At 40.2% G+C, this 144,179-nt stretch overlaps 1 long non-coding RNA gene across 1 annotated transcript; it reads left to right on the forward strand.

The window, feature by feature from the left end:
• Positions 1-15,144: 15,144 nt before the first annotated feature.
• Positions 15,145-121,226, forward strand: LOC306808032. Its single transcript, XR_013775885.1, has 6 exons — positions 15,145-15,227; positions 34,820-35,071; positions 49,112-49,267; positions 51,423-51,510; positions 119,469-119,577; positions 120,022-121,226. It is a non-coding gene; the product is annotated as an uncharacterized lncRNA (long non-coding RNA).
• The last annotated feature ends 22,953 nt before the right edge of the window (positions 121,227-144,179 follow it).

Consider the following 144,179-nt stretch of genomic DNA (forward strand, 5'->3'; position numbering starts at 1 on the left):
ATTGGTGGGAAAAGCTTTTCCTCTCTTCCATCTCTGGCTGGAATATCTCTTCTTACACCTTTGGCTGTGTGAGCTTGCAGTTTAAAAGAAAAAGAGCAGAATAATAACTCAGTTCCTAAGTTGTTAATGAAATCAGCTGGGAGGCACCTCATATATGTCATGAAACAGAAAAGTTGCCTTTGTCTTGCACAGCAAGTGCCAAGAGCAGGTTAAATTTTTCTCCTCAATGCAATCAATGACGTTATACTGAGAATAGTTCAGCTTTTATCTGTCTGTAACCATTCTTCCCTAAATAACTACTGTTTAGCTACAAGTTTTAGGGAGTGCATGGCTGGTTGGTTTGATGAGAGATCAGGACCTGTATGATACCTAAAAGCACGAAAACAAAGGGAAAGTTATTACTAGTTTTGAATGATTTCTGAAACTATATATTTGCTTAAATATATTTATATTGTGCAAATCTTCTAGGGAACAGGGAAAGGCCAAGCCTGGATCCATCACCCATCCTGTTTTCCTCCTGTATGTCCACTTGTTTCCCTGCTAGGTAGTGGGTAGAAAAAAGGCTGGTAATTTATGACTCCTGTTAATACTGTAGGCTGGATATGTTGACAATATATCAATAATCATTTCTGGTGAGACCTGAACAGTGTAGTATAGGTCTCTGTAGGATGACTCATTTTACCAGAAGACAGATATGTGTGACCTGAGTTTTATGACAGATGTCAAATATATCGAAATGTGGTGTGAGGGCCATCATCTTATTGGCAAAATAATGAGAAGCCAGTCGGAAGATTAATGTAAAATCTGAATTGTGTGGTGCCTCCTTCACTCTGTGTTTTTGATAAGAGGTGCTGAGGCAGCAGGGAAGGGGTTATCCTCAGCCTTGTGTGGCCAAAAGTGGGAAAATTTGGAGGAACAACAGTATTAACCAACGTGATACCTTAACTTTCATGAGGAGATCAAAACCAAATGTCTTTTTGAAAGAGAAGGAATTGTTGGAGGGGAAGGGGGGGATTGGTAAATGTGGCAGAGTGAGGGGAACAACCAACTAACCAGACAGTGTGGCCTAAATTTTTCAAGGTGACTGCTGTCTTGACAACTTACATAGGTCTTATTTTCAGCAGGTGTTAAGCCTCCCACCTCCTGAAAATCAAGCCCTCGTGTTTCACACTGGCTGCCACTGAGCAGAGATCAGCTGCCACCTTGGGAAGGGGAGGCTCAGAAAGCCTCTGCTCCTGCAGAGCCAGCACAGGCAGGATTCCTTTGCTTTTTGCTGCTGGAAAGCAGTTCCCTGTCTCAGGGTCCCCCACCAGTGCATCTCCCTGTCATCTTTGGAGCCTGGGGTGGGGCAGCATGGTGCTAACAAAGCACTGGCCAGAAAATAGGCACCATCACACTGTTCTGCTGGTCAGCTCTCCATCCACATCTCTGGGCTCCTGCTGCTCCTCAAGGTAAAGGAATTCCAATGGAATGTCAAAGAAGAGTTCTGGGTGCCAGCCTTGCCCTGGATTTGCTGTTGCAAAGATCACTTCTTATACAGAGAAGTGCAAAGGATTAATAATCACAAAATCATCGAGTCAAATAATGGTTTGGATTGGAAGGTACCTTAAAGATCATCTTGTTCCACCCCCTGCCCTTGCAGAAATACCACCCACTATCCCAGGTTGCTCCAAACCCCATCCAGCCTGGCCTTTAGCCCTTCCAGGAATGGGGCATCCACAGCTTCTCTGGGCAACCTGTACCAGGACATCAGCACCCTCACAGGAAAGAATTTCTTCCTAATATCCAACCTAAACCTTCCCTTTTCCAGCCTAAAACTGTTACCCATTATTCTATCAAATTATTATCCCTCCATCCTTGCTCCTGTTTGAAAGATGGTAAAGAGCTGCCTCCTCTGGCAATAAGGAAGAAAGTCTGATTTGTAGAGGCAGGAAAAGTGTCTTGATCATATGTGGTTGTGCAAAAACACTGCTAACACCCCATGGGGAGAGAGATTTCTGTTACCCAAAACTGCAATATTATCCACAAAGCAAAATTTTTGGGAAAGCAGCAATATTATTCAAGGAGCAAGGTTTTGGGAAAATCCTGCATTGCTATACACAGATATTTTTTCTTGTTTGTGCAAGAAAGGCTCCTTTCGAGTGACACAGGTGCTTCAATGTAATAACAAGGTCAAGCTTGGAAAAAAGAAATTATATACTTTGAATAATTGAGCTGTATTTTTAGCCCTCATTTTGTGATCTGTGTCACATATATATATGTGTGTGTGGCTCATTTCCCTGTTCACCAGAGACACTTTTGCCATATTCAGGTTTGCTACCTAGAGGAGAGGCACATGGGCACTTGGTGAGTTAAAGGCACCTTTTGACTTCTTTCAGCACAAGAAGAGTTGCAGGATTTTTCTTGCTTTCTCTTTTTCTTGGAAAGGTTATGATTATAATTTCACCACAAATAGGACAATTTTCTTTCATTCAGCTCTAATAGTGGCACAAATTTAACTATATTGTGCTAGCAGGCACTGATATATTAATTAAAATATAGACTAATTATTTACCCTAGTTAGTTCATACAAATCTCAGTAGTGTAATCAGTGGACTCCCTTAAGGATTTTTGTCATATTCAGCAATTGAAATGGTTTCTCTTTTTCACTCTATTCAGGATCAGAGTTAGTTTGGAGTTTTTGCTTTCAGGTTAGTGGTTTAGTGGCCTCCACAACCCAGCTCTATGCAGAGGGATTGTGCAGCCACAGCCACACTGCCTGGTGCTAATAGGTGAAAAAAACCTACAAAAAAGTTATCCTAGTAACTGTGGCGAAGTGGCTCTTCCCAGCCTCAATTTGGAGGAAATTCCTGACCTCGTGCTGGTTCCTCTGCAGTGCATTTGGTCACACATAGCCAGAATGGTTTCTGGGAAGTGGTGCTCTGATGTTCTTCAGCATGAACAGATGTGGAACAATGTTTACATGGGGAAAATGTTCAGCCTGTTTTGTAAGGAGGGGAAAGGAATGCCTCCTGGCAGAACAGAGGCAGAGCACTAAGATGACGTGGATCTGAGCCTTTATTAAAAGGACAAGGGAATCTGACATCCAGAGCTGCAGCACAACTTGAGATGCCCAACTTGTGTATACTTAGGGCTTATTTGATGCCAGGTGTTTATTTTAAACACAGGTGGTGTGAAAGTTGCAGATGACCTAGTTGAAAGGGAAGAAAAAAGCTTTCAAAGCAAAGGGGTGAAGAAGAGGGAGGATGAGGTGACTCTGAGTAGGATGCAGACTGACCCAATCTGCAACTTGCAACCCTGGCAACCTCATAAACACCTTTTGTTCCTCCAGCATACAGCCATCAGTCCTCAAACCCTGTCTCCAGAGCATGGAAAATTGAAAAGAGCAGGTCAAGATTTCCTAATTTTTCTCCCTTTGTGCTTTTCTTTCAGTGCCAATCTCTACCTTCTCATCTTCCCTACCCTTTTCTCTTTTTCTCATCAAGAAGACTGAGCAGCATTGAAGAGAAGGAACTGCATCATCTGACTGCTGGAGGACACAGTGATGAAGCTCTGTGCAGCCCTTCATATGTAGTGTGATTAAAAGTTGTGTCTTGTGTCTTTCCCCCTACTGAAGAGAGGTGCTTGGCCAAAATAATTTGGGATATGGAATGCCAAACCCAAGCTGTTGGTACCAGCAGTGTGGGTGGCACCTGTGAATCAAATTCTCTATAACCATAGGAGTTACAGCCTTCCTTAAATATATACTTCCTGCAAACAAGCACTGAAAAGAACAAACAGAAATTAACACAGGCTGAGAATGAGACTTTCCCAGTGAGACAGAGCAAGACTATTTAAAAACCTGCCCTAAACAGCAGAGTCATCAGCGTTTCTGGTAATGCAGCTGTGTATCTTTGAAAATCAGGCACCCTTTAAGCACATTTTCATCATAATATAACCAATATACATTTTATTATATTTCCTTTCCCTGTTCTAGTTCTGGTTTAACCATGTGTGAACCAAGCTAACATGATTAGACACCTTGTTTTTCACCAGTCATTTCTGTTTGCAGTCTTCCATAAAGTGCTTCAAGTGAATTTTAATATGTTGATGGTACTTACTGGAGAGATTAATATTCATAATAAATACCCCTTAGAAATAATCTTCAGCAAATCCTTTTGACAGAGGAGTCAGGGCTGCTAACGACAATAACTACTATAAAATGCAATTTGGTCAATTACTTTAATTAAATTTCACTCTGTAATGTCTTCTCATTTATATAGTAAACTAATAGGGAAAAAGTACATCATCCTTATTTGCCTTCACTTAAATGCCCAAAACTGTTTCCTTATGTTTTGCTTTACCATTTGCAGCTCTCTCAGCTTCTCGGAACATTTGAGATAATTATGGGTTTTACACATAAAGCTTATTCTTCACCAAGAAAGGTTGAGACTTTCTTTTGAGTATGCTTTCCTAGAATAAAAACCTTGACTACACAGATCCTAATCTGATATTTACAGACTGACTGATTTTGGATGGTGCCAGCATTCCAGTGTAAATGGTAAAAGTGTCTACATTTCATCAAATGCTTTTTTAATTATATTGTTTGAAATTGGAGTAAAAAGGAACACAGCTGTCTGGAGATTTTGGTAGCATACAGGTTATAATGAACTCATGAGAAATAACATAGCAGTCTCTTTAATGCACTTTACTGCACTGAGCAAGGAATTTTACACTGTGGGCTACATTCTCAGCTGGGGTAAATTGCCATATCTCTGATTTCCTCACTGTACAACAGCCTGGTTCTGAGCCCCCTTGCTTAAAAAATGCAACTCTCATTTTCAGCAGTTCATAACAGGAGAGGATTTGGCCTGGGTTTATTATGGTGCAATTGTGTGTAAATATTAAGGTCATCTGTTATCTGGAAAAATGCATGAATTAAGTTAAAATCGGTAACTCTGAGCCCACTGTATCACTAAAATCAATAAAGCTGTTTCCATGAGCACTGTGAATATTCATGTCAGCAATCATAATAAGACATATGGGAATGTGTAGCATGCACGTATGACAATTTAGTGATAATTTTAGGGCAGGCATTGTTTTGGGGGAGCTGGTGCTGTAATTCCTTTGCTACAGCATTAGCAGCAAGTAAAGCTTCAAGAGGGAGAAACAATTCATTTTTATTATGGGGCGAACTGGGGAGGGGCTGCAGAGGGAACCCTTCTTACATGCTGAAGTAGAAACCACAATTTTTTCCCCCGTGGTTTCACAGAACTCCTGTAAACTGCAGCAGTTTCTTCAGCGGGCTTCCAATTTCTCTGCCAATGCTATAAATTTTGTTGGGAAGATGAAGTCCTACAGTGCAATTAACTCCAAAAGTGGTACAAAGCAATGACGTGCAGATACCGGGCTGCAGTACTTAGCACTTAACTCTGAAATTCTGATAAGCCCTATCAACTCAGGGTTGTGTTTAATGTTCACTCCTGCTTATATACCGAAGATACAACCTAGCGGTCACAGTGTTAACACTCCCCAATATCTATTACAATTAGTTTTTGATTAAGAAGCCTAGCATGGCTTTTGAAGCCTTTTATGTTGTGTCAAATGGCTAGTGATGGAGTGAGATGCACAGACACCTCCCAGTAACAAAGCATCTTGTAAAAGGTTTCAAGTGAACTATTTTATCATCCTAATGGAAACCAGATGACTCTAACTCCCCCTTTAATTTCAACTATTTACTGAAGAGTCCTTGTTTTGAATTACTTAAAGATTTATTCCAAACCACTATCTCATGCATTAAGAATCACTAATAACAAAGCCATTCTGAGCAGAGCAAAGCTTTTAAAGAATGTGACTATGCCATTGCATTTATTCTTAAGTTTAAACCACGTTTTTAATGGCTTTCACATTTTTATTTCTCAGTTTATTTTCTTGGTGTGTTTTTTATTTTTATTTTTTATTTTTTTCCCCTTGAAATCCCAAACACATTTTTCTACAGCCGTTTCCAGCTCACACTGCATTTTCCTGCCCTACTGATGGGCACCACAGGCTGGAGCTTGGATGGTGGAGCTGAAGTTGTGCGTGTGCTCCTTTCTCCCATCCTCCAGACAGCCTCTGTTTTGGATCTCCTCGGTGGGTTTAGCACAGGAAGGGCTGCCAAATTAGGGCCTTGGGGAAAATCATGTCCACCATGCACAGCTTTGTTATTTCTGCTGATCAGTTAAATTTTCAGGGGACGAAAGTGTCGCTTCGCGTTAGCTGCTGTGGCCTGATGGCCAGAGAGACCCTGGTTCTCCTTGGAAAAACGGGAGGACCAGGGGGAATCTCCTGCTTTGCCCTTGCCCACTATCTCTTTCAGGCTCATCCCTTCCTCCCAGGCACATCTCTGCCTGCACTGCTGCAGAGGGAGCCCTGAAATCACCGGGATTAGCGGGATTAGCGGTGCAGGGCGAGTCTCCTCTCTCTGCTGCAGTATCTGCTGCCTGGGACGCAGACCTCCCCATTTCTGTGGAGCCTTGCAGAGACACAGAAATGGCTCTTAATGAGCACAGCCATGAACTGGTTTTCATCCCAAAATGTGACACTGTTATTTACATCTGTCAGTATTTTACTGAGCTCCCCTGCTCCCTGTGGACACTATCTTCTAAGATGTTTCAGGCAATGCAGCTGCAATATTCTTTTGCCAAAATGCCCTTTTGACTCAGACAGTAAAGTTCTTCACATTTTAGTGGCATGAAAAGGATTAAAAAATGGCATAGTTAATTACAGATAGATTTTTAAAGGTAAATTTATGAGAAAAGGACATGTAAAGGAAGAAGGTGGAGAAATACGACTGTCCAAGAATAAGTTGTATATTAAAATGTAGTCATTAAATGTCTTTGAGAACCTTAGCTACATTGAATACGGATTTTGAACAAATAGAAGATGGTCTATTTCTAAAAACATTTTACAGAATTTTGTTGCAATGAACATCAATAACTATTGACCTTTTGCTATCATGAGTCTCCTGAGCCACAGAAACAAGCAAATCAAACACCCACACCAAATGGACAGATCTTCATCCCTCATAGAAATTTCTACCAAACCAGTCTCTGCTTCTGTGATACCAAACACTAAGCCAAAAGAGGAGGCATATTAAAAACATCAAAGGTAAAAACATCTACAGCTGCTGTCCTCTTATTCTGCTGTAACAAGAAACATTTAAAATTATTTTTAGTATCTTTTTTTATTTGGTGCATAAAACAGGTATTCATTAATAGCTCTCTATCATTAATTAGTTTTCAGAATCATGAGTTAGATTTCATTTGACAAGTGGGGAACAGGAACCACAAAATAAAATGGTCACATGTTCATGAGAAGATAGAAGTATTAATTCTCAGTTCTTCAGCCAAGTTATTAGTCTGAGTTGCATTTTTAGCATGAGGCTGCCTATAAACTACACAAAAACATAAATAGTTCTGCACATGTTGGCACACAGGGAGGGTGACTTCTGTATATCATTAAGGAAACTTTAATAAATTGCATTTTGGTAGAAGTTAGGGAGAAAGGCTCTTCTCCTGCCAGCATAGAATGAATTGTGTGTTACATCTGCAGGCCCACAGCAGACTCTTGGCTCTCCAAGTCCATAACCAGAAACCCTTTCAGCTGCACCACAAAATATTCCATTTACTTTTGTTTTGGTGTGCCTAAAATGCCCTCTGCTTTTTGACTGCATGTTTTAGATGATCTTGGATGCTTCTCCAATTTTATTCAATGTTCAGATAATATTGCTTTTGCTTAATATTAGAACCCAACATATTTTTAAACACTAAAAAAGGGTAATACTTATCCACAGAAACATTTCCCTACATTTTCCCATAGTGTGAGAACCATGATGATTACTGTTGAACAACTGGAAATTCCACTCCATTCTAACATAAAGTTCTAAATGTTTTGTGCAATTTTTAGATAAAATAATAATTAAAGGTAAAAGCCAACTGATTTGTGTCCATTGAAGTTTGCATGATGAAAACATGGCAGGACAAATGTAACTAGTCTCAGATCTGGCTGCCTTTATTTCCCAACCTGAACAACCAGGGACCTATTTAGAACCAAGTCAACTAGGACTAATTGTGGGGCTATGAGAAAGGCCTGGATTCATGGTGAGTTTGATATTCATCTGGAATAAACAGATAGGACTGCACAGGAAAACTACTGCTGAGCTGACAAGCCAAGAGGAATTGAGAAAAAAAAAATCAGTTTTTAGGATGTGGGGGAGACATGCTGAGAATTTATATTTCAGGAAAGAAAAAGGTGTTGGTAAAACTTTTACCATTGGCAATTTAAATTATAGTTAGAATATATTTAGAATTAATAAGCAGTTCTAGTAATTGCTAAAGGAATGTTAAATCCAAATGTTCATATATTTTAATATCTTTCTTTTAATGAACAAAGGGACTGGTGATATGTTTGGGGATGAAACCAATTCTTTAAATATTTTATATGCTGCAGAGTTGTCAACAGGACAGCATCAGTCTGAGAATCAATTGCAGAATGAACAGCTGTGCAGTACTTTTTCAGTTATTCAAATAAATTTGCTCTCCATGAATTAAAAAATAATTTGTTCGTAAGATGAGAGAGAGTAGAAAAAATGAGAAATGAATGTCTGAACATTCAGGCTCCTCTAGGTTTGATTTTTTTGATGCTTTTAAAATATTGGTCCTTGCCCTTTCTAAAGTTATTTCTATTAGCTATTTTCCTAAGCTTGCTATAAACTGCCAGTTTTCCTCTCTGTTAATTATTAATATGACCTGTTTATGTACCAGTTATCCAGCTAACCATTAATGTCTGTTTACTCATTGATGACCTTTGCAACTACATGCCAGGCACATGGCCAGTAAATGTCAACATTTTTTAATAACCTAAAAAATACTCTTCATAGCTTATCTACCTGAAGTTTTTCTGATGTGGAAAAAAATGTAAATACTACTTATAATTCACATACATCTGTATTAAGGGTTTTGCTGTCAAATGACACAGTGAAAGTAAAAGAAAAAATCTTTACTTAAATTCCTTACTTATGGTTTTGTTTTAAAATACATTACAACAGGAAAAAGTATAGGTCTGGCATGCAGGCATAATAAAATACTTCACTAAAAGAATTATTGTAGGTAAATCTTCATGTATTTTTCCTCATAATTTCAGTATTAATGTAAACACAAGTAAGATGTTCTACTATTAGCTAAATATGTGTTCTACTATTAGCTAAAGGCTACATAAGGGACACAGTTGGATTAAACATGAAAGTGGTGGCATTAATTTTTACCCAATATAGCAAACTCTATGTATATTTTTCCTCACTAAATGTGCCTAAATTAAGAAGACAAACAGTAGCCCAGGATGAAAAAGAATGCAAGGGCACTTCCCACCTAAAATGATGTAGGTGTAGGATGGCCTCATCCAATCTGCTACAGAGATAAGTGGAACAGGCACGTTTCTTTTTTCTTGGTCCACTAACATCCTTTCCTAAGAAAAGCCTTGAAATATTGTCTTTGTGATTACAATTTGCAGGTTGGAAATTGGCTTCCTATTGAAATATTTTCAAATATTAGCATCATCCCAGCCATAAGTAATGGTGATGGCATTTACAGAGATTGCAGCTTTGATATATACATAGGTATATGTTCACATTTTCTCGTTCATTGGAGTTCTAACTTCAGTAAAAATTAGGTTTATTTTTTTTTTTTTTTTTTAGTTACAGCCTTGAACACTTGCTGTGACTGTCACTTTATGTTGAATTTATCGTACAGCATGTGAGTTTGTAAGGCTGAGGAGCAATCTGTCATAAGGCATTGTATCAATAATCTCTGAAAGGGTTTGTTTTGGTCCTGGCTGGGAGGTAAGCTTTCTAGATTTGTACCCTCGGTTACAGGGACAATTTGGGCTCAATAGCATTGTTCCAAAGGGGTTTGTCTGTGCTGTAACACATTTACTTAAGCCCTGTGCTTCTGTACAGGGTGGTTATACAGTACTTCAAGCATATAAATGCCTTTCAGGTTTTCTGTACTGAATGATAACTCACCTTGTCTTTCTCGGTGAGGTAGGTAATAAATAGAAATCTGGACTGTAACTGAGACATTCTGACTTAGTTAGATCTTCTGGTGTCCTGAAAAAGACAAGTAGACTCAATTACCATGCCAGCAACTACATAAAGATTGTCAAATTAAATCCAAAAACCTATGTTTAATAACGGTATGACAAAACCAGAAAAAAGCAAGAATATCAAGCTCTTCTGACATTTTGACCTGGAGTTACAGAACTGTGGAAACAAAGAAAATATTCTTTAAAACATGCATTATTAGCGTGAAGGACCTGAGGGGCAGGACTTGGTCAAATCCATCTTAGCCCGAGGATAGGAAAAAAGTGGTGCTGCAGCCATTAATCCACCACTGTGCTCCTGCTTTCTGTTGTGATAACCACGTGGTTTATTTGTTAAATGTGTAAATGTATGACTAAAAGGGGGAAAAAAAGTATGCTGCACTTTCTCAAGACTGTTTTTAACCAGCACCCTAATTAAGTCACCAAAAGTGAGTTGGATGAGTGTTACACAGAGTTTCAGTCCCCCACTGCTGGCAGGGAGTTATCCCAGGTTCAAGCACAACAGCTGTCTAATGGTGCACAGTGACACTGCACACCAGGGTGGGAGCGAGGAAACATTCCACATCCGATTGGAACCACAGGGAGACCTGAGTGGGAATTTAATTATTTCTGCTGGAACTTCTTCAGAACATTGGCTTTGGCACCCCGGCCTCGCAAGGCGCGCCGTGGAAACTTTAATGAGCTGCAGTTGTGCAGGGGAGGATTTTCTTCTAGGCACCACTGAAAGGCAAGAGCTCAGCACACCTCAGCATTGTCAGGCCAGAAAAGGAATCCAGTGCTGGCTCAGAGGACAGGGCATGAGCTGGAATTCTCAGCACCATTCTTTGCAATAGCCAGGGCTTCCTTGGAGGTGTCTCATCTAAGACTGACCTAACTCGACACATGTGAGACAAGGGACGAGGCTCAAATATAATATTCCTGTGGGAAGGGGTGTTCTCTGTTAATCTGCTTTTCTGTGCAAAGCAATGACATATTTAATCAGGGTTTCCACCTTCCCCCCCTCCAATGCTTATTATGTATAGGGAGGTGTTTAAATTTTCCAGATAAATATGTATTCAGAGTCTTTCTGAACCATATAATGTGCTCTATAGATCAGAGCAGCTCCATTTAAAATTGTTTTTCAAAAACACAAGGTATAATTTGATAGACGGGAACAGCTCTATTGGTTTCATAGATAGCTGGGCATTTATTTTCCCCTGTAAAGATCATAATATTTACCCAATGGACCAGAACAGCTCTTTCTTACCCTTTACTCCCTGTATTATCACAATTATTTAAATACAGATTCTGCCTGCATTACTTATTTTGTACCCAAGTGGATGGGGATCACCTGGGTGAGTGAGTAAAAGGGGCAAGGGTTGTCTCATACAGCCCATCATCTTCTGAAAGTCTGGTTGCAGATCTGGAGATAATAGGGAGAGATTAAGAACAGACTGCTTCCATGACTATTTTTATTTATAATGTATTGCTCATTTCTCCCTCCAGTTCAGTGTGAGAGCAGGTTATTCATCCATGTGTTCTGTGCAGTGCAGGTGGGAGATATTTTAAATGCCTATATGCTGACAAGGTGAGTTAGGGCATGATTTGTTATATACATGTATAGATGTGTGTATATATAAAAGCGTGAGAATAATTCCATGTGATTATTACTTTCCTGCTTTATTTTTGTGTGGCCTCAGAAGGCAGGAGCATAAATCCTACTGCAGGGATAGGCATTACTTTGTTATTTATTTTTGGAGAGCCAGCAGATGCTTGATACCATAAGGACTGCAGCAGAGGAGATACATGTTCAGAAGCACTTACTAATGGTATAATTCCAAAGTACTTCCTAGTGATAAAAGGAGATGTTTCTGCTGCAGTGGTTTCCTCATGTGTGAGAATGCTCCCTTAGACTTTCAAAACGTTGGGATTGATTCATACAGCAAGGAATATTAACAATTTAAACTACCAGAGTAATCAGTGGCCATGGGCTTGAGGCTCCCTGATGCTAAATGATGGCATTTGCACACATTTTACATGCCCTTTTATATCTCTTATTACTATTCCCATTCCCATTTTAAAATAAACATTTTATTTGCATCTTATTCCTTTTTGATCAGGCATTTTCCTTTAATTCTTTTAATATTTTGCTTTACAATAAATTAATACAGAGATTCAAATGTAGTCACTTCAGAACTAAGAGCAAACATACCCAAAACACTTTTTCTTGTGCTGAAATATGATCCATCAGGGACCACCCTTCTCAAACTTATTTTTCCAGACTTTGTGTCTCCCTTAGCCAGTAAGTCAATATGCAACCATAGAAGCAGAGGTACCACTTTTGGTATATAGGATTTTCTTCATTTAAGAGGTTAACCAAAGAAGTTGCATGGCATGATTGTGTTTTTCACCTACACACAATGATAGCTGAACTGCATGACGACTAAACTGTTGAATTTCTTTTCTCCACATTGTGCATTTCATCCGGCTCTGTGACTCCTTTCTCTCACAGCCCCTTTCTTCAAAGAAACTGCCCTGTCAGCAAGTTCTCAGTCCCCTGTCATGTTCTGCTCATGCCTCCCCATAGTTAGCTGGTTCAGTTCCAGCTCCACTGCAGGCCTCTAAAAACACAAAATATTTTCTTTCTTCCAGAAACCTAATTCTGATTTATATCCCAGATGAGCAATTCAAAAAGCATTTGAATGGTGAAACGTAGTTTGGGTTTTGAAGTTATACTGAGTTACAAGAACTGAAATCTCCTGAAGTTCTGGAACTGTCTAGTGTGGGGTTTGAGCCAAAGGTATTCTCTGAACAAAACTACTTAAAGAAATTTTCTCCCTGAATGACAAAAGGAATGGATGAATATCAAATGTTTAAGCTGCAGAGGTGTGCAGATAGTTATAGGAGTGGTTGTATGGTCAATTTTGTCACAGGTTGCTGATAGAAGGCAGCTCTGGTCTTAGTTACACACTCTTGCAATTTAATCCACATCTACACTCAATATGTGGCCAGTTTGACCTGACTGAGAGCTGCTGTCTCTCTGAGCCCTCAATAAGGTTGGTTTTCAGACTGTTCAATGCCCTGACCCAGCTGGGTGTGCATTCACACATCTGCTATGCAATGGGCATGTCAGGGACATGCAGCCCATGGTGAAGATGAAAATGAGATTGGCAGCAGCTTGGGCACCAGCAAAACCCCTCTGTTGGGTCTGTTTTGACCAGGACAGCACTTCAGACATGGCTGTTAGGCCCATCCATTAATGTCTGTCTAAACAGGGTCATTGCAGGGTCTCTTGGAGGGATCTAATTAGAGGTCTGTTTTTTCTTTAAAAGTCCTTGCCTAGTGTTTCCCTTACTTTCCCAAATACCCCAAAGTAGACAATACATCACAATGAGGTCAAAGCAGAGGAAAGGGAAAAAAAAAAAAAGAAAGATGCCCAACAGCTTCAGAACAATGACAGTTTTCATTTATTATCTAGAAGTCATGTGAGTTTTAAAGTCACCAATCATCATCAAGAGAAGAATGAAGGTACATGGTTGACAAGGAAGATGCTGTCTGTGGCAGCATAATATTCAATTTACTGCCAAGGTTACTGACTTGTGGAGCAATAGGAGAATAAGTGAAATAATGGATTTCTTACCTCGAAGGTAATATGGCATAAGAATTACTCTAGCCATGTTCATTCTCTCTTTTAAAGCAACTTCCTGAAATCTGTATTATTCCTCTGTAAAAGTAGAAGTCCTTTAAAGCTGTCTTGGAGCCATACCATGAGAACACCTTCTTTCTTAATATACTAGGGGTGCAAAGGAAAATCTGAAATATGTACCTACCAAAACCCAGCATTTTTGTCTGCCTGAGATTGCAAACAGCCTGCAGAAAAACCCTTTGCCACTCTTTGCTGCCCCAAAAGAAACCTTTTTGTGGCAGCTTTGTGTGGAGGTCCTTGCAGAATGAGCAGAGGGCATTGGATTTCCTTAACATGACCCTGCCCCATTCCTATGCCTATATATTGTCTATTTAGGGAAACATTCCACTGTCCTTGCTCATGCTGAGCAGCCCTGTAGATATAAATCATCCTGCTGTGGAAGCAGGCACAATTCAGTGTGACTAACAGACCCTTCTGTGCTGATGAACATTAATGGATGTGGCATCGTCCATCCTCGTGGAGATAAAGCAGTGACTCTGCTCATGGAGTAAAGTGCTACTCACTGAGAGTAAATGCAGCAACACATCAGCTATGGATGAGTAAAATACCTGGAGTGGGAATCTGCCAAATGGCAGAAAAACACTTTACTGAGCTGGACGGTTTAATTAAGTCTCAACTTATATGTTTATATCAATATCAGTTAGATGGAGCTGTGAGAATAGTAAGCCACCAAAATACACAGGGGCAGGAGTATGGTCTTAGAGTGTGGGAAAGACTCTCTTGAAATAGTTGTCAAACTTGTTCAATAAGAGGTAGTTTTTAATGGTCAGGAAGGGGTCAAGTTCGACAAACTTAAATATTTTCCAAAACAATTTATATTTATTAATGGCTACTACAAAATCCATTTGCCCATAATCAAGTGAAACTTGAAGGTGCTGCCTTTCTTAAGTGCCGACAGTCAACAATATTAAAGTAAATAGTGGAGGACATTCCAAGATAGTATTAACACAATTGATTTATTGATGATTGCACAATGGGAGGTTATCTTTTGTTAATTGACTCTGTAAATAAGCTCATAGGCGTCTCAAGCGAAGGAAAAAAAAAAATCTATTGCTACTAAAATGTCAACAGGGTGAGCTGGCTATGCCACTCCATAAAGTGTCTGCTGTAAAACTTAAGGGGCTGGGTAATGGCTGAGGGGCATTTCTACCAACAGGTCTCATGCTTACATGGGAAGGGACACTCCAAATGTTGTTAGCTTGGATTATCCTCCATGGAAAAAGCAGGAGCCATACCTGGAACACACAGATACATTTAGATGGAGTCCATACAGAATAATTAGGTGGAGTCCCTAAAGCAGTCAGATCTGATCTTGTACTATTTGGTCTCTCCAGGTGATATATGGAAAGTTTGTTCCTTCATGGGACCCATCTCTATCCCCTCAGACCTAAGGCTAAATTATTGCTTGTTCATCCAAGCTTTGCTGGTAGGTACCTAACCATGAAATGTTTTACAGATGCTCAGACCTTATTATTGCTTCTCTTTGGAGTTTCTTATCTCCACCCTGTCCTTTTTTGATTTGGGAAGGGTATTGCCCAAGTTGTGTAAAACTTTTACCATGCCTTTTTCTTTTTATTTCTTGCATCAGGATATTTATGGTGACTAGCAGGGACACTATTCACCCAACAGATATAGGCTGTCTTGTCCTATAAAATCTGGTCTTCTTGCCTCAACAGCCCAGTGGAGACTTTTGGTAGAGACTTGGTAGCCAGATTTTTACACTTTCCATTTTCTTCCCAACATTAAGCCATTCGCTCCTTTTGATCCTTCTCTGTTCTTGTCACCTCCAGAAATCTCATTTTCATCCCACTCTGACCTGCCTTGATATTTGGAAAGAGCTATAATTACTCTAAATGTCCTACTTCACTTGGCATAAAATCTAAGAGGAAAAGTCCTTTGCTCCTAATTTAACAGCCCTGAAATGTGAGCAAACATGATTTTGGCAGACAACAGCAGATAGATGGGTAGAACAGGACCTTTGTGGCCACAGAACTACTGTGCAGGGACTACCTGGCAGAACATTTTTATTCTTGATCTGTAAAATGTCATGAGCTTCTGAAGAAGCTGGCTTAAAGTCTGAGATCCTTATGAATCACCTGCACTGAGTCATGCTCCTTTCCCTGTCCTATCAACAACCTCAACATACAAAAAATCAAACAACCTCTGCCACTTCTCCAGGAGAGCAGTCACATTGTCAGAACAAAAGCTCTGTTGTTTCCTAATCTCAAAAACAATTAAAATATCAGATTAATAAAATTTTTAAATGCTTTGGCGGATGCAGGTGGAATGCTGTCTGTTTGCAGGACTATAAAGTCTATCAGTTCCCTTGGCATTAAAAGGCACAAGAGAACATAAAGTATCAGAGCTGCTAACAAGACCAAGCATGAAGTCTTGCACTAAAGAAATTTTAAAAAATAGCATGTGTCAGTTGTTGTATGTCCTGTTTCTGAAGTTTCTAGATGCCTCCAAAGCCCAAAGCTTACCTGTGAGAGGACGGGGAATTCCCCTTTCCCTCATGAGATGTAGTTTCCTTTTTATCTCTTCCTTTTGTTCCTCAACACAAAATTGCATTCAGTGTTTCACTTAATGACTGTAATGCCCTTGGTTAATAGGATTTCACTGCAATTCCTACCCTGTAGCTTGACACAGGAGTGTGCATCTAGTGTTAGCTGGGTATTTTAAAGTGCTGTCTGCCTGGAAACAGCATGACAGTCGATTCTCCCAATATTCTGAGAAGTAATCCTTGGAATTACCCTGGATCAGGAAGAAGTGAAGATTTCATCTAGAGGACTCAGGTTTCTCTGCTGGGATCACAGCTCACACAAAGATTAAAGGCCATATCCACAAAGACATTTAGGCACTTCAGTAGGAGTGAGGTGCCTCAATACCTCTTGGGACTGGCCTTAGCCTCATTTAGCTCACCTGTCTGACAGCCAGGAGTCAGAGTTCTGACCTTCAGAACTGATGGAAATGCCCACTGCTTCCTGTTAGAACAGCTGCAGGATTTTTTGGGGATTCTAATATTCTGGAAACAAGTCCTGACTGAAAGAAAGCCTTTGGATCCTTCAGTTGAAAGCCAGAATGGTGAACTTTCTTTTTCCCCTGTTTTTACAGTTCAGGAGAAGGTGAATTTCATATTTTCCTTTTCAATCATTCGATCTGTTGTGACCCCTCCTGTGCACTTTGTGACACCAAAGTGCTTTTCCATTCTTTGTTGCATTGCTTTGGGATCTATAAAAAGAGCAACAGTGTTGAGGGATTTCTGTTTCATTCCTGTCACTGTCCCAGGAGGATTGAGTTGTGGAAGCTTAGAATTAGGCTCATACTTCCCTCTACCCAAATGCCTGGCTCAGAGATAATGGCCTTTGTTTAGGAGGCCTTAATATTCCTGAGGCAGCACTCAGCACGATGCGTTTCCCCATTTCCTCTCTCCTCTTGTTGGTACACCCGTCCCCGTACGGATTCAGTAACCCAAGCCATCCTCTGGAAGCATCAGTGCCTCCCATTTACGTCTTTGCCACCTTTTCTGAGAATGTGTTCATTTCATTGATCCCATGTTTCAGCACAGCAGTTGTCCCTGCCATTATCCTTGACCTAATGATAGCACTCGGGGATCCGCGTGTCGCCGCGGATGAGCGCATGGGCCCGCACAGCTTGCTTTAGATCCATGAGAGCGGCCTGCGAAATTCCTGCTAGGTCCAGTTTCTTCTGAGCAGCCAGGGCCAAGATAGTTGTACTTCATAATCTGCTGGAATGCTTCTTAGCTGGCTTGGCATAGAGGGGAGGGGGGGAGAGGATGTGCTGCAGCCCTAAGATCAGATGTCGGGCACAGGTGCTGGCAGCGGAGCAGCACCGCAGCTCCGGAATGAAATGGCAAGCTGGACCTTCTGAAAGCAGCCCAAGATTGTGTATCATGAGTTATGAGGGCAATATAAAACGGAAAGCTTGACTGCATCTGTTAGTTAAAAATTGCTGTGAGAGCTTGGGAGGTTGCGAGCTCAGTGTATTAGTGAAATCTCAAACAGGGTGGCTGTACTCTGCCTTCCTAATTAAACACTCTCTTAGTTTTTGTTACCCAGGTTAATTTTATTTTCTCTTTTATCTCACTGACATGGATTAGCACCGTTGATGGAGACATCTATTCACCATGTAAAGTCTGAATCTGGATTTGTATCTTACTCTCCCTTAACTGTTGTAATGTCCTTTGACATGGAGCCACCGTTTGTTGTCCCAGGGGTCACATGTCTGTGAAAGAAAAGAAATCTCCTCTCACAGTGAGCAAAGTTTTAGTTGACTGAAGACATATGTTGAAGGAAAGTTGATGTTTATTCTCAGATGCTCCAAGACCCTACATAAATACCGGTCCTGTGCATCCAATTTTGCACATTTGCAATTGAAGGAGCTTTGCACACAGACACAGAGCACATGCAATCTTTTGTACTTCCATTTTGATAGATGCATATGGAGGGTTTTTTTGTTGTTGGTTGTTTTTTTTTTTTTTTTTTTTTTTTTTTCTCAGGGTCTGTCTGGTCACAGAGGTTCTGCTGTGTGTTATTTTCTTGTCTTGTATCACAAGTGAAGTATCTGGGCCTGTTCCCAAGCAAATGAATGTTAGACATCTCCTTGGCTTTCAAAGGGCAATGTCAAACCTAAATGAGGGAGAGGTAAGATGGTGCTGGGATGAGGCACTCCTAAAAGCCTCTTGAGTGACCCAGGAAGGAGCACTTGTAAGTGCTCCTCTTCCCTCTAAGACACTAATGAGTCAGTCCTTAATCACAAACTGCCTATGCAGAGCACTGCCCTCCTGACATAAGGACAAGCTTCACCTCTGCAGATCTTTAAAATGAGCCCTCTAGGCTTTCCTTCTTTTACAGGAGATAGCTGACCCCGGTGACCTTGCTCCTCTCCAAATCATGAGCTCATCCTATGGATGTGCGGCTATATAGCATTCCTTCCACTTCCTGTCTCAAACTCTGGCCTCAGCCTCAGCACAGGCTGTCCTGGGGATGGCTGTGTGTCCCTTTCCTCTCCCAGCACTGGCCCTGCTCCTGTCATGGCTGAAATGATGCTTTTACATAGGTTCATGTAATTTTTTTGGGTTCGTGGAGAACAATGGGCGTTTTGACATAAAGGTGACCATATAAATGGAATTCCATATTATTGAATCAACAATAAAACACCAGAGTTGGCTCCTTGCTGTCAGACATTCTGATTTTCACCTTGGTTGCCACATTCACAGCATGGCCTGATTTTTTCATTTCCGTTGTATTCTTGATGGCCAAACATTCTTTCAAAAATGATTCTTTTAGAACTTTTATGTTGGACAAATGTTTTCAGCACAAGAGGGGCCTTGCAGAGTTGAAAAGGGAAACTTGCCTTCCTAATAACTCATGGCTGTTGTGGCTACTATGCAAATCTCTTTATCCAATCAATCAGACATGAAATAAAATACACTGACCTGATGCTTGGCTAGCATGTAAATTCCAAGTCACATGAGGCTTGGGGAGTTACAGTGCAGAAGAAGGAGTTTTCATTCCCCATTTGTAAGATGATATCTGCTGGGCTCATTAAATGAAAATATTTTGGGGCCTGTGTCTTGCAAGGTAAACTTGCTCCATTGTGCAGAAGAACATTCACTGAAATAGCTAACATGGATCATCTGATGACATTAGCTTTGTAAGTAATTTCCATGATGTCAAGGGTACACTGGAGATTAAAGGGGGATTAAGGCCTACTTGCACAGTCAAAGCATCACAGTAAATTGACTTGACTTGGCAGGCAGCACCTAAAGTTGGCAAGTTTTCACTGACTAATCATATAAAATCCAGGTTTGTGGTGTTAGTTGGACTACACTCTCAGAGAGGCCAGGAAACCTTAAGCTTTCAAGGTGGGAGGTTTCAGGAGGAAAAGGGAGGGGAGACTGACGAGGAGACTTTTGCAATGTCAAGGTGCCAAAGTAAAATAACGACCCAGTTTTACTGGAGAAGGCTCTGCCTTCCAAGAGCAAGCTGGTTGGATTTCTACCCAAAGGGCTTTTCCTCCAGCAAAGTTTATTTTTTCCCTCCCACTTGCTGTCACAAAATGCAATCCCCTCTTAAAGGATCAGACCCTGCACAGGAACTTCACTGAATAAAGATGAGTTTATATTTTAAAAAGGAAACAGCTGGATTGCAAAAGCAAGGGAGGTAGGCAGCTCTAGTTTCATTAGCTAAGGGAAACTCAGGGCCCCAGAGGAGAACAACTGGGAGAGCAGCCATGACAGAGAAAAAAAAAAAAAGGAAACAGAAGATCATAAAGAACTAATAATGAAAAATGGAAAGTGAGAATGAGCCAAGAAAAACATGCAATAAATAGATTTTAAAAAAAAGAAGTTGTGGAGGGAACAGAAATGTAAAGCAACGAAGCAGGAAAAGAGCAGGGCAGGGAGTATGGATTTTCTGGAAATAAAATAAATAATTCTGAGAACTCTCAAGAATCTGATGAAAAATTGGAAGTGTCTCATGGCTGATCTTTTGATCTCCAAACTGGTGGCCCTTTCAATACGAAAATGAAGGAGGAGCACTGTGTGTAATTGTCCAGCAATTTGTTTGCTGCTTCCTCTGGGAAAAACAGAGCGGATTTGGCCAGGCAAGAGAGTCCAGACTCCATCCATGCTGATGAATTAGGGCCCTGTAAGAGCAGCTTATAAAAAAAATGTATCTCATGATTGTTTAGAAGGATCCAGTCAACTGTTTATCTGTGCAGTAATCACTGGATGATGAGTTGGAGGTAACCTGGGTGTGGGACTGTGCACAGCAGGAGTCTCTGAATGGTTTCAGATGAAGAAAGAGTAGAGGTTGAAGGAGAGGGGGTAGGAAGAAAACAGATACTAGTCTGTCCTTCGTCTGAAATCTGTCATTGTGATAAAATATATAACATGGCCAGGACTCCTAGTCCAAGAGGAGAACAGATTTTTTTTCAGCTGCCCTTCAATTATGATATGTAATAGTCCTGCAGCTATATATGGCTTTACATGACGACACTCTTGCCCAACAGAAACTGGTGCTTTCTTTAAATTGTGCTTTGCTATTAGGTTTTTAATAGGAGCAGTTGTTTAAGGGGTGGGTGGGGGCAGGAGGGGGGAATGCACTTGGTGATGCATAGTGGAATGTACATTAATCTTGTTAATGACAACACAGTTAATGGCTGGCAAAACATTACTTTGATGATTACCTTTCTCTTGTGCAGGCTCTACTTGAGAAACAGAGCCAGGACACCGAAGATACAAGGAAAGTGCCTGAAGACAGGGATACAGGATTTCCTATGATTTTATGTTGTTCTTAATTAGGAAGCATATTGGCAGCAAATTCTAACAATGTGTGGGATGTTTTAGCTGTAGCCAATAAATGTTTTCTATTACAACTCTGCATACTTTGCCTAGCCAGAGCCCTGCTGTTCTGTTCATTGTCTTACAAAATCCCTTATAAGTCATTTTGGGGGCCAATTTCTGTTGGCTTATGCAGCAGAGTTACTTTTGAACATATGTATACTCAGACTCCAGAAGGGCCGTTGTCCCTCACTTTTTTATTTTTTATTTTTTTAATTCAATTTTTTTTTGAGTGATAAATGGGGAAGCCCTTCTTATGAAATGCTTCTGTAATTCAACTAAACAATTAGCCTATGCCTGAGCATGCTCATTTAAAGCAAAAATCCAGGGAATGGATTTAAGTGGTTTTCTCTGGTCACATGTTCACACATAGGCTGAATGAAAAATCCATAATGAATCGTTTATCTGATATTTAATCTCTTTCTCCGTTTATGAATGGTCTGCAAAAAATCTGCAGCTTTTTTTTTTTTTTTTTGTTCTGTTTATAATTTCAAATATTAGTTAAATAATTTCTGATCGGCTTGCAGGTTATTCAGAACACTTTGCTTTGAATGTTCACAGTTTATGACTCCTCTTACTTCATTGATGTAAACACAGAACTAGAGTCTGAACTTGAGTAGTGTATAGTCATTTTTGTGCAAGTGGAACTTAGGGTTTCATCTTTCCAGATGTACTGTTAATTTTACTTTAATTATTATTAATCTTATGATGATCTAGCCACATCTAGCAACCGAAATCTGATTCATGTGTCCCACCTCTGTGTTTGAGTCTTGTTTCAACTTCTAGTTGTGGTAGAAGCTTTCTGACACCCCTTTCTGTAGAGGGGGAAAGAAGGTTGCTCAGGACTGCCCATAAAATGCCATGTATGAAGACAATGAACAATGGAGCTAAAAATATCTCCCAACTTATAACTATAGCAGTTGTTCTGGGTTGCTGCAAATATAAATTTATGGCAAAAAAGAAGGAAGACAAGTTCCAGTATTTAATTACTTGTGAATGTGATTAGCTGCTTGAAAGTGTAAGAACCATATCCTATCAAACCCAGAGCATAAAAGCCCCCTTGCTCTTACATTTCATCTCAAATTGGATCCCATTAATCACTGTAAAAGTTTCAAAACCACTTGGCCGAGGAACTGGGATAACAGGAGGTTTTCAGGAGGTCATGCTCTCTGATTGCATCTCTGACCCTCTGCTGTCTCAGTTTTCTGATCTTCTGGCTTCACTCTGGCTGTGGTAACCTGGCTGTCCCCAGCTGGGCTGTGGTTACCAGTGTGAAATCCTCCCTGGGGCTCTTGTTCCAGGGGACTGGGCTGCTCAGGAGGGCACAGAAAGGAGAGAAATGGCACCAGTGGCTCAGCCCTGCCTTAGAGTTCAGCTTCAAAGAAAGGCAGGGCTGCAATGGGGTGGTTGTGAACCTGCAGAGATTATAACTACACCTTTGGAGTGCAGGCTGACATTTAAAGGCTTGAGGCCTGCTGTAGAGCAAAGAAATGTCAATCTTTAAAAGAGCGGACTGGGCTGGTTAGTAGGAAGGAATGTCAAAAGAGAGTTTATAGGAATCTCTTAAAATTGAAGCAAATGTATTTCATTCCTTTGAAACGAGCACGTTTCTTCTTGATTTACCTGTGAATGGATGTCACAAGGCTGGAGCTGGTTAACAGATGCTTGGAAAGACATGGGGGAAGCACAGAGACTGGGGAACTGGTTACATTTGACTGAGGGCACATAGCATGTAAGCCTGCCTTATATTGGAACTAAATCATCCCTTCTGATGTGCTGGGAGCTGGATCTACACACTCGTTCTCGTGGCTCACAGAACCCTTCAGTGGTTATTCACACCTAACCCTTTCTAGGATTATCCATTACTCTTATTAACAACAGCGAGCGCTACCAAGGAGAAGGAAAAAAATAATATTCTTTCCACAAAAAGGTAAAAACATAATAGTGAATTAAAGTTCTAAATGATAGGACTGTTAACATAATGCCTTTTGTCTAGAATGAACTATAAAACACACATATATACAGTGGAGAGAAAACCCTGTAAATGTGTAATGGACAAAAAAATATAATATATCTAAAAACTGTTGAAAGAATGCATTTTCTCAGCACCAAGGCTATCCATAAAATTTTTACAGTTTTCCACTATTATAACATTATCCTTCATAAAAAATGATATTTTAAAGCAAAAAGGTTGGCAAAAGAAACAATTGGTAGTTTAACGGAAGGACGGGATTACAGCACTGTGCCTTTGCTGTGAACGGTGGAATAGAAAATGAAAAACATTTGGGGCATTATATGAAGCCCAGCAGTCATGCTCCATAGGGTTTGAAGAGTTGAGCAATGCTTGACAAAGATTTTATGACTTCATTTTCTTAACATTGAATATTATTCCTTCAATCTAGTCCTCCCACCCCATTCCTTGCCTTAAATTTCTCCTGTTTTTCAGACAAAGAAATCTGTTTTATTAATATGTATCATTTATATTGAGTTTAATCACATCTGGTTTAATACACTGTTTTGTTACCTTTCTGAGGAATGCCCTGTAACAAGGTATTGGGACAAAATTGGGATAATTTGGTCCCCAGACCCTCCAATACAACTTCCCATATGACTTAGTTTTAGGATAAATAGCCAGAGTCCTCTGTATAAGAGGACAGGTTAATATTTGTGGATAATTGGCTTTGGAGCAAAGAACTTCCTGCCTCCCAAACCTGTGCTCAGACAGATCAAGTTGAAGTTTTATATCTCTTAGCCTACATCATGAATTTCAAAACCAATACTGCTCCCCTCAGTCATAAAATACATACAAAATTAATTAGTCATTCTTCCGTGTACAATCTACTGCTATGTGTGCTGCCAGCAGTGAAAGTCCACAGCCTTCCCCAGAAATGCCTATGGATTATCCTTATTTTGATTTGACATTTAAATGGTCAGGCACAGCTGGGGATTGGGCCAAGTTGTGCATTTGTAATCATAAAATGAGAATTCCTGCTGCAAAATGCACACCGTAAAAGAAAGGATGTTTGTTTCTTCCCTCCAAAAATACTTCAGAGGTTCATGGAGGTCTCAAGATTGGCAAAGAGTCTTCTGCATAGAAGACAAACAGCATGTTTGCAACTACTACAGGTGACCTACAACTGAAAAATTCAAATCTAGAACCAAACTTTTTGAAAGTCTGAGCGTTTGGATCTGCAGTCTTAGCTGGGATGAACTCTAAAAAAGGGATTACTGTTGCCATTTATTATATCAGTTCACATACTGTGCTACACAAAATAGATCTTTCCTGAAACATCACTTTTCATTTAATTTTTTTTACTTCACAGTGAAAGGCAGAATTCCTCTAACCCTTCTGCTGCCGGGGCTGAGTGCGTGCCCTCACATGTGGATCTCACATGCCGTGGTTATTTCAGATTGGCATGTTGTGAATTAGGTGGATAGAGTATCACTGGTGGTGTGTTTTATCCCATGGACTCAGCCCACTGGAGAGCACTCAGCTGGTTAATATTTCATATGGATTCTTTTCTCCTTTCTTTCCAACCATCTATGTAAACTTTAGGACAGCCGGTCTGGTTTTGGGAGGTGATTTCCTCGCTGTGGATTAAGGATCCATTTGTGAGTCACTCTTCAGGCACTTCAGAAGAGTAGATTTCAGACCTGAAAGAATGTATTGTAAACAGAATAATGTGCTTTCAAAATTAGCCCCTGTACCAAATTATGTATTTACTTAATACACCTTAATGGCTTTTGAAGAAGCCATTAGGCTCGATTGCGTAAATAGCACATATACCAAAATATGTATTTAACCTAGATAGGACTGTGCCCCGTGTTGGTTTTCCTTCCTTCTTTACAAAGTTTTATCTTCATGGCCTTTTGAAAGTCTGCTATTGCTGGAGAATTTATCCTCCAGGAGATTGTTTTGGATAGTGGCAGCTGAGGGGGCAGGGAGGAGAGGAGGTTCCTGAGTTTTAATGTGTAGGAAGGAGGAATAGCATTCAGAAGGGCTATGGGGCTCTTCATACTTTGGAGTGGGGAAGGGAGAAATTCAAATATTATTGAGCAAACCAATTCTCTCAAAGGGCAGAATCCTACAGGCCTCTGTGACCTGATTCCTAACTTAGGGAATAGGAGTGGGTTCATGCATCAGTCAGCTTTGTTTGTGCACTGGGCCTGGATGTGAACACTCCTACTAATCCATGAAAAAGATGAATAGAAAAGAAGAGCCTCCTCTTTACTCCCACCACTGAGCTGCAGGGCCTGCCCATGCTGGAGGCACTCTGCCATAGTGGGACTCTCATGGGACTCCTTGGGAAGCTCCTTGAGGACCCCCTCAGGTTCAGGACCACTGCCAGCCTGGCATTTCAAACAGGCCTTATATGTGGGAATTCACACAAAGAACTAAGCTTTCTATTTGGCTCTCCATCTGTATATAATATACAGAGGTAGGATAATGATCCTTGACAGTGGCTTTTTAAGGATAACTTAATGCAACAGAATTAATTTTGGGAATATTAAATGTGAGAGGGGCACTACAGCCTCTCACACCAGTTGGGACTGGTGGAAAATAAGTGGGGAAATAGTACAGAGGAGCTGAACCTGCTGTGTTTCTCTGTTTAACTGCTACCTCCTGTAACTGGCACAGCAAGGAAAACCATATATCTGCTAATGCTGCAGGTGTTACTCTCAGCTAGCTCATAATGGAAAAAAAATCTCTGTAAATAACTGCTCAGTTACAGCAAATGCCAAAAATTACAGTCCATGCTATCCACAGGTGACTCCACCAATCCCAGCCAGGCTCATCAGTTGGAAACAACAACAAACGTGAAAACTCCAGAAAAAGATGCTATCTTGGTCAGAAAATGCCATGAGAACGAGCAGTTAAGTGCTAAAAATAGAAGTGTTGTATGAGGCCCTGTAAGTTTGGCACAGAGTCACAAAGTGCAGAGTGAGAGAGGGTGTGGAAGGCACTGCCAGCCCTGGGCAAGAAGGAAATGTATGATGGGCACACAGGGATGGCCAGGATCAGGGGAGGAGGAAATTTCTCAAGTTTTAAGGACTTTACTATAGACTTATATGTTTTTGTGGGCTCTGGAAAGTTCCTGTCTATACTAATCAGGCTATTAAACAAACACTTTCTGCAAACAGTCTGTGCAAACTCCTTGGGTTGGTTCACCTGGGTCACCTGCAGGGTGGAAGGGACAAGAAGAGTTATTGGTCTTCTTAAGAAATTAGAATAAGTACAATTAACATTACAAAAATAAAAATTAATTCAGCCTGAGTCTCTGGAAGGAAATGGTCTCCTGCTGAAGTCTGTTTTTAATAATTTTCTTGCCTATGTGACTTCAGACAGGTATCTGCAGGCAAAGTAGATTTTGGATCCACTTGAAATGATCTAGCTTGATTTCTAAAGAACCAAAATAATCTGACTTTAAATTAGGAAAGATAGTAATAATAATAACAGTAATAATAATAATAATAATAATAATAGTAATAGTAATAGTAATAATAATAATAGTAATGATAGTAATAATGCAACTGGACTATTCCTGGTAGGCCTCTTAATGATGAAGTTTCCCATCATTAATTTGAATCTGAGTATGACCACAGAACTATGCCAGAAATAATTGTGTGCAAATATATTCAAGCAATGTTATCAACTGTAGGCCAAAAATGCACTTGGAGCTGTATTGTTCTTTTTCATTGACTTTTTGTTGACCACAGGAAAAACAGGTTTTAAGGTACAACACAGTAACAGAGTCTAAAGGATTGAAAAAACTTGTAGAGCCAGTTTGAGTTGTAAGGGTGTGCTAACTTGTGACCCAGACAGGATGGTGGTTTTAAAATAAAATTGAAACAAAGGAGTTCTGTTGTGCTTTTTCCACATCCCCTGCAGGAAATCATATTCCATCCCCTCCACTCTTTGTCCCACACACCTTCTTCCCATCTCATTTACTGCTTTCTCATAGCCAGGATCTTGCACTTTGTTGCTTCCCTGATCATCTTATCCCATCTGAAATGCCTCAGGCTGTCTATTTTTTTCCTGTTTTATTTATTCTTACTCTGTTTAATGAAACTGTATTTTTTTCCCTGCTTAATGATTTAACAAATATTTAGGAATTTTTTTTGGTGCCAAATTACATTTTTTTCCTTGGGGAAAGGATGCTTCCCTAGAGACATTGATTTTACACAGTTAAATTTTTTTTTCTGATTTATATGATTATCATCATGATAGATTTTTAGATACATTTATTGATGATAGAAGATGTCTAAGTAAGTTATTGAAAGGTATTTTTGGAAGTGACATTAAAAATATTTCCTGAAGTTCTTTGCAAAGTTTGACCAGAACTAAAAATATTGTTATGCCCCTTTTGTCCTCTGTGAAACAGTATTTTTATTTTCAGTGTTGGGAGAAGGAAAAGAAAACTGAGCTGCTACATGATTTAGATGAGACACCATCTATAGGGTAGAATTTTGGTACTTCATAAAGTTTCCATCATAATGGCACATTTATCTTTATTAATCTGTAGCTGCTCCCTTAAAACCAGGCCCTTTGCATTACTTTTCTTTTTTTCCTCAGGTACTGGGAAATTGTTCATTCCTGGTGTTCCATCAGGCATGTCAAAGACAAATATTTCTATGTGCATAGAATATGCACATAGAATATGTGCATAGAATATGCAGCTCAGCTTTTCATGCCAAAAGTCCTCTGCACTAAATTTCATGCTGCATTTTCTGTGGGTTACTTAAAGGTGCTGCTTTTCTTGTTTATATTAAAAAGCTCAAACTTAACTTTATTCTAAATCAAAAGCTTTTTTAAAAGAACCTGTGGGCTGCTCTAAGTTCATCATGTGGGAGTAGTGATGTTTTATTTTCACTAAATGATTGTGGTTTCAATAGTAAGAAATTTGCCTCCAGACCTTCTAGCCACTTATTGATTCCTAACTTGACATATATTTATATGTTTACAGAGGTCTACAAATTCTGCTCAGATAAAGTTAGAGGCACCACCAAAGACCTGTTTTCATACATGTTTAAAGGTATTAGATAGCTTTCAATTCTATACATGTGGATATGCACAATTTAAGGAAAAACTGAGTACTGCTCGGAATTATTGTTCCTCAAAATCATAAAGATGTCGTGAAATGCTTAGACCCTATAACTTTAATTGAAAGTATTTATCCAGCTCTGATTTCAACAGATGTCTGAACAACAGGGGAAAAATAACCCCCCACCCTGTAACAAAACATCATCTGCTTCCAGATTTCCCCATGCTAAAGTTTTATGGCGGTCAATGGTAACACACGTGCACTTTTCTCTCATGCTTTTATAAAAACTGCTTATCTCTTTTAAAAAGGCTTCTTTTTTCCCTTATGCAGGGATGTCCTCTGTGTATTGGCTGATTTTCACTTGAAGGTTGAGGACTTTTTCACACTGGGGACACCTGTTTTTGAACCCCCATGTTTAAGGGAACTGGGGGAAAAAAAATACAGTGAAACATTTGGATCCATCTGGTTAGATGTGGGAATGTTGTGATCATCTGAACATCTGGATAAGATGGCCACCAAACTGTTTGGAAAATAGTAGATTTCTCCCTTCTCAAGCCTTCTATGGATGTTCTGAGGGGTTTTTTTTTGCCTAATGATGTGCTTGGCATATTTCTATTCTTTATGCCCCCACTCTAACCACCAGTGGGGATATTCCTCTCCTCCAGCGACAGAAACAGCTCTACTGCTCTCCCACCCCTGTGCTCTCCTCAAGTAGCATTTTCCCACAGGGCATGCACAAATCCTGTTTGTTTTACATCATACTGTCACTGCAGCCACAGGCATGTGTCTGCACTTGTCCCCGAGGCAGAGAGGGGAGCGTGTTTCCTCGTGCCCGTGCGTGCACTGTGTGACCTGCTCTGCTCCCCAGCCTCTCCCAGCACAGCTCCAACCAGAGCTGCTCCTCCTCAGCTTTGGAGTTCAAGGGGTGCAGTGTAGTTGCCTCTGCATCCACAGTGAAGCTTCTTTGGGAGCAGAGCTCAGTGGAAAATACTCCCTGAGCAAAGGGACCGAGCCGTGTCTGTGGCGCTGGGCGTTTGGAAAATGCTGTGTATTATGTTTATAGCAAAAATATTGCCTCAGGCTCCTTTTTCCTAGTCAAAACTTATTTAATAGATAATTGAGAGCAGCCCATGGCAAAACCAAGGTCAGTGTGCTGTGCCCATGTCTGCTGGGCAATGGCTGGAAACTCCTCAATGCCACCGTGTCCCATTCGATGCTCCGCGCGCCCGTATCCGGCCGGGAGCACATGCTGAAATTCCTGAGCCTGTGCGGAAAGTTAAGTACTTAAATGCTTTGCTGAATAGAATTGACGAACATGTGCTTAAGTATCCTGCTGAATTGCAGCATTAATCATTTTTACAGCTGACAAAATCCACTGCCCCAGAAAAATATCTCCAATTAGAATGAGCGGGATTATTTCTTTCATTTGTGTGAAATAAGTGTGTTCCCAGTTGTACTGAACGTGTTCTGTTTTCTGTGATATTAGAAATCATTTTCCATAAGATTTCATATTGCTCAAGAGAAAACTTGAGAAACTTTGGAGTTGATCAGGTCCCTAGATTTAGATTTATATTAAGAAAACATTGTAAGAGAAGACATAATGGGCCAAGAATATGCACTTACTTTTTTTCATTGACTTCAACCTAAGGGCAAAACTTGGGCCACTGTGCTTGTTCCATTAATTCTCTCTTGTGGAAGCTACTTTTTTTCCATATGTGATTTTAATCTGTTTGTAGATACTGAATGTAGTTTTTCATATAGTAGAGTGCTGCTTTTTTCCCTTATTTCCTTCACTGTCTTTCCATAATAGAGTTTAAAATGAGAAAAAACAACAGCAAAACAAACCCAAATCAACAAACCAAATCCCTTTGTATGTGCAGCCAGTTAAGTAGATAATAATGGTAATTTTTCTGCTCTGCTAATGATGATAATATTGATATTTATCAATAACAAATAGCATGCAAGTGCCTGGGTGAATAGAGTATTTTGCACAGTGGGGTTTATATCTATATATGAAACAGGAGTGGGAGGAGGCTGCTAGAGGCAGGTGAGGGAAGCTGAGCAGAGAATTGCCTCACAGCAGAGAGCCTGAGAAACAGCAGAGGGGGAATTTAGTCCTAGCCAAGAGCAGAAATAATCCCTGCAGTAAAAAAGCTGCAGAATCTGTAATCTCAATATCCAGCCCAACAAAAACCATGGACCTTGGGGCTCAGCTAAGTGAGCTCTCACTGCAAACGATGTGGGGCTCACGTGGGGTAATTTGGGAGTGGGAAGGTCCAAGGAAAAACCTTCTGGATGGCAGAGCTAAACCCAGGCAGCCTGGATATTTCCAGCCTGCTCCTTAGAGTGCTCTGCAGTCCCTTTGGTGCTCAGTCTGTTTTATTTCATTTAGTCTGCAGAGGGGACTTTGAGAGGCATTATCTTCAGGAGATAAATTTACAGCCGCTTTCCTTCCTATATTATGTTTACATTTTGAACCTGTGAGTCTGAATATTACCTGTTGGTAAAGCTGACTCTGTAATTATTGATTTTGAGGCTTATGATTGTTCTCTAGACAAGGAGAAGGAGAGAGGGAAGGATGGTCACAAAGCAACCAGCTGTTCCAAGACCTTTGAAGGTGACTTGAGCAAAATCACGTAGCCCAAATAATCTGCTGGAGCAAAATATTTCATCTTCTTGTTGACTGGGCCAGTGTAGGGTGTGACCTTTGAGTTTTGTTGGGAGTGAATGACTTGAGGTATAGCTAGAATGTTTGTAAGGCGTATATGTTAGTTTTCAGAGACCCTGGCTGGAAGGGTTGTGGAGGGACTAAATATATTGGGTGCTAGATCTTGGCAGGAGGGCAACTGAAGAGAGCTCAGCTACTTGCTCTTGGAATTGCCTGTGGTTCTCACCCAGAGCAGCTCTGAATACAGGCAAGTTCAGGGTTGTCCCTCCCTGGATGCCACATATATCCACTTCCACTGCTCTGCTCACAGGATCACAGCCTGTTATGCTCATAGTCAGTACCAGATCCAAAGGAGACAAGATTACCTTTTTAAACAAAACAATAAAGCAATAAACAAACCATAAACCCGCCACTCCAGATGTCATTCCTATGTTAGATAACATAAAACCAGAGAACATCCGCAAACACACACATTTTTCTATTTATTGTTTTAGTATCAGCTAGAAAATGTTTCTATAGGAGTGTCCTCACAAGAAAAATCCCAACTGTCTGAATCACAACCATGTGGATGTTTTATTTTCCTAGGGCTGAACATATTTCCTAAATAACACAAAAAAAGTTTGAAGTTTGCATTACTTTCACTTGAATCTTCAGCAGCAGCAGCAACATGTGGCAATCCCCTCCCTGCTTGTTTCACTTGACATGTTTCATGTTACAGAATCTGTGTGAGAGACTTTGAGAGGTGTTATCTGTTGATAGAGGAATGTATGGCCATTTTCCTATCTACCGTATGTTTACATTTGGAACCTGTGTTGAACATTTGTTATACTCACTTGTTGTGTCTTGTCTTAAATTAAGATCATAAACATTTTGAGGCAGGGACCATGTCTTCCTGTGTGTTGCTGCTCTATTTAGGCCCTACTGTTAAGGATGTGGAACTGACTGGGAGTGGTTGTAATAATAAAAATAATTCTGCTAGGAATTCTTTTGTCCTGATAAAGAAATGTGCAACTCTTGTTATCAGAACATATCAGAGAGTAGGGTGCTTAAAAGTGCTTGTAGAGTAGTAATCACCCTTGCAAATTCTTTTAACCTTGGTGTTCAGAAAAGGGAAAGGACAAAAGTTATATTTTGATTTATAGAGAGTCCTGACAAAACCACTCTCAAAGTTGCCAATATCCAAATATTACCATAGGCTTGCACGTGCATCTAACAGAGATTTTGAACAATTAGCCCTAATTGCCCTTTTCTAATATTGTGGTTAACAGAAAAATCTTCATTATGAGAGCACAAGGCTTGTAAATGAAAGGATGAAAGCTCATGAAATGATGGAGGCAGACCATTACGTCATCCCACACCTAGGCACAACGGGATGCATTAAGGAAGCATTTATGGAGAGGCATTCCATCAAGGCAAGGTGTCAGAGGACATATGGTCTCTTTCACCATTAACTCTGTGAATTTCCATAGCTTCCCACTGGTCCATATTAACCTCACTTTGTGTGATGCTCAGATTGTTTGATATAATTTTGGTTTTGCTCTGAAAATGCCTAATTGCACATGTGAAATTCACTAAAAATCACCTATTAGAGCTTGCTTTTGCAAAAGAGGAATTAGAAAAAGAAATTTGTGTCAAACATTATTTTTTTCAGTAGTCATGACAAAAATTAATAATATAGGCATGAATATGCAATTTTATCTGCATGGATTTCTACTTGACCCTGTTTCCTGACTAGAAAATATTGTTAATATGCCTTTGAATATAGTGCAGCATATTGCTAGACCAATTTGTTTGATGGGTGGAGATCCATCTGAGTCCTTGGTTGTGATCCCAAAGATATCAGTGGGATGCTGGTAATTGCAAAGAAAATACAGATGTAGAGAGGCTTATGATGAATATCAAGGTGGGAATCATAGAGCCAGGTAAGAGTGACAAAATAAAATCTTACATTTAGTCCTTCTAAATCCAGAGCATCAGAGAATATCCTGACTTGAGAGGGACCCGCAAGAATCATCACACCCAGGTCTTAATCTGAGTCCAACAAGATGCACTTCCATCTTTTCACTCCTTGGATGGCTTTGGGGACCTGCTGCAGTATCTGGAGCAGTGGGGAGTCTTCCTCCTTTCTGGGGGTTTCTACACTCTCCTGTTCAGATCGATGTATAGAATTTCTAAATTTAGGTAGAGGAGTGTGTGCTAATCCTAAATGTAAAGCTAAATTTCCCTCTCTGTGGATCTGAGAAGATTTCACACAGACATCATCAAAAAGCAGTTGAAAAATAGTTCCCACATGCATGATCAACTAAGTAGAAGTTAGCATCATTATTATTTTTAAGATATACTTTTTATTTTTAGCATTCCTTCAGCTAAGCAATGATTGTAGCCCAAAATCTCTGTGCGGCAAATCTTGAATATAATGACATTGTGTTTTTCTTACAAATAATTGAAATAATACTAAAAATTCCAAGAAGCCCTAATGCTGGAGAGGGGGAGAGGGAAGGAATTTGTGAAAGTGCTAGGTGGAATAAGAAAGCTTTTAAGACAATCATTATAATAATACCATCATAATAATAGCTTTATCTTGAGGAAAAAAAAAAATCATCAACCAAGCAACCACCATTGAACCTGGGACTAAAATAATCTCTCTGAATTTTCAATTGGTCTTAAAGCACTGGTGTTTTCTAAGGTTAAAAAAAATATATAAAAAGAATACATGTCTTGGTTTTATCATATTATCACAACATCTTGTTTTTCATGCTACTTCTCTCCTGTCTTAGACCCTTTAACTTAAGCTCCCTGAAAAGTCTCACTTCTCTGTCAAAATGAGTTGAAGACACATTTGGGTTGAACAAAATATTGGTGTTGTTAGGAGTTTAAAAATCAAGGGTCTTTTCATTAATGTTCAGAAGCACTGATGTAGGAAGAACAGAGCACTCCCTGTGTACAACCTATTCCATTACATTCTCCCAGCAGAGAAAATGTTGGGATGTCATTCTGCTGTGTACTCACATGTAAACACTTCTGTGTTTAATACATGGAAAATCCCTAAAATGTTTGCACAAAGAATATTGTTATTCCCTGTACATTTTAGCTGATGCTTACTGGGAGGGAGAAAAAAAAACCAAAACAACCAGTGGACTGAAATTCGGAATGAAAAGTCAAACGATTTACATTTTTCACATAAGCCTAGATCCTAATGACACATTGTCCAGTGCTTTAGAATATGTGCATTCAGAGGATCAAGCTATTAGGGAAAAATTCTCATCCTGAAAAAGAGGCTTATCACTGAATCAGGAATTGCCAGTTAATGTCTCCTCTGGGATGCTTGTTTTTAAATTGCCTTTTGGGAGGCTTTATGACTGCATCACACATCAGCGCTGTGATGTCAGAGCAGTGATGCTGTTTTGAAGCACATCCCCCAGACTGTCCCATTTACTGTGCAGTAGTTCACTTCCCAGAGTGGTTTTGCAGCCCATAATCTGGATTCTGTTTGGAGAAAACTGACTGGAGGCTTTGATCCAGGCATGTGCCCAAATGTTCTCCAGTTCCTATTACAGGAATAAGAGGCCAAACCAATGACTAGACCTCCTGAAAGTTTGGACTCACACTCTGGGATATTTCAGTTTGGGGATTTGGGCTAAATCAAGTTTAAAGCAATCCTGTCTCTATCTCTCCCACAGTGCAGATAAAGAACCCTCAGCTCCAACTGCTCCATTCTATTGATCTGCTCCTGTGGCCACAGCTGCCTTGAGAAAGTAGATGTAGCCTATGACATCTTGAAAGTATTCCAAATTTTACAAATGTTTTCTGTGCTAGTTGTTTTTCACTTATCTTTCCTTGGATCTGGTGCAAATATTCCTAAATGAATTTTAAATGATCTGAGCCTGTGCCCATTTATTTTGTTGCAAAATTTAAGATTGACCTATTTCCCCCCCCAAAAGATCATGCTGCACTGTGAAACTATTTGGGCAATGTTTATCCCTCATTATCATTGAATTTACTGTTTATGGAGGTATTTAAAAAGATGACATACCTCCCTGCTCTCAAAAAGAATGAAAGGAAATTGTGAGAACTATAATAAGTTTATCACAACACTTTTGTCCTTGAGTTTTCAAAGCTGCCTAGTACTGCCTCACAACAAACAGTCAACTCCTAAGTCTACTTACACCAGTGGGCACCAAAGTTTATGGTAAGTATAAGCAAACTGTGATATTTCTATCTTTTGGTGGAACATGCTTGCATTGCAGGTTGTTTAAATTGTGATTTTTGATTTAGACATCCATCTCTCTTGTGTGTTTTTCCTTACATGCTCAGCCTCATTAACCCGTCCAGTTGACCTGCATCATTCTGGTGTTGACAAAGATAGGCATTATGAACCTTAGGATGTCATAAACACCTCTAAAATGTGACCCTGCTTGCATGCAGTGGGGAAGGTTTGACAGCATTACACCAGTCATCTGATAAGCTCGGGTCAAAGTCGCCAATTGCTTGCCTTTTGTTTGGGTGTCAAGGAGGCAAAAGCTTTTCATGTTTTTAATAAGCAAATTAATGAAATACTTACAGTACACTGCATACATTAACTCTTAGGTAGCTGGTTTTCCTCTGGGGCCATCTTCCCAAAGGTCAGAGGCCATAAATGGAGTTTCAGTTTCCAGGAAACAAAGAGGACAGTATATTTCAGTAATCTCTTCCTGCATGTAGTTAAGATTCCTCTTTTTTTCCCCTCCCTTTTTATTTTTTTTTCTTCACTTTGGCTTACTTTCTAGAGGCATAGTAACACTTGCAGCTAAGCCAGATGTAGCATTCAACCAAAAAAATGCACTGGATGCACGTTCCAAGTTTGCCAATGGCTATGCATGAGGCTGGAATGTCAGAGCAGGAGTGGTGGATTAGGAAGATTGTGTTCATGTTGCTCAAAGCAGGAGCCAGAAAATGTCTCTGCAAGTTCACTGCTTCAGCCACCTTTTCTTCTTGGATATAACATGTTTGGTAACATTTTCAGGCTCCTTATAATCACTCTCTATAGTGTTGCTTACATTTTCAGAATAATAACCAATTAGTTCTCATTTGTAAACTCCAAACTACTTTAGAAAGCCTGACTTTAATTTCTGTAATAAAGAGAAAAAAAAAAGGAAAGATACTTTTGCTTACCTAAAGAGACATTAAAACAATGGCAAACTATCTTGACGTTATCTCCTGTTAGCCTCTCTTCTCAGACAAATCTACATTTTCTTAATTTTTCTGAGCAAAATCCAATTTAATACACACCTGATATTAATGATACACCTGTGTCTGGGTTGACCACCTACTTTTCTGTTCAGATGACCAGATAACAACCCTGTGATGGAAGAAGTTAAACTCCATCTCAGTTTCTATGACTATGTGGTGGATTTCCTAACTTGTATTTTATACTTATTTAAGCTATTATGTAGTGTGTTACAGTTCCCATTTTCTGTTCTCAGCCTCAAGAGCAGGTGGGACAAGTGAGTGAGCAAACCCTTGTTGTTTTGTTTTTGCCTTCTGGTACTTTAAATCCAGAATCAGATTGTGGCATGCTATAAATGCAGTTCAAGATGTGCTTTGCTGAAACTCAATGGATGTTGTGAATTTCCAGGAGGAAAGTTGCTGGCCATCAAAGCTACTGAAACAATTGACTTCTCAGACATGTGGTTGGGAGAAAAATCAGGTCTTCTATTAAGCCTGATACTGACAAGAAAATAAAAAGGGCTAAGTGAATAGAATATTCAAGGAGAAAGGGGAAGATACTCTTCCTTTCATGTGACTGAAAGTCTGTAAGCATCTTTAAGTGATGCTCACCTTCTCATTCCATACAGGTTTCACTCTTGAAATCTAAACCAGACTGTTCCCTTGCAGATTTAAGTAACTAGTGTCTGGAACATTAAACATTCAGCAAAACCCTATAAAATGAGACAAGGAGCTGGCTAAAATAAGCTCTCCCTGCTGCAGGCCATGCAGTCCAGGCTAAACTGAGGCCTGCTTTTTGGGGAGCATCCTCCTTTAGCCCAGGTCAGCCTAAAGCACTTGACTCTCTCAGGTTCCACCTACGGCTCCATGCACAAATGTTCCACAATTTACTACTTAAGAGATACCTAAGTTATATAAAAGACATAAGAGATACAACCATGAGATGATTTTATCCCCTCTGCACTGGTTAGACTGCTTTCACTCTAAAATGAAATAAAAAATGCAGGGAAAACTGCCTTATTAACAAAAGCTATTAAAGTAATCTAAGCATCACATTAAGCTTTGCTTGCGCAGCAGTAGACACAATAAGAAAGACATATTATAGTCATTTAGATGCAAGATAATTTACTATTTTTTAAGATCTTATAGCATCCTTGCTCCAAAGTTTTATCTTTTACTCATTGCTGTATCTGAATATTTGGTCCCCTCCCCTTCCCTGATTGCTGGGAAGTGTAGCCACTTTCTAGTTGGAAAAATTTCCTCGCAGTATGTGTTGGTTCTTTGCTATCAAACTGGGTGGTCCTGTCGTTAGGGATCTTACAAGGCTTTATCCTAAGCTTGGCTTGTTCAATATTCACCAGCCCCTAGGACTGTGCAATAGAGCATGGCCTTGTCAAGTTTGCAGGTGGCACTGAGCTGCCAGAGTGTGAGTGCCTCTGGAGCAGGATTAGAATCCAGAATGATTCTATTAAATTTGAGAAGTGACCTGAAATTCAATAAAGATGTCCTGAAAGCACTGCAATAAAAAGTGGGAAATTCAGACATACTACTGGTGTTCTGCAGGAATTGGAAGGTCAGAGCTGGACCACAGATTGTAAGTCAATATAGGAGGCTACTCCATCCCAGGATGAAATAGGAGTGTGGCAATGTATTTCTGAGCCTCTGGTGAGATTTTGGCTCCAATTTTGAGTCTGGCATTAGGGATCCTCACTTCAAGGCACAGACAAATCTGAGAGAGTCCACAGGACAGCAACCAAAATGATGAGAGGTTTAGAAAAAGTGACCTATGAGGAAAGGTTGAAAGAACTTGGTTTGTTTAGTCTAGGAAAGAGAAGACTGAGGAGGTACATGATAACAGACTTCAAATATTTAAACGGTTGTTATAAAGAGGAAGGGGATCAATTATTCATGTCCACTAAGAATTGGACAAGAAATTAGGAATGTCTTTAATTTGCAAGAGGAGGATTCCAGTTCGAAAGCTTTCTGATGGCACTGGAGGACATTAGCAATTTACACAGCCTCCCTGGATATTAAAGGTTTATAAGAAGGACTTGAACAAACTTTGTGAGGGATGTTTCAGATCTGCTTCTGCTTCAAAGCACTGCTTAGGACAAACAACTTCTTAAAGCCTCTTCTGCCCTTATTCCTGTGGTGTGTAATATAGATTTGTAATGTACATATCCCTGTGTAATTTAAGTGCTAAATTAGTATCTGAAAACACACTCCTTCTTTGCTTACCTCTACAGGTATGTGATGCAGGGATAGTGGGGAAATATCTGGACTTTGTTGTTTGCCAAAGGAGAATTGTGCAAGAGTTTTAAAAAAACTATTGCTCAAAAAGCAGCAGTGGAAAATCAGAACTCATGCCTGACCTCATCTGACAGCTGCTACGGCCCTTATAAAGGGATTAACAACCTGGACATAAAACAAAGGTTATTGCCAGTCATTAAGGTGTGATATCCCTCAGCACAATTAGGACATGTCACAAGTCTGCACAGGGCTATGCCTGAGTGGAGAATTACAGAGAAAAATGGTGATTTACTGGCCTCTGTGAAGAAGGCCTGACACTGTGATAAAGGGAAGGCTAAGAATGGCTTGGAAATATCCTGAGAAAAGTTGGAGGCCATTGATGCTGTGCTACAAGACATTCACATGACACCGTGCTTCCTTGGATTTCTTACTATTTATATTACATACATACATCTGCTCATGGGATCCTTTATATCTACAAATTGTGTCTGTAGCATGCTGTGCAGCAATCAACAGGAGAAGCTGAGTCCTGATGCTGGCAGATTTTCTGGCTCTGAGCATTTCAGATGATGCCTCCCAACCCAGACAAAATCTGCTTCTCAGCTGAGTAAGGAGGCACTTTGATAGCTTGCTTCTCCAAATCTATATTTAGCAACTTCCACTCTTCAGAGACACACGTGAAGATGATTATACCCCATGAAGAAGTAAAGCTATTGAAATATTATTGGTTATTTTTCATAGCAATTTAGAGGTGAACTCTTGTGTTTCAATTACAAAAGAATGAGTTAGCTTATAATATGCTAAGTTCTTTTTATTAGTTGATTAATTTTTCACTTAAATTCTAAAAAAGTCATTATTTCTTCATGTTTAAGCTTTCACTTCTGCTACCTTCTTTTGTAGTGCTTTTCTTAATTACCTGCAGCAATTTGCATCAGCAAGGAGCTAAGAATGCTTTGCATCTCTTTAGTGGCTTCCCTCCTCCTTAGCTATTGATGTAGCTACACAGAGAGACTCAGCCCTGCAGCATCTGGCATCTTGAATCAGCATTATAAACATTAATTAAATAAACCTCTCAATGCTTCTGACAGGTGATGAGAGCTCCTGACCTCTGATGAGAGGCTGGGTGCCCATTTTACAGGTCTAGGAGCTGAGGGTGTATCTGAATTGTGAGATTTGATACTTCTCAGCATCCAGGTTCCAGGTGCATGCCCTGGCCACATCCCAAATTTGTTCTGGGGCAGCAGCCAGGCTCTCTCTCCCTGAGGACCTTGGTTTCTGTAGGAAGGAGCCCTGAGTGCTGGTGTGGGGAGTGCTGGCAAGCAGGGCTGGGTGTTGTCAGGCTGTGGGCTGCACTGCAAAACTGATCCCCACAGTCTAGACAAAACCAAGGCAGCATAATTGGGTTGAAGGAGGCTCATGGTGATTCTGCATTCAAGGTGGGAGTAGAGGAAAAAAAGATTTCTTGGCTTCCTCCTCACACAATTCCTCCCATTATTTAACTATCAAGATGACCACACTGGTTTTGCACATTTAACAAGTCCAATGCAAACAAGGTTCTTTCCCCCATTTTCATCAACTTCAAGATGTTTTATTTTCAGAGGTCTACAAAAGCAAATGTACAATTCAAATAAAACCACAGCAGTGACTGCACAGAATAATAACCTCACTTCATTTTGGAGCAGAGTTTGGAAAATCTGGATACAAGCTGAACTAGTAGAAAAGAGCAACACACTCTCTCCTTCCTCCTGGCAGCTTTAAGGAAAGGCCACAGGTAGCAGAGTCTTCTCAAGCCCATCTACTCTAGGAAAAGCTGGAAGATGGCTTGCTAAACACCAGCACCTCAATGTTGCCAGATGTATGTTCTTGCTTTACAATTTCCAGCATGTTTTAGCAATTAAATCCTGTTTTCCCTGGATTAAATATCGGTTTTTCAACCTGTGGGCAATTACAGTAGATAGTCATGGGGCACTGTACCAATTAATGCACTTTAGACATAATAAAAGGGGCTTTACCTTTCAAATTAAAAGTTACATTGCCAGTAAGAGCCATTCCTCCTTTGACAGCACACTTGCCTTTCCATACTCCTTTTTAATGTTTCTCCCCATTTTTCCAGTATCATATTTTAGCACTGGGCTATTGATTGAGTGGAGTGGTCAGGCAAGGTCCAGTGAAATCAGAGATCATCATTTCACTGGCCTCTTCAGAAGTGCTGGATTAGCCCTGCTGCCTAAGATTTAGGGATGGATCCCTATCCAGAAAAGCACTTTAACACGTGATAACAGTTAAGCGTGTGCTTAAGTGCTTTTCTGAATCAGGGCCCATATAAGGCAGCATGTCTACCAAACATTTCCAGCTAGTTCAAATAGTGTCCAGCTTTTACAGGAGTGAGATTTCCTTTAGAATGTATAAGCAGAATTCCTTCCAGTTTGAAAAGACTTACTGAATTCTTCCCTTCAAACGATTGTTTGGAGGTTTGCTCTGTTATTGATATAAAGATTAATTCAAGTTGCAAGGGAAAAAATGTGTTTATGCAAATATTAAGTGCCTGAAAACTACACCACAGCTGTTTAGTTTTGGATGAAAGTCTTGGCTTGTTGGATAAGATGCATCACCATCTATGAGATTTAGGAAACATCTTTTGTTACACGGTTATTTCAGTGGAAATACATTTTCCAAAACCTTATTTTCCAGAACAAATTCACATTTCTCCGCATTTAACATTGTAAAAATATGAAAAACTTCTTGGCATATGCATTCCTTGTCAAAATGATTCTAGAATGAGATAGTGACAATGAGGAACAGAAGTTTTGTGATAACTTATACCCTTAAAAATTTGCAGCAGGGATTTTTGTGTTCTAATTCCAGGAGAGCTGCAGCTACAGCAAGAGGGCTCAATATGCCCATAAGAGGTGGCCATTGAGTGCAACAAGTACAACAGGATGATTTAATTTCACATGTAAGCAATATCTGTAAGAAGGAGAATGCTGCTTTTTGTCTTTTGTTTCGTTAACTTCAGACCATGCATCATCTCTAATGAGCTTGATAAAGCATAGTAAGGAAAATGGGCCATAATTCATCATGATTTCCATTTCAAAAGTGACAGGCAGCTTCACAAAATAGTCCATTTTGCAACAAAAGAAAACCAACAAATGATAATGGAAACAATATCCTCAAATGAAAACTTAAAGTCCCCTCAGATCTGACATTCATTGTGGAAAGTTGGGATAGGTTTTGTCAACAGTATCCAGAGATCCTCTCTGGTTCATCTTGTAAATAAAATATTTGATTTTTTAAAATGTTGTCCACCTCAGAAGAGACATCATCCCAAAATTTTATTGAGTAATAAGAGCTGATATATGGAGAAAAGCAGGATCAGCATTTTAAATTGTTAGAAAATATAACATTAAATTTAATTCTTTCTCATAAAAAAGCTATGGCCCATGCTGCAATGCAAGGTATAAATAAACTGCATTCAATAACAATAAAGGAGCAATCTTTATGTTTTGGGGAGCTTCTGAGGAATTTTTACTTCTTTGTGCAAATATCCAAAGTATTTTAGCTTTTTTTTTTTTTCCCTGGCTACAATCCTCCTTTAGAAATCAGTCTATATTCTTTCTGATACCTCTGAGTGCTTTAGATATCACACCCTTTGCCTTTTAAAGCTTACCTTAAATCTTTAGACTTTCAAATAATTTAGTTTCATGGTGGGGGGAGGGGGTAAAGCTTGGTTTGGAAATGAAGATGGTAGTTTGGGAAAAGAGGGAAAGGAAAGGTGAAAGATGACAGAACAGGGCTCAGCACTGGAGCTCAGAACCCTGAAATCCTTCATTTCCCAAAACCTGGCCAGTGTCCTAAATGTTTGTCCAGTGGTGTCAGATCTACAGTATATTATGTTGATAGACCTTAAAGACTGTTTTTTCAGGATGTGTCATCTCCTTTCAGGGGTGTGATGGATGGAGAACATTCTCTTGCTGCTTGGAGGTGAATGATCCCTGCCAGAACAGGGTGTGCTGGTTTGAGGTTGTGCAGGAATATCCTTCACGGGGCAGAAGATTGGTTAACAGCCTGTCCAGGATGGTCTCCTGGGCTGAGCTCTTGTATCCCAAACTGGAAACAAAACTTGCCAAGGAACTGGGAGATGCTGCCCTTCAAAAAGGCAGGATTTCCCCTCTCCTAGGGCACCATCTGCCAGGTGCCTGAGAAGTCACATCCCACCTGAGTTGGGCTCACCGGTTGTGCTTCAGTTCCAGTGCATGAAGCAGATGAGAAAAAAAACTGGTCTCTGATGATATCTCTGCTGAAGACAGAGCAGGCATCCATTTTCTGTGAATGCTTTAAAATACTCAATTAAAATTAACTGTTTGGAAAACACCAGTTTTTTACTGGTTGATTGATGGACTGGGGTATCGTTACCGAAACAGAAGGAACAGCAACGACTGGCGTCAACGTGAATGCATGTGAACCTTCTAAGAAAAAATTATCCAAAAATTATACTTAGGATCATTCTTTTATAGTAGTTAATTAACATGTGGAACTCACTGCCACAAAATACAGTATCTTTGAGGCATGAGTTTAGCGGGATTAAAGGGATTTATTAAACACTTATATGGATAATGAGACCATCCGCAGCTACATTACACAGGATGAAACCATACATTAGGGATATAAACAATTATGCTTCAGGATAGAAGCCAACTACTGACTAATAGAGTTAAGGAGGAAATTCACTCCATAATTATCCAGGATTTTATGCACCTTTTCTAAAAGTTCTACTGTGGGCATGTTCATGAATGGGATACTGCCTTACAGGAAATGTTGGAACACAGGAAATACAGGAAAAATAATGGAATTATGATTTCTTTTATGTTTAAAGGTAACGTCTTATTTTTTTCCCGCCTTAATAGAAATTATTACAGTCTTCTCTAAAAAAAAATGGAGAATGAAAAATGAAAAATTAATCTAAGATTTATTGAAGCTTCTGAAGCAGACCCCTGCCTTTTTCAATATACAAACTGATTATAATCTGTTGTTCATATATTTTCTAGATGACTTTAACTGATGTAACACCCATTTGCATAAAGTAATTATATCATCAACACCAGATTATTAAGATTTTCTGTTGTTCCTTCTTCTCCAAGCCAAAGAGGAGGATCTTGTAGGATCATATAAAATAGAGCACACCCTACAGAAGTGGTAAGAATGCATTGAATGGGACTGAATTGCCCTTGACCTATTTCAGCACCAAAATATTTTCAGCATCAAATTGTCTTAGAACAGGAAAGCAAACAAAAAACCAATATTTGAAGGTTTTTTCTTTTTCCTATGCTAGCAGTTCCTTCACCAGGATCATATGCAATAATAAGTCCTCTGAATTCTCTGTGGAGCTCTGGATATGCCAGGGAATGTGTCATGTCTCTTCCTGAGCCTCCCTTTTAAGGTCTTGCTGGAAAAGGGAGAAGAACTCCACTTCCTTTTACATTTTTGTAATCTTTCTTTTTTTCTTTTTGGAAGCTGTAGTCTCTAGAAAAGCAGTTCTTTGCAGGTTTCTGCACACTGGCTGTCAGCAGACCTGAGCATGAGCATTAAATCCATTCAACAGGTCTCAGATTTGCTGAGCCCGACATGGCACCAACAGCACAACACTTGCATTGGCTGTGGCTGCCACTGCCAAATGCTGTAGAGCTGTGAAAGGGTTGAAAATCCTAAATAAACACCCCAGGCTCTCACATTTTGTGCAGCTCAAAGTTTTAAATGGAAAAGAAGGTATTTGTGGTGAAACCCAGCCTCAAAGTAACAGGTTGATATTTTTCAACAGCTTCCTTCTGCATCTTTTGTTCCTCAGGAAGAGGAGTCATGGGCCAGCCCTCCTTGTGTTACAGGAGAAACTGTGGTGTCTGAAATGGCATTTTGGTGCATACAGGCAGAGGGCTGTGCAAAGAATACTCAGCTTTTAAAAAAAGCCTGTGAACCTATATCTCTGGAACCAGCATCAAAATAACCAAAGTCAGTGGAAAGACTCCAGACAGCTCTTCTATCCACCAGAAAGCACAACTACGACTTGAATTAAAGATAAAAAAGCAATAATAAGTAGGGAAACAACGAGAGGAGCAGGTGTTCAGCATATTTGAAAGGCAGAAAAGGAAACTTTTATGTTCTAGCAGTGATGCTCTGCAATGAAACTGAAGTCTGTCAACATCCAGATATGTTTCACACTGCACGTTTGGCATCACAACAGGTGGTTACTGCCAGATCTACCAATGGAGAATATTCCAGATTTGTCAGCTACTGCACAAAGTCTTTCCACCAGATGAATTGGGTGTATTTGGCAGCAGTCAGTTAGTAAATAAAGAATGATCTGGAGTTCACGACTATTGTAGCTTTAAAAAGCCAGCTAAATAACATTGTTTTTCAACAGTGACATTCCTCACCCAGAATGGAAGTCCCAGAGAAAACAGAAAAGGAAGAAAGCCCTGACAGTCAATAAATCTAGGCAATGTTGAATGAAATAGTTAAAAAGGTAGGGGACTCATTATTAAAAATGTCCTTTAGCAGGCCCTTTACATTTAAAGAAGGAGACTGGGAAATGAGGTACAGCTTCTGTACAAAGATAAATCTGCTAAAAACGCCATGTTAATGTCCAGGGATGGTGTGTGTGTACTCTAGGGATTTTTTTTTTTTTTTTTTTGTATCCTGCTTGGTCTTTAACCTTCTGATTTTCCACTATGTTGCACAGTCCCAATGGAAAACTTCAGGCTGTTTTTACCTACAAGCACAGCTTTGGCTAAGAACAAGGTTTCAAATTGTAGTCTGCTGGGATTTTATTTTTAAAGAAAATTCCTTATTCACTAGAAATTTGCTGACTGTCTGAAAATGGAAACTGGCTAAGGAATGATCAGTTTGGATGATTTTCCCACTTCGATAAGAATCTGGGAAGAAAAAATTTGAAATTGCCAGCACATTCCTTTCTGCCATTTTCAAAAGAAAAGCAGCCCAGCGCTAGTACCTACACAAACAGTTCAAAATGGTCAAAACAGCTGTTTCAGTGGCTGGCTTCCTCTTAATCTCTTGTTACAAACCTATGCTTTACTTTTTGTGGTTTAGATTTGCAGTCCCATTTCCCTCCTAACAGCCTTACCTGTGTTTCAGAACCAAAATAAAAGCTTTGTGTTATGCAGCTTTAGGCTAATTTGCCTCATACTTTTGCCTTTGGATCAACTATTTTGTTGCTTTTGATAAAATGTTTAAATACACTCTGCTGAGCTAATTTGATGGAGGGTTTTTTACAAAGCTGTTATATTCCATTAAAAGTAACATCACACAATATCAATTGGTGCTGATGAATTCCCAGCTGTACAAACCCGAGGAAGAAGCAGCAGGGTGTTACATATGACACACATGTTTTTACCATTGTAAGGGCCACTTTTAAGGAAAACTGTGTTTTCCAAGACCACAGCTTCCCCCTTTGCTACAACTGATGGCATTGCACCATTGGAGCCTTATTGGTGTTTGTTTCAAGCATTAAGTAACCTTGGGGAGTCTTTTTCTTCCTTCTGCCGTCCTTTCGTCCGCTCACAAAGCAGGTCTCAGGTTTGGGCCTGCTGGTTGAGGGGAATGCTTAGCTTGCCTATTTAAAACACAACTGGATTTTGCTATTCAAATGTAGGAAACCTAATTACACATTGGTAAATTCTCTTCAGTCTACCAAACACAGAAAAAAAACAGTGACAGAAACTGAAAGGCCAAAAAAGAGAAAAGAGTCCCTAAGACCTAATGAATCCAAACTAAACACCTCTCCACAGAAATGTCAAACATTTCTCTTAGCACAAAACAAGGCTTAAAGAATTCCCTGCTTTTGTCTCTGGGCTAATTCCTTAAGCAGAGAGGGGGATTTTCTTCTGGGAGTGTTATTTCACAAAGAACTAAACAGCAAATAAACAAAAGACTCTCAAAGAGTGAGAGAGTATAAATAAAATTCATGACTCCTTAAAGAGTTTACACTGAAAGAATGTGGGGGATTATTTACAATTAAAGCGTAGTCTGTGGAATACAGTTATTATTACAAAAATGAATAAGAGGGTATTTCATTTAGCTCACAATAAGAGTGCACCTGGGTCTTCCCCATTTGTTAAAACTGGAGAAAACTCACTTGCCCTCAGAATCATCTATTTGGTCACTTTTAGCAAACTCTTTCTCAAGTCCCAGTCTGGGTAATCCAGCTGAAAAATCTTGTTTATGAAGTTGCAATTATCTATGTTATAGCTACAGAAGATGCAGAAGGAAAGGACAAAAACAGGGAGAGAAAAACAGGCAAGCTGAGAACCTCCCTCCTTTGAAAGAGGAAAAACTTCTCCAAAGTAAAAGTTTATTCTGCTTTTCTGTGAAAAATATTCTTCAAATCCCTACCTCTTCAGCCAATCCTACAGAAATGGAAAAATCCCTTGTCAATAAAAAGATTTTTACCTAACAAAACACAAGTTTTAGTAAAGTAAAATACAACAGGAAAGAAAGAAAAACTTGAGGCTACTCTCCCTTCTTCCTTGCCAAGCAGAATATGAAACAAAGGAGCAGGTTAATAATGGAGACAAGGTTGGCTGAGGGAACAAATACAAGATTTCACTTCCAATAAATTAGGCAGACACAAATGAATGGTTATTAAGATAAAAAAGCATAGGTTGAAGAAGTCACTTGATTATAAATTATAGAGCAATTAGTCCTCTTTCTCGTGCTTTTTTTTTTTTAGGCATTTTGTATTCTGCAGCAAATTTGTCATAAAACAATGCTGATAATGATATTGCAAGCCAAGGCAGAGTGACCAAATCCCATATATATATATATGTATATATATATGTTTATTATTAGGGTTGTGAGTGACATACAGGATGTGCACCCATACGTGTGTATGTATCTCTATGTGTGAACATTCTTTGAGTGTTCTTGGATGTATGACTACAGCATAAATATCACAAGGCACATCCATAATTCCTTATTGAGGTAATATATTAATACAAATTAAAAATGAAATCTATATGAGTGTCATGGACTGTACTAAATCTATCCATCTGACTATATTATGTTTCTCTGCCGTGTTAAAAAAAAGCCTTGTAAGAGAGGTTAGGCCATGGAGGCTTATTTCATGTGCCTGAGTGACAGAGACAGAATTCAAAGCTTTGCTGAATTTGCAGCAAAAGTTTTGATTGAGTCTTATCCTGCCATGCCTGTCTGCAAAGTATCCGAAACATTTGGCTGCACGCGATTAAATGAACAGTATTTATTTTTAGCATCTGCTGCCCCGACTCAAACTTTGCTACTAAGAAAATTCAGCTCTATGGAAAAGAATTTGAATTCCAGCTGGGCAGTTTTCAAAATAAGATGAAAAGTTAAGCAGGCAATTGGTGTGTATTTAGGGCTCAAAACACCTTGCCTCCTAAGAAGTCTTGAAGGAGTTAATCCCTTCTCAAGATAATCCACTAAAGAGCATCCTTCATTATGATGTTAAAAGCAAGGATCAGTGCTGGGGGAGTCTAACAATAGGACAGGGGTGCTTTTCAATCCCCATCACATTCTTCCCAGGTTAGAAACAGAAACTGCTGTTATTCCAGCTGAAAAACAGGACGGGTTTCTCTCTTGGTGTTAAATATTCAAATTTAAAAAGGGAGGGGAAGGAAAAGGGAAAAAAAAAAAAAAAAAGCAATGGTTAATCCACTGCATTAACCAAACTTCTCCCTTATTGGGTGTTTTTCTGCCAATCTTTCTAACTTTTATGACAAGGTGGTAAATGTGGAAGGGGCTGTGCCAACATAACTCACAACTCTCTTAAGCATCAAAAGAACTTTTGATAAGAGGCATGTAAATAATTTCCTGGTGGTAACATATGAGTGGAGAAAATGTCAAGCAAGTTGGTCAAACTTCATGGAAGGAAAGGACACTGCAACATCCCTTTTCTCTGGGCAGGATTCAGACTTCTAACAAAATATGGGGGTAAAAAGCATGTGTACCAAGATGCTTCATGCTACTTATGTGGCTAATACTCTTAAAGCCTGGTTTTTACTTTCTTTAATACAGAGTATCCTGTTTCTAATTAATGAATAGATAAGAGGAATGTAAAAATATAGGTTTTTTTGAGACCTTACAAACGTATTTTGGGATGACTTATTCATGTGCACACATATGCAGTCAATCACTCTGTACTATACAAATGATTAAATTTTGCTAATTTACCCAAGTAGAAAAAAAAAGGGGGGGGGGGGGGAAACATTCATAAAGTAAGAGACTTTATCTATATTTTAAGACAGTAAAGGAAAAAGATTCAACTTTTAAAAAGCCTAGTCAGAAATGAAAAGAAAAAAGCTATTACTTTGATAGCTGGCCATAGAGTTGATTTAGGATATGATCCAAGTCCTGTGGATCTCCAATAACCACAATTGGTGTTTGGATCATGTCCTTGGAGTACAATAACAAGTTTTTGCAGCATGCATAATTGATGGGTTTTAAGAAATCTCATGTAAAACATGTTTCATTGTGCCTTGGAAATGTCACCTTAAGGAATTCTAGCCCCACATCAGGGCCAAGAGAGACAACAATAATATTTCAGCCATGATAATTAAATGCTGTAAGCACCGTTATTTTCCTATTTGTTGTAATTCCAGCTAAGAAGGGCTCTGATTGAGACCTGGCAAGAAGTGGTTGAAAAATTGCTCTTCCAAAGGGGGAAGCTAAAAGAGCACATGACTCAGCTGCAGATAGCAATTTTGCTTCTTTTGTCCCATATAATCAGCGAGTGGATGGTAACTCCAATTCACTGCTGAAGTCTGCAGCAACAGCAGCTGAAGACTTCCAGACACAAGGCCTTGGCTTCTCCTTGCTGAAACAAAGCTCTTTGCAGGAGTAAGATCACATCTGGACAGGAGAAGAGCAAACCCTGCCTCTGGGTTGAGGTCTGTGCTCATTGCAGAGGGGTTGGACTGGACGACTTTGGAAGGTCCCTTCCATTCCAGGATTACAGGATTTCCATCTCCCCACAAAACTGGAGCACAGGGCAACTCTCTTCTTCTCATCAGCTACATGAAAGGAATTGAGTTGGCCCTATGCTTAGCTGGTTTGGAGGAGATGATGCTTAAGGGAAAGTGTGTTTGTAGCCATGGGATTTTTTATGGGGATTTCTTCTTGAGCCTGTGCCCTTGATCCAGACCTACCTGGAAGTGTGGGAAGCTGTACTGTGTGAAAAGGCAGAAAATATTAATGCTGCAGATGTCTGTTAACTCTTTAAGCCTTCTGGATATGGAATAGTGAAGTCCTGCCTATTTACAGAGCAGACAAACAAAGTTCTTGTGTTTCTACACTCATGATTTTGCTTGGAAAATGAGTCTGAAAGGGATTTCATGCCCATTTGCAAGCCCTCCAGAGAGGGAGCTGATGGTTGCCCTACTCCTTCCCTGCTGATCACAGGAAGAAGGCAAATGCTGCTATTTCCCCACTTGCTCAGTTTTGAGCTCTCTTCATAGGTAGGTGTTGACAAAGGAGATCAAGGCCAATGTTCTGCTGTCCACAGCCATATCTTTGCATTTATTAGGGGATGTTTCCTTCCATCACTTGAAGGACCCTTACCCAAATCAATGGCCCTGAGTGGCCTTGCTTACAAATCTTTAGAGGGGGGGATGAATCCTGCCTTTTACAAGTATCTTTTTTAAATTTGAACTGTCCCAAATAAGTCATGGTTATTAGAAAAGGATACAGCTCTTAAAAGTCCTGGGATATATAATTTATATACTTTATAAGTTATATTCTCTGGCTTTCTGAGCAAAGCAGATGATTTTGACACATTGAATATTTATAAAGATTTTTAAAGACCAAAGACTTTGACCAAGATGAGTTCTTTGGTTAAAACCAGGCACTAAATAAACAGAGGGAAGGACACAACCTGAGGCCTTACAGGAGCTTGCTTTTGAGGCAGAGTCCATTTCAGGATAATAGGAATGGCTGATCCAATTCCTGCCCGTCAACTGCTTTCAGTTTCTGGAATTAATTTATCAAGCTACGTTTAAGGATTAAAAGATGGCGCCTGACATTTTAGAACAAACCAGAAAACCCCAAAAACCCAAACAAAAAAAACTGTCACAATTCAGCAGAATTTGCAAAAGAAAGGAGGCTGTATGGGATAAAGGAAGCCAGCCCAAAGTCCTCTTAGGTTGATGATCTCTTCAGGTCACGGTTCAAGTTATCTTGATTTTCAATTGTACCCACCCAAGTCTGTACTCCTTCTCCCTAGCTATTTTTTTTTTTTTTTTTTAAGACTTTAAGTCGCTGCCTAAATGCTCTTCTCCTTAATGAGTATGAAACCGACTGGCTTTTATTAATGAATCCCATCTTTTGTGCATAGGTTTTAGTTTCTCTTTAACATCTTGAAAAGTCATTAATTTATTGCTAATTTAAAAGAAAAAGAGAGAGCGATCCTGTTGGTTCGAATGAATACTTTTCCTTTGGTTGAACCAATAATTCAAGCTCCTGATTATACCAATTAAAGACCAATTTGAGGAAAGGCCTCCAGCACTGAGCTGCAGCTGCCATTTAGCCACAAATTATGGGCCTTATATGTGGGTGGACATGAAACTCTTTCAGAGAGAAATAGATTGAGAAATAGGGAAACTATTGTAGGGATTTTAGCAGAAGGGGGACATTAATTGGATACATTGCTTGAAGTCAATCAGAAATTCAGCTACTCTGTGGGCCTTTTGACTTCAAGACCCTTCTCTTTTTGTTCATGTACCTTCAGCTAGATTAATCACAGTGGCTAAACAAGCAGAGATATTTTTCAAGGTCTTTTTTTTTGTTTTTTTTTTGTGTCTGTGCAGCTCTGAAGAAGGGGCAGCCTACTCTACAGTGCAACAAATGCTGCAGATGGTGAAAATAAATGTGATGGGTCCAATCTCAATTAATTCATTAGATGTTTTAAGAATACGTAAAAGTGATCCTAGAATGGAAGTTTTATTTGATAATTTGACATCAGAGGACAAATTTAAGTTATTAAATGTATTGATTAACAATGCAATGAAATTATAGGCTTTTGGTATATTTTTTCTCTAATGGGGAAAGAAAATGCACTCATGGAAATGTTTCTCAAACTTTGGACCTGCAGTAACCTAAAAGTGGAAAACATAAGAGCATCAATCATCAGAACACAGTAAGTAATTCATAAAATATATAGTGTCAATGCTCATAATGGAAATGTTTTTAAAGTACTGTGTAATAGTTGCCATTATCTGTATGACTGTATGTTACCTGAGTTTTATTGTTCTGGATTCCATTTTTCCAGCTCATAGAGAAAACTGGTGGCACTACTGGGATTAGACCTGCTCTGTACCCAGCCTCTAGTCCTGTGGTAGTTTTTAAAATTCTTTTGAAATGTTGGAAGTAGAGTGTGAATACATGAAATAGAAGTTTTGTTAAAGAAATGTAATAACAATACACATCTCTATGTTTGCATATATCTGTGTGTAAAAGTGTTTGCTTCCAAAGCTGCACCAAAGTTGTCTAAAAGAAAACTCACTGCTTGTGATTTCTTGCAATCAAGTGTAAGGTTTCACTACTGGAAACCCGGTAAAGTTTCTTGTAGTTCAGCTTGTGCCTAAACACTGACTGTGAATTCCATGATGTGATTTCCTGGATGTTCAGGAGCAGGATTTTCCATGATATGCACAACCATCATTTATGCTGTGCATTTATTTATTTTATTGTAATCTCATTTATAGGTCACCTTGATTAAATCAATTAAAATTTTCAAAGTAGTCACCTGATCAAGAAGATAGAATCCATTTCCTGGGAACTGCAACAAATTCCTCTCAACTGTTCTGTTGTTAAACTGAGATTTGCAACCTAAATTAATCAAGGGCATGATGTAGTGACTGCAAACAGGCACTGGAAAAGACCACTTGCTTCTCAACTTCTTCAGTTGCTTTTCACATAATTACAGTTTTGGACATTTGTTTTGAATAGAATTAAGAACTGAGCTGTGTTTCATATTTTAAGTAAATGAGAGTTCAAACAATCTTCAGTGCTTTCTATGGCTTAAAATTTAGTTAAAAAAAAATTAAAAGCCTTCTGTTCTAAATTTCCATATTTCATTCAAACTTGCTAATTTTATCCTGGTTAGGAAGTGGGATTTATAGAAGCTACTTTTGATCCACCCAGAGGAGGAAGTTGTGGAAATGCTGTAGGAGAGTTTTGTACTCTTAGAGGAAGAATTTGCTTTGTAAAAATATGCTGCTGCCCCAACTTCTTAGTCTTTAGAGACCTGTACAGCACAGATGTTACTGTGGTAATTTCACAGTTATTCTGGTGATTATTTACTTTGAAAGCAATCATGAGTTTTCATCTCCTCAAAAACCAAATTCTGTTTTGTTCATCCATCTAATATCTGTTCTTAGGTCCAGGTTCATATTGTGTAAGAGTTGCCTCCTAGCTTTTACATGAATATTGTCTCATAATTTTGGCTGATGAAACACCAGATATTAAAGATATTATGTGTTTGATTTTTTAAATATGTATTTTTTTTTTTGCCTTGTTGACTCACCAGAGTCCCCAGATGAGACAGAACTGGTAAAACTGGAAAGATCTTGAATTCAACAGGTGAGGGCTAAGACTGTCTGCTCTCCAAAGCACCAGCTCTCAGCCTTTGCCCTGAGATCAGCATCTTCTCCCCAGCAGGGAGAGGTGGTTTGGTGCTGGGCTGGTGCCCCTGACCCACCTGAGGTATGGGCAGCAAAGCAGGTTAACACACCTTGTTCCAGGTAGGCAATTTCCTGCTGCAATATCCACAGTAACCATTCAAAAGGAATGCCTCAAAAATTAGTATTTTCCCCAAGAAAGTGTAGTTTGCCCATGGTTCAGAGATGACATTTCAAGCATCTTATTCTATACTAATTAATCTCTAAGCTTTAACATTTATCTCTCCAGTACACAGCATACATATCACTGTGAGTTTCAGTTCTGAAGTCTGATAAAACTAATAAACCAAAACTGCCAGAGGTGGCACATTAAACTGGTAAAATGGTTTTCATCTTAATTGGATATGAGCAGTGTTATCTCTAATAACCCCAGGATACTTCTAATTGGAGTTTTCTTTTTCCTTTCTTCTCCTGCCCTTTCCTTTTCCTTCTTTCTGTTCCTTTCTTTTCTAACACTTGTATCATTGACCAGTGTTAATATTTGAGTACCCCCTCTTCCAAACCCCCTACTTTATGCTTTCTGAAGCAAGAGCCAGCCTGATTCCAGCAATTGTATTTGTATTCCATTAACAAAGGTGATTTCATGTGTGCTATCATTGGAGATTTTAATAAGATAGAGTTATTGATGTTAGCTAATAATGTTTTGAAAGTTGGTTGTCTTCACTGCCCTGAGATTCACCTCAGGCCAGCAACTTCTCCATTTTCAGATGTTATTGCAAGACAATGCCTGTCATTGTTTAGACTGAGATTGTCATTTTAGTGTGAATCTGTGCTCAGTTTTTTTAGGGTGGCAAAATCATTCTTATTGCTTCCTGCTCATTTTTTAGACTCCTGTGAGAAGAATGCATATTAATTGGCAACACTGAAATACCATGTAAAATTAAAAGGCAGAAAAGCTTTCTGCAGCAAGTATCCCTTTGTTTTATTTCACCAGGATTACCAAGAAATCCTGGTGTGGATGAGGAAATATTCACTGAAGTAAAACTAACATTTTATGGCAGAGGGCAGATACATGCATAAGCTGCAGGGGAAAATGCACAGGATCACTTGGAAAAAAACAAACTTGAGAAACTTTAGTCATGATTCTCTTTCTCTTTTTGCTCTTTTACACATGTAGCCCTAAATTAGCTATTTCACTACCTCAGTTTTACATTAAGTTTTTCTCACAGAAAATCAGCTTCAATTTCTCTTTTAGGTACACTTGCCTGAAACTACAGGGATGCTATTGGCTCCAAACTAAATAAGATGACAAAGAATTAAAAAGACTGAAAGGAGAGGAGGTCTAAGAGGAAGAATTGTGCCAATAGCATAAAGTACCTCATTTTTTCAACAGGGATTAAAAGTTTGAAGCCTGCATATGTTTTAAATGTGAAAAATTTTACTCTTGAGACATATTCAGGAAGATATAATTCATTTTCCTGCAGAACACACATGCATATATACACACAGAACACGAGATGAAGTCAATGCTGTTCCCTCCATCACGCGTCTTTCTGAGTAAATGTTTTCAAATTCACAATAGTTATTACTTTTTCTATATAGCTACAAGTATCTGTGCAGAGCTCATTAGAATAATATAGAAATGCTACAAGAACACTTCAGAGTGCAAAAAACATGTATTAAACAAACAACTGCAGTAAATAAAATTAACAGAAAGACACCTTCAGCAATTTATATTTACATTTTAGGCAATTAAATCAGCAATACCTGGCGTGTGGATTAGAAGGGGTCAAAGGCCTTTCACAAAAAGAACCTTTTATAGTATCAAAGGGCTTGTGACATCATGTTTGCCTTTTATGCTGAATTAGATAATTGCAAATAATTGTAACTCTGAAAGACATTAATTTTATGGGAGACTTTTTTCCCCTTCACAGGTCAGTGTGCAGCCCTTTGACCCGGCATTGTAGGACTAACACCTTTTTTAGAAAGACAAAGAATATTACTTTCTCAACCACCAGCATGCAAGATTACTTTTGTCAATAGACAGAGAGAGCAGAACAGAAATATCATGATACACCAACCTTTGGAATAAAATATTTTGGATTTTTTGTTGTGAGGAAAATAACCAGAGTGGGGGTTTTATTTGTTCTATCTATCTATCTATCTATCTATCTATCTATCTATCTATCTATCTATCTATCTATCTATCTATCTATCATCTATTTTCATGCTTAGTTTTTTATGGGATTTACCAGATCAAACAAGAATAAAATTTAGGATTAGAAATATATTAGACAAGACAACCTGCTTCTCAATTCTGTGCTTGAGTCTTTCTTCTTCAGCTTTAGATCCCCATATTGCATCTGAGTTCCTGGCAGCAGGTTAATCTAGGGGGTTTTGGAGAGTAAATAGGTTTGGTTCAAAACTTCAGTGTTAAGTGGAAAATTCAAAAATAAATTTTAGCAGTAAGCCTCTGCATCTCCCAGACCAAATCCTGGAGAGAGCAAGGTGTGACACACTCAGGCATGGTCTGACACCCTACCCTGCTCAACTTCAGGAGTTTCATTGCACAGGACATTTGGAGGGGTAAGGGTTAATTTAAGGGGCTGTTATATGACTCACTTCTAGAAAAAACAGGATCAACATGAATTAAATCTATTGCCATGAAATAAAAGTGAAAGAAAATATCTGGGCAGTGGACATTTAACCATCAGCCTTGTTGAGCCTGGAATTTCTGCCAAGGTACAGTGAAAAAAGGGCAATGAGGATGCCAGTGACCCTGATGAATACAAATTCTCTGTTGTTCACTGTGCTAATGGATTGCTCCTGAATTTCTCACTGTCAAAAGGCCTGATTATTTCACCTGTTCCAGTCAGCAGCTGATATTGCCTCTGTTTCCATGGGTGGAGATCTGGTGTGAGAGCTTTGGTGTCAGCCTGCAGGAGTGATGCCAGCCTGGGGGAAAGCTTGGACTGTCAGCCAGTGGCTGCATGGAAGCCAAACCTTTCCCCTGAGCATTATTAACATTACCCTGAAAAAAATGACCTGACAAAATGCATATAAAATTTGGTGTTTGCTGACAACAAGGAGAAAGAAGGAAGGGACAGAAATAAGGGAACAAAGCTGTGAGCAGAATCAGCTGATGGTAACCTCCCAAATAGTTGCTGTGCTTCAGTGCTGCCACAAGTTACAGCCTGCCAAGGGGGCAGGAGACCAAACCAAGATATATTTCTTAGATGGCTCAACTGTCTCAGGCTTGGAGGTTCATTAGGAAGTGAAATCATCCCAGGAATACCAAAACACCAGGAGGCAATAAAGATGATATAGGTAATGCATTCTGATTTCTTCTAGCATTAACTCATTTAAAAAGCAGTATTAGGTAGAAAAAGAGACTTTTATAAGGTTGTAAAACAGCAAATAAAAATACAGAAAGGCGTATCAATACTGAGTATTTTTTTGCCTACAAATAAATCCAAAGGGACAGTATTTTGTTTTGTTTGCTGCATGACTTTGGGTTAAGCAGGAATAGACATTTCAGTAGGAGTGTACTGGTCAGTGAGTGTGGACTGAACATGAGAAAGAACTGCATTAAATACTGCCCAGGTCAATGATTAATACATTCCCATAAACTTGGTAACCTCACAGCCTCCCCCTCCTCTGCATTTTTCTGTTTAATTGAAATTTATGTGCTAGTTTTAAGCAGCTATATAAACAGCCAGAATTATTATACATTTGACAGCAGATAACTAAAAAGATTGCATTAGCAGAACAAAAATGCAGTGCCTTTTTTAAAAAACAGAAGCTGCTTGCAGCAGAATGGCCTTGGAAGCTTTAATAACCCTGTGGCTACATCCTGCACCTCCCCAGGCAGGGGCTGCAGCTTGGTGCTTTGGATCTAGCTTAGAAACTGGACCAGCCTGGAGTGAGAGAGTTGGAGCCACACCACTCCAGAGATCCTTTATAAATGGAGTTATTCTAAGATTTTCTGTTGGAAATGAAACAAAACAGTCCTTTTGCAGTTGAGAGTTTGGGGATGGCCAGGCCAGTGCTCTTGGCACTCGCTGTGATTTCAGGAGAGAGAAATGAAATGCCACAGACACCTATCCAGCATGTAAAGATATAATTCCTCTGCTTGTACTCACTGTCTCTCCTTACAGCCCCAAAACTATCTTTACATGGCCATTATTCCTGACTGGAGCAATGCCACAGCATGAGGGGAGGCTGCTCAGACTGCCTGGGATGGGAAACTCAAAATACAGCTTTTTGTCTCTATCCACCTGCTGTGGTGTCTCATGACCATCAAAGGTGCTGCTATTTCAGAATCTTCCACTTCCATTGCACCTCCTGGGTGGTTTTGGTGATCATGGGATTCTCACTGGCCTCTTTAATTCTGGGTTTTCAAAATACCATCAGTGGATCTGTGTCTTATTTAATTATTTCTTTAGAAAACTTCTAATAAATGGGAAAAAGCTTTTTTTTTTTTTTGCAAATGCCATCACCACCATGGAAGCACAGGAAAGCAGGTCACAGGAGGATTTAAATTTCCATCAACTTAAAGAGCAGGTAGGCACCTAGGTAAGAATTAAGTTCCTAAATACTTTTATGGAGCTGCCACTTTCTGTTCAGGCAATGTCACTAAACCAGTCTCCCCTGGGCCTTACAGTCACATACATGAAATACACTGATTGGTTTTTCCCTTCTTCCTCACAAAAGAGTTTTGCATAATTTTTTTCTTTGGCATTAATATAATTTCTTTGGCCTTTGTCATCAGGAAGGTTTTATTGCATGCAGCTGTAGTCTGAAGACTGCAGAAAAACGATCTGTTTCATTTGGAGGATATTTATATTGCAATGCAAACACAGAAATGTTCAGAGCAACATTGCTGCTGCTGCTTCTGCACCAACTGCAAAGCTGGAGGCATCTATTTTCCATGCTGAAAGTCAGCACTGGTCTATTTACCATGATAACCTGCTTCTAATAATGTTCAGCTTTTCACTGGAACTTGTCAAGCTCTAAAATATTGTGATAATTTTCCAGTGTTATACCGTCGGGTGCAGTAGAATTTCTCCTGGGCTGCAATTAGCCAACAGCTTATGTTAATTTTAATTAATTAACTTAGGTGGATAGTAATGCCATATAATAAAACATTTTGCTCAGTGTGAAACTTGTCCATCACATTTGTTTGTGACCTAAGTTAGTAATTATGTGTGCTTAAGTCAGTGGTAAATGGAAATAAAATGATTCGTCAGAGGCAAAATGAGGTAATTTGTGTCAACTGAGTTGGTTGATAGTGTTATAAAGGTAAAAGACACAGGAGTGCTGGTTAGAAACTGGTCATTATTTTGTAATCCAAGGAATCTCTCATGATGCACATTCAGTACTAATCAAGACACCATTTTCTCCTGTGAAAAGTCTGTCTTGTAGCACAATAAATCTAACTAACATCCCAACTAATGTACAAGGTTCAGTAGGAAGGCTGACAGTTGAATTAAGATGAAATTGCTGTCGTCTGGTTCCTCCTCAGCCCTTGAAACTGAGCTGATCAGCAAAAGAGAACATCAAACTTGTGGCTAATTCTTGAATGATTGAAATAATTCCAACAAATATTGTTCAGAGAATTAATTTTTTAACCAATGTCCTCCAGTGCATTATGGAAACTGAAAACATACTTGTACAATATTTACAAATTTTGCTGGTTTTCCCATTCCAGGTGTGTTTTGGAATTCAGATTCTGCCTCCACTGCTATAGAATCTCACCCTGCTAATAAATTTGAAAATTGCTTTTTCCTCCAGAACTTGAATTTTTATTTAAGTGCTAATGTCCTGTCTGCTTTATTTCAATTGGCCACTCATGTTTTTCAGTGTTGCCTTTGGTTTCGGAATGAAAGAAATTTGCTGTCTATATTTTTGCAATTTAGACCAAAGCTAATTAATTAGTTAAGCATCCAACTATTCTGACTTGCCTTTGATGTCTAAGTTTCCAAGACATAAAAACCCCAACAACCTCAGCAAATGAAAACAAGAACACAGGATTAAAAATCCACCCTGTGGATTATCTGCGGGATTTTTTTTTGCCCCCCTCCTAAAAGGCTCAGCTTTATTTTTCTCTTGCTGGAAAAAAAAGTGCTCATTAAGGAGACTGATGATGTTACTGACAGTTCCTCTCTGGGCAGTGTGACAAGCCTAGCAGTGGAAGAGTGTAGGTAAATGAGTTTCTTCCACTGGAGCTTCTTGCAAAGTAAAATAACTCATTTTCTTATTCAAACTTGTATCTGAACTCTCAGACCCCCCCACCTGTTCTTGCTGAACAGACTTCAAGAGGTAAAAACATTTGATCAAAGACCAGTTCATTTCAATACAGTGAGTATTAATTCACTTCATGCTAGGAAAAAGTAAAAATCACATGGATTGCCATGGAAATTGTATATTTGGTCCTGACAAGAGTGTGGGATGCAAATAATAGAAACTAATGTAACTATCATCACCTTTATATGTTAGAATCACTGAAGGATGGATTTTTTTGGGGCTTTGTCAAGAGAAATGTTTGTTTTGAATCAATCCAAAAAATTTACCTTGACCTGAAACTATGTGGCTCTCTGAGCATTTGCATTATTTAGTATTTTCTGAGTAGAATTGAATTCCAAATGAAAAATACTATTTGGAAAAGAAATACTGCAACTTTTAATCTAGAAAATCATACTTGTTGTTTTTGCAATTTTTCCATGTTAAATATATTGTTTCCAAGAGTGTATATATTCCTATTAAATCTCCCTTCTTATAGTAAATTTATATTTCTTGAATTTTCTTCCTAAAAGGAAGAAAATTGACTATACGGGATTTACCTTGCAATAATTTCAGAAAATTGGCACATGATTTCAGACCATAGAAATAAAAAATATTCATCCAGGTCTTCCAACAAATGGAAAACCATCAATTTGGGGCTCTGTTAACCTTTCCCTTCCCCCAAGTATCCTTCTCTTTAAAAAACCCGCATTTCCTATTGGAAAATCACTCAGAAAACTCAGCTCGTGGCAGGTTGGGAAAAGTGCTCTGGGGAAATGGGAACCTGCAGCGTGGGATCCCTCCAGTAGGTTTTACCAGAAGAGCTGTGTCCGATTATTATGCTAATATTAACCAGCAGTTGTTAATGAACCTTTCATCCTGAAGGGTCCCCAGGAGGCTTCAGAGCCCGTGGGGGTCTGTGCCGCTCCAGCCGGGCTGTTCTGGCCGCTCTTTGTGGCCGGGGCTTGGCTGGGCAGCGGGACGAGGCTCAGGAGCGCCGGGAGCATCACCGGGCGCTGCCGCAGGGAGAAGAGCTCAGCATCTCCGAGCGACCCGAGTCTGGCTCCTTAGAGACACAGAGCCACTCCTGCAACTCACGCTGCCTCACCCCCAGGGCCGCTTCTTGAAGCAGCTCCAGGTTTTTCTTGGATGCTTTCCCGCTGGAAATGTGGCTGATGTGACCCTGCTCGCCTGGTAAAGGTGAAATTGGCCACGACCTGGCTTGGGGTTGGCCCCCAGGCTGCTGTTTGCAGAGGATTAAGCTTAAGTCAGGCATGTGTGCAAATGACACTTCTTAAAGTCAGACTTTAATTTCTGGAGATCAGTGGTGATTTTCTGTGCTGTTAAAAATTTGGGATTTGTCTCTCGTGCTGAAATGTCTGTGCCTTTTCATCTACAGAATATTTCAAATGCAGCTACGCTCATCCCATCCCAAATTACAGGTTGGAGGAAAAAAATGTCAAACCAACTGATAAAGATTCAATTTCTAATTGTCTGGATCAATAAAATATCAATTGTCTTGATTTCTAATTGTCTGGATCAATCAATCTGTAGATAATATTTCTTAGCAGGGTACATTCCCTCTAATTGATACTCACTTAAATTAACTTGTGCTTATTGTAAGTGTTCTTGCTGGATGAAATGTGCTTCCACTACAGCATCAGTGATGTTTTTAGTGATGGTAGGAAATGCTGCCTATTCAGTACTTTTATTTGGAGTTTGAAGTCCATTAAAGTGACTTCATAAATTCAAAAATAAATCCATTTATTTCTATGAATGCTTATAGTTAATGAGCATGTGGCATTTGATTTAGAATTAAAGAGGCATTATCACATTGTTTTAAAGGCCTTAAATTTAGGATTCATTAACAAAAAGATGGGGAAGAAGCATCTGCATTTTAAGCGGATCTCTGGAGTGTCTGGAGACTTTGAGGCAGTAACATAAGGTCAGGTGCACTCAGCAGCTGTAAAGCTGCTCTCTAGGTCTGAGCAGGACCAAACTTTGCTGATACAAAGGCTGTGGGGCTGAAGTGACCTGGAGGGATGGGCTGTGCTATCTTTGCTGGGCATTGATTTGGGAGAGAGCCTTAGCATCTGTTTAATTTTCACCAGAGGACGATATCTAGTAGACTATTTACACGTCTAAAGTTTATCACCTGGCAGATCTCGGGCTTTACAGGTTCCCCTTGGGAATTTGACCTGAGCAAGGACTTCAGCAGCAGGCTCCAGGATTTCAGTGCAGCCCTTGCTGGTGAGAAGCCCGCAGCCAAACAGGGGAGCTGTTAATGTTAAACATATTAATTCAAGAGGAAGCAGTGAGCAAAGCACCAGCAGCAGCCGGTGCCCTGCAAAGCAACTCATTTGGGAGGAGGAGATGGCAGAGGATCACAGGAGCGCTGCTGCCGCGGTGGGATGCTCGCAGATCCTTTCTCTCCGCCTGTTTGGGAAGCTGTGGGAGAGGGAGGCTGCCCCACAGGACCTCTGCGTGACCCCAGTCCCAACCAGCCGCCGGCAACTCTGTGTGTGCTTGCCTATGTCATGGCAGTGCACGGATGGCTTGACAGAGTTTACTGCTTTCTGGCTTATTTTAAGTACTCTTGGAATCTTCCGCATCCTCTAGCAAACTGGGGCACGCTGACCTCTAAGCCACATAATCTGAGCATAAGTTAAAAAAGAAGCCCAGAATTTTCCCGTTCCCGAATAGCACCGCTGCCGACGATCTCTGATCCAGCTTTAATGTTTAATTGGATGACCGGGTTTTAAACAGAGCATTCTTTAACCCGGCTGACTCTGCCTGCCCCCATCCCCCTGCCCAACAGCAGCCTCACTCCAGTTATCAAAGTGTCATTAGTAGAGACAGCTGCCTGTAAACAACAGGAATGTCAACACAACTGTCTCGGTCAACAGGAATTTAACTTTAATCTGTTCATTACTTAAAGATACATCATCCTCTTTCTGCGCTGTTATCTACATCGCTCGCAGACAAAGGCGGAGAACAAATTGACAGCGGGGAGGGAGGCTGGACCGCTCCTGCCTCAGCCAGGCTGGTTCTGTTCATCATTTCCAGCCCCCCCCCCCCCCAGCCCCTCGCAAGTTCCCCTCCTGTATATGTATATATATTTGCGGGATTGCGGGTGAGGGGGGTCAGGAGTTCCTTGTTTAGCTGGAAACAGATACTACATATTTATAAATGTAAACTTGGAGCGCTGCCAGGCTGCCTGCATTTAAGCGATTAACAAATGTTTCCCTTCAAGTGGACACCTCTCGTTCTAAATATATTTGACAAGAATGCGGAGAGTGGAGCGCTGGGGTGGGAAGGGGCTGGCAGCGGCGGGGCTGCGGTGGCCGGCGAGCGGCGAGTGCCAGCCCGGCTCGGGCGGGCAGGCTGCCAGCGCAGCCCGGCCTCCCCGCTGTTTAACGACAATGGATTTACTGCCTCTCTGCATATTGGTGCTGTTTTGTGTAAACAAGGTTAACACTCCTTTTAAATTAAATACACCACCTGGTGACTGAATGGCTGACCTTGGCAGGCGGCTTTCACCTGGTCTCCAAAAGGGGTGGGTGGGTACGCCCCGGCTGAATCACAATTCCGCCGGCTTTTAGTGCCTCGTCCTGTAAAAGTGTGTCAGGCTGAGCGGTGCAGAGAGGTTCTGGGGCTGCTCCCGCACCCAGATGCCCGGAATAGGGAGCTGTTACTTATGAGCAAGAGGGTTTTTCTCTCCTAACCTTGTGCGTTATTATTCTTGCCTACACTGGGTCTGCCACTCGCCTCCTGCTTTCCCCCAAATAGTTCTCTTGCTTAGTTAAAATGCTCCTGATCTTCCTGGGTTTTCTGGCTTGTTTGTGGACACAAGGAAAGTTTTTGACCCTGGTCCTCTCTTCTCCTTCAAGAAAAGATGAACAAACTTGGGAGTAATCTCTCTCTCCAATCTGAGCATGATCTCCCACTCCAATTTAAGAGCTATCTCCTTCTTCCCTTTCTGAATGATGCTGGGGAAAATAAACATTCTTACTTTTGCCTGAAGTATCTAAACTTCACTTCTAAAGCATTGTCTGTCATACCGGTTCACCTAGGATGTTTCCAGGGTAACTGATTGTGATACTTTTGATAACTCTGGAGGTTAAGGCTGATGTCATTGATGATGATGATGTGACAAAAATGAAGACAATTCTATTCTAGGTAAAGAAATCTGAATTTTGTGCATTGGAATTAAGTGTCTACAACTAAATAGTAGCTAATTGACTTATTGAAAGGCTAAGAGAATTAGGATTGTTCAGTCTGGAAAAGAGAAGGCTGTGGGATGACTTTGTTGAGGCCTTCCAGTACCTAAAGGAGATACAAGAAAGCTGGAAAGGGAATGTTTACAAGGTCATGTAGTGATAGGACGAGGGGGAATATCTTCAAACTGACAGGGGGACAGGGTTAGATTAGAAAGTAGGAAAGAATTCATCCCTGTAAAGGGTGGTGAGGCCCTGGCACAGGTTGCACAGAGAAGCTGTGGCTGCCCCTGGATCCCTGAAAGTGTCCAAGGCCAGGCTGGATGGGGCTTGGAGCAGCCTGGGACAGTGGCAGATGTCCCTGCCCACGGCAGAAGGTTGGGATTGGATGATTTTTAAGGTCCCTTCCAACTCAAATAATTCCATGATTCCATGATTGCAAACCTCTCAAAGACCTATATATATAGGTCTTTATATAGACTATATATAACCTAGCAGTCCTTCATTCTTCCCATGAATCCCTGAAGGATGCCCATTCCTACATGATATTTCTTTTAATTTGGACCTCAATGATATCCTTTGATGGCAAAATTACTAAAGTATTTGAAAAAAAAAAAGTATTTCTTTATGTTGCTAATATTACTTGTTCTGTCCTTGTTGTTGTGCTATGAGAAAGTGGAGTTAAGGCTTTTCTCCTTTTTCTCTGGAAACTTTACAGAGAAATATTGATAATTTTAAACAAACATTTGAAATACACAGATAACAGCACTCAGTTGGATAACAAAATAGAGATGATGGGAAGTAATCTGAGAGACTTTATTTAGACTAATAGTGATAAGACATTTTTTAAAAGAAAGTCCAGACAGATAGGTACCAAATATGTAAAATAATAAGCTATAAATACATGTGCTAAATACAGCGTTTCCTAAGCATTTTTGGAAAGGATCCCTTTATCTAGTGGCCAAATGCTAGAACATTTTCTAGTTTTACATGAAAAATGCTGCACATTTAGGGGTCAATGCTTTAAGTTTCAGTGCATGGATGTTGTCTGGATCATAGGCAGTCTGCCTGTTACTAGGCAAAAGGCTGTTCCAGTGCTGGGGAAAGTGATAGAGTTTTAAGTGAGGAACAAAAAGCTGAGTTTTTCAGAGAGCTGCCACATTTGTTGTACAGATAAGGCTCGTCTAATTAAACTATCATTGCAAAGTCCCCAGATTCCCCAGGCCCTTCTTTTGCTCTTAGCTGGAGTTTGGATTCGGTACTCCAAGAAATTCAGTCTCTTTGAACTCTTTCCTCTTTGTGTTTCAAGGATTGTTCTCATCTGAGCTATAAAGAGCCTCTGTTATCTGTAAAGGAGTGCAGGAGCATCTATCCTGACTGGACCACACAGTGACAGAGCTGGGAGCACTGAACAAGCCTCGTACCCATTTACTCCCTCCTGTCTGTTTTCTCTCATACAGAATTCCCTCTCTATAGCCTTGCAGAGCAGAATTGCTTTTAATGAGGTTTATGATAAGCTCCTGATGTCCTTTTCCTGCTCCCAGAAGCTGTTTGCTAAAGGGCTCACCTTTGGTTCCTTTAACTAAAAGCAGTTCTGCCATCACAAAGTGTCAGCGCTGTTGTAGGAACAGAAAAATGGGAAGATCACAGGAGACTCAGCCAGGTGCAATGACCAATACTTAAACCTTCAGAAAAATGGTCTGCAGGGGTCAGCTCTGAAATAACTTGCCTATATAAAAGTTCCTTTCTGTAGGTTTGTCCCTTTGCACTCAGTCTGCAGTAGGTGCACCTGAATGGATACACACATAAATTTAAGCATCATTTGTTTCTCTAGGTACAAAGCAGACATCAAACATCATATGAGCTAAATATCATTAGCAGGACAAGTACTGTTGAATTTGGGGTATAATTCTCCTTAGAAATACATCAGAGAAGTGAAGAAGTGAGAAAAAGGAGTTATTTAAATTAGTAAACAGTGCTGGCACACAAACAAATGGGATAAACTGGTGCTGAATAAATCTAAATTGGAAATTAGAGAAAGATTTCTAGTCAGACACTGACATTCTTGAAAAGCCTTCTAATAGGTGCAGTTAAGTCAAATAATGGAACTAGTTTTAACTTGGAGTTCAATGAATTTATAAATGGGATTACACAATGTAGATGCATAGCAGAGAGTTGGGTTAAGTGACCTTGGAAGTTCTCTCCACTCTTACATTACATTATTCCTTCTAATTATTGCTTAGCACTAACCTTCAGCATGACCTTTTTTCAGTTTTCTCTTCTAACTTACCCAAACTTCAAATATTTTTGTTGAAATTTTGCATTTCTAGCACGGAAATTAGCACTTTCTTCCCTCCTAAATTTTTTATAGTGAAATTATCTGTGCGTGTTACAGGAAAAATTTGTTGTTTTGCTCATGTATTGCAGACCAAATTAATGGAAAAATTTAGTGTTTCCATCTCTGAAGGGTGGGAATGAAACTTGGCAGGGTGATTCTCTGTGTGCAATTTGTTGCCCTATGGAAAATTTACCCCACTTTTTTTATACAGATTCTAAGATTCTGAGAAATAAAAAGAAAAATTAAAAAAAAAAAAGGCCAATTGACTCGTGGCCAGCAGAAACTGGCTGGAGGTTGGTAGCCAAGATTCCAGGTAGTGCATGCACTGAAAATATGCCAGCTTTTGTGTGCATAACCAGATTGCACCATGAGCAAGAAGAGCAGGAGACTTTTTGTGCCTGGGATAGGAGGGACTGAGCCTCACTTCTGCTGGAATTGAGCCCTCCTCTTTCCTGAGAGCTGCTGTGGTGCCAGGACTGAGAGCAGGGATCATTTTCTTGCTGCTTAATTCTTCCCATCTGGAGCTTGTGCTGTGTGGAGGACAATGACGAAAGGACATGTGTAATTTTGACATTTCCTAGTTTTTGCCATGGTAGAATGAGGAGTAAGCCAGGAAAGGACCTCAGGAGATTGTCTAGTCCTCTTCTGTACTAGGATGGGAACAAGAAACAGTCTGGACAATGTTCATCTCCCCTTTTTCTTGACAACCTCTAGTGCCACAGTACCTCCGTGGCCTATTCTAGCACTCATCTATATTCAATTTCTTTAAATGCTTCTTGATATTTCAAATGTTATTAGCTTGAATGGACATGTGAAATAGTTTATTTTGTTCACCTTTATTTCTAGTTCTGTATTTTTGCTGCCATTCCTTTCCTTCACTTATTGAGTTTTGAGCAAACCTAAGCTCTCAATATTTCCATGCTGGTAGAAAGGTGAATTTTTTAATTTGGTGGAAACCCTTCTGGCATTGTAATACCAAAGGTAGATCCCATCCCACAGTTGGTAGTTGGTGCTGGGAAGCATCAGATGATTGCACATCACTCCAATGGAGCATTTTCCTTTTTTCTCCTCTGATATCTTAACATTGCTCATTCAAGTTTAATCTGTCACTAATGGTATCTCCCTGATCATTTTTCTCAGAAATGCTCCCTGGCTTTCCTTCAGCATGCAGCAGTTTAAGTCAACCCCTCTTGAACCACTTGGTTTATTTAAACCCATTCCTCCAATTAACTAAAGTAACCAAGGCCACCTTGTATTTAATGCTACTTCCCAATCTGTCTGCCAATCCTCCTGATTTGGAATTCTCTACTAGTTGAACATTACCTATAACATTAAAAATCTTATTTTTTAAGTCTTGGGGATTTGACCAACTTCATGACCACAATACAAAAAACCTGAATGATTTGTTGAGATTTGAAAACAATTGAATAAATACCATGACTGATGTCTCTGGTTTTGGATATTTGTGAACTCTCAGTCATGCATACACACACATACACACAGTACTTGGCAAAAGGTTGGCAGGGCAACTTCTAAACAGAGAGTGCATGCTGGAATCAGGGCACTGCTGTTCTCATTCAGCTTTTCTTATCTTCTGTGCATCTCTGCAGTGGAGTAATGCCAGTTAGGCTTGGGAAAACAAGAAAATTTGAATAAAATGTAGTGGGTCTGTTGGGATTTCTCCACATGTATCGTGTTCCAGTTTCACTCCCTCTTCCTCTTCCCTTGCTTTTTCTTTCCTTCTATTACTTGTGTGTGTGTGTATCTGTATGTGTGTGTCCATGCCAGCTAGATGCCAGTAGAAACCAAATTAAAAAAGAAAAAGTTGATTTGATCATTCTTTCACTGCCTGTGTTCCTCTCTGAAGTTCCCATTGTTTCTGATAGTTCTCTTGCCATGGGGACTGGATTCTTGCCAGATGGGTGCCAAAAGCCAGTGAAAATAAATAGATACATACTAGGGATTACAGAGATTAAAATACCTACCATTCTGAATTACCCGGGGGTAATTTAGAAATACCATTTTGTTAAAGGTACCTGATCTGCTTTTATTATACAAAGGATTACTGATGATTGAACCAAAGGAGAGATAATTTTTTAAAATCCTTGATTAAGAGTTTATGTCTTTTTCGCCTCTATTTTTGAGAAGATGGATGTGATGAAAAACAAGATATTTCCCATGACTCACCAAAGAGAGAAAAAAAGTCAAAGGTAGCACAGTAAATACCTCTCTTCCTGCAAAATGGATGATTATGTTTGAAAAAAAAAGAAGCAAAAAAATAAAAAAAAAAGGCTTCAACTTTTCCCCTGAAGTTGGACTGCGCTGTACAAACTTATTAGCAGGTTGACCATATGTCTCAATGAGACCAATCTATCTTTGAATAAAGCACTTCTATCTCTTCCATATCCCTGGGCAAAACCAATGTTCTGGAGCTAAGATTTTGTACTTAACTATAAGATAGTTGAGTGGATTTTTCCTTAATAAGATTAAATAGAGCATGCATTTATCTGCTCCAGGTGATGTGGTAAGTGTAGAGATGGAAAAAAATAACACTAAAGGGAGAGGATAGGTTGAAGGTAAGGAATCAATAAGCAGATGCTGGAAGTTATTCTTTTAGTGATGTTGCTGTATATTCATCTGTTTCAAACATGCTGATTATTTGTGAAAAATTCATTCTGCAAATGCCAGCTTCCAAGGGCAATAAAATACAAAAAAAAAAATGTTGCTTAGAATCACAATGAAAGACTACAGTGCTACATCTATTGCTTCATTACAAGGCAAACTTTGTTTGTCTTGACAGCAATTACAGTAATCAAGTTTATGTAATTTGCCAGAGCTCCTGTCTTTCAGTAGCAATTTTAAAAAACCCCAAAAATCAGTAGATTAATGAAATTGCCCAGAATATTTTGCATGAGCTTTCAGAATAAGCAGGTATGTTGGACTAAAATGGAAATACATATTGACAACAGAGATTCTGGGAAAGAGGGTTATTCCCTGACTATCCATGAAGGAATGCTCCATTGCTAGTGTCACAGCACTACAAAATGAGGAATACAGCAGAACATGGGGCAGGACGTGGGCTTTGTGACTGAGTGGATTATAATTTCTTAATTTTATCACTCCTTTCTCTTTTCCCTATTAGCATGGTGCTTGCAAATATTTCCTTCAGAAGAAAAACCTCCAAGACAAACCAGCCTTGTGAAGAGTCATGGGAGCCCAATAATCCTTTTTTGGGTTTCTGGTTGCCAAGGATTATATGGCAGAAGGAGAAGAGCAGAACATTGGACAAGTTTGAGGTCAGATGCTTCCTCTATTTTTTCCAAAGGAAATATTTCCAGGAAACAGGCTGCTGCCCATGTTAGAGCTCTGTGGAAAGACCCTATTTACACTAAGGATGCTACAGGAGGTGCAGAAGCAGATCAATATGTGTCTAAGTGTTTTAGCCTTACTTTTATTATGTTTGACAGTGATGACAAGATGGTGTGTGTGTCACTTACAGGATGACTAATGTGTGTACATGTGTGAAGCCCCTGCACAAAAAGGTTTTCCCATAAACTGTTAGGGAAGAGCAAACTCCCTGTGAGCAGATCAGAGCATGGGTTGAATCTAAAAGCAAAATGAAGAATGAAACAAACCCCAAACTGATTTCAGGTCTTATGAGAAAATGTAATGGCATCAGTGTCTGGAAACAACTACCACAAGTGGTTTCAATCCTGTACGATTTCCAGGAAATCCTTGTCTTGAGTTGTGCTAGAAAATGTGTCATCAGGATGTTGTCTGTGTTCCTGACCCAAAGGAGGGCAAAATTTGAGGAAGTAAGAATATAAAACAATTTTTTTTTTTGGTGAGAATTGATGAATTTCTCTTGGGTGACGATTCCCTCCAACACACCAGAAGAGAACCAACCAACATGAGCCATTTTTCTGTAGAGAGATCAGTTTCTGTAGTAGGCCAGCAGCCAGATGAGGGGTTTTAAAGAAGAGTTATGGTAGTTATAAAGAGGGAAAAAATTTGCAAACACTGATAATAATACTCCTACACAGGAAGGTTTGAGCCAGTCACACTACTCCCCCCCTTTCCCAGTGAGATTCAGAGTTACATAGGAACAGGAGACTGTTTTGGCTGGGATTAGATAGCACAGATGGTACCAAAATGTGTAACACCTACCACAAGTTCTTTAGTTTCGTATCATCTGCACAACAGTTCTTCTCGGCCTTTTAACAGTTCGTTGAATGGAGGAAGAGGAGAAAAAGACATGGGACCATTGCTGGAAATGTGCAGCAAGCACTGTTATATTTTATCTGTGGGGAATCCATATTGGAGCACGTAGATAGGCTCATATAAAATCCTGCATATATCTTCTGTGAGATGGTGTGAAACTTCACTTGGCTCTTCTCTTTCAAGAATCCCCAAAACTTGGCAAGTAAACCTCACAACACATTTTAGAATTACATCAGTAATCATTTTGCAGATACATACAACGAGCTACAGGAATTTTAACCAGTTTTCCCAGAACCTCCAAAGGAGTTTGTAGCATGGGTGGCTCTTATCTCCAAGGAGCTTCACAGGAATCCCATAGACTTTGTTTTCTGCCCTGACATAAATAGCACCAGTCTTTAGGTTTTTTTTGTAAGACTTTGTAAGTCTTCTACGTGACATACAGTAAAACTTTGTCTTTCCTGTCCTAATTTTTCAAATAAATGCTGTTGTAGCAATTTGTCTACAGTTTGTGATCCCAGGAATATTTTACTGTCAATTCTAATATCATGCTTTTTCAATTCCTCTAGTTGTCACCTTTGTCTACAAAGGACACTTAATTTCTGTGCTTTTAATGGGTTTTCAGGGGTCCAGAAAAAGAGACTAGGGAATCTACTTCTTTCTCAGGGAGAAATACAAAAATTTCTGAATGGGTACTGGGATGCCATTGTGATGGACTTACTAGAAATAAGATTTTCAGTCTGTGATTTTCAAGGTTGCCTATTTGATTTGATTGCAGCAGGTACTCAACACTCCAAGATAGCTTTGAAATATTCATTGTAATGTTTTTAACAATTAAGCTGAAAGCATGGAGTGTTCCCTGGGAACTAACTAGGAAGGGCTGATGGCCTAAATCCTCTGTCTTTTGAATACTCAGCCCCACAATTTTAAAGCATTTGAGATTTTTTTTTTTCCTGTAAGTAATGAGAGACCTTTAGCTACAGAGAGTAAGGGAAGACACTGAGTCTCCACGTTAAATGAAGAACTATCTGTGTTAGGACTTTTCAGATGGTTAATGCCCAGGATTTTCCTCTAACTACATTTACAGTGAGCTCCCTGTAGATACACACAATGCACAACATGGATTTCATTGCATTGGCTTCAGCATCACTGTTGGAAGGACATTGGTTGCTGGCTCATTCTCATGCAGACTTCTGAAGAACTCACATTTAGGATAATGGCAAAAACTTTAGTCGGTGTAATAGGCCTGAAAATGTATCTGTGCAAAGCAAATACACAATTTTCCAAGTGTCAGGAACGAGAGGTGTAATTCAAAGTCATTATATATCACTTGCTGTAAATATTGTTTTCATAAAGCCAGACTAATCATATACTCAAATAACCCATCCTATTATTTTCGCAGCTCCAGGACTCCTGAATCACACCTACTTGAACCTGAGGGATTAGAGGTTTTGCTTTTTAAATAGCATAGGTGCTGGGCTGGCTGCAATTTTTCAGACCTCTTTGGAGAAGCAGAATTGATTCTTTTTTTCTTGTTTTTTTGAAACAAAAAAATCATTCAGGGCCAGAAAATAGACATAAGCGAGCCTCCTCCTTTTGTAATTGTGTTTTTGAAAATCAGACACGTAAAATCTTTTGTAGCTGTGGGCTCGAAACTCTCTTTTGTGGAAACACTGGTGCACTGTAATTGGTTGAGTGCTGCTATCCAGCCTGAGAGGGTGACCTTTCACACTCTGCCCTAAAAGAACACTATAGAAAGAGAGGTGGCGTAATCTGGGTTAAAGGCTTCTTACTAACATGTTGAGAGCTTGTTTCACACACACACAAACAGTTGCACGAAAGCCCCAGCCTGATGATAACTTAGCACTTTAGCATGGTGCTCTTGAGACAGCCCTCTTCTGAGAGAATAAAGAAGGGCCCCTTAGTTGAAATGCAGGACTGAAGCTCTTCATAACCACTGGGCAACTGTTACGAGGGAAAAAGAAAGTTAAAAGAGATGAGAACAAAAGGGGCTATCCTTGTTACAAGGCTCTGGTTCTAGACCTGAAAACCTCCTTTCCCCTAATCTTTTTTTTTTTATTATTTTTCTCTGTATAGCCCCAGGTTTTGACAGGGAGATCTCTGGTCTTTCTGGGCAAGCATATTCAGTCCATCTAAGAAATTCTGTGGACCTGCCTTTTTCATGATATCCTCCTAAGAAGAAAAAAGATGAGCATCTCTGCCAGTTTGGCTAAGAATTAGGAGAAAGGGATATTTCTAAGGCTGGGCAACTAGAGGCAAGTATGTCTTAAACAGCATAAAGATTGTGAACACTGTTCATATTTAGCCCATAAAGACAGGTGAAGATGTGCCTGCCTGGTCTGAGTGCAGCCTTGAGACTTTCACATTTGACTTCAGAGGGATTGAAATCACAGCCACTGTTCCCAAGCACCAGCATGGAAGGTCCTGGAGGCCATGGGTTTGATATGATCCCTTAGCTTTCAAGCCCTCTCCAGGTTCAGCTCTGTGCTGTTGGGTCATGGAAAAGGCTGCTTGCATCTCAGTAGCCCACTCACCTCTCTCATTTTTTAATGCTTACTTCAACATTGATTAATAGAGTACATCTGTCTCATGCAGCTTCTCACTTTACATTTCATTTTTCTTCCGTGTTATTTCTTTCCTAGGTTTTCTTTTCCATGTGTTTTCTTTCTTACCAATTCCCACATATTCAAGATTCTCTGCTATTTCAAGTTATGACTCTAATGTATAGTTAATGTTAATAAATTGTTACACACTGCCAGTCATTCTTGTTAGGAAAAAAAAAAGGATATTTAGAAAATGCACTAGTGGAGATTCCAAACTATTATATCTCATATGGTATGCACAAAACAAAATTAGATTATAAAATTCTGTATCTATCACAATATCTTCCATGAAGAAATTTTTTCCGGCCAACAGGTAATAGGACTGTTGAGTTCCAAAGTCAGTGCTGAATGTCTGGTTTGACTCTGAACTTTAGAGACTATGGCCATGATCCTTCACAATGTTGTGTGTCAGGCAGTGCAAAGTGTCTGAATTTTTACTTTCTTCAGTGTTTCTGTTAGCTAAATGTTCTGTATTTCCCTGTTCTCTGCAGCAGTTAGGCTTTGTTAGCTGTGTTTACTTTTCTGACTAATTTCCAGTCTTCTTAATTACACTTTTGCACCTTTTACATCAAAATCTTTCAGGGATAGCAGCTAAATTTACAAGCTTATGCTTCAGAAGGAAGGCCTGAAATTATTGAGAAAATTGCAAGCACCAGATGACTTTTCTCCCTCATGGAAAGCCCCAACAGTGGTCATCCAGGCTGGAGGACCAACAAGGACAAGTAACCACTCTGGAGTCGCAAAATCTGACTCTCAACAAAGAAAATTCAACCCCTGAAGTTCAGCTTCTCATGAGTTAAAGCCTGACATCACTGCCCTTGGAGGCTGAGGCTCAGGCTCCATTAATTTTCGGGGAAGAACACGTGTGATGAGCTCGCCAGAGCCCACGGTGGGGATATTTTGTGGCAGCACAAAATCTTCACACAATGCAGCATGATTGGCAGCTGCTTCCTGAGAGCAGCCCGTGGCTGTGCAGGAAAGGTTGCAGCTGCTGGGACAGAGAGCCACTGGCAGTCAGTGATGGGGACCTGCCCAGAGCATCCCTTTGAACCAAACAGAGCCCTGGGAGCCTTCCACATCCCTGTCTCTGGACCTCACCCAGTTCTTTGCCTAAAATTTGTGAAATAAATTGCTTTACCCCTGCTAGATAGGGTAGTTTACATACAGGCACGATTGGGTATCCAAAATGGATTTATAGAAAATGATTGCTGGAAGGCTGGACAGAGAAGTGCTATCATTACAGGAAAAAAAAAAAAAAAGGAAGGGAAACCGCAAATTTTTATTTCTAAGCCTTTCCACTAGGAAAGGTTGTGAAATTTAGGGAAATGAGCCACAGCTGACATGCCTGACAAATAACTCTCATGGAATCTATAAAGTGAGTTTATTTGTGCCATCTTTTACAGGAAGGGCTGTGCGTGAGTTCTGTAGCGTTGCCGCTGGGGTTGCTGAAACACCCGGCTGGTGATCAACATTTTGGATGCTCATGAATAACCGGAATATGAGCACCTTAAGCACAAATTCAACAAAGGTTTTTTCAAGTTCATCATCACATAGGAGATTGCATCATTCATAGTGGCATTTATAGCCATCAGTACTATACAACCCATGGTAACAGATGACATTGCATGCTGAAAGAGGCCGTGAAAGGTCTTTCATACTGTTTCCTGCTCCTAATGACAGCTTTTACTGCCAGTTAGGACAGAATCCAAACACATGAAGTCATGATGGCTGTAGGTGTTGATTTGGATATTAAATGTATAACCTAGCTTATGCAGCACCAATTAACAGAGACGAGTTTTCAGTGCACAGTGCAGAGAGGACTGGAGGTGTAGGGACAGAGAGAATGAGCCCAAGACAAAATTTTACCCTGTTAACAAACAATTTGATGTGAAGAAGAATTTTATATTAAAAATGTATTTGGATGCCCACATACATAATCATTTGGACATTGTGCCCTTAGAGTCTATTCCAATTTAGCATATTTGTGGGTTCATCTAGATGATTTCTCAGCTGCACGTGAGTGACATTTATACCTCCTTGTATACATGTTTTTTGCTTTTGTGTGTGTATATTCTGCACGTGTATTTTCATGTTCAGACAAAACTTCTACGCCTATATAAAGCTCATGAATATTTTATAGCTTTTGTTCATGAATCCATTAATGAGTTTTATAAATAGTGATAATTTGCAAAAATAATATGTCTGAAAGGCAATACCACTTTACCTATGAATGACCTCTTTTTCTCCCTCTTTTTATTTTCCCTAGCTTGGATATGTTTTCCCAAGCAGTCTGTGAAAGTGTTTACTGGTCTATCCACTCTTTTTAAACCTGGGGCATTAACAGTATGAGAGTGAACATACACGAACACCTACTCACTGTGCACAGTTCCATCTTTCCCAGCCTACAGCTAACAAGAGCCCTTTAATTGCACTGAAACCTGATCTCTGCCTGGCAAATCTGGTCAGGGCAGACCTCAGGCCACGCTGTGCTGGGTGGGTCGTGCCTTGCCTGCGGGTTTGCTGCTCCCCAGGCCCAGGCTGGCGTTGATAGCTCGTGGCTGGGCGGTCTGGCATTCCTTTTTGGAATATAATGTCTGTGTGTCCCCGCCTGCGCCTGTGTAATAAGCAATAAGGGTAATCCCTTTCCGATGACAGAAGCTTCAAGTGGTTACAAGTAGCAGACCTGTTTTTCAGATGCCTGAGGTGACTGTCTATAAGGTGCAAGGTAAAGGAATAATTAATTACAATCGCTGGTTAAAATGGGGGAAATGATATACGATCTCCAGCTTTTATTGCAAGTGCTTTGATTCGGCACGGGGAGGGGTTTTGGTGAAGTGTCAAGACACAGAGTGTTTTTCTGCAGTCAGAGGTTGAATTTAAGTAATCACCCAGTGCAATTTTACCCGTATCAGATGTTCACCACTACAATGCATGCGGGGGGAGGAAAAGAAGTGAAAGATGGAAACAGAGAGAAAAAACATCCCCTAAATTCTCAACATGCAGTCTTGCTGAGTAACCACATTCATAACCAAGTGGGAGTGATTTGTTCTGACAACACAAGACTACTAATTTTGCTGAATTAACAGCATGACTAGTAGTGGGTGGAGGGGAAGAGAGGAAAAAAAAATAAAGAAGAGAGATCTGTTATGGGCATTCCCAGCCTATTAATTGCCAGGTGATAGGAAAGTTACATGGTCTACAGGATCACAAAAAAGTTTGGTGTGTTGTTTAAGCAACTAAATATCTGGAGTAACACAAGTAAAAGATCAAGGTGTATATTTATATTTTAAAATTAAAGCAGGTTTACACTTAGTGGGGAAAAGGAAAAAGTAGAAGAACAGCTTGGATTCCTTTTTCCTTCTAAAGCAGAGGGCATTTCACTAAGAGTCCTTACATAAATACAAACTTTTTTTTATTCCTCACATTTGGAAAGACATGAATCTAAGATTAATCTCTATTGAAAAGATTAATATTTTCAATCCAAACTTTGAAATCCACTTGGACAGCCCAGAGCTTCCAGCTGTTGTTTATGCTATTAGTTAGAAAATCCAAGTGCCATGCTTTTAAAACAAAATTAACAAAAAACCCTCTATTGAGTTAATTTTGTAGAATTATGTTAATAAGCACAATTTGCACCATGCAGGTTTACTTTGTGGTTTGTGGTGAGTTTGTAGAGGTTTTGTGAGCAAACCCAAATGTGGTGACAGCAAAACCTTTCCAAAGCACAGACTTTCATGATCTAAGCACAGAATTTCCTTTTGTGGTCATGTGTGACGAGGCTTTTGGATAATAAATGTCTGTAATAAGGTTTCCTTAGGCTGGCTCATGGGGCCTGAGCCTCTGTTTTTAATGGCTGTCTTTGGAGGAGTTTTGGTTACATATATTTTCTTAGAATTTGAGCACTTCTTAGAGACAACATTTAATGACCTCGAGGCTGATCCAGGGACGCATTGCTCACTCACCACTTCAGACCACAGGTGCTGACAATTTTCTTCTGTATTACCTTGGCCACTCATTAGGGCATGATTCTGCCCAGCAGAAGCATCCAAAAGAAGGGAATAAACTTCAGGTGACCTGATGGTTCTTTGAATGTGCATTTAAAAGCAATTTTGTGCTTCTCTAATTTTTCTGGTCAATTCTAGGAGTACCTAAAAGGGCTGGAAGGAGCTGGCCCTGCTCTGCTGTACCAGGATATGAGATACCTGTCCCCAACTAGAAGCATGTGTACAACAAAAGTTTTCTGACTTCTTATTTCATAATTCCCTCCTCCTCAAATCTAAACTGATGTGCAAAGAAATATCCCCCTTGTGACAGCCTGGATCATCTAAACTGATCCTATTGTTGTGGTGGAAGGAAGGGCTCAGGAAGAAACCACATTTGCCATAGAAACTGGCTTCTACTGGTACACAATTAAGAAGCAGATGAAGCACTGATTTAAAAAAGAAAAAAAAAAAAAAAAGAAGCTGAAAGAGGAACCAACATGTTGCCAAACGCAAACCTACCGAAAAACCCCAACAAAAAGCCCAACCACCGAAAAAACACGCCTTTTGTAAGGCACTCTTTGTTGCAAATCAGTAAAAGTTGATTCCTGTAATGAATTAAAATATTCCAAAAGCTTAAAGCTTCTATCACAGTTGACCTTTAAGGCATGTAGCAGCAAAGAAGTTAATACACTTTGCACATGTTGCAGAGCAACAGGTGGTAGAAAAACCCATGCGGGCTCCTTGCATTCCTTACTTTTCAAACTGGTGGCCCCTGGTATTCTGGGATTTACACTACCTCCCCCAGGCTCTGACTGACAAGCTAATCGGTGTGCTGGGAAGCCCTGAGCTATTGATTCCACTGTAACAGAACACCTCCCCGTCAATGAAACTGCAATGAAATGCTTCAACAACGAAGAAAGGGAGGCATTAGGCTGTTGAGCAACTGGAAGAAATTTGCTTGTAGGTAGTGCGGCAGAAATGAAAAGGCTCTCGGGGGCACAAGCTTGAAAAGCCAGGTTATTAAAAAAGCCACAAAGCTGGAGTCTGGCTGAGTGGAGAAAAATAGTTATGGCTCAGTTAGGCGTATCTAAAAGGAGGAGGGAGGGGAACGCAGCTTTCAAAATTGCGTTAATCCCCCATGTACTTAATTTCTTTTCTTTTATGGCAGCTTGTAGTATAGCAACAAGTATTCAAGCAGTTAATAATTTTAAACAGTTTAGCTTTCCGTAGGCAATATATCTTTAGCCTTAATTAAAATTTTATTTTAGTAGGGGGAAAATATTAAAATGACATTCTGATCATCCTCTAAGATGGAAAATATATGATAATATGAATATTTTATTAGACAAACTATTATTAAACAGCTGGTGCAAAATCCTAGCCACTGGGTTTGTTGGAAATGCAGGTCACTATTTCTTAATAATGGCCCAACAGTCTTCCAATGGAAGTAACAACCACTGGGACAAAGGTCTTAATGTCTTATACTGGAATCCTAACATCCCAGAATGGGATTCCTGCAGTGCCAGTCTGGTGGATGATTCCCATTTTGGGGTAAAAAGAATGCCCATCTCACCACCTGGGCACAACTCTAAGGATTAAAATGTATTCTGTTTGCTTCAGGAGAGCTGCAGGGATGGGTATGGGGTGGTGAATCAGCTTGGCCATTTTAATTGGGATGGGAGTCAGAGGGGAGCTGTCAGAGAGGGACTTTGAGGATGGAATTTGCATCTGCCGTTAATTCAGGAGCCTGTTTGCTGACCTTCAGGCACCGTTCACGTCCTATCTATTTACTCAGTCTTTTCCCAAGTGAGCTGTCAGCTTTTCTTTTGGAAAGTTCTCTCCCCCCTGCGTGGGTCGTGGAGTACAACAAAAAATGTGTAGGCCCTGATTGCACACGAGGCAAAATGGCAACTCAGGCAGCTGGATTAATTTTTCAGTGACAATGAAATAGCTGACATTGTACGTAAGGTAAAACCGGCAAAAGTGGCTTTTTAGGAATTTTCCTATCCCATCAATTACTGCCTGTTGTAAATTCAAGAATTTTGCCTTGAACATAAAATGGAGATGGCTTTTCTGTATACTGGGTTTGTTGGGTTTTTTTTGGGGTTTTTTTTGTTGTTGTTTTTTTGTTTTTTTTTTTGTTGTTGTTGTTGATGGTGGTTGTACCACCTCTCTGATACTATAAATTTAAAGATATGTAGGAACTATTGTACTATATTGGAGTGCTCTGATACAGAGGGGCAGGATCAAATGTTTTTTGCATCTTAACCCATGTTTTAACTGTATATGTCCCAGGTCTGCTCCTTTGCCCCAGAAGCTGTGCTGGAGTGAATATCAAGCATCTGTGATGGACAGAGCTGGGGAGAAATGCCCGGCTGGCTCCACAGTCAGAGGGAAAATATTTAAAGAAAATAACCTTAAAAACTTCAAACCACAGAAACACAACTCCTACCCATACTGAAGCCAATCAGAATACTGACTTTGATTTCAGTTTGGCCAGAATGGGAAAAAAAATAATTACCTTTTGTTAAATATATTCTCACAGAAAAAGAGTGGCATGTGCACAAATAATGGATATTTCCTAAAGACCCATATATTTTTGCCTTAATTCCTTCCTTGTCTTTGGGTAAAATTCATCTGAGGTTGTTGAATATTCCCAGAAAAGTTGGATTTGTGTCAGCAATATTAATTAATCTGAATCCAGAAATATGCAGCCCAACACAGAAGAGTTCTGTTTTGCATTTGTGCAGTCTGGGCCAAACTCTCATGGACTTTACACTCATCAAAATGAAATGCTCCTGCCATGAAATGTATATGAGTGATACACAGCTCAGCTGAATAGCAGGCCAACAGCTGTAGACCTTGCTAATAAATTCCCTGAATACCATGTTATCAATGTTCACCATGTTCTTTTAAGCCCAGATATTCCTTCTACTATTTTTTTGGATTAATTCATTTTGGTTTGATAAATGCCTACATTTTAGGGACTTGAGTGGTTATCTGGCAGTATGAAAAAAACCACAGGAGTACACAGTGTGTCTATTTTTAATGCAAGAATTTTGCAAATTTTTACATAATTTTTATTATATAGTGGGAGTGTTGCTCTTATTTCACCAGTTAGACCCTGGTGTTTTACAAGTCACTTCCCATTTAAAAATTTTGGCCATGATTTCCTTTTAAGGGTCTGTAAACCATGTTTTTTCCTATTGTTCCAGAAACTGAAACATTAAAAGTTTTGTGTGTTTTTCCAATCTATAAAATATGTGCTGGTGTAGATTTTAGAACTGGACAGCACATATGTCTCAGATCTAGCTCATACCAGTTACTGACATGGAATTTATTTTCTTTCTGCCTTTTTGCATTATTATGAGTGTGTTTTACAGATTTTCGTGATGAGGATGGGTAGATTCTGGGGACTTGGAGATAGGGAGCATTTTTCTGCAAGTCACACAGAGAAATAAAAAAGAAAATAGTTTCTCAGGATGACTTAAGTCAGGAAACTTTAAAATAACCAAAAGTGACTGAAACATACTGGAGAAAATTATCAGATCTGTTAATTCTAGGTGATTGTTAATAACCCTGTAATTGTTGACTATTATTAGTGAAAATATAAAAGAAAATAATAGTTGGTTAAAAAAACCAGAAGGTAAAAATGTCTGATATTTAATGCAGATGGGGTTGATTCCTCTTCAATCAATGGGCTTTTAAGCTTCCTCCAGGCTTGAGATTTGCAGAGAAGGCAGCACTGGCATGGCTTAGAGCAGCTGTTAATGCAACACATGCCTGTCACTTGCTGTTGACAGGCATTAATAAAAACCTAATCTGAGGAAATTATGAAAAAGCTACATATTATGCAATCTGGTTTATGTTTTGGCATGTGGCAAGCATTGGTCTGATACAAAGGAAACCATCATGTATAAACTTCAGTGCCATTGTTCCCACTCTAAGGGCAATTGCCTTTTAAATTTTTATTATCGTTATTATCATTAATTTTTTTCCAGTGTTTAATTGTCCAATAGTCAGACAGGTTTGCTTTGTGGTACCATGGGTGTTGGTTTAAATCTTTCTTTTACAGAAGCAACAATTCTGAACATCATTTACTGACTAGGTCAGCAGCAGGGAAATTCAACTCTAATACATCCTTTCTGTCCTGACTGTGCTCCTCTTTCTCCCAGTCCTGGCTTCTCTGGTATGTTTTGAGATGAAATATTTTAAAAACCTCTCCTTTTTCTTTTTTTTTTTTTTTTTTTTCCCTCACAGCTATTCTCATTGGGGAACAGAGTCTTTACAACAACACAAACAAAAAGAACCTACCACTGCCATAGAATAAGCTTTGGCCCTCTCCTTTTTTTTTTTTGTGAGATTCTTCTTTAGTGTTGATGATGATAAAATATATTTGGTCATATGCAATTGCTCCTTCTCCTGAATTTATCTGGAGCTGCAGGGAATTCTCTGGATTTCCCTGTGTCCCTGCAGGCATGCTAAACCTTATTTACTAGTTTCATCCTATTCAACAGAAAACATGTGTTATCTCTTAAGACACCAGAAAATTCAGTTATACTTTTAATTTTGGGTGTGATAAATTCTTTCTTTCTCGCTTGTTTCTCTTTTTCCTTCCTTTCTCTGTGTCTTAGTGTTTTTTGGGGGGATGTGTGTTTGTGAACTCTCTGATAAAATTTTTAAAAAAATTTACAATTCTGATACATTTTTTTCATTGCCTGGTGTATGGTACTATTTGAACTCTTCAAAATATTGAAAAATATGAATCCATAAGGGAACTTAAAAAAAAAACAACACAAAGAGAAGAAAAAAAAAAAAGACACAAAGCACAATCAATAATATGAGGGTGAAAAAAGGGGTAAAACAATTCCACAGATATTCAGGCTGGAATGTGAGTGCTAAGAAAAGTCTTTGGACAAATTCAACACAGATTTGGCCTCCAGCTCTGAGCTGGCAATTCCAGTAGAAGACCAGACCTCTACCCTGTGGTACAGAGGTGCAGAATAATGCCTCTTTGAATTAGTTTCAAAACGCTGCTGTGATGCAGACGAATTGCTGCTCAATGCCCGAGTGCAGTGCACCCACATAATAGCATATTGTTAAGTCACACTGCCATTAAAGGATATAGTTATTAATCAAATTAAGTCAGAACACAAAGCAAGTACAAATTAGTATCAGATGACATGCCTCACTGTGAGCAGAGGAGAGGGAATGGAAGGGACCTGCCATTTTAAAAGAAAACAATCTTTCATAAAACTAAAACAGAAGGTGAGGGAATATCCCACTATGCAGTAACTGGCAGCTGGTATGTGCTGTCTGGACAGTATTTGTCTTTAAATTCACATGACAGTCCTAAAATTCTGCAGTGTAATCGCTGTCTTTCAGAAGCTTTGGCTAAGCTCTGAATAGTGTTTGTTCCTGGAGATGTGGAAAGTGTTCACCAAGAAAGATAAAAGTACTTGGAATTTAAGGCATTTAATATTTTATTATTTTGTTCCATTCTCCTACAAATTTTTCCAGTGTAATTTCTTAGCTTCAGAAGAAATGTAAATTCTCATTGAAAGGGGCTGGGGGGACTTAGTTTACTCTTTCCATTAATTTTGTAGAAATGTGTCATTTGTGGGTTATGAAACTGACTCAAATATTGTGATTTGTGCATGATCTAGATAGCCTTTCCCAAAAAGAAACAATGCTCTTAGTTTTGTGCAATTCTGATAACTAATTACACGTGAACACATCGATTTACCCATTGTTACAGGGACATGTGTGTTCCCAGGAACCACAATATGTTTCAGCTCCAAATTCTTCCAAATACAGTGAAAATTGGTGAGTAGCTTATTGAAAACAGTGATACTTACAGTGCCTAAAGGTAAGGTAACAGCATTCAGGAGTGTATAGGATTAGGATTCAACATTATGATGTTCATCCTTGCAGTAAATTTAGTTTCTTTATGGATCATCAGAAACACATATAAAAAGGAAACATAGCTTTCTGCACAGGAGGAAAAAGAGGCTTTTTCCTGCTCTTTTTAGAAGTTGTTGTGTCTGCTGGGGCATTATTTACTTGGCTATCACAGCATAAGATAACTTCAGAATTATTCTAAATTTTGCTTACACATAGGTTTGCATTTTTGCTCTCTGTTGGTTCAGTTTGGCACAGGACTGGTAGGTGGCTTTTTACCTGTCAGCACTGAAGTGTGTTTACTTCATTAGCAATCCCTGAGTGTGAAAGTTTGTTTCCCTTCTGCTCTTGCTTCCTGAGTCTATGGTTTCCTCATCATCCTGACATTGCCAAGCGTGGTGCTAACGTCCCTCTTCTGCACGAGAGAATGTCATCACAGGGGATTACAGCCTCAAACAAGAGTCACAGCAGTGAGGCACTCAATCTCAGGTGAATTGCTTAAACAGGGCATGTTTGTATTAGCTCAAATGTTAATATAGGCTGCTCTCTGCCATTATGTATTTGTTATGGGTGACAACACCTGGAGAATGTATCTTTCAGGAATGGGTGAAAAATAAACACAGGTTGGACTCAGTTCCATGCTAATAAATGCACTGAGATGCCACAGAGTTTGTAATTAGTCTGCTCACAAGGTAGATCCTGATAGATGAAAGGGGTCTGCAAAGAGGGACACAGCAGAAACTTCTGGAGGGATGTTTGTACATGGTGATAACTACTGCACTGAGCTGAGCAGACTTTGTTGAATCACTAATGAATAACAAGCCATCTCCTTCATGGCTTTGTGGTGATAACAAGTTAAAAGGGTGTATGTGTCATGATGAATGGAAAAAAAAAAAAGAACATGGTGTTTTAGGGAGATCTGAAATTTCGGAAAGGCACAATCCTAATAGGCTAAGATCTTTGACCACACTGCTTTATGTCCTGCAAAGGTCAGGACATAATTTCCTTATACTATGAATAAAATACAGTGTGTATTTTATTTGTAGTATAAGTAGTGTCCTTTCCAGTGTCCTGCAATGAGCAGGACTGCAAAGATGTTTCAAGGGTTTTAATTCTATAGCAAAGATTTAGAAATCTGAAGAAACAAAGGGGAGAAGGTTCCTACCAGACAGATGCAGATTTCAACACAGAGAGGCTGCAGTGCTGGTGGCTTTTAAACAGACTGAAACCCAACATGTGTACTTCAATCTTTGCTCAATAAAAATGGGCTTAAAAAAAAAACAACCCCTAAAATATTTTGATTGTTTGAATCTTGTATGGGAGAAAAATCCAGTAATTATTATAGGGTGTTAAAAACAAATCAGCCCTCACGTAACAGGGCACAACTCCCCTGAAGCAAGTAGAGCTGCACCTGTTTCAATCAGGGCTTCATCTGGTCTGTTGAAGGTGAGTTTGAGGGCCACCAACACCTTTCAGATGGATCTACCAGAAGTCAACAGCAGATGATAACAACCTTCAACCCCAGCAGCAACCAGCCCTCATTCCAGAGAGCCACGTGGGAATACTGGGAAATAAAGCTGTTTTGAGAGAGAATGGGCTTTCCACAAGTAGCTGTGATTAGTTCTGAATGTTCACACTGTCAGTGAGCACAGCAATGCAGCCATCTTTTTCCATTGTATCTATAGAGATATGGGGCAGATGCCAGAAGATTATACAAATTAAGGAGAATGAATGTATGGTCACATATTAAGGCGATAATAGATTCAAAGAGTGTTCCTGACTGTGTCTAGATGAAGCAATTCTGATGATGAACCTTAGTTAAAAACAGTTATCGAGATACAATCAGCTTTACACATTAAATATTCCAACCCCAAAAAGGAAACAAAACAGAATCAAAGCTTCTAATCAGTTTGTGATCCAGAGATTTTGCCAACCAAACTTATTGGAAGAAGTAATGTAAACAGAGAGATGCAAGCAAAGTCAGTTAAGTGGAATTTAAGCTGTCAAGCTACACTGTAGAACTCCATTACCATATCTCCTCGCTTTTTTTTAATAGTATTCTCTGAAAAGCACTAGATGTAATAAAGTCAATTTAAAATTTGTTCTACCAATCTTTTGCATCTGTAATTTTCCCATTAAATGTAAATGCCCATGAGGCATGCTATTTGCATTACATTGCATTTACAGTCTTTAAAACAAACTATAAATCCCCTCCTTGTTTCATGTGATTGATGCTGTGTGTATAAATACCACCATAAACCTCAAAGGGGGCTAACAGTGACAGTAAATTAAAGTTTTCAAGTCTGGCAGCATCTCAGCACTTCAGCCCTTGATCTTCAGCAGTGTTGTTAACCCCCACCTCATTGCCCTCCTGAACTCACCTTTTCCCTCCCCCTCTCCTTTTTTCCCACCCCTTTTTCCCTGTGCTGTCCTTACTCTGATTTCCTTGGGAAACACCTTTCCATCCATGCAGGCTGAACAGAATCAGGAATATGCTGTTAATTAAAAAGGGGCTGCAGCTGTTAGCCAGATAGAGCCAGGTCTGAACTTTGCTGTCTTGGTGTATCTGAGTTTGAGACTCTCAGGCCATCTTGGCTTTGTAAACAATAGTCAGCCACAACTCTCCTGATCATCCAGCACCATTCCAATAATTTACTGGCTTTCAGGATATTTATTATTTCTCTGATTCTGGGGGGATGGGGAGGGGTTAGTGCTTTTTTTCCCCTTTCTCATTTTTGCTTGCCTTTCTCTGATGTGCTTTCATATGCAGAAGAAATTAAGAATTGAGAGAAATCTTCACCAAGATGGAGGAATGCATCATGTCACCATTCATATCACTATTCCTTATCAATTTTGCAATAAAATTGACCTTGATTTGATCTTATTGAATCTTGTCTTTGAAAGATATCAGCTTTCTGATGGTATCTGCTACTGTCAAGTAGGAGACACAGTTTATGCCAAAATTATCTGAAAGACTTCATGGTGGATGAAGTCCATCCAACTTTATCATAGGTAAAATGTACTACAGGCTAATGCTCATTTTATGGGTCTAGCTCTCTTTTTTTCATATCAGATCAAACATTACCCCCTCAGCACTCCATTCAGTAGTAAGGGGAAAAAGAGAAAAAGATTGCTTTTTTTCTTATTAAAAATATTTATGAAAGGATACTGATGCTACCACAGAACATGTGCTCAAATCTCCAGGGCAGAGTGAAATCTTTCCCAACCAGTGGAATGTTTGTTGGTAAGATTTTTTAAAGATTATGGTCAAACTGGAAAGGGGAGTTGGGGGGGAACAGCTAAAATCTGAATGGCAGTGAGGCTACTTAATTATTTTAGTCTACTAATCTCCACAATAAGTCCTCTGAGCATCCAAGAGCAGGTAGAGTACTGCAGGTGGGTACTTTGTGGGATTTGTATAAATCTCAGGGGAAGGGCAGGCAGCTCTCCTATCACTTTCTTCTCCAACCCTTCACACTCAAGTGGCTCTTGTACTTAGGAGTGAGATTTCTGTCCTAGCCATGGCTTTGTGAGGTGCTCTCTTCTGTAAGCCTCTCTATGCTATAAGCTTTACAAGTCAGTGGTATTCAAAGCCCTAACAGGCTTTATGAATTGGAGAGAATTACAACCAAAATGCTTGTCCTGCAGTGTTTCTGAAGACCACCAAGATTTAGTAAAAATTAGGAATGTGGATAATCATTTGTATCACTAAAATGGCTGGGATATACATACAGATATAAAGGGAATAGATATTAACTGGAAGCTGTGTTGTCAAATTTGAGACCTGAAACAAAAGAGATGCATTTGAACTGAATTCCCAATAAAACAAATTTAACAACTACAGAGGGTTTGGCATTGGTATTTTTCCTGAGGAAAAGCATGGTATGCATGTCTTGAACATGGATAATAGTGTTCAACAGTCTGCTTCAAACTGTGATACAACAGGTGAAAGCTGATGGCAGTTCAACTTCCTATAACCTGCTTCCCCTTGGGTTTTATCCTGGAATTCAGTTATCCACGAGTTTGACAGCACCCAAAGGAAACCACAGTATTTCATGTCCTTGGATGTGAAAGAGGATTGGGGGTGTCCAGATCACATAACACAAATCCAAGGTTTATTCATGCTTTTGGCTGATATTAACATTTCACTAAACTGTGCCAATCTGGATTTATAATAAGCCACCAAGCCAAGCCTGGCTGCCACAGCTTGGTCTTGAGAGGAATATCTTCTCAATATTGTCTTGGGACTGTTTTCTTTGGGCTGATAATTATCAGACTGGGGTTTTCCATATTTTTGCTGTGAAGGAATTCCCTGTAGCAGTATCATGAGAGCAGGGGACTCTGCACAAGTCAGGGTATGTGTGTTACACCCTGGCAGAGGAGCTGCCCAGTAGCCTGACACTGGGAGGTGTCAGTCTGTGGATCATTTTATATAAACTTTTTAAAATTCCTGCTGATATGGAAGGGGTTTTTCTGTCTGAATCTCCTAGAAGTGTTAGAGTACCAGTCTGATATTACAAACTGTTTAAAATACCATGTTTCCATTCTGAAGCACCCCACTTTTAATCCTGTATGAGGGATCCCTGTGTCCCCTCTGCCTGTTTTGCCCTTCAAGTTACTTGGACACCCTGTTCTTTCAAAGTTATTACAGCAATTTGATTGCAGTCAGCTGTGTGATGCCTTCTGCAGTGGTCTGGGGACATGGTCCCTAATCTTATGAAGAAGTCACTGAATGGGTCTTTCAAACATCCCTTGATTTCCTTATTAGAGGGAGTTCACTCAAAGGCAGAAGCTCAATGTGTGTCTTGCAGGTCATAGAAATAACTCAGGACATTCCTTCACCTAGAAATGAATCTCTTGAGAGCTCAGTTTACTGCAATCAGATTCAGATTTACAAAGCAAAATGAATAAAGCCCGATTTTGATACTACTAATATATAAACGCTCACGCATCTATATATTTTAAATACACTTAAATTTCATTAGCAATGATTGTTTAGAGAAACATCATTACATTCCTGGGCTTGGGAGCCTTCTCCAGGGTTGTGAACAATCAAAGATTTATTTGAGCTTTCTGCACACTGGGAAATGAAGACACAGAATCTCATTATCATGTCTATTAAAAGGCAGAATCTGGGGTACATCTAAGAAAAGATGTATTACTTTTTAAACTGCACTGCAAACTGTGAAGTACTACAGGGACTTGAACTATTTAAAAATACTCTGGGCTTATGAGTAAGAAAAAATAGGGTCTCTTTCCCAAACAGTATAAAAATATCACACCATTAAATTCTGCTGTTATTACAGTCTTGGAAATATGATTGTATCTACTTTTGCTTGGAGCTGGTTGATCCCTGAGCTTGATGTTGGGGCTGAGGGACCGTGGAGGGCTACCAGAGTGAGTTACTTAGGGGACAAGGAACTGGGGGGTATGAACAATGACCAGTTAAATTCTAGTTAACCCCAATTATAAACCTTCACCTTTTTTAATTAGATTAATTCATCAGCAGCCACTATGCTTACAGTGTCTTGGAGGTGTGTGATCCAACATTTTCACCATTTAGTAAAAGTTAAAATCTTTCATGTCACCAGTCTGTTACACAAATGGTCACACAATATATTACTATAAAGGTAAAACTGGGTTAAGTTTACCTATAAATTAGAAGGTAACATTTATTCTAAGGATCCTTCTAAGAAGTGAAAAATTTGCCTTGCAAGCACTTTCTGTAGTTATTAAAGATCTCCAAGCTATGAATCTGAGAGCTTAATTAAAAGCAACAGAGACATGTCCAAGGAAGGAGAGAAAAGGCCTGAACAGCAGTACAGGCAATTCTCTTAGATTTTCAACATCTCAGCCTTTCCTTGATGAGTGTCCATAATTTTGCATGCATTGATGCAGCGCCTTAACACACTGACCCCTGGAGAGCTGAGTCCAGCCCAGGCCCCTCCCAAAGCCCCAGGGGATGGTGAATGGGTGGCCTTCCAGAGCTGAAACCTTGGATATATCTTTAGGTGCCCTGGTGGTCAAACCTCCATGTGGACTTCCCATCAGAGAAGCAAAGTTTATTTTACTGCAGGTGTGGAAAGCAAAGGGCAGCCTTGAACAGCACCTGTTTGGTCTGTGTTGGCTTGATAAATCTTTTTCACAAATGTGAGAATGACTGGCCATTTTTCACGCTAGCAAACACCACACAATTAGTTTGCATAAACAGAGACGAGTTTTGCTCTCAGTCCCACATGTGCAATAAATTTACACTGATCCTAGTAAATACAATGGGGGTAATTTCTAATTTATATTTGTGAGAGGGCTGCATTTTGTCCATGAAATACTTCCAACAGAATGGCTCCACTTCATTTGCAGCTCTTCATAAACTCTGTTACACCCCTATGGGGCAGAGATATACTGAATATATGTAGAGTGCTGCATATAGAAAATATATTTATTTCCAATATGCAGTGTGTAAACTGAGGCAGGAGAGCTCAGGTCTGACAATGTCATTGCTCTCATTTGAGTGAATATCTGTAGTGATAATATTCAAAAGAACACTCAAGAAAACTGTTTACCAAAATGAGAATGTTTTTTAACATTGATAAATGCTTAAGAACTGGCTGCAAAACAGCAAAAACTGGCACTGTAAATCATAAAAGTTCTTTGCACTCTCCAGCAATGTCCAGACACTTCTGTGTGTCTACAAAGCTGGAGCTTCTCTTAACCCTGGTTCTTTTCTAATTGTGTGTGTGAATGTTGGATGAAAGTTTGCATTTTGGGGGAAGATCTTTTCTTGGCTCACCACCTGGGTAAAAGAATAGAGAAATTGCCAAGATTTGCTCAAGGAGCTGCATTTTGTCTTTAAAAGAAGGCTTGAAATGTAAAATGTTTTGGTATATGTCTGTGAAAATGTGTATTTGCTTAAGAGATTGCTACAGCACATTTCTGGCACTTTATTTCTCTACATTTCAACAGCTACTTGGTTTGGGATGTCTGGACTAAATTGAAATTCAAGGAAATAATATCATCCTCACTTCACCTGAGAGGCAGGGAGCAGCTGTATTGGAATAAATGCAGGAAGAACATCTTAAAATTGTTACTCAAGATAAACAGGAAATGGGTTCAGTCTTAATTAAGAACTATGTGTTTGTAGCTGTTGCAATTGCTGTGTATCAAATATCCAGAACACTGCCCCCTTTTTTCATATTCTAAGTAGTGATATTGTTCTGCTACCCTCTCCTTGAAAACCAAAAGATCTTATGAGGCAAGCAAACAGAAATTCCAGATTATGGAAATTAATTAAAGCACACAATGCTGCCTTTCTCAACATTCAAGCTCAACTAATTAGGGATTAGATTATTCAAGAGCAGCAGATCAATTAGGATTGCTTTCTGTAAAAAAAAAAAAAAAAAAAAAAAGAAAAAGAAAAAACCCTCAGTGAAATATAGTTACCTGTTGAAAAGTGAAAGAAATTGTGCCCAAGCACAATGCAGGGATCAAGGCACAACACTGCACGTTGACAAAATAAATTATGAAAACAATAATCATGTTTATCCAATCTCTTTGTGCAAAACTGTTATTTTGATTCTAGTGCCAGCTGTCTGAAACTTTAATTTAAGTGCTTGCTTGAGGCAAGACATTTGGGATACTAGTTTAGAATGTTTTATAGCCTAAGCAATATGTTTTACTAACATCAAATCCTATGATGATGATTTTAATGGTAACTATAATATGTTCAAGGGGGTTCCAGAGTGATCTTTGATTTTACCAGAATGCTTGCATGCCTAATGAACCCCGATATTTTTTGGCTTCATTAGCTGCCAGCTCCCCAGGAGACTTCTCTGCAGGAGGTGAGTACTTTGTATTTTAAAGGAGACATACCAAGTAACACACTGCACTTTGCATTAGTGTCAAATGAATGTGTGTGCAATCTGGGGAAACGGTTAATGAAAGAATTCTCTCCACATCTCAGTAACACAAAAAGACTGATAAAAATAAATACTTTGTAATACTCTAAACTATCCATTTCAGTGGTTGGTGCCTGTTTATATGCTCAGGAAGAATACATTATCCCTTGACTTGTGGTCTGAGACTCTTCTCCAAAAATCTGGGCTTTTTTCCACTTGTTCCAGAGGCAGCAGGATTGCACTGCAAGGGAGAATCCTGCTGAACTCTATGGATAACCAGGATCCAATTTGTGCTGGAAGTATCTGGGAGAGGTCATTGCTCTGAAACTCTGGCTCTTGTACTGCCCCACACACCCACAGCCCTTGTGCCTCAGTTTCCAGCAGCACAGCAGGGCTGAGGACACTTGCAGGGGACCTGGCACCTCTGTAATCCTTGCCAGCACTGAGCACTCACCAAAAGATTTGGTGCAAACAAAGGTTTGGAATTGCTGCCCAGAGAAGCTGTGGCTGCCCTGGGAGTGTCCAAGGCCAGGTTGGACATTGGGACTTGGAGCAACTGGGAGTGGAAAGTGTCCCTGGCCATGGCAGGGCTGGAATGAGATGGGATTTAAGGTCCTTTCCAACCCAACTCAACCCATCACCATCTGTGATTCCAATATTTTATAATTCTTTGTATATTCAGAGAAATTGCTGAACCCACTGAAGTAGATGATGGAAATATTTTCAGTAGTTTTGTCTGCTCTCTACTAAAATCACTGATGTATCCTTTATAACTAAAGGGATTCCAATCTAAAGGGATTTCTAAATTTAAATATTAATTCAGTATAAAGGTAGTGTTCTGTGCTTTCTTTATTTTTCTCTCTTATTTTTTTTTCTTCTAAGTTTACTTGTTTTGAATGAAATATATCCTTTTCAATGAGTTTTTTTGGCACTTTCACACATAGCCTACCCCAGAAGTTAATGGTTTATAGAAATAACAGCTTTGAAAGGGACTCTTTCAAGGAAGGAAAAGGATTTAATTTGCTACATGCTAACACTGATTCATTCATGTTTTATCAGAACATAACAACTATTTGCACTAATGTATACATTATATATAATTATATTACATAGTATTATTTTTCCTCAAGTGTTCACATAATTTCGCTGATATTAATATAAAGAAAATATTCAGTCTTGTCTTTTTCTTTCTTTCTTTTTCTTTCTCTTTCTTTCTTTCTTTCTTTCTTTCTTTCTTTCTTTCTTTCTTTCTTTCTTTCTTTCTTTCTTTCTTTCTTTCTAGTTTGAAAAATTGTACTCTTAAATCATTTTAAATGCACAGCAATTCTGGGTAAGTCTTAATAAAAGGAAAGTTTGGGCTGAGATCTCCTGGGTCTAATGCATTACCTGCACGTGTAGCCTTCATGAAGCCATTAAGTTTTAAACTAATACTACATTCCTCAACCTACAGCCTCTGGGCCATTTGCAACACGGTGGGATGATTTTTCTGGCCTGTGACTTTCCTCTTCCTCTGTTTTTCCTGATGGCTCCTCACAGATCAGCTCACAGCTATGTGCATTGTTCAACAGAATTAGCAATCAGATCTCTGTTCCCAGCCAGGAGCCTTTTCTCTGTTTAACTGTTCCATTTTCTGACTAGATTTTTAGCAGTTTCTTTCTAGTATTACTTTTGAAACCCATTTTTCACTCTAAACATATTTGTCTTCCTCATCTTTCACATATACAATATTTGGTGGGTTATTTACTCTTTGCATATTCCTTTTGCTGGGGGACATCCTCTAGGAGAAATATTAAAACACAGACTTTACAATGCAGATTATGTGGCTACAACAGAATAACCCTAATTTGGAGTTAGTTCATGTAATTTATTTTCTTCTTTTTTTTTTTTTTTTTTTTGGTTGATTTATTTTCCCCTTTCTGATTTTGAGCAATTGACCTGAAACAGGATCACACGGTTGGATGATTTCATTTGGAGAAAGTCAGGAAAGTGGTTTCACACTGTTTTATTTATTTATTTTTACTGTTGGTGACAAAAATATAGAACTGAAAGAGAGGTTATTTCATTCAGCCAATTTGTTTTCTCTGATGGAATCTGAATGATTCTAAGTCATCCTGGACTCCACTAGGTTTGACATCCATTGGACAATGCAGGTCATTTTTATTCCATTAGTGTTTGTTTCCATTGCAAAGAATCCTTTTCCTGCTTAAATTTATGTCAGAGATAATAATCTATGTCTTGTCACTTTTCACTATGGAGGGGCTGAACCAGTTCTGATATTAGTAAACATTTGATGTTCTTGTGGTTACAATAAAGAAAGAGTTTATTCTATTTCCATCGAAGATTAGCAGAAGCCATGTGGTTTTGAATATTTACTTTAAATGGATTGACATGGCTTTTACACTGTGACTCCCAACTCATGATCTGTGATAAGGAGAAAATCTGTGAGGTCACCACAAAGTCACCACAGTCTAGATTTTTTTCCACATCTAAGGCAAGGATGCTACATACCAAGAAGAGACAATGGAGATGTGTTCACAGGGGATGTGGTTTAGTGGTGGGCTTGGCAGTGTCAGAATAATGTTTAACTCAGCAGTCTTAAAGTCTGGTCCAACCTAAATGATTCCATGATTCTCTGTTTTTTGGGAGAGAGCAAAGAAATTTGATGCAGCATAGAAAAGCTGTGCATGACAAGACCAGACAAAAGCTCTGGTTGGAGGTGATGCAGTGGAGTTTAGACCCTAAAGTACCAGCTCAGACCAGAAACACCTTTAGTTCTCTTGTGCAAGGGTGAATTTTCCCTCCATCTAGAAAAAAATAAGCAAAGAAGTTCCATCATAATGGAAATCAGGGTATGTGGAGAAAATAATCTGGAAAGATCCAGATTCAGTGTTGGAAGTCAGCAGCATTGTTTGGACAGTCATATTTGGCCTTAAAATTATGACTTCCATTGAAAGCACCAAAAGCAGCAAAAACCCCTGGAACACCATATTCATTAGTCAGAAAAACTCAATTTCTGAACCTCTTGGTGAGAACAAAAGGAAGTGCAGCAATTTTAGAAGACACCTCGCATTGAAATTTGATTTGATACATATGAGATCTGTGGGAGTAAATGACACAGCCAGAATTAATTGAGATTCTGCAATATACAGCAAGAAGAGAAATTCCATTGCACTTTTATCCAGCATTCACTATGTGCTGAGCAGGACTTTGAACACTGAGTGCTGGCTGGGAATGCCTTGCAGCACAGACATTATTAATAATGGTGAAATCCACTTGCAGTGTCTCCTATTGCTTCTCAATTACTGGGTTTAGTGAGCACCCAGCACACAGGAAAAGAAGAGCAATAATTTTGCAGGAAGCAAGGGGCAGATGTACCTGGAAATCCAAACAGTCCAATGCTGATATGATTTACAAGACCACTCATGAGCACTTGAGTACATATCCATCAGTACAGCACAGGTTCCTCATTACCCAATAAGAATTTTTCTTCTTGTTCCACTCCTGTAGATTCAGTAACTTTGCTTTTACAGTTTGCTTCACTGAACAACGACAACAAATGTGTTGATTGTTGCAAAAAACATATATCTTAATATGTATTTTATTCTTTTGCCTATATATTTCTGCTGAAAATCCATAACAGATCACAAAAAGCACTATTTAAATAAAAACACATCTTAAAGGCACCCTGTGAGTACAATTACAAGCATTTCCCATCATACAGCAAAGATAATGTATCCTAAATGCTCTTAATTTCATACATCTGTTATGCTCTGTCATGAAATTTTTTCCCCTCCCAAGACAATTTTTGAAGGTTTCTGCCAATTTAATTCAATTTAAAGCTTTTAATGTCAGCTCAGGAGGTCATGCCACTTTCTCCACATTGGTATTAGGCTTAGGGAAGTCAGAAATATGATGAACACTTTTCATCAGTACTGTATACTCATCACAAATAGCCATTGCATTTCCCCCCACTATTTGTTGAATCAATTTTGCAATTGTTAATTTTTTGTCTCTTTAATGTACACACATGTATAAATGTGCATGTACCCACATATGCAGTATCATTTTATCTGGTATTTTCTTAGGCCACAAGTCCTTTGTATTGTTTTCAACACTGCACAACACTGCTTTCCTAATTTCCCTTATTTCAAAATAGTTCAGCACCTATGTTTTGAATTTTTATTGAAGAATAACTGCACATTTATTTTCGACACTTGTAACTATGCTCAAAGGATCCGACTATTCATTTTTTTAGGAGTTATCAATTATGCTTACTGAATAATTTTCAAGTTCTGGAGCAGGTTAAATGGCTTAGAATTACATGTGTCAGAAATCCTTAATAACCTGGATATTATAATATTTTGTTCTGCTTCTCTTACAGTACTACTGTGAAATTTGAACTCATTCATTGTATGTGTGTCTGAGTGGTTACACTGTCACTAAATACCAGGAAAACACCCAAAATATTTCTTTTTTTACCTTTGTGTGGAAAGAGTGGAAGGATGGAGGGGGCATGCATATATGAGAAAAAATGTGCTGTTTGTAAATATGCGTATATATTACCATCACTCTGTCTTTAATTTGAGGGAAATTGTGTGAAGCTCAAGATCTCACTGGAAAAGAGAATTACCTGTCCTATGGGGTGATATATATTTAAAGAGACACTGCACTCTGATAGACCAGCTCCTGACCATATACAAGCTTGAAGAGTCCTTGGATATTCCAGGCCTGGAGAAAATGTTTATTCCAAGGAGGTGATGATGCAGGATTTCCTGATGATGAGAAGCCAGGTTTCCTCAGAGTGGTCACTATTGTCTGCTGAGACCAGAGAAATCCAGGAGTGCTCCACTGGAAACTCTTTGCAGCCTTTGCTGGCTGAAATTGCACAAACACAAGGAGCTTCCCTTTGCCTAGCCCCTGGTTTGGGATCACCACATAACTACAGTGAACATTCCCCACTATGCTCACTCACAGCACCAGAGCCAAACTGCTGTTATTCACAACAACAAATTCTCAATGTGGATAAATCACCATGCAGATAAATGTTCAGAGTCTGAATTATCAGTGATTCCTGTGTACTGTAACACACTGCCTCAGCTTTGCCTGAGGGCTGCATTCCAAAGAGCTTCCCAAAATAAGTCTCAAAGTTTCCTGCAAAGGCCAAGACTCGGCTTGTCTTCCATTAGACCAGGTTTACTGGGGGTAGGACCATCATAGACTCCTGAAAATAGCCTTATCCTATTTTTTTAACCTCAAGACTAGGTTCACAGGCCTCACCTGTCAGCCTCCTAGTTGTGTTTTTGTCTACTTGATTCTCAAAATGAATTTCCAGTTGCAGTTCTGAGGTTCTGTACCAGTTTCTGAGCTAACACAGGAACTGATTTATGGAGTCACAGTCAGCATCAAAACATTTGCCATCATCCCCAGCTGGGATGTGGTGTCCTTGTCTCCTCAATGGCAGTTTGAAAAGTTGTGGAGATATTTTGTTTGTGCATTGCCATTTGAAACAAAATATTTTTACTTTGTTGAAACAGAATTTCCAAGTTTGACTTTTCTGAGATCTGAATCTTTTCATTTTTGTGACAATAAAATCCTGCACTGCAGTAATCCTGGTGGTAAATAATCACCAGAATTTGTAAGTGAGGGATTTGAAGCTACATTTCTCCAAAAGGACCAAGAAACATGGCAGAAATAAATCTGCAGTGTTCCTGAGTTATGGGACATGCCTCAGTAGGAAGTTTATAGAGCATTAGTGCTACAGCTAAATTCAAATGACGAAATATCCTGATTGGGACAAGCAAGTTTTCAATGAGATATATTGAGGTTTATGTCTAAAAATATTCTGTGCTCCCCCTCCCCATCAGCACAACCTTTTACCCACGTGTTTTGATTTTATTGAGAAAAGAAAGTGATTTTCCAAAAGGGCATTCCAACACAGATTTTGCTATAAATTGTTTCACTGTCACCCTTCGTGGCATAAAGAAGCTAAAACACATCAAGATTTGCTAGCCAAACAGTGAATCTGTTTTCCCAAGGGAATTAGTGGCCAGGGAAATAAAATCAAGGGGAGATTTTTACATTCTCAAATACTGGGGAAAAAATGTCTCAGAAACAGTTAATTCCATTACAAGAGCCTGGCCTGGCAGTCTGGGGAGATGGTCCTGCACCTCATGACTGCACAGCAGCTCTAACACTGCTACAATTGATCAGGAAAGCAGATTTAAAATATCGGTCCAAGGCTTTTCTAATTATCTTAAAATAATCGTTTCACCGCTCAAAATGAATACAGCCACCAAGCAAACCTTCCAGGCTGCTCACCACACACTCACAGACACAGACTAATGACCCTAGAGAGCAGGCCAGCCCTTCTGATGCAGCATCCTGTGCTCTCAAAGACTAAAGTGACGTGTCCTCTGCTCTCCACGTGTTCCGGACCGGGAATGAAGCCACATCACTGTGACACCATCCCGAAAACGACACCTGCTCAGCACAGACACCACCGAGGGACCTGCACAGCCAGTCCCTTGCAGCTATGCAATCAAAGATCAGTTTTCAATGAAATATTACTTACTTGAATCAATGTTGTCTTGATTCTTCGTGAAGGGTGCAGCAGGCATAAAATGTGATATTGATTTCTGAGATGTAGCCTGGTCGTCTCTTCATGGCCATTTCAAAAAATGCAAAGTATTTCTTTTCTTTCACACCACAGATCACGTCATCTTTACAAACTGGAGATCAAGGCCCTTTTATGTTGCCTCATATTTATCTCTTGCCCTTTTTTTCCTGTCCTCCTCTCTTCATCTTGCAGTTTTTCTTTCTCCTCCTTGAGTTTTTATTGCCTCTTCGGCTCTCCTCTTAGCTCCTGTTCTAATTTCTGCCTTTTTCCCTGCTCTCCTGAGTGCTTTTAGATTCTGATCTAATTTCTCATGTCTTCTCCCAGTGCTGCTCTCTCTCCTTTCTATCTTCCTGACCCTCACCTGTTCTCCTTTCTGCATCTCTGACTCCAACTCCGCTGCTCCCCTTACGATGCTCCGGCTCTGGATTTTCCTGCTCGTCGTTCCCCACATCGCTCTTGGGCTGTTTTTAGCACTCATTTCAATATAGTTTTCCCTGCTGTATGCACAAATACAATGTCCCAGCCTCTCATAATAATACATCTTTTTTCTAGGTTGCCTCCCATTTCCACGATTAGCATGCATATCTTTTTAATGAAAGCTGCAGAAACGACCAGGAACAAGGCTCCCTAAATATGTAATCTGTTGCTGCCAGCCTCCCATAATAGACAAGGGTTACTTTTTTTTGCTTTCCAGAAGCCAATATGAATTTAAGCCTATCCCACTGCTTTGTTTTAATTAATTTTGGAGATAGAGAGGGGTCCAGACCAGAAATCATAAAGCTGAAACTGTCTCTCAGTGGTCTAGGGCACAAAAGAGGGAAGAATTAATATATTTTCCAGTTATATTTTTGGACCAGAAATTCTAGATAGAAAAACTACAATTTTCTGAATATAGTATTGGCTAGGTGACCGAAATTTATATTTTAGCTGTGGAAAGTGCCACAGAGGCTTGACCAACAGATAAGACAGGCTGTGCCTGAAACAGCCTCCAATGCCAGCACGTCCCTGGTGCTCTGCAAGGTCTCAGAGGAAGGCTCATCAAATCCTGGATATCCAAACCATGTTACTAAGCAGCTTGCCTGTTTTGCCAAGAATTGAAAACAATTCTTGCTTAGTTTTTGAGAGCTAAAAAGATTGCAGTACATAATGACTTGCCTACAAATATTCTGGCTGTTGATTGTCATCCCACATGCTCAGGGCTGATTGTGTATATGGCAATGATTTGATACCATAATTGGATGAACCCAAAGCTTAGACTTAGTTCTACACTACAAATAGTTGTGGTTGCAAGCCTGAAATTCTCTTTCAATTACTTCATGTGTTATTTACTTAAGACATACTTTCAAAATAGTTACCAGTAAATTAATTCACTAAGGTCAACTTAAGAAAGGGCTTATATGTCCTGTCAACATGGGTTTCTTTCATATTAAAAAATAAGTAAACATGAAAGCACAACATCTGATAGACTATTAAAAAAATATTTTAGTACATTTATTTACATACAGGGCCCTTAAAACTAATATTAACCAATCTTTCTGGCTTTCATGTTAAAGTTCAAAGATTTTATTTCCCATTGTAGGACACCAGTTCCATCCATCATGGTCCAAGGACTTCTGACATCTTCATTTTGTACTCTGATTTCTTCTTGGTTCTGAGAGCAGAAGCCTGTATTTTCTGTCAGGGTAGAGAAAAATAACACTGTTACCTTAGAGATACTCCAGACATGAGTGGACATGAGTCTTCTGTGCAGAGAACTGGTCCTCTGGCAGGCAGAAATCCAGGGTATCCCACTGGAGAATGTGATCCAAAGCCAATTAGAAATGCTACCTAGAGCCCGATTGCTCTCAGCTTGGCTTTGACCCAGGAGCATGCCCTTCTTCTGAACAGGAAATCAAGTTTTGGAAACAGTTTTAAAAGGATGACAAATGACTCTAGACTCTGCTAATTTACATTCCATACAAGTTCTATGGAAATCATTAGAGCTGCTCCTAATCTCAGCAGCAAAACTTCAAATCTCACACAGTTCTCCTGGAGTTATCTGTGTTTGGAGCAATGTGGCCTGACAATTTGGTTTAAGTTTTGTTTGACTAAGTCACAGAAGTATTTAGCCCAAATTAGTACATCCTGCAAGATGAAATGTGAAACCACAGCGCAGCACAGACACATTTCTCTTTCAAAGCTCTGTTTGGAGGAACTTAGGAACTTTGAACACTTTAAAGCTATTAAGTGGTCAGCTTTTGACTTAGATTTGCCTTAGTACTGACACTGATCTCACAGGAATGCAAGAGTCTTTACCACAAATCCTGTGCTAAGGCTTTCCCTCTGTTGTTCCATGATGTCCATGTCCAGTACATGATTTCATGTGATTGACTAGGTGACAACTCACCCAGCCCTGTGCCTCTAAACTGGAAGTTGTCTTCAGGAAGTTTTTGCTGAAAGAAATGTCACTTTTCAAAGAGGCTTCATTGGAAAATATTTTATTTCACTATAAATGCCTTGAAGGAAGAATTCAAATTCAGTAGAATCTAATACAACATGTCATTTTATATTCCAGCATTCCAGCAGGCAGAGGTAACATAGCCCAGTGAAAGCACACGTTCCTTCTGACATGCTGTTTAGATGAAATGGTGTGTATGTACATTTTATGTATTTTCTCTTTGGATTGATCTTTAAAAGATTCTTTTCAATTTAAAAATCTTTAATTTTTCATAAATGTAACCACTTTTGCTGAATGAAATTTACTGTGTTAGGATCAATCAGATTGCTCAGGAAAATATAGTTGGAGCTTTTGTGGTTTGGGCTAATTGGTAGTATTAGTGATTAATATCAGCTTGATAATAATGTGTATCTTAGACATCTGGAATTATTTCTACACTTTGGTAGCTAATGTGGGAGATTGGAACCTGATATGTACCTGCAGACACTGTGAATTTAAGATAATATTGAAAATTAATCCAGGTTTCAGATACAAAGATACCTGAATCAGATGGTTCCTATGTGTTTAGTCAAAATAAATCCTGTACTAACTAAAACTAAGAGAAATCTGAAGATAGGCCATGCATAAATACTTTATAGAGTGTTGTGTACACTAATTAATAAACACAATTTTCTAAGAGCTTTCTGAACCTTGAATAAACATTGCTTAAACAAATGGATGCAAATTATTAATAGAAACTGTAATCTCCCTCTTTAACTATTATTCCTACTGGGCCCTAACTACTTTGATACCAGAAGATTAGAAGAACAAAACCAAGTTGACTTTGCCAAACAGGAAAATAAAATATTCCAAAGCATGAAAGAAATAATCTTAAATCTGAGGCCCCGTACAAATCAAAGAATAATAAATCTTGCATTGCCCAAACCTTGTTGTTGAACTGCTAATGGTAACATCTGTGCCTTCCACTATTAGATATTTTTGCATGACTGCAGTGTTGTTTTATGTATGTGAGCCAACCTCGCAATATAAGGTGACAAACAAAAAAGATGGAAAAATATATAAAATGGTAAAAAAAAAAATTTAAAAAAAGGGTCTGCTTGCCACCTCAGGCTTTAAAACTCTTCTTACACACTTCAGCACGAAGTCTATTAAAGTGGAATATAGTGGAAATACAATATACAGCAATGAATGTCTCCAAACCAGCAATTTAGCGCTAAAGCTGAGGGCAGTTCTTATGCACCGACTTTTAATACCGAGACGATTTGTGGTCTCACAAAGTTCCTGCCTTGGGCAAGAATTGTGCTGTGCTCTAATAGGTCTAGTTTGTTGACTGTCAGAATAATGGAGAAATTGGTAGCAGAGGGCCTGAGCGCTGTAAACAGCTGAGATAATTAGAAGGTCTGTCAGGAGGAGAGGGAGGCTGAAGCAGTTTAGGTTCTGTCACAGTGAGGAAAGTATTCATTCAGAGGGCTGCTGGATAATGCAGGATATGCTGCCTTGTGTCCTAGTAAGCTTGTCTGGAGATGGGGGAAAAAAATGCTTCTTGTCGACTTAGTTGGCTTTCTCTACCTTCTTTCCTACTGCAGGCTTGCAAGAGTTTATATTTCTTATTAATAAAATAATACATCTTGCAAGCAAAATGCTGACTTGCTGTTTTTTAAGTCAAGCTGCTGGGTTAATAGGATACTCAGAGTCAGGCAGGGCAGTGCAGGGTGGGGGGAACTGTGGAAGCTGCAAGGGTTGAAAGAAAGTATTTGTGAAGAGCAGATGTGAAAAGAGCCCTCTCCACACCCCCCTACAAAAAAAAAAAAAAAAAAAGCAGCTGAGTGTATGGTTATGTCACCACCTTAAAGAGGATGCTCCTGTATAGACAGAGAAGTGTTCCATAAGTTGTTAACATGAGAATTCTGGTGCCTTAGCCAAGAAAGTAGACAGTGGGAAGTTTAGCAATCTAGAAATTGCTGTGACTAAGCCTTTTCTAGGCAACAACATGCCTAGGGATGGAGTAAGCCAAAGATTTCAGGGCTGGTTTGTGGTTTTGGTTCTTAGTTTAGGGCCTGACTTCTGGAAAGATGGAGGTTGGCTGTCATCCACATAAAAAATCTTAGAGTTCAGAAACTGGTTAGTTAAAAAGACAATAACTTGAAATTGATGATATTTCAAAAAACACAGAATTAGTATAGGAATATAATATAGTGCAGAGCATTCTGAAGTGAGTAGGGAATGAGGCTGCTAAGGTTAAGGAGTTAATGCTTAATAACAAGAAAATATTAAGTTTTGAGCTATAGTGAAACGGGGGGGAGAGTGGGACAGGCACATGGCCAAGAGACCTTTGTCCTTCTCCTCACTCTGCCTTTAACAAGTCACACATTAACTCTGCTCTCACATGTACCTGCACCTCACCAAAAAGCCTTGGGGATCCATAGGTGTCAGATGATTTCCAAGTTGCTGTTTATGGATGCTGCCATTGCTTCCATCTCACAGGCTAGAACTGGGAAAACAGATTCTTGCACGCTGTTTTAATTTAATGTGGATTTCTCCAAGGATTACCACATTTTCCTGGGTCTGTGGGAAAGAGAGAAGCTAAACAGAGGCTAGGAGTGTGTAATTTTTAAGCTTGGAGAGTCCCAAGCCACCACAGCAATAAATATAAGAGACCTGGATCCACTCAAATATTATAGTGACAGCATTCATGCAGCAGTACTTGGCATTGTTTCTCCTGCAACATCCACATCCCTCCTACTCCACTGCATTTTAGAGTAAGGGGCAGATAATTCTTTGCCATCAATTTCTGCCCCTGGTTCCCACAGTCCTCCCGAACACCTGAAGAGCTGCTGCTTTAATAATCCTGTTGTCTTTCTGACAGGACTGGAGGAGTCTTTTTTAAGCTTCTGCAGCACTGTGGAGCAGCAGGCAGCAGACAGTGCATGATTGCATTGGGACTTCAGAGCAAACTCCAGCTCGCTGTCAGTGGCTGTGTGCCAGACAGCTCCGCCTGCAGAGAGCAGAGCCTTCCAGAAGGCTGAGCATCCAAAAAGGAGACTGTCAACATCCCCCTGAACAGAGCGTGGGGGAATCGCCACGGAAAAAGGGAGCAAGCTGGAAAATTGAGGTGTATGGGGAGAAGTGGAGTAAAAGGGCTAATTATCTTCTATTCCCCTCGCACGCCTGTTAAAGACCACCAAAAATAGCATCCGCTAAAGGATGAGGATTTTTTTCCCGCCAGTTAAGTTAAATGGACATCCCACCTGTTGTTTGGTGAAGTGAGATCACTCAAGGAAGATGGAGTTGGCCAGAAGCCACCTCCTGACAGCGAGAGGCAGGTCTGAACAACAAAGTTTGGATCAAGATCTGAACTTCTCTCCCATCCAAATGTGCTTGGATCCGGAGGCTGGCTGACACCCATCTCTGCTCCATCTACTCTGTGATTATGTGTGAATGGCCCTAGTGCTTCTCACTACACCCCATGTAATCACTTGCATTTGGGCACCATTCTGCAAGAAAATCTGCTGTCATGATGGCAAACATGTGATGCTTTGCTGGATAGAGATTCACCCCTAGCCCTCACAAGACATCAGTTTTCACCTGGGAACATGCTAACTGAGCTTTACTGATGACAACTTCCATATTCACAGGTCTCATTATTAAGTCAGCTTGAACTCCAGGTTTAAATGGAGGATCCTTTCCCAAACTGACATCAAAACACTGCATGCTTGGCAGCCTGTGTGCGTGCAGTGGGCCTGATTCTGACTCTTCACATCTGCCTCCTGCCCATGGACTTCAGTGGGATTGCTCCTGAGCAGAATTTGATGAATACCATATTTTCCTAAGTATCACCCACAGATTATTTATAAAAACAGCGATTCCTCAGCAGTGTGGTTTACAGGCATATGTGAGTTATGTGAGGGGGAGTTTACTCTGGGGCCCCTCTCTTTCCCAGAGTCCCATTGCCTCTAATTCCTGCCCCATTTGCTTCCTTTACCCCCAAGTCCCACTGCTACAGATTCCTCCCTGCTTTGGGTTCTGCCCTGCCCTCTTCACCTATGATTCTGTGTGGTTTGTGAGAAGCCATCTGGGGATGCATTTTCAAATGTCAATGCTTTTTAAGGAATACTCAATATATGCAAAAGAGCAAGATAACTGATTTTTTCTTTTTCTTTTTTTTTTTTTCTTTTCCTGTTTGTTTTCTGGAAAATAGAAGGGAAAGAAATAGAAGACAAGTTTCGGTTTTCTGACCCAAATTGAATCAGGAAAAAACCCCATACATTACATGAAATATTTAATTTACTTGAAAGTTATTATTATTTTAAACTTCTAAAATGTAGGTTTGACTTTGTACTAAAAATACCCTTCTGAAACAAAACAAAACAAAAAAATTGTTTCAAGAACTTTAAACGAAAAATATTCTGACTTTTTATTTCTGTGGTCCTAATGAGTTATTTAGAGTTTAACACATATTCTAGGAACATGTTTCTCAGAAAAAAAAAAGAGCCGTAAAAATCTATTCTTGATTAACATGAGGGAAGAGGTGAATCAGAGCCCCTGCATTCAAGGAATCATTTACTCACCCTTAAGGTGGGAAAAATGAACAGAGGTGAAATCTGTAATAATTTTTGGCACAGTAGCTCTTTTTTCGTAAGTCACATACACAGCTGTGATGAACTGCTGGTAATACCATGTATCTCACCCAAAGTCATACAACAAATCTCTGCCAGAACCAGGAGCACAAATGCACTACTTGTGGTCCCTTGCTATCTGTAGCAACCACTCATAAATGCTTGTTTTATATATTTATGTACAGATAGGCTATAACAAAAGTATAATTTTCACTTTGTATTGGGTTCTTTCCAGATTTTTTTTTTTAATAGTGAGGACTGTATGTAGCAATCATGGTTGATGTCCTCTGTTGACCTTCAACCAAAGATGAGCTCTTGTTTCTTTGGAAAAGTATCCAATAACTTCTGACCTCATATACACTTCAGCTACTGTCAGAAGAAAAAGGCAATAAATAGTGCTATGCAAAGAAAACAAAATGATTATCCTACAACCTAATAAGCAATTACAAAGGGCAAATTACTTTTACCCTCAGTAATTTTCTGCCATTAGATAATTAACATCAGAAGTATTAATGATCATTTTAACAAATTACCATATAATTATAATGTGTTTCTTCATTTAGCTCCACATATTGTACAAATCCTTGTAAGATTTGTCTATTAATTGGAAATATATTATTTATTGGTTTAGCTGAGTAACAACCCACACTGGTAACCAAACCCATTAAAGAAATGCTGTATTGGTTGTTACTAGCTGTCACCCTGTGGTCACCAGAGCAATTCTTAGTGGATGCAAGTGTCACTGACCAGGCTCAAATTAAGGATCAAATGGAAAACTGTAATGGGTCACAATATTCACTGGGGTCACAGACCTAGAAATGTCATGTCTCTGACTCGTGTTAACTTCAGCTGGAATGAAGGCTGAGAGTGGAACAAATGCACTAAGGAGTTTACAGGGCCAGCACATGCTGGTGGCAATGCTGTTTCTTAGATTAATTAATTTCATAACATTTCCATAATACAGTTTTACTTAGTGTACTTTTCATAATCTAATTTTAGTTGAATTGCTTTGCACAATCTGCTCAAAATGTGTTTACGATTCAGAATTGTTAGAGTCCCCTTTTCATTTTTTGCTTTGCTGCCTTTGTAAAATCTGCCTAAATTGGTGAAATAAATTAGGGGAATGCTGCCAAAACTGGGTTTTGTACTATCCTAACATTCAAATCACATTCAAAATTCACTTGGGCCAGGTTTTTCAGCACTTCCCATGAATCCTCTCTTAGATGTACATGAACAGGAGCAGGAAAAGTGAGCTTCAGGAGTGTGACAGAGATTTTTCTGTGGGAAGAGGATTTTGGATGTGGGGGCGGGTTTGGGAAGCTGATTCCAAATCACCCATTTCCAATTTGGGAACAGATATGGCCCATGTGACCTAAGCATCTTGTCAAGACAGCTTGAATTTGAAATTGTGAATATGCATGTGGATGAGCTACAGACCCAAAAGGATTCACAGGATGATAAGGCATGTCTGTGTGAATAGCCTGGAATTCACCCTTGGGCAAAAGGCTGGGAGAAAGCTTGGAAAACTTGGCTCCTGTGGGATACAAGTCCTGCAGCTCTCCTATGACTTCCTTGGACAGTATCAGTGGTAAGTGCAACATATACATGGAAAAAAAATTCATGATCCCCTTCTGACAATTCCTGGAGAGGGAGATGATTTGGAATAAATTATTCATTACAGAACTACTCAGCTTTGGCAACAAATCTGCAGGTTAAGGAAGAAAGGGAGCTATTCTATCTGCAATGGTGTGTTACAGGCATTCTCAATTTTGGAAGCCTTAGCTTTGTGAACAGTTGATGATATCCTGCCTCTTTCTTCATTTCTGTGCCTTTTGGGAGCTCCTCCAAGATTCTTCCTCTTGAGAATCCTGTCCTTCACAGGACTCAGGATCCAGAGGGACAAAGCAGGGTTATTGCTACATAAAAAAAAAAAGAAAAGAAATTGTGTTTCCTAGGAAAGGCAGGTTCCAGCTCAGGTTTCCTCACACCTTGATAATCCTTGTACTAATACAGTTTTCTGCCCCAGGTCCCTCATTCCTGCAGTGTACTCTTCTGTGTGTAGGTAAAAGCAGAGAGAAATGAGCATCCAAGGACTTTGCAACAGCACCTCTTAAATAATAATAATAGTAATGACAGTAATAATAATAATAATATACATTTCGGGAGTGGTTTTCTTGCTTCTTGGGTAAAAGACTTGAGTACCTTCCATGCTTACAGTTAATAATATAGGGATACAAGGAATGAAACTCAAGGCTGAGCACATCAGCATGAAGATTGTGGAATGTAATCCTTGTCCAACTAAAATCTGTGGCTCAACTTCCACTCTCTAGGCACAGTCGATCAACACTCCAGATATCACTGCCCATTCATTTTCATGGATATCGAACTTTTCTTTTTTTTAATTAAAAAGACTGATTTTTTTTTCCTCCTCCTTCCATTTCCAGCTGCTTGAACAGCTATGATGACACCTTACAAAGTTGCCATTACATTAGTGATATTAGTATTAATCACACGTTGCTTGATACTGTAATTGAATAGTTTTTACACAGATGATATTAACTGATAAAATATGGCATCCTCATGAGAAAACATTACCTTGAAATATTAGTGTTATAATATGTTAATTTCTATGGAGGATACGAGTACAGATATATGAGGAGATGTAAATTTCCAGCACTTCTGCTGACAATTTCCATGTCAACATAATTCTTAGGAATTCACACTCACTATTTTGTGATGACTTATATGATGATGTATAACAACTTAAGGGGCTTTAAAATGCAGTATTGTGACTAATGCAGGTTGGTAAATAGCAGGCAGGGCTGTTTCTTCCTCATGATTCTGGGAAGGCTGATGCAAGCCCTTGGCATTGCCAGGAAGTCACCAACCTGAATGTTGAATCCCAGAGAGGGGGCTCAGGTGGCTCTGGGAACTTTGCAGCTGCATTTAGTAGTGAAAGTAAAGGTTTTTATATTAGAAATTATAGATATAGAATTATAATTAAAAAAAAAGAAAGGAGAAAATGGTTGGTGGTTAGTCCATCATACTTGGCAAAGCTGTCAGAAATTGGATTTTGGCTTGAAATCTGGCTGGTAAAACATAGTCCTGTAGTCCAGCTGTAGGCTCCTAATTCTGATCTATCTTATGTTTTTTGTATGCTTACCTCTAAGAAAAGTTGAACCTGACTGTGTGCTTATTAGGATAAACTGAAGTGAGCTGCTCCAGGGCCCTGAACTCCTGGACAGAAAACACAAGGCCCCCAGCACACTGCCTTGTTAGTAACTCTTATTTCTAGGGGATAGTTTACACCAAGACAGCTCCTCTTGCCTTGCTGGCTTCTCATTTAATACCCCTGCTCCCCATGAGTTCCTTGAGAAACAATCTGGAATAAAATGAGACAAGAGCCTAGAGTAGAGAGGGGCACCCCAAAGATGGGAGAGATAACAGCAACAGGGGTTCCTGCATCCATAAAGAGGCAGCTAACCTGGCTGCTTGCTCTCTCTTGGGCTAATCTGAATTAATTGGTGCTATTTGTGCCTTTGATACTCAAATGCAGAGCCTGGGGGTGGGAGTTCTCATGAAACAAGTGGCCACTTGGGAGAGCCGTCCCAGGTCCAATCATGTCATGGGCTCATTTGTCTCCCACAGTAATTCACTACTCACTTCAGTCACTTTAAATGTAAAACAGCTGCTGCTGCTTAGCCCTCTTTTAAGGTACCTAACCAGCAGCTTTAAACCAATCCTGAATGGGTCCCATCCCATAATAGTCTCCCACACAGTGGTCATTTGGAAACAATTAACCCTTGATTCAAGATCCTCTTAAAGAATCCTTTTCCAGGCTCTTCTCTGCTGTGGCCCATTGCATCCTTGCCTTGCCCTTTGCATGGGAACAGCTTTATCCTTTGGGATTGCTGTGGTTTGTGCAGCAATAGCCACCTCTGTGTACCTGCCAGGGGTGCTGTATGGATTTTTGGTCAACCCCATCTGCACTGATGAAAATTGAAGGTATCACATAAGACATACTAGTGCTTTATTAAAAAAAAAAAAAAAAAAAAAAAAAAGGAAAAAATGAGTTTCCTCTCTTTGTTATCTCCTCCCACAGTACCTGGGGGTCTTGTTCACTTCACACGTTTGGCACAGTTGCTGCCCCTCGTTTTGCTCAGTCTCTGGTGATGTGATGAACTGGAGATTAATCTGTTTTAAGGGGAAGCATCTGGCTTTGAGCTAATAAAATATCAATTTGTAACAGGGAGGAAAAGGCTCAACAAGAGGTCTGCATGCTTAGGGCTTTGAGACCCAATTTGATTCGGGAGTTTAATGCCACTTGTGAATTTTAGGCTGTGCTCTGAGCACTTCAAAACCTTTCTCCATGCAGTGGTCTCAACTTTCTCCAGAAGTGCCGTGCTTTCAGACCCGCAGCCTTTGCTGCTGTTGGGGTTTCTCCCAGCCCTGGATCCTGCAGGCTGCCCCCACCTTTCCCTTCTCCTCTGCAGCCAGATGTGGCGGCCCCTCGCTGCGATGTCAGACTGGCAACACCCTTGATCCAGGCAGACAGACACTCAATAGCCAACTTCTGGAGCGGCTCCCCCCGCCCTGGCCGGCTCTGACACAAACCAGCTGAAGACATTGCAATGCCAGAAAGTGTTACAGCTGGGCTGCCTGACAGATTGGCAGCACACAGGCTGATTTGGGGACTGTATTTGGGGGCCCAGGCAGTACTCACTGTCCAGGCACCGAGCCACTAATCACAGTTTACATTAGGCAATCAGATACTTTTCAACTACTGAATGATCTGCTCTTTCCCCCACTTTTTTCACCTTACAGGACCCTGTGTGTATATACAGTACCTCTGTGCTCCACATCTGCATCATGTTTTGAGCTGTATCTAATGCACAGCTACCAGCCTCAGCCCAAATCACTGCTGCTCTCCTTCCTCCTCCACTCCCCCAGCCTGACTTTTGCCTGTCTCTGTGCTGAATCACTTGATTAATTTAACCTGGGGGTTACTTAGTTATGGAAAAATCCTACAAGACTTCATACAAAGAGAAAGGCTTCATGTCATTCTATAGGATTCTGCCAGCATATAGAGTCCTACGAGTGGCTTTAGATACAGCTCCAAAGATCAGATCTTCCCTGAAAACAATAGATTTTAGAGTCATTTTTCTGGCACGCTGCTGGCTTAATCACTTTTATGTTAGAAGTGTTTCATTAGGAATGAATCTCTGTCAGCCCCATGTGCCAGCTACGATCCCTGCCTTGGCCCAGCCACGATGCTGGAGATATATGTTCCTGCAAGATAAGTGTGCCATGGCTGGATGTCTAATGAATATGGCCTCATTTACAATAAGAAGGACTTAGACCTGGCTACGACCCAGAGGTTCTATTCCAAAGAAATGCTGACATTTCGGAAAACCTGGGTCCCTGTCAGAATGAATAGCTGAAATTTTTATCTTTTCCAAGCCAAAAAAAAAAAAAAAAAAAAGGTGCTCTGAAAAATGTGCACGGTATTAAAACATTAAAAACCAGTTAGATGCCAATTTAATGAAAATATGTAAACACAGGACATGAAAATTCATATTTTAATATAAACATTCAAGAGAAATTTACAGAAATGTTTTGATGTTGCTGAAATGAGATATCATAACAACTTCTCACCAAGTTTTTTTTTGCCACAGCTGATCTATTCCTATGGAAATGTTTTGATTTGGATGAAACTGTATAGTTCCCACTGATAATTATTTTGTAAAAAGGAAGAAAACAAATTGCATCATGTGAGAGAGCCCCAGACTCTTCCTGCTGAAGAGGGATTTATCACCAATATCTAAATAAGCTCCCAACCCTCTCAAGTTTGCTTGTGGAGAGTCAGCTCTTGGGGTTCAAGAAAAGCAAGGAGGTGCTTTAATGGTTTAACAAATGCTAAACTGTGCTTTGTTGGGTTAATATTGCTCTCTTCACTCTTCCTTCACAGACATTGCAAGCAATCTTTTCCAATTATGGCTCAATTTCCCTATGTAAGAGGTGCAAACGCTGCTGCTTACCTTTCTGAAGATCTCTTACACAAAGCACCGGTAAGCACCAATTAACCTTATTGCCCAATTCCTGTGTGTAAACACACTGCTGATGTGAAGCTGGCACCCACCTTGTAGTGCAGGTGCATAAAAGTGAAAGAACAGGGTTTATTTTGGGCCCTGATTGTAGTTTTATAGTTCCAGAGTAGAGCTGAAGACTGTTTATTTCCATCCCTGGTGAATTTGGAATGCGACAATGGGCAAACATCCCTGATGACAAACTGGGAGGGGAAAAGGCCGTGGGTGAGGTAAACACAGTGTTTAACTGGGGAGGCACTGTGTGCAAGCACACACACTTAGAGTCTGAACTAGAGCAGAGTGGACCTGAGAGATGTTATTACGCATTCAGGCAACTTCCATGTGCCACTAATAAAATTAAGTGTTGGAACATAAATGTTTTAATTTTAGTGCGAATGCTCCAAGCAATACCCCCCTCCTGCACCCTTTTTCCCACCCCCAGCCTAGACTAATCCATTTAGAGACAAATTTACATTTTATTTCTCCAAACCCTATTAGCATTAATATAAAGGTCAGCACTGAAAAGGCAGCTTCAGAAGCTAATGTGCCAGTGTGCTGTGCTCTGTGACCAGATGAGGGCACGTGGGTCTCTCACCCACTGAGTCTGACAAGAATTTGTAATTTAAGAGGGTGGTGCTCCTCTCCCAGCATCCCCACAGCTCATGGAGATGATCAGGTCACCCTCTGCTAACCAAATGGGACTGCTTTTCCTGATATCAGAAGGGGCAAAGGGGAAGAAATCACTCTGTGAAAAGCCTTCCATGCCATGGGAAACGCCATATATTACATGTATTGACAATATTTAAGGCTTTTGGGGAAAACAACATTAATTTTGGAAAAAGATTCATCTTTGACAGCGACATGCTTTAGGTGTCCCTTATTGGGGATTTTATTAAGGGGTTATGTGGGGTACAAACAGAGTAGTGCTGGTTGGGATATTTGACCTCTCAGCCCATCTTTGCTTCTGAAGGAGTCCAAAATATCCATCAGGAGTATCCCTGCAGCTGAGTGGTGAGAGAAGCAGAGCCTTGAAGAGAAAATTATTCTGGCTTCAGAAATGCAAAATATCTGTACAAGAACTCTATGAGCTTGGTGTGGTTTGAGATTTGGTTCCAAGTGAGAACCCCGCCCTGGGAAAAAGCTGAATAACCCAGACTAATCCCATTGAATGTACTGGGCCTTCTTCTGTGTATAAAGTTACTTATGTGCTAATTTTTCAGAGGACCCGAGCCAAGGATATTGACCACGCATGCTGGACACCTAATTGACTCATGGCTTTGTGTCTAAATCATGTGAATTTCATCTCAAGTTTCAAACAGATGTTTGGTCTGAAATCCTGAGACTTAAACAGGAATGAAGTCAGCTTCATGTTCTGGATCAAGATCCTGTGAAATTCCTATTTTTGTATAATCACAAAGCAGATGCCAAGGTAAAACCAAGTGGTCCAAATTACCGTCATTCCTCCAGGCAAACTACATCATCCATTACATTTGTTTTTTCCCCCCTTACACTTGTGGGGTCTTCTTCCTCCTACTGCTACTACTATTACTACTAATCCTACATTAAAAGCTAAATATTTCTTTTAAAAAACCCCTAAAAATAATAAATCTCAAACCCCAAATAAGCTCTCAAGCCACTCTAGGCCAAGCTAATTCAAGGATAAACTGATAGAGCAGGTGGAGATGCCAAATGTCATTAAGTTTGCCAGAGCCCAGTGCTGAGGAACACAAAGGTGAGAAGTATATTCCACAACAAATGACCCCTGACCGGGAGCTCCCTGCTACCAGTCCCCCTGCTTTTAAATTAAACCAGTAAGCCTACTTGAGTGTCTAGCTTGTTTCATTTGATTCCACTCCAGGGGAAATGCAGCCTCTCAATTAAAGCTTTTAGAGTTTCACATGTGAAACCAAGGCATGGAGACTCCTGGAGCTCATGTGGAGGACTGAGGCAAGAGATTTTGAGTTCAATTTCTGCCCCTGCTACAAGGAATAGTCATATTGTTTCACCTCATGCCTCAGTTTTCTTTTCTTATAAGTGTGCACGCCCAAAAGGCACTTTAAAAAAATCCAGGTGGAAAAATGTGTAGCATGTCTTTTGCTTGTGCATTCTGATAGTGTTTCAGCATCTTCTTGAATTCTCAGGGTTGTATTAGTGATGTTCATTTAACTCACTTTTTAAACAAAAAGCCATAAATAAAGAATCAATAGAAAAGCCCAGATGTTTCTCCATAGGTGAGGGCTACAGGAATGCCATTGTTTTCATACCATCACACAGGCAGACATTTGGAAGATTAGGGGCTGCTGGATGCACCACTGGGGATCAGCACAAAGTTATTTGCAGTTGTTTCTGTAATCTTGTTGCTCAGGGAGAAAATTCACAGTATGCCTTGCTGCCTGCCCAGCTCCCAGCCATGCACCCTGGCACCCTGCTGGGGGGTGCTAATGCCCTGTGCCATGCTAGAAGACATGTAAATTAATTAAGTGACTAAACACTTGCTCTGTGTTTGTTTCCTTCCTGTTATGGTTTGGATTTTTTAATATCTTTTAAAAATAATTTTAATCTATTCGCAACTTTTTTGATTGGGCCACAAATAATTTTTGTGGATAGCAAATATAAAGCTGGGCATTTGTGGTCTCAATTTACATGAGTTGAGATGGAAAGATAAAATAGAGATTAGGGTCTCTAATTTATACATTCATATTAATTAACACAAAGATCCTGTTTTCAGGGGACAGAAGTGAACCCTTAGTAGCGTGCATTTAATCCCATAGTCTCCAGGAAGGAATGGTCCTGACCTTCCTTATCTAACTTCCAGGGTCAGGTGTATGATTTCTTCTCATTTTTGGTGGAGAAAAAAAAAAGGGACAGTACAACTTTCATGTTTAGCCTGGTTTCCTACAGGAGTGACTTTTACCTGATCTCTCATTGGCTACATGGCTGGATGGGCATTTCTGATTTTCTGCCTGCACATTCTTGGTAATTCTGAATCTGTCAGGAAATTTCAGACAGGTTTAAAAGAGAAAACTTTTTAAATCCTTAAAATTTGACAAAAACAGAGATGTGAGGCTCTGATAATGCACCCTTTGAGGGAACGACCCCAACTTGTGATCAGAACTGACCTACCAGAGATTCACATCAGAGAACCACTGCAATGCTCTGCTCACAGGCAAAGCTTCAGCTGGTGTTTCCAGCTTCTTGGATGCCTCCAAGGAGAGCCTTCCATGCCACAGGAAACCAAGTGTTTCTACTTCTGTTAGCTACTGGCCTATTTGTTGCTTAGATTAAGAGTTTCACTGAGCAAGAAAAAACGGAGGAAGCTGATTCCAACTAAAAAGTTGAACAGCAGAACACAGGAAAAGAACTACATGGGCTTCAGTGGTTGCTGATTCACTTTGCTATTTAGAACTCAATCATATCCCCCAATACATCATCATGTAGTGAAGGTTGGAGGATTTTACTACTTTTTAAGCCTTGTGTTTTAAATCTTTGCTGATGTTCCTGTCATAGCTGAAAGAGAAGTTTGTATTACTGATGGATAAATCTCCTAAAAGATCAGGTAGAATTTCTTAGTTTGATTAGGGAGATAGGACTTCCAGTGCAGTGCCAACACAATTGGAACTTCCTCAATTTTTAAAATGTTTAGAATTTTGGATGGCAAATTCAAGAAATCGGGATTTGCCTTGGAGATACCATTTAGTTGTTTTCCTTTTGGCAAGCCGTGGGAAACTACTTATCTTATAGATGTTTTTGTTTCTTTGTTTTTTCTAAAGTTAATTGAGCCCAAGCCCCCAGTAGTGAGGTACCTGACTGTTGGTTTTATGGACCACATCTGCTCAGTATGGGCAGAGCCTTCCAATCCTCTAGGCCTGCTCAGCTGTACAGAAGTCAACAGAGCCACAATAAACGTGGAAACTCTGCTGTGAATGTTTCCCCTAACTCCCACTACAGCTCTCAAAGTCTGGCCCAGCTTTACTGAGTGCAAAACTAGGAATGAGCACTTTTTTAGGCACTGGTTTATTAGCTGGCTGTTAAAAACCTGGTTGGGAATTTGGACAGAGGAATCTGGGGGTTCTTAGAGTGAGAATGTTCAGAGGTGTCCTGAGGATTTCTTTTGACAGAGGTTTGAATTGCTCTTCAGTATAATTGAAACACCTAGAAATGACTTTACATGTAATTTAGATCAGATGGGGAGGGTGCAAGGAGTAGCCCTCAGCAGTTCCAGACAAGGTGATTTTTGATTAAGTAAACCCAAACATGTATCCATTACATTCATAGTGACCTACACTTAGCAAACACATGGGTCCCCACAATGACATATGAACAGGGATAATGTGGCACTGGAGAAATAAAGAAAACCAGACACCCTGCAGTGAGGAAGACATCAAATTATAACTCTTTAAAGAAATGTCTCACTTCCTATTTGCTAAATCACTCATTTTGTAAATGTCTTTGCTGTTGGTGCTACCACATTTAATAATACCAATAGTCTTATTCTCTAGTGTTCCCCAATTGACTGGTTGAAGATGCCAGGTAGGAGAAAAAGGGGGTGGGATGTAGACTGAGGGGGCTGGGAGGAGGAAACTGTACTTGATCCTTATGGAAGTCAGTTAAAATTAATTGGAAAAAGCTTTTAAAGACCTAAGATGAAGACCAAATGTATCTCAGACCTGCGGCCTCATCCCCGACACTGAATGCGAAGGTCATTGCAAAGCTGTAGATTTATGCGGAAGGCTTGGGTGATGGAAAATGAGACAAAAGCATTTGGATTTTATTATTCCATTTACTCTGACCCTGGGCCATAAAGGGTTTGGAGAGCCTGTTTTATGTATTCAGCTGGTTGCCACACTGACAAGCATTTGGAGCCACTTAAATAAACCACCCCAACCCACAGCTGCAACAACACCATATCAAATACAGGTTAGAGTTGAAATGTAGAGCCAGCAGCACAGCGTCTCCAGCAGGTGCATGTGGAGTGTTTTTTAACCCCCTTGGTTTTGGAATAGTTGCCTTATTTATCTATCAGCTTTGATTTAAGGACCATTTAATCACCAGTATAACGCCAGGTTAGAGTGTGAACACACACACAGACACTGACACTTGCAAGATGCTTTCTGCTGATCCTCCTAATTCCTGGTTTTTCATGGGACTAACACAGAGTTTGAAAGCCTCGTGTTTTTGGCCCAAAGCAGGCAATTCTGTCCTAAGTGCCCCTTTCCCAGGTTGTTCTATACACACACTGAATCTCTCTGATTCCTGGCAGGCACCAACGCTTTGGAGAAACAAGAGACAGGAAAGAGTAATGTATGGAGAGGGGGAGAGGATTTTGCTTAGAAAGAGGGGAAAATAGAGCATGTGTTTGGATTGATGACAGCAAAACTAGGTATCCAGGCGTGCTGGGAAAAGGGAAAAAGGCAGACAGTCAACTGCACATCCAGTCACTCAGAAATCAGTGGGAAACCTAATATCGAGTTTCTTAATGTGTCTTGCATGCTGAATGTGTAACGTGTTGAAACTCTCCTGTGAGCTACAGGATGTCTTGTGCCTATGTGAAGGTGTAGAGTTAAGCTTAAGTAATCCACAGACATTCAGATTTTCTAAAGAATTCGTTTTCACCCTGCCTGCTCCTCTTTTGTTCCAATTTTCCATTAATTTTGTGTGATTGCTCATGCTCTGGCTCTCAAATGGCAATATTACCAGTGTGGATGCAAGTTCTTCTGAAAACTGCTACATTTGCTCACACAAGCCAAGTTGCTCATTTATTAGATTTAAGGAAAGCAATTCACCTTTAAATAGGGATCACAACTACTCAGGGCAAAACATTGAGTAGCCAAGAGAGTTTAAAAAAATGGCAAAGGAGTATGTCAAATACATTTGAGTAACAAAGCAATTCCAATCTCCTCTCAATAACCCACTAGCTGGAGAAAGAGGCTAATTTATGTGCTGTGAATTTTGCACTCAGCCTCTTCCTAGAGGCTATTCTTTCAGGAGAGAGTTGAAACACATGATGGCTGAGATGAAATGTTGGAAAAGACTGCACTGCTGTAGTGGGTGTTTTGTAATCTTGGCTAGATGAGCACAGGACAATGGTTTGTAGGACTTTTAATTCCTAAATTCACATTTTCTATAGTTTATTTTCCTCTGCAGCATGTTTCCATAGGGATCAAACTGAATTCTCCTAACCAACACCTCTAGCCATTTGTTACTAGGAATATTATGACAAAAGCTAGTGTAGCCAGGACACTCTTGCAGTCTTTTAATTTGTTCTTATTTTGTGTTATTCATATTTAATTTTGAGTCTCAGGCATTGCCTAATCTACATATCAATCTAGAATAAAATAGGAACTGATAATGTTTAACAAAATTCAAGGCCTCTTTTCAAATTAAGTGTCTCTCATGAGAGTGAAAGGACAATAATACCAATTCTCACTTCCATAAAGCAAGAGAATGCAGTCAGCCCCATCTTAACCTTGAAGATAATGTTGCACGACAGACAGCTCTCTTTTGTAGTAGCTGCAAACCCAAACTAGAAATCCCAACCTTTATTGCTCTCCTGCATCTGGAGGGAATGATAATTTGAAACTTGGCTTGGTTAAACCAACAGATCTTTAGTGGCCTGAGAGCTGCTCTGTTTTGCAGGGCTTGTGGTGTGACCAGGAAAGCTGAGGGTGTCCTTGCATGGCTCTGAGACACCTGGACACAACTGTCCCACCTGTGGGGTCACCCTTCAGTGGAAAGGAGCTCTGAGTGTCACCCTGACACAGGCAGAGCAGATGAGCTGAGCTCCAGAAATGCTCTTTTCTCTGGCTGCAGTGGGGTGTGAGCAATATGAGATCAGATGTAGGCATCTACCTTATAGACATGTAAAGCTCCAGGAGACAAATCCCAGGCGTGCTCACCTTTATCAGCTCTTTGCCACAGCAAGGGCTGGGCTGGCCTCTCCCTCCTGCTCTCTGCCTAGAGCAGGCAACAGTTCTGTCTCTTGATTTCTGAAATGTTCCCATTTAATTAATGTCACCGGGCTCAGTGCAGAAATATGTGAGTGAAATATAATTGTGTGGGCTAGAAAGAGAGTCGAAGGAGATGAACTGAAGGTCTGTCCTGGCCTTAGACTCAGAGCAATTGAACCTGAGCCAAACGTTGTGCAGAGCTGTTATCTGTAACATAATGTGAGTGAACTCCTGATCCAAACTGTTCAGGGGAGCCCAAACCCCAGGGCTCCACTTTTTATTCAGTAATTATTGATGCAGTCTCAATATCCAGTATTGGAGCAAACTAATTTGCAGGCCTAATCATCCTACGTCTGGAAATGGGAAATGAATTAAAAACAATTCCTATTTACTTATACATGATAGTTAATCTTACTGGATTAAGAAGCACTGATACTTTAAGTGCTTCAGTGAGGAGATTCCTCTGTGGTTTATGGACATTTAATGTCAGAACTGAATGGAATCTAGAGGTTTTCTCCATGTTAAAATTTTCCAAGTGTAAGTTGCAAAATGATCTGACAAACAAAAATTTGTAATCTTGAGCAAAAACCACTCCAAACGAAATCATTGTTGGATCTGAGGCTTTCTCACTGAAATATTGAAAACTTTCTATTTAAAGCTAATAGCTGCAGCATAAAAAAATGTGCAAATCCAGTCTTCAATCAGATGTCTATGTTTCCATGATGCTAGAAAGAGTTAGGACAAGTTGCCAAGGCTGATAACCTACAGTCAGACCTGTGATACTAGAGAAAGAGAGCTGGAAATGTTTCCCTTTTTCTTTGGTTACTAAAACTTGAAATCTTCCATAAGACACTTACATGCACCAAAGTAAAGAATGAAATGATAACCAAATCTGGATGGTTTCCAGCATCTAGAATTGGTTCCTTTCTGTCTAGCCTAATCCCATTTAGACTACACTGATAGGGAAAGTGCTGGTATATAACAAAGCTGGCAGCCCCAGCCATGTCCCTTCAGCCAAATATTGCACAGTTTCACTGTGGTATCTCTAATGGTCACAGAAGCAGGTGAGAAAGATGGAAGGAATGAGCTGAGTCCAGCAATTTCCATATTATTGTGTGGAAAACTGGGGTCATTTGGCTCACAGTCACTGCTGCTTGTCCAGGGTTACATGAGTCAGAAAGAACATAATATCAAACAATATATTGGCCTGCTTAATTCAAAAGAAAAAAAAAAATAATAGCCACATGTATAGAGATTCCTGCTGATCAGTAACTTTCACTGAAATTGGGACAGTTGCATTTTAATTGACTTTTTCCCTTACAGCATTGCATTGGGAAATCAGCTCTGATATACTCGTAGCAAGGTGGAAAACAGTTGAACTCTTGTCAGATTTCTGTAGAGATCAGATGGTATTTATTTGCTGTGGTGCTCTCTTGGGCTAGATTCAAACTCAGGTTCTGCAGATTACAAGGAAAATCTTTGGAGCCTCAGATGGATTTTATGCTGACTAAATTTAGAAATATTAGCAATTAAACCTGAAGCTGGGTTCCTTTTTCTTGGCATTCCTATGAAATGTTGCATTAAGGAGAGAACAGGGTGAAAATAAGAGCTGGTAGACTAAGGAGGAGGATAAAAGATTCATGAATATTTCTGCTAATAAAAAGTGCTGAGCTTGGCCTATTTGATTCATGGGGTCACATTATGCATTATTTTTGAGTATTCAGATGACCTCCAGGAATTTGTAAAGCTTTCATAAAAGTAGAGAATTTCTTGATATTTTAGCCTCAAGTATGCTTTTAAAGAGCACCAATCTCATACAGACACAACTTAATTCCAATTCTAGAGAAAATATTGCTGCTTCCAGTGTTAAAATCATAGGCTATATTAACAGAGCAGATAAATATTTTTTTTTACTCCCTTCCAGGAGAAAGCACAAACACTTAATTTTTTGGAGGATGTTTACTGTTTATTATCACAATTAATTAAAAAATTGGTTGTAGGCATTTAAGGAGAGGCAGAAGTGATCCATAGGAACTGGATCAGCAGTCACATTACTGACTTGATCAATAGCCACAGCCAAAATGATTTGGAACACCCCATCACCTGCATATCATTTCTGCTGAGTTTCCACGAATCTTTCAGAAAAACAAAAACATTTGTAGAAAATCAGAAGCTGTTTTGAACCTGATTTTCAGTGAAAATGAGCAAGGAAAAAATAGTCACGAATATTACTGTGTAAAAGGAAGGCAAGGAGGAGGAAATCCCAGTCTAGTTGCCTGTTATATAACTTTGTGAAGTACTTTTGCTGTTTTTAGGTCCCTCAGCCAAATGCAGACCCTGAACAAAACCCAGCCCTGTTGAGCAAACTGCTTCCTAGCTGCAAGCATGGTGACCATTCCTGCAAACAAAGAGAGAGGAAAATATGTAAATTTAAACAAATTCACAATTCTTTTTCCTCAAAAAAAAGAAAGCTTTCATGTTATTTGAAATAGCCAGACTGCTAGAGTAATGTTCTTACATATAAATGGAAATCCTTTTTGATATTTACACTACTGATTTCTGCACTTTCTTTAATCTCTGCTTTCAAATTAATAGACAATAACATCAGATTCCTTCCTTGGCTCACTCAGCACTTGTGCATATTTACCCAAGTGTCTAGAGTGGAGATTGTACACATATCTCTAATCCACCTGCCTATGTTAGTTAAAAGCCCAGATAAAATCAGCAGCACTTAAATCTTAACCTTTTAAGTCTGAAATGTTTTTAAAGTCTGGGCTCATGGCAACTCCACTGAAGGCGGGGTGGTGGGGGGAGAGGTGGAAGTTGAATGTAAAACATTTCACAGCTAAAACTATTGTTTCTTTGCAGTGAAAACGAAGCTCAGGAGTCCCACAAGAGTGTTACTCTGAGAACATTAGTAATGCTGACCAGCTCATAAAGTTTGCAGCAGTGTTGAGTGCTCCAAGCCTCCTACAGTCAACTTCATTTTCTGTCTCGTCAATGCACAGCTCCCGAAAACCTCAGCAAGCAAGAGAGAAACTCAAGGAGTGTGAGCTGTGATATCTGGCATTCTCCTTCCCCATCTTTGCCTTTTGTTTCAGTGTTTGGCTCCGGACCCTTCAGAGGCCACTGAGTGATTTAACACCTGGATGGCCCCGGGACAGCAGAGATACTCTAACAGCGTGTTGTGCTCCCTTCTTCCTTAAATAGTTTCAAGTCTCTTGTTGGCTTCCCTCAGGAGCTGGGCCTGAGCGAACAGATGCACCTATTCCTTAGGGAATGAATAGTTTGTTTATGTAGAAGAGATGAATGGGGCAGTAAGGGCGTCTAGGTCAGTTATTTAGCATGAAAAAAGCCATCAGGATCACCCTGCGGTATTGCCCTAGGAAGTTTGGAGCAGCTGAGTACAAAGGTGTACACACATCCTCCTCCAGCGCCCCTCGGGGAGCACTTTAATTAGGAAGGAGGGCAAATTACTTGGGATGCTGTGTGTGGAGGTATGGAGACAGGCTGTCCCAGCCCTGATCCCGGGGGGACAGAGCAGGGATGGCCCTGTGAGCTGTGGGTGTTCGCCAGGCATCCCTTCAATCCGTTCCACTTCTCCCCGTGTCACACATCTCTTACATCTGGGCCCAAGCATTAAGGACTTTTTTTTTTGTTTACCCCCAAGCTAACACTGGGGGAAAAGGCTAGCTGGGAACATGGATGGGGAAAGTATGTGTGCATCTTTCTTTTTGCCCATCTCTTTTTCTCTCAATCTACCCTCAACAAGGGTGCCTATAGAATATAGCATAATGCTGCATTGTTGGGTTAGGGATTTAATTTCACTCCATCACAAGCTACCATCGGAGCCCCTGTCATTGCAATTTGTCACACTTTTTTGTGTGCTATATCTCACTGAAGTCACATCTCCTCCTCAGCCCGTTGCATAATCTCCTAGTCTGGAACAAAGCTCTCCAACATAATGAAAGAGGTGAAATCAGGGAAGGGAAAGTCAATGGTTACTGTTATCACTATAGAACTCGCTCCCACTGGCTCTGCAGGTTCAGTCACACCATGCAAAACAGAGTAAGAAGGACATGCTGTGTGTGTATGTGTCTTTTTTTTTTTTTTTTTTTTTTTTTTTTTTTTTTTTTTTTTTTTTTTTTTTAAGCCTGTTTATTGAACCTACAGGCAGCTCCATTGGCTGCTGAGAGATGTAATCCCATTCCCTCCTGCAGACCACCAGCCATAAAGAGGCTGCAGGATGTCCCACTGGCCCACCAGGGAGCTGAAAGCCTCCAAAATAGATATCACAGGGAAAGAAGTGAAGAAATCAGTTTGCTTTAAAGGAGGGGATTGACTCACGTCTCAGGCTAAACCCACAATAACGTTGTACTTCAGGAAAAGACCCTAAAAAGCCAGAAAGAAGAGAGAATGGAGTGCTTGAAAGGGAAAAATGAACATCTGCCAAAATAAGCAGGATTTTGTTTTCCGTAGGAGGGTGGTCAAGGACTCTGTTATGTGTTGAAGGCTGAATTTTGAAATCTAGGCTGACTGCTTTAAGCTTGTGGGGAATGACACGGTGGTTCCTAAGGCTGGCCATGTGCTCAGGGCTGCACACCTTGCTGCACTGCTTCAACAAGGACCTCAGTGTCCTCCTGCATTGCTCCTGGGGGTCTCTAATGATGTCCTCATGTTCTCACCCAATTAAAATACTAGAAACTTGAATGAATTTAAGATTCACTTTCGGTGACCTCACCATAAATAGCACATTGATCCTGAAAAGGCAACTTGGGGAAAGGGGCTTCATGAAATCCTCTGTGCTATTGCTGTTGCTGTTCTGTGGAAGGGAAGGGAGCAGCCTGAGATAGATAACTGGTTCACAGAACAATATTCCTTTTGTTCTTCCTCACTGGTGTTGCCACCATGCCTGCTCAGAACTGGTGTAAAATCTGGTCACTCCAGACTCCCAGCTTTGCCAGGCTGGAGTTCACAGGCAAAAGCTAATGATTTGCAGTTGCAGCTTTCAAGACCTGGCAACAGAGTTATTTTGAAAATGTGTTTTGAGGGGTCCTTAAGAAATGTAAATAATGTCCTCTATGAGGAATTTAAATTTTTTCAAGAGGGTCAAAAGAAAAATCTGAAACATGAAATATTTATGGCCTTGGTTGGCCTTATATTCTAATTTCTGTTAAAGGTTGTTTTTTAATGGAAAAATTGCATTTGAGCTGAAACTTCGGCCCCAGTTTTTGATCAGTACTGAACACTGTCCTTTCACATTAAATAAAGTATAAAGTATTCGCAAGACATGTATCAATTTGACATCAGTGTAACATTTCTTAAGTGGCTCATTCAGGAGTGAAGCCCATGACTAACAGGCAAATGGCAGCGAGATACAAGGAGAGATGGTTTTACAAAGGAGAGCAATAAGAAAGGAAAATGTTACACTGTTTGCACCGTGTGTTTTATAAGGAAGATCAGGGTAACAATGAGTCACTATGGAAAGGATTTATTGGGCTACGGAGCTAAAAGTCTGTAAAGATTAAAATTCTGATGGGGTTTGGATGGGGAATTGTTTCTGAGGTTGGTTTTACCCCGCACACTGTCCGAGTTATTAATCCCCTTGTGCTCCCTAAGCTGGGGAACTGGTGTCGATATGCTCCCCGGGCCAATTTCAGGCACACAGGCCGGTGTAATATTTCTCCAGGCGAATCTCTGGGTGGTCTTGTCTTGTCTTGTGAAGAGTGAGAAGCAGATAGCAGGAGACTTTCAAGATCGCCGTCGCAGGCATCAGTCTTTGAGTGGAAAATAATCCACCTGGAAGGACAGTGCCCGGGCGAGGAGGGGCAGCTCCCTGCGATTGGGAGATAAGTTACACCGCAGTGTTTGAGGGAAGGTGCAATTTGTCAGGGGGAGGCCAGGCTGGCCGTGCAGCTCTCTGTTAGCATCTGCCACTCGCATCCACTCGCAGCTTCCCTGGAGTGCTGAGCCCTGGCAGGCTGCACACTTCAGAGCCCCGGCAGCAGGTGACTGGCGTCAGCCCCCGTGACAAACCCCAGGGATGTGATGACTAGCTGCAGAAGGTGTCTAGTGCCCAGCTTTCCTCAGGGATGGCCGTAGGATGCCTTGCAGCATAAAACACTAAGGGAGTGAAACTGGGGCAATCCCAAGTGAAAATAATGTAGACCAGGCAAAGCATGTTATAGTCCCATCTCCAGGGTTGATATTGACCACTCTCTCTTCATGTTGTGGATGCTGGGATGCTCTTGGAGCAGATATTTTAGTTGGGCAAAGTGCTGCCTCAGTGCTTTGCATGGGGCTGTGAAGAAGCCAGGGGAGCCCCTTTGTGCTAATCCCATGGTTTCTCTGAACTCCCAAGGAGACTGATCTTTGGTCTGGCCCCTAAAGACAGATGCTTCAAGTGAGATTCACCGTGGCTGGAAGTTTTTCCAAGGATGTTCCCCCCTGGTGCTTTGTAAACCAGGAGAGAATATCGTGTTTCATGGAGAAGAGCATGATATTATTACTAGGCATTAGTTTTAACGAAGAGGAATTTGGTGAATTTGTCACTCCCCTGCACAGCTCTTCTGTTTTCGCTTTTGTTATAGCAGTTTACATAGAGTAAGGAGATAGGATGGAACCAAAATCCCCTTTTTATTTTTGTTGTAGAAAACCTTTTTTACAAGGGAAGGGCTCAAGATGTTCATAGCTCAAGTTTGATTTGGATAAAGCAGCCCACTGTCTGAAGTTATCCAAATTACATCTGCTTCTGTAAGGACAATGAGTCAGAAGATTTATATCATGTCTATTTCTCATCCCAGCTGGAACTACCACTGGAAGATTTTTGTGTGTGGCTCTGGCATAGTCAGCTCTGATCCCATCTGGAGTGAGTGAGTGAGTAAAATGCACCTGAGTGAGAAACAAGTTTACTGAACTTTACAGAACACTGAACCACAACACCAGAGACTGAGACCTAAGGATTCTCAAGAACTATCTTGCATTTGCTCCAATAAAGACAGTCCTGGACTTCCAGGATTCAGGCACAGAGGAGACTTATTGACTACCCTAGAATTCAAAGGACAGAGAAAACTTTAATAAGTTTTGAATAGAATGAGGATGTACCTGAATACCTTTATTTTCTATCCTTAGGCAAGTGTAGCTTGAACAAAAATACATGGATCTTCCACAGAAAAGTTGCTTTTCTTAATTCTTGTTATGCATGTGCATTAACCTCAATTTACAGATCTAAATTAGGCAGTCTGACAAATGTGGTGCCATTAGCTACAGCCCTTCAAAGACTACTTGTAAATTGGAATATCATATGTTATTCTACCAAGATCATCTCCAATAATCCCATACTCTATTAAAATCCCTCCCTGGCAAGGATACTCCAGTAACTTCTTAAAGCCAAACACCAAACATCTTTTTATACTGCCTGAGTAGTATTCATTAATGAGAAGATAATGAAAAGGAAATTAAGAAACAAAATCTGGGCCTCTACTACAAAATGGTCTCTAACAATTTGAAAAATCATGTCAAAGAGAAGGTTTGAAGACTGATTTATCAGCATCTTGTAATGGATGTTGCATAACTTTGAAAACAAGTTGCTGTCTCTGTTTGACAGCATCATTTTGCTTTCTTCTGGATGGGCCAATGAAAATGGTTTGAGCTGAACTTTGTGTATGGGATTCACTTCAGAAACCAGGGAAAAAAAAAAGGATGGCAGAAAACTTTACTGCTGATCAGCAGATCTTCACAATGCCATAATCTGTTCCTGTTTATAGATGTTTTATGCAATAATAATGATGAGGATTTGTTTGATGTTTTGCTCAGGAGCTTGGACAGGTCCTAATGGCACTAAATTCCTATCAGAATTTTAGGACACTGATTCCTCCTCTTCAAAAACCAGCTGATATGACTTAGGCAAATCACATCTGATCAGTTTTTCAGTAGTTCTTCAGCAAGTTCTTATAAGTGCTTAAGCAGGTTAAGTGCCCAAATCCTATTAATTTAGTTTTGAAAAGCTGGCCTTTAGTCTCCCTAGCACATATTTTCATAGGTATTTATGATCCCAGCTACCTCTGAGGACTTGCCCCTCTGTGCCTTCAGGAAAAGATGGATAATAGCACAACCCTACCTACCAGGGATGTTGGCAGGACATGTACATTAAAGATGACACAGAAATAATTTAGGTTGGTTGATCTCACAGCTGTATTTACATGGCCTAATTCTCTTCCCATGAACTCTTTTGAAATAAATGGAAATGCAGTGGTCATAAAACTGGTGTCACCAGAGGATGAATCTTATGATGTGATATGATGATCAGAGGAGAAATGGGTGCAGATCCTGAGGGACTTTTTCAGAGAGGGTTTTTTCTGTTGGACAAGTGTTGAGGTACATTAGGGTGGAATCCCTTCTTCCTTGTCTTTTGCCATGACTTTGGAGACAAATGAAGGCTGGATTTTGCAGAAAGACTTCTGAAGCCACTATGTAAACCAGTTTAAATACCAAAGTGAATCTGGTATTGCTCTTCCCTCCCCCTCTAGACTCAAAATGAGCACAAGCACTTTGGTGTGAAAGGTGGGAACTTTCACTCCAGGAAATGGCTGAACATTAATGACATTCAGCCCATATGGAAGCATATATTTTATAGGAAACCACATTGGTTATGCTTGAGAAATCTTTCTAGGACAGCCATTGCCCTGAGACTTATGCATCTGCATAAAGTCTGCTACATGAGAAACTGAACAGAACGGCCCGTCTCTCCCACGGTCTTAAGTTAACACTTTTCCTTTTGTCTGGGGCACCCTTTTCTAAACTTGAAATCCAATTGGCCAACAATTAAAGCCAATTAGCACGTGAGGAAAATAAACCGCAGAGCCCACTTCTGTGTGTTTCCCGGGCTGTTAGAAAGCCCAGTTAGCTCAAGGCATTAGCATAGTTCAGGATCGGGCGAGGCACACAGCACAGAGTAGTTGGCTTAAAGTATTAGACGCCGGCGATAGCGCCCTGGCTGAGCAGCACTGTTATTCTGGGCTCACAGCTGCCAAACATTCTTGACAGGAGATGAGGCAGATGTCCAAGGACAATCAAAGAGAGAAGAAAGTTTAAGCCAACGTTTGCCTATCTCATATTCTCTACTTGATCCTCTCCTCAAAGACAAGGCACAGCTGTTGCACTTCAAGGTCTATCTGGCTGAACCCAGCAACTCCTCCCTTTCTCCCTCCTGGCCTGCCTGAGCTTTCTGTGTGCTGGACTTTGGCAACCTACCAGACCTCATTAACTCCTAACAGGACAATTCATGACATTAAATGGGTTTTATTTAATCTTTTTGTACGTCTGTGAGTATCGGAGAACAATTCTGCCGCATACTAATTGCATGAAAGCGCGGCGGATTATAGTGATGTGCACATTGCCCACCAGCCTGCACGGGATCACCCTGGGCCACCAGAACAAGCACTGTAACATTAACAAGGTGATTTGTTATAGCTGCGATGGCAAAGGTGATACAAAAACAGCAGACAAAGGTGTTTCGCAGACAAAGGCATCAAGAAGCTCGGTCATTTTGCTCTCACTGATGAATAAAAATACAAGGAGCGTTGTGATAATGAACACAGTGAATGATGGCAGGTGTATTAGTAAAAACAGAAGTGCCACATCTATTGCTCCCAGCCCATCACAACAATTTATCCCACTCAGACCCTGCTCTCTGCAGCCCTCATTTCTGCCTGGTATTTTGACTTGGGCAGAGAGCGAGTCGTTGGCCAGGTTTTGTGATGATCAGGTCAATTCCTACATTTGTTTCTTTTTTTTTATTTCCCCCCCCCGAGTCTCACAGCAGTTGTCACCTCACATGATGTGGGACACACATCTGCCATGTGGTCCTATCAGATGGGGATTCCTCCAGCTCAATTCCATAGTATCCATGCAACCAAGGATGTGTGAATAGCATTAAGATGCCCCCTTAGGGGAATATATGGCATTTTAGGACCCTCAAACTGGATCTCATTGGCCTACAGGAATAGACTGGGACATGGAAAACTAAAGCTCTGTCACTAGTTTACTCTGTAGCCTTCAGCAAATCATTTATTTCACGGTTTATTGTGAGCCAATACATGGGAATAATAACATCTAGATCCATTTCAAAAACACTGTGAGACTGTTAGAGGGAAGCAATTGGCTAACTTCAAAGCACTACTATTATTAAGTGAATACAGATCTGTGGAAAAGATGTTGCTGGCCAGTTTAATTCAAGTAGCCAGCTGAAGTTTCTGTTCCAGAAATATGGAGAGTTTGGTTTAGATTTTCCAAATGTTAGATTAAGTAACGCAAGTTTCTAAAAAATAAAACTTCATGTTTTCAGTTTTAAACAATTTTTTACATGTGGATTTCTTTTTGGTACAGGCAAAGTTACAATCATGAGTGAATAGAATCAAAGATTTTGCTCTCCAAAACAAAACTGGAGTGAGCTTGAAGGAGCAATCCTGCAATACATTTGTATGTCCATAGCGAAGTGGTTCTTCCTCAAATTTAGTGAAGAATCACAAGTCTGAGCATCCAGCAGTTGAAGAAAATGGGTTTTATACCTGGTATTCTTGCTACCCAGTACTATTACTGCCTTCTGCCCTTCACCCACCTTTGTTCATTCACCCTGCTGCTGCTGCTCTCAGCATGGTGAGCTGCACAACCAGGAGCCACAGCAGACACCGAGATCATCACATCCTTGAAATCTGATGGGAGAAATGTGTCCTTTCCATGAGAGACAGGCACATGGCTGAGAGGGATGGAAAGGACTCTGCTCCACCAGCCACCTCCCAGGGACTGAGCCACATCAAGCCCTGCATGTTCTTGAAGCACCACATCTTAGGAGTTGACACATTTGCTTAGACCATGACCATGGTTCCCATGCCCCATCTGGCAGGCAGCAACTGGTTAAATTGTGGCAAAGGGATCACTTTCAATTCTGTGACTATATCCATAACATAATCTGGGATTTCAAAGAAGCCTTGGGCAATCAGCATCTCCCACTGCTTTACTGTGGGCTTTTCATGTCTCCATCCCTTGGGGTCTCAGTTATAATTCCTAGAATAAAATAATGTCAAAAACTATTTTGAATGTCTCCTAAATGTAATAAAAATCTATCCCTGAAGAGTCATCAGTGACTGGTCTCTGTGTGCCAAATTTAATTTTCAGTGTAGGGAGGAGAGGAATGAAAACAAACAACCCCTTAAACAATGACATTGGGATCTGAATGTGCTGTGCCTCCCAAACCATCCAAAATCAAACACAAAAGGATGCAAAACATTCACAAATGCCTTCCCTTCTCTTCTCACAGCAACTCCAGTGGAGTAAAGCTTTGACTGAGAACAAACTTATGACCACAGCAGTGATTTGGCTGCTCTTTCTCCCTCCACCAGCCCTTCTCCATCTCCCTCCAGAGTCTGTTTGCAGCAGCTTGGATTTATTTTTTGGCTATTTCAAGTCCATCAGGAGCTTAAGGGATGAATGTGAGGAGGCCTGTGTGAAGAAGAACCTTGTTTGGCAGGGTTTTAGGGGCCAGGCTGTGGTTTGCACTGTGCTGCTGTGCTGTAGGATGTCAGACATCAGTGCCACCTTCCTCAGAGGCAGCTGGGGCTGTTGCATGCTCAGGATCCCAGTAAAAAAATAAAAAAAGCATCAGGAAGCCTCATGGAATAAGAGCAGCACTGCAATAAAACTGATGCATGTGCTACCAGCAGGCTGGGAGAATTAGGATGCAACATTTTTGCCTGACTTTCAGCTGGCTGAGGGAGGGCCAGCTTCACAGCTACTGCCACTCTTTGCTCAAGGCTAAGAGGAATTTGGCAGCTGAAGCCCCATCCTCTCACATTCATTAAAAACCCCATTTATTCTGTGTGATTTAGTGCTATGAGACACATTAGGAAGCAGAATCTAACTAGTACTTGAAAAGTTGCTTAGGTCTATGCTGCTAAAGATATTTAGGCACCTAAGCTGCTTCAGAAAGATTTTTCAAAAATGCCAGAATGATTCATTTCTATTAATTTCAATAAGAGGCAGTTAAATGGTGCATTTATTTGTCACTGCCTAACTGCTTAAAAATTGGATGGTGCTGACTCTGAAGATTTAGGAGCCCTGGCTCTTCACCAGAGCCAAAATCCCATGAAGCAACCATCATTTTCTCTGTCCACAACTCCCTGTATTTTTGGGGCCATTTGCTGTGTCTGTCCAGGTCTACAATCTTTTACTGCTGTTTCCACTTTAGAGGTGGCTGTATTTTAGTGCCTGGGGAAGGATTTGCTGTATACACATGGCCAGACCACGCTTAAGGCTTTTTAAATATTAAAGAAATGGAGAAGCTGAAGTTGCCCTGCGGCTTCATGTCCACCATCCCTCAGCCCAGGTGTGAGTCCCCACGAGTCCCCACAGTAAGGGTGGCCTGATGAAGTGCTGATTTTGCTGACATATGTTTGAAGAAGTAAAATTTAAATACTGGCACTTTTTATGCTCAGACATAATTCTGGGTTTGCCTGACATATTTTCTTGTGGTTTTTTGGGCTGGGTTTTCAAGGTGTGAGCAAGTGCCTAGAATGCAGAGATGGCTCTGGAAAGGGCAGAGCTCCCCGCACACTGTAGTAAACTGGAAGGGATCAGGAGGAATCTCAGCTGCTGACTTGGCTGGGAAACACTCGTTGAGGACTGCAATTCTGTCCCTAGATAGAGTCCCAGGGCTGGGAGCCAGCAGCCTGGGGTGGGGAGCTGCTAAGTTGTGTCACTCTTGTCCTGTGAGGGCACGACATGAAATTGATGCTTTCTGCGCCCCAGAGGAGGAAAACACAGTGGCAGTCACTGTGGGAGGGCACACATCCCAGTCCACTGGCAGAGAGGCTGTCTCAGGTGTCTCTCCTCTCTGCAGAGACAGCAGGGAAGGCAGCCAGGGCAGCTCACATCTACATTTGCCTGCACAGAGTCGGTCAAGCAGAGCAAAACACAAGGAAAATCATTCTCCAGGTCCCCAGCTGGGTTTGCCCTGACACTACCCCACCTTGTTTGAGGAAGGCAAGAGTCTGGTTACTACGAGCACTTTTTGTTCATTAAACCTGAGCTGCAAGAACTAATTTGCCTTTTGGGCAAGGTTGCTGCATACAAAGCTGTGCCTTGTCCCGCTCGCGCGCCGTGCCGGCGCTCGCCGGCGCATCAGGCGCTGCAGCACTCCCAGCACCTCGGAGGTGCCAAAGGCCTTGCCTTGACTGCTCTGCAGAGCAAGATCCTGACTTTCCTGGCCCTCTGTCAGAGCTTTTGTTTGGCACACAGCTGCACTTCACGTTTGCTCCCTCGCCTGAGTTTTGCTGGTGCCAAGGCAGGTGCCAATGAAGCACAGAGTGTTTAGTCATGACGGTCCTGCTGCTCCTTTCAGTGTGCAAACCCTGAGATGCCCCTTCCCAAGGAAACAAAGCAGCCCACACTGCTGCCTCCATAAGGGCTGGCACCGACCAAGGGGGTCAGACCCTGGCAGTCAAAGCCACTTTTGCTGGGGATGCAGCTCTAGGGCAGACCCAGACTTTCAAACCCAGATGGCAGCAACTTTGGGACTGAAATCTCTTGCTGCCCCACAAAGAAGGAGCAAAGGGAAGTTTACAAAAGGCCCATATGTGTCTGAGTCATTTTAAGCAGCTCAGGTACCGGCACACCTCTTCCTTATCCAGAAACCTCCTCAGGGAAAGAAGGAGAGACATATGTTTGGCCTCTGCAGCAAGCTCTTATCTTGGCAGGAGAAAGCTATTGATGTTCATGTTTCACATTTCTGGCGCCCAAAACAGGTTCTGATGTTTAAAATGAGGCAGCGGTGGAACCTGTTTTAAATATGTAACAGTCTCAGAAAGGAGCAGTCTAATCACTTCATTATCCAACACAGCAGAAAATGGTTTCAAACCCAAACTTGGGAGAGGGGGGCTTAGAGAAACCTTCCCCAACAAGACATTGCCAGCATTAACCCTGGTATTTATTGCTCATTTTAACTATGGTGCACAGCAAGCATTTTCTCAGCCTCGCATTGCAAGAATATATAATTCATATGCTTAATATTTAGTCTCAGCTCTCCTTGCATATGTTACAGAGCTGGAGACTGTTTGTGTGTTTGCTATATATCAGTTGACACCTCTGTAAAATCTTTATATTGAATGCCTTTGGCAACTATATGCCAAATAATAGCATTACCATTTGTAATTTTCTTAGCTGCAGCTTTCCTGTAAGCTTTGCTCTATGCATGACAAGTAGGAAGGATTTAAAGAGCTTTATTGGTTCTCAAGTCTTCCTAATGACCTTTCCACGCTTTTGTAAGTCAAAATAACTTTTTTTTTTTTTCCTTGTCTCCTTGTGCATTTTCAAGTAAAATGGCAAGAGCTCTAAAGTAAATAAGTAAGAAAAGCAGGTAACCAGTGTCTCTGCCCCAGCTTTAACTCTCTGCTCCTCCTCTCTTACTTCACAATCAGAATCCCCATGTGTCACTCACAGATTCTGTTGACTCTTGTCTTGCAGATGCTTTTCTTCCCTCACTCTCGTCTTCAGATCTGCTCATTATATTAAGTATGCTGGAAGAAGAAATAGAAAAGACCCTGTGAAAGATGGGGGCCCAGTGGTGCTAAGCACTGTACAAATAACACAAAGGCTGTCCTTGCCTCGGGACTCGCCGTGCAGGATTTAGACAATATGCCACCAGGGAATAAATCAATAAATGGAAAGGAGAGGAGATATGTTTATACCTGTTAATGATTATGTGGAGTTTCAAGAGCTGTATTATTTTCTTCTTTTATAAATTCTGCTTGTTTTCACCGAAAATATCTCAGTGCTTCCCTGAATTGTTGGCTTTTGTTGTGTCTTCTGCATTATGGGCTGTGAACTTCTCAGACCTGGGACTGTGTGCTGTTCTTGTTTAGTTAGCACCAGGTACATTTACAGGGTTGTGTATTTGCTTAATAAAAATAAATAGCCAGCAGAAGTTCCAAGCTCAGAATTACTCCAGACACAGCATTTTCCTTATTGCTTTGTCTTGTGGAAAACAAAGTACATTTTATCCTACGTTTATCATGTAGCTTATGTGGTAGTTTTCATTTTGATGTATGGCACACTTTCTAATGTGTCTCCCCTCATGTCTCTTTATTACTAAAGTGTTTCAGTGGAAAAGTATATTACAAACAAATAAATAACTTTCAACTACTGTCACTAGTCTAGCGAGAGAGCCACAGGCACAGGCTAGTTGGGTCCATTCATTACAAAGCCTTATTCATGACTTTATGGATATCTTTTTGTTTTTATTTTAATGAATGCCCCTCACAGCTTTGTCCTAGCAAATATTCCTTTCCAGCTCATATTTTCATCTATCCTTCCAAATATTCAACCCAGTTCAAGACACCTCAGAAACAAAAGCAAAATCCAGGCTAGTTTCCCCACAAATATAATGTTGGGTGCTGTTGAGGGTAGGGGAAAGGAGGAGTAGAGATGCAATGAATGGGAACTGGGCTGATGGTTTGAATCTCTTGCTGTTTTTTCAGGAAAGGATGGGACACAGTGGCTGCTGCTGTTGCAGTGACCCCTTTTTATCCTCATGATACTTTCCACCCTGGACAGCAACTGCTGCTATGTCACATCATCAGTGATCCTTGTTTCTAGGGCTCTGAGGGCACACCACCCATCAGCCATGGTGCAGGCTGGCTCCTCAGCCTGGGCTCAGCCTGTACTAAGGTTACAGAAAGCAAGACTCAGCCTCAGTTTTGAAACAAGCTGAGAACCAAGAAATCAAGAAATTGTGGACTATGGTTTGTTGGGATGAGCAACTAGATTGACAATCTTCACTGGTGTTACTTGCAGTCTGGTTGGGGCATGACAATGAGCTGGCCATTGGTAGCCAGGGCCTAAACCTAATGAAAATGAGTTTAAATGCATGAAATTCTCTTTGCCCAGTTAGCAATGAAAGACAAAACCACGGCTCAAAGGTAGCACCTGCAAACCTTCATTAGTAGCACAAACCTGTTCTTGGTAACACAATAAAGGGGCAGGGGCAGGAGGGTGCAGGTTGCACACACAAGCAAGCTCTGTACTCAGCAGGGACAGGATCCCACCCCACCCCTGCTCCCCACCATCACCTTCCTGCTCTGAAGCCACAAATGTGCCTGAGGTTGTTTTACATGGGCCAGGTTGTACATGCAAAACTCCACGACAAGCCTATTAAAAGTGTGTTAAATTTCAATGCTCCTGTTTAGACTCCTTCACCAAGATGTGGGCACTAATTTATGGCAGCTGCTGGATCACAGTCCTATGGATGAATTGAAGAAGAGAAGGAGCTAGGCAAAGGAAAATAGAGACTATGGCATGGCAATTCCATTGGACAGGTTTGAAGTCTAGGAATATCTGTTTGTTTGGTTTTGAGCACTTTCTATGGAAATACAGTTAGAAATTATTGTTTTAGCTCCATCCTCTCTGCTCCCTGCCCCAGCCCAATTGTGTGAAAAAGCAGCTTTACCATAAACAGATTTTACTATATCAGAGTCAAATTTTACTGCATCATTATAGGAGTGTTCCACTGGGTAATATGACTGGCCTCCCTATCAGAAGACCAGTGCTAATGCCATAGTGAAAACATGCCATCACACTTCCCCAATAAAAACTTTTATTGTATCCCAGCGCACATTAAAAACAACACTAACTGCATTAATACATTGTAATTTACTTTTGTATTATGGAGCAAATGACAAACCTGGTGCTAATGAGGTCATATTTTCCATTACCCCAATGCAAACTCTTGGTTAATCCAGTCCTTGGAGATTTCCACGTGGAACTTGGGAACACTGGTGTGTGCACGAGTATGCACAGACATACACAGTGTGCACGTGCTGGTAAGGGATGCTTCCATTGTCAAATGGGGTGGCAGAATATGGTTTTATTTTAAACTACTGCTTCTGAAACAAACACTTAATTTTAATTGCTCTGACATTTGCATTTTGTTCACAAGGCAGTCTTTAAGAAAAAAAAATAAATACAACGATCCCATCACCGATGGTGCCTTTTACTTGTAAAGCCTCTTTCACACTGTGGTGAACAGAAATGCAATTCTTCTGTGCTGCAGAAGATGAGGCTGAATGGATTCTTTAGGGATTGCTTATATTTCAAGTGCAATTATTTAGGAAGCTGTAAGCTTTCCGTTTTATTTTGTCATGAGCGGAATGTTAGAAGAAAACTCATTTCTCAGGAGATATGGATGATTCTTTATTTCTAAACTTCCTGTGGTGTTTTCTTAATGATGCTATTAAATGATTAAGCTTTTCTTTTATAAATTAAATCACCAAAATGAAATCATTAAGGCTCTCTCAGTTTTATTAAGCATAGTTATTTGCCATCATGTGTAAATTCACTTAAGTAATCATCTACACTATCTGCTTTAAAATTGTGTTGGCAGCACCACGGGGAAAGTCAGTTCAGCATGGTGGATGGAGATATCCAGCTCTCCTCATTTCAGAGGGCTCAAAATACACTGATGAGAGAGAAGAATGTGTTTATATGAGGAAGGCAAAGCAATGCCAAGGGTTTAGTGAATGACAGATCCCAATTCCTGGCACTGCAGCCAGTCTCTGGTAGGCACTTACTCTGCCTCTGGGGCTTATGCTATGCAAATAGCAATGTGGGGCTGCACACAGGTGTAGCCTCCTCCCTTCCAGGGCACACAGAATTGGGGGCACCATCGAGTCACATTAGTTAGCAAATTACTTTGTCTTCATTTTCCCTCCCGTATCTTCTCTTCCCTCCTCTCTGTTTCTCTTCTCCGCTCTCTGCTATTTGTTCTTGCCACGTCTTAGTCTCTGCTGATGAATTAGTCTGTTGCTCAGGGAGAAAATTGATCTTCACTCTTACAGAAGTTGCAAGACAAGTTATGCTTAGTTCAGGCTGTGGTATTTTGCTAGCCTGTGCTAGGATGAGAAATAGTTGGTACTGAGTATATAGGCTTGAACTGCAGCTGCAGAAACTGAAACAGAGACTCTCGCTGGTATTTACTTTTAAATCCTTCCCTTTAGCTCTTAAAACCACTATCCATTTTTAGTGATGTTTTACCAGGGTCGTCTTCTCTCTGGAAAGATTAAAAGGAGAAAGGATGGGAGATACTTTCACAGGAGAGGGGAAAACTGTATTTTTGTTACCTTGCACTGTGCATGTTGTCAGGACAGAAGTGATGAGGCAAACTCATGAGCTAACACCAGCATCCCAAGTACTCTTCCATGTGCCTGGGACAGGTAGGAATTATCCAGAGTGAAGCAGCTGAGGGAGGTGCATTTTCTCTGCTGCAATGGGACAATAGTCCCATTGATAGTCTTCTCCTGAAGCTGCCAAAGGCCAGACCCTGCCCTGGCTTCCAAAGGAGCAGGTTTTGCTTTTGGCTGTCCCTCCTTTTCTCACTGGAGAGGGTGGAGATAACAGGGAGGCTCAAACTCGAGCCTGGCACATGCTCAGAGGTCACAGTGACAGGGACAGTGTCCCTCCAGAGCAATCACATCTCTTCCAACCATGGCAAAGGTTGCAGATTTAATTTTTTTTTTTTAACCTACTGAAATTGTGAAATATAAAAATAGGGAGTAATGATTTCCCTCCTCACGTTACTTTCAGACTTCATTAGCAAGTATGCCCAAAATCCATTTCACATGTGGTCACTTTATCAGCTTCCTAATAAATAAATAAGTAAATATTTTCTATTTACTTAAAATATTTTTAGAGAACTACATGTAAGTGATTCCATGGAAGCATTCCTGAGATAATTATATCAATTTACCTACATTTTCAATTGCAGAAGCTGATAAAAATAAAGGAATTTTAGAATAAAAAAAAAATCTCTGAACAAAAACTAGGTGTTTAAAATGTATTGAGTGTAACTTTTTGTGTCCTCAGATTAATTTTTCTGTGGTTCTTTCTTCTCTTGATCATTAGTTTGATAAACCTGAGAGACATTTTCAGAATAATTTTATATGGAGAAACTTGATTATTTTTTGTTCTTACTGTTGACTTATTTTGTTACTTCTGATGAGGAATTTTTAGGTCTCATATGCCTCATCAACTTAAGATTCTTTACCTGAATTTTGCCTTATTTCCTTCAAAATGTTGCTTATTTACTCAGATTTCTCAGGAAGCCAAACATTCAGAAGTAAATAAATAATTCTCAATTGATGGTAATGTTAATAAATAAAACCTAATTTACATTATAAATTTATTTATATATCTGTAGAAATATTTACATACTTATAAATAAATACTTATGTTGTTAACACATATCTGTTAGAACTTTAAAATCCTCTGAAATATATGAAGTGCTTTTAAATTTGATGTGGAAACATACTAAAACAAATGAAAGACAGTAGTAAATCAGGGACAACATTATTGTAAACCTGATGCAGATATCTCTGTTTTTTGCAGAGAAGCCTTTCTGTCAGAGTAGTTTTGGCTGAATTTTCAATGAAAGAATTTAAACTACAGGAACAGTAAATTTTCTGACTTGACAGAAAACATTGTTATATAGACAAATAACTGGCATGCCAGTAAATAAATGGAGCACATTTTCCAAACATCAATAGATGCCTGGGCAAAAGCTATTTTAACAGGAGCAGATTTTTTTGTGTGTGTGCAGTGGCTCCTGTATAGTGTTTGGAAAATGTACCCATATGTCTACTCACAAATAATGTTCACCTGTAAGGAAATGCACACCAGGTTTATGGATGCTATTGAGTATTCCCAGTCCTACCACTATGAATAATGATGCTTACATGCCCTCAAACATGAAAAATGCTCATCTGAATGCACTGAAATAGCCTGACATACAGATTGTTGACATCATTTTTTAAAGAAGTATTCACTTGTGGAGTTGATGGCATTATCCCAGCCATGTGCCAGTGGAAGGAAGAGTTTTGGGGACTTAGCAGAAAACCAGTTGTCAAGGTTGGCTAAACCTGGGAGTCTGCTCCAAAGCACCCAGGGGAGAGCAGCAAGGCTGAAGATTTGGATTCCCCAGGGTGGCAATTGCTCACTGCCTGCAAGACAGGCTGCAGGGCCTTAGGCAAATAACTTTGCTGCCTGTTGCCTCTTTTACCCCGTTTGTAAGAGCTGACTGCGTATAATTATGTATCTGTTGCTTTAGAAGATAAATTAGTTCATATTTGCAAAGCAGGTGGAGGGAGGGAAAAAAAAATTGAGCGAGTTACCTCTGGTCTTTTCACTCCTCTTTTTACCAATTGCCCCTTGAAATTGCTTTCCTTTGCTAGGAGGAGATTAAGGAATGCAAGCCAGTGTTCCCTCCTGACACACAGTGTTCCTCTGAGCATTAAAATGCACTGGCCTTTCCAGCAAGGTTGGCTGGTGTAAGCCAGAGACACGCAGGGCAGGCAGTGGGAAAGTTCTGCACTTGCTACAACAGGTAGCAATTTGGCTTGCTGTGCCTGCATCCAAATTTTGTCTGTGGACTGGAGCCCTGGATGGCGTGTTGCTAGGCGGATACTATTTTCAAACGTTTAAGGAAAGCTTTTGAGTGTAATGTGCACTTCTCTCCTTCAACATTTAAAGGCTGCAGCAGTGGGAGAGGCATGAGGCATATCTGTAAAAGCCTGAAAGCTGATGAAATCTCAGTTAGATCTGTTATCTCCCAATGCTTTAAAGGTCTTCAGCTGGGAGATTAAAGAACAAGGTTACTGTGACAATTTGTTTACACGCAGGGAGAGATTAAGATCTCGTTGAAAAGGAATAAAAATAACATCATCTTGAGCTGTCACAGCATGAAACCCATTGTAATCAACACTGGTCTGATTTCAGGGATAATTTAAGACCAATTTATTATCTTAATTAAAAATAAGAAGAAGGGAGAATTCAGTGTTTCAGAAGCCAGTTGGACTGCTAAACCAGACGCCTCTGGAGTGTCTACATTTTACACAGTCAGAAACTTTAAAGGTGTTCTGAAAGGGAAGCCAAAACCAGATAATACAAGCATTTCAGCCTATCTTAATAAACATTGGATTAATCATGCAGTTAACCACAGAAAAACAAGCCCAAAATTCCCGAGCACACTAAAAAAATGAAGACAGAAGGCATCTCTTTGCAAAGTCTGTTCTGATCCTGTGTGAAGCAGGTGAAAATGAACACATACATAGAACCCCCTTTGATTCTGTTTCATGCATATATATTTTAGCAGCTTTGTTACAATAATAAGATCCTGCTGAATATTCCTCATAATTGCTGTTCTTGAAATTTAAAATCCATGAGTTCCTGGTATACAAATAAATACCCAAGCAATTCAGAGTTCAGAGAAGGGCTTGCTGTGTTTCACAAGCATTTGATATCAACAACTACTCGAAAAAGAAAAAATGCTATTTCTACTTTCTAATTTGTGTAAAGTAGAAAAATCCTTAGCTATCTAAATAAAATGGAGGGGAGAGAAAAAAAAAAGACTAAATAGATTTGCTTGGACTGTTTTTGTGATGCTTTTGCACTTGTTTTTAGCAAACATTCATATGGTTATTTCTATCTTGCATGCTCACAAAAAGCAACTTTAAATTTGTTTTTCATGATCATTCGCCCTTGGAAGCTGATGATACAAGTTGCTATGTGCTCACCCAGCTGGTGGAAGAAGATCAGGTGACTCAAATAGCAGAGCTCCTGGCACAAATAACAAATTTTAAAGGCAACTAGGGAAAAGGAAATTTCCTTTACACCACAAGTGTATCTCTTACATGGAATTTGAACCAAATCTGACAAACAGTGTTTGCAAATATCTCCCTCAGATAAAAGGTGGGATGGGCCAGATAAATTAATCACTGCAGTTTTCCCAGATCTCCTGACCCTCAGGTCTAACCTGAGGACAATCCTTGGACATTTTGTGAAGCGCTGCAAGACCTTGAAACAGACTCAGACTCGGGTCAAGTAGAAAGCTGAATCCCCACAGCCAGAAAAAGGAGCATGCTTGTGAATTCTTACCTCAATACTAAATAAGAGCTGAGGTGGTTTTGATGGGAATCTTTGGATCTCAGTGCACCAGGGCTGGCAGGCTGTCCTGTCTGCTCCCTAAGAGGAGCAGAGCCAACTGCTGCTCCATAGCTAAATTTTTACCTAGGAAACGATCAGATGCCAAAATAGGGATTTCCACTGCCATCCAAAATCTTTCTTCACCAAATCTAGAGCTTGAGATGAGTCTCAATGGGAAAAAGCCTCCCACAGGTCCCTTAGTATATTTTCCAGCCTGCCTTGGATGTTCTTGGGTCCCTAAACTGACAGTAAATATTTATATGCAGGCACCTGAGTATTCCCCCTCACCTGAATCTTTCTTGCTGCACTTCACTTTCTAGCCTAACCAGTAGGGCTCTGGAGGGCAGGTTTTTTTTCCATTTTTCATCTTAAAATTTCTGAACACCCTCAGTTAAAACAACTGTGTTCATTTGGTCTCTTTCCACAGGCCAGAGCTCTGCTCTCCCTCTAAACCTGGAGGTCACCCAGGAGTCTGGCAGGCAGAACTCCCACCTAAATGTGCTAAAGTCACTTTTGCTTCATAACAGTGTTTCCTTCTCCTTACCTTAGGATCTGCTCAGCTCCTCACAAACGTTAATGAGGAATCACCACTTTCCTTGGCTCACTCTGGATTCATGTACCTTGTTCCTGCTCAGACCTGGACTCTGAAATTGCACATAGGGACTGTTCCACCCACCTCACTCCACCCAGTTTATCAATAACTCTTCGAATTTCTCTCCTTCTTTCCAGTGAGCTTGCTGCCCTCCCCAGCCCCATGTGCTCTGAACAATTAATACACAAATTCTTTATTTCACCAACTTTAACGAACAGGGTCCGAGGACAGGGGATCCTGCTCAGTATCACTTTTCATTTTGACCCCTGATACATTACCTCTGCAATCCTCATGCTTCAGATATGCTTTTCTACATGGTCCTTTCATCCATTTGCCCCTCTTGGAGAGTAATTTTCCTGGAGATTTGGGGTGTGGTAGAAAGGCACAGATTTCAAAGCCACAGGTCACTTTACCCCAGCAGAGGATCTGGCTGTTTATTTCCCCTCTCCCATTGAATTCCTTTGTGCTGGTGCCCCGTGTATAAAGGCAATATGAATAACCCTGGGCCGTGTGGAGGGGGAGGTTTCTGTGACTCACACTACCATGCTTTTTTCTTCCCCCTTTGGTGCTGTATTTCCTAGTGCATGTCCTCACTCCTGGCTCTCACCACAAAAGGCAGCAACAATCAACCAAACCTCCGAGTGAGTAATCTGCTCACAAAGAGCCCTTTGAGCTCACAAAGTAGTTGCAGGAGGAAACGTCCCACTGGGGAACCAGGTGGACAGCAAACATTCGCTTTCCATTACAAATGAGTTCAAGGGAAATGGAGTCACCCCAGCATGGGATGCCAAATCCGTATCCAAAGTTACTTCCCACCATCCACGCTAAACATTCTTCCCTTTCTCTCGCTCCCCATCTCCCCTCCTTGTTTACAAACACGTTTACAAGTACTTGATAGGTGACCTTATTTACTTAGTAACCTGTGGATTCATTTATCTTGAAATTAGCAGGTAATGAACTGGAAACCCTCAACAACCCTCCCACTAATTAACATGATAATAAGATTGTTTTGCTACAGAGGTACAATTAGCATGTATGAGCTAGAGGGGGAGAAAGATCAATAAAATGTCTGAAGGGTACTAGGAACCAGTCTCAAGAAGAGAACAAAAGGAAAGAGCTTTATGGGGTTGCAAAGACTTACAGACCTGGTGCTTTAAAGATGTCAAGAGCAGTGGTCCTCTCGCCACTAGATTCCCAAGCAGGCTGGGAGGAGCTACCTGTATCCCATCCTGCTTACTATTCAGAAGAGATTAGGGATGTATCAAGAGTATTCCAGTCAAAAGATTAAAACTTGTGGAGGGGAAAAAAAAAATAAGGTTTGGGAAAAGTCCAAAACATACATATGGCACATGTGCGTAAAACAACACAGGTGTTATGTGGTGAAAGGGAATGATGTAGAGTCATTTAGTGCCCATAATCATGAAAAAGGGCTCCAGCAGGCTGTGTTGAGAAACCTCTCTTTGCCACTCAATTGACTTTAAGGAGATTACTTGGGTAAGTAATGCTTAAACATAAGTCTTTGCTGGATCATGCCTTTGCACAGGGAACTGAATGGGAAATAGTGAAAAAAATTGCAAAACAGTTTTAATGGGCTCTCTTGCCTAAGACAGATCAGTTTGAGTGAAGGGAGTTAGGGAGAACTCATGTGAGAGGGTGATGTGCAGTTAGAGAGCCAACTTTGACAGTCAGGGATGTCTGGCTCCTAAAATCCCAGGTTAGGGGAGAGAAAGGTGCTCCAAAGCAGGGCTGTTCCTTCCCAGAGCAAGGAATAGGAAGGAAATTGAAGGATTTTTTTGTTTCCTACATTCATAGTTGCTTGTCTGCTAATGCATTTCCAACTACATGGACTGGATCCATGGCTGTGTTGAGGAGAGAGATGCACATCTGAGATGTAGGATAAGGACAGAGGCAAATATGGCACAGGATTTAATGGTCTAATGGGGAAGAAAGAACATAAGGCTACAGTCCTGTTAGTCTGTCTATATCCTGTGAGTAAATCTGTGTGTGAGTAAACCCATACCTAAATATTGAAAATAAAGTGCAAACCAAGGGCTCCAGCACTTGGTGCACTGTCTGATACCAAGCTGACGAGCCAGCAACCTGTACTACTGTTGTTTTATCCAGATATTGCTGGATAAACAAAGAACTTGCTGGATAAACAAAGAACTTTCAGCTTAAAGGAGCTGGGTTTAAAGCTCTTCAGCTCTTCAGGTTAAGATAATTTTTTTTATAAGTTCCCATAGATATTGGCTCCTCTACACAAAGCCATATTTTGCCCCAGATGACTTGGGAAATGAGATCATTCACAGTTGCTTGACGTAAATGGGAGGTGCTGAAGGCTCAAATCTGCCCCCAAGCGCTTTCCCTCACATCTGGCTTAACCCCACATCTGTCCTCCCCATCTGTACTGACGCCTTCTGTCACCTCCCAAACCTTACATTGCACAGCACATTTCAGCACAGAAACTGCAGAGGAATTTGGGATAGCCGTGTGTCTGGAATACAAGTCTTCAGGTACCACTGACAACTCCTGTGAATATTTTACCATGCGTGTGATTTTTGAGTGAATGTTACTCATCAGTCATTTGAGCTCACAGAATATTGTCTCATGGCATTCTTTGGAGTGCAAAAGAGGAAGGAAAACTATTAATTACTTTTGATTGACATTTTCCATTTGTGTGTGTGTGTGTAGGGGGGGGGTTGTTGTGCATTTTTTTCATAGAACCTCAGGTTTGAATTGGGTAAACTGACACCTTGCAATCTGATCTGACAGCCCTGCTTTGTGTGGGAGTTTGTACGACTCCAAAATTTCAGCTGTGAGACTTTCTGCGTGAGCAGTCATTTTATTAGAAGTTTTGACACCTCTCCTAGCAGGGATCAGTGCCCGCTGTGTGAACGGAAACACCAAAAAGAGCATTGTGTGATGCAGAGTGGGAAGGGAATAAAAGAGGTTCTGTACCCAACAGCTGAAATTAGCTCAGATAAAGATCTTTGAAGACCTTCAAAGTAATAATAGCCAGACATTGAGGCCATCCCACTGTAATTATTATCATGGATTTCTATTATAGTTTAAAAATCACAGATGCCCACACAGTTTTGTTAGATTTTGTTTCTCTCTTTAAGTCTGCCCGTTTTCTGTGATTTTGGGTTTAACTGGGGTTTTTTTTTTTTTTTTTTCCTTGTAAGGGGACAACAACATCTTTGGTTTGTCCCAACTTTTGTGGATTGAAATTTGCAACTGATTTGTTGGTGCCCAGCTCTGAAACTCTTGTCTGTACCTGAATGGGGTACAGCAGCTGCCTCAAGTGGCCCAGAGCTCCCTGGTTCTATGGATTGTGTCCACTTCTGTTGCAACTGATAGGACAGATGAAAGAAAACTGAAAGGACTCTGTTGACGACAGGATTTTGCATTTCTGAAATAAAGGAACAGCTTCACAAGTGTCTTGCATCCATGTGGGGTGCAGCTGGGTAAAGAGAGTTGCTCAAGTGAAAAACACATCAGTCAGAGACTGATTGAAGTAAACAATGTGAAATGCAGGGATGTGATCAGGAGAAGTGCAAAAGGGCTGCACCTCAAGATACAGCCCTGGGAGTAATGCACAGACAGCCCCTGCAAACCCTCTCTGCTGTTTTTACTTTGTCCTCCTCAGCTAAAAGGTTGTTTTAGTGTTTGCCTGAACATGATCTTGTGTGGGAATGTCATGAGAATTAGTTACATCTGAAATTTCCTGTCTTTCTATCGTATCCCTGCCATACCCTTCCCATTAACTGGGGGCTTTTTGGACAAAATTTGAACAGGGGAAATGCAAAACAAACCATGATTCATTGTGGAAACTAGGCTGAGGGTTTTGTGGGGAGAAAGCAGGCTGATTTTTTTCCTGCTCCCACTCACCTGCCCTCAGCTAGGTTCAGAAATACCTGTGAAGCATTTGCTAGAAAAGTTCCTAGGAGTTCATTGTAATGAGCAATCCTTCTGGCCTAGATTTGTATCTTCCTTGAGAATAGGTGTAATTTTAGATCTGCTTTGCAAGCTCTTTTTTTCTTTTCCCCCTTTTCTTTCCAATACTCCTCAGTACAATAGGAATCTTGTCCCATGGTGTGAAGCCCCTGCAGAGTTATAAAATTGTGTCACCTTCCCTGCCTCCCTTATAAGTTACTCTAAGTGACACTATTAAAAAGAAAAACCACAGGATCTCCTGGGATCAAAACAATGTCCTGTTGTTATCTTAACACAACTCCGTTTGGCTTTTTTGGCTTTTACCTTTCATTTCCTACAGCTCTGTGCAAGCAGAGCTTGCCTTGCATTGTGCTCCATTCCATGCATGCATTTTCTCAGAGAAGATGCTTTTATTTCTGAAGGATATGCTGGGTGGCCAGAGGTTTCAGATTTCTTCAGCAGGGATTCATCTCTT

Source organism: Erithacus rubecula (assembly GCF_903797595.1).
Source record: "Erithacus rubecula genome assembly, chromosome: 14".
NCBI lineage: Eukaryota > Metazoa > Chordata > Aves > Passeriformes > Muscicapidae > Erithacus > Erithacus rubecula.